The sequence below is a fragment of the Carcharhinus amblyrhynchos genome, chromosome 33, assembly GCF_965287045.1.
Source record: "Carcharhinus amblyrhynchos chromosome 33, sCarAmb.v2.hapA, whole genome shotgun sequence".
NCBI classification, from domain to species: Eukaryota; Metazoa; Chordata; class Chondrichthyes; order Carcharhiniformes; family Carcharhinidae; genus Carcharhinus; species Carcharhinus amblyrhynchos.
Window position 1 is genome coordinate 12,649,858 of NC_137356.1, and position 122,852 is coordinate 12,772,709.

General features: G+C 43.8%; 3 protein-coding genes across 5 annotated transcripts in view; 2 read left to right on the plus strand and 1 right to left on the minus strand.

Annotated features, from left to right (window-relative positions):
- The window catches only part of LOC145360894 (uncharacterized), a 121,026-nt gene extending 79,583 nt beyond the window's left edge, over positions 1–41,443 (plus strand). The window contains exons 10-16 of the mRNA XM_080216396.1: positions 3,512–3,946; positions 6,370–6,921; positions 17,034–17,576; positions 19,998–20,486; positions 34,750–34,923; positions 36,169–36,373; positions 40,887–41,443. Of these exons, the coding sequence (XP_080072522.1) occupies positions 3,512–3,946; positions 6,370–6,921; positions 17,034–17,576; positions 19,998–20,486; positions 34,750–34,923; positions 36,169–36,373; positions 40,887–41,031 (2,543 nt within the window). The 3' untranslated portion in view covers positions 41,032–41,443. The remainder of the gene's footprint in view (positions 1–3,511; positions 3,947–6,369; positions 6,922–17,033; positions 17,577–19,997; positions 20,487–34,749; positions 34,924–36,168; positions 36,374–40,886) is intronic.
- A 9,052-nt stretch (positions 41,444–50,495) lies between these two features.
- Positions 50,496–84,919, minus strand: LOC145361101 (A-kinase anchor protein 8-like). The gene is made up of 13 exons (XM_080216685.1): positions 84,849–84,919; positions 77,414–77,461; positions 74,353–74,557; positions 71,527–72,007; positions 67,736–67,847; positions 66,679–66,713; positions 58,017–58,059; positions 56,797–56,863; positions 56,562–56,703; positions 56,240–56,345; positions 54,558–54,688; positions 52,577–52,672; positions 50,496–51,939 (listed from the first exon to the last, which is right to left on the minus strand). Exons 1-13 carry the CDS (start codon positions 84,865–84,867, stop codon positions 51,544–51,546), a joined length of 1,881 nt encoding a protein of 626 aa, XP_080072811.1. The 5' UTR covers positions 84,868–84,919; the 3' UTR covers positions 50,496–51,543.
- Positions 84,920–90,402: 5,483 nt separating this feature from the next.
- Positions 90,403–117,146, plus strand: LOC145361130 (A-kinase anchor protein 8-like). 3 transcript variants are annotated; one of them, XM_080216752.1, is made up of 13 exons: positions 90,403–90,509; positions 101,309–101,356; positions 103,061–103,274; positions 104,165–104,621; positions 105,474–105,585; positions 106,128–106,156; positions 108,166–108,217; positions 109,221–109,287; positions 110,618–110,759; positions 112,093–112,198; positions 113,671–113,801; positions 115,863–115,958; positions 116,500–117,146. In XM_080216752.1, exons 1-13 carry the CDS (start codon positions 90,491–90,493, stop codon positions 116,878–116,880), a joined length of 1,854 nt encoding a protein of 617 aa, XP_080072878.1. In that variant the 5' UTR covers positions 90,403–90,490; the 3' UTR covers positions 116,881–117,146. The 3 variants fall into 3 exon arrangements, with proteins under 3 accessions (XP_080072878.1, XP_080072880.1, XP_080072879.1); XM_080216754.1 differs by lacking the exon at positions 103,061–103,274 and having other exon boundaries at positions 90,406–90,509; positions 104,164–104,621; XM_080216753.1 differs by lacking the exons at positions 90,403–90,509; positions 101,309–101,356; positions 103,061–103,274 and adding an exon at positions 103,521–103,973.
- Positions 117,147–122,852: the final 5,706 nt, after the last annotated feature.

Sequence of the window (122,852 nt, forward strand, 5' to 3'; positions counted from 1 at the left end):
TTTATTTGATAGTAAACTCACAAGCTTTCGAGAGGACTCCCTCTTCGTTAGGTGAATGGAGAGTTCTTGTCTCGGACAGAGCTCTGTCCCAGGCGAGAACTCTCCATTCACCTGACGAAGAGGGAGTCCCCTTGAAAGCTTGTGAGTTTACTATCAAATAAATCAGTTGGACTAAAACCTGGTGTTGTCAGACTTTTTACTGTGTTTACCCCAGTCCAACGCTGGCACATCCACATCTCTGCCATTGGATCCAGATCCTTTCAACTTTGCTTTTAACTATTACCATGCCATCAGTAGCTTCCTGGCAACATCCATTTAGCTTCCATTTTGTAAGGGATATGCTGTAATGCAAAAACTACAATTATCTGTCAGTTATGCATTTGATCCAAAGCTGTTTGTAGATCTCTGACCTACTTGTCCACTCTGACAGATTTTTATAGTCCTCTAAATCATTTAGAATCCAGATCGTTATTACATGACAGACACCACCTGTCTAGTTTGCAGAGCTATAATTATAGTGGTTCATTGCATCAGCAAATGCCGTGCTACCTTTTGCCTTTGTATCAAGTAGGATATTGGTATAAAAGAGATGGTGGCATAGATTAGCTAACTTTTGCTCAAAATGGCAGATTTCATAATTCTGTTCCATAATTGGATCATTCAATCATGTGACGGATCTAACTAAAAGTAGATTATCGGTTTTTGGGGGAAGAGTTATTGGGTTCATCACATACAACACATTGCTACTTAAAGACAGGGAAAGATTTTAAATTCTATTAATTGCATTTTGCGGGAGAAGACATTGGTTAAATAATCTGCATGAGACATGATTTAGTGCTCCATGTTCACTTTTAAATTGTACCCTTTAGTTTAGTCAAAAAGTGTTTTGGGAAAGAATAAATAGGGCTTCTTCGTACAAAACTTTTCAGTGAATTTAATCTCAACTTCCTAGTCTTTATTAGAACTAAAGAATTTCTACAAGTTAAAGGGAATAGGTCCTTGGCACCAAGCTGCTGTCTGGTGAGTGTGCTGGAATTAATTTGGGAAAGGGGCAGCACAATGGCACAGTGGTTAGCACTGCTGCCTGACAGCGCCAAGATTTGATTCCGGGCTTGGGTCTGTATGGAGTTTGCACGTTCTCCCAGTGTCTGCATGGGTTTCCTCCGGGTGCTCCAGTTTTCTCCCACAGTACAAAGATGTGCGAGTTAGGTTGATTGGCCGTTATAAATTGACCCTAGTGTCAGGGGGATTAGCAGGGTGTATGGGGTTACAGGAATAGGGTGGGATTGTGGTCAGTGCAGAATCAGTGGGCCAAATGGCCTCCTTCTGCACTGTAAGGAGTCTACAATTCTATGAAATAGGATTTGCTTTGTCAAGCATTAGAAAAGGAGCTTGTGGGTTTTGGATCAAGTCTGAAAGGCAGATGTGTCTTGGGCATTGCTTGTTTGCATAATGTTACCTCATGGAGTGTGGAATATAACCTTAATTCAAAGGAGCAGTACATGTAAGGTAAGTAGCCTGCATTGTTTTTAACAATCCTATCACGTAAGCTTTTACGCTTCAGTAATTTTTGCTAAGGCATTAGGATGTTTGTAGAATCTGCTGTTAATTTTCTTTACGTTGTAGATGTTATCAGTGTTGTGAAGATGTTCCCAAGTTGCAGCTCATTTCAGACTTGGCTTTCTGTGAATCTACGTGTATCTTGAATGTTGTGGGAAGGATCTTCTTTCTTGGCCATTCTTGACCCTCCCCTCAAATTCCCCTTCCAGTTGAAACTGCCTGGAGGTGGAGGCAGTTTGCATCCAATTGTGAGGGCAATCAAACTTACTCTCTTGGTGGAGAGGACCACTGTCCTTGTACCATAGCTGCCAATTTGGCATGGTCCTTTTTTGGCATTTTCTGAATTTAATTTTTTTAATTCGTTCTGTCAGTTTTTTTATCTCAGCGGGTTCTTGTTTCTTCGATGTCTGGCAGAAATGAACGTAAGGGTAGATAGATGTGCAGTTATGGAAATTTAAAGACTGCCTTTAATGTTGGCTGAAGTTGATTGCCAGCTTTTGAGCCAGATACTTTATTCCGTATTAAAAGTCGATGAAAATTTGCTTTTATGCATTGGCTTATATCATGTGCTGATTATTGCTGTTTTGCACTCTGGTCAGAAATACCCAAATATTTTGTGGTGTGAAGCGTGCTTAAACCTGAGGACAGCACCAACTTATTTCCTGTTTAAACTGCATTTTGGGACTGGACCTGCTTTTTAAGTTATGGCTGTTCACGCTTGCTTTGGCACTGGCTTGGCTTTGTGTGTTTTGTCTGCGCTGCTGTTTGCATGGTTGTGCTGCAGGGCCCCCTTTGTCTACAGTGCTTTGTGTTTCCACATACCTTTGTGACTTTTTTTTTATATTTTGTAATGATGGTGGTTGCCTGCTTTTCCTGAAGTTTTGACTGCTATCTGTATGGGTCTCTTCGCCTCATCCACGGCTGCTTTTTTATTTGGGGGGTGGGGTGTGGAAGTGTAGAGCAAGGGTGTTGACCTTCATTTTGCACCTACTCCTGTGTTGTGTCAGCTGTATCGAGTGTGCTGTTTGTACTCCTGCTTCAGAATCACCCGCCCGATTAAAGTCACATCAATCATAGACAAACTAGCCGCGACTTATCAGTTTTTCTTCTCTTGCCACCCCTGCTCAACCCCCATCTCTGAAAAGGAAATGATCATGGATTGTCTGATCACAGAATGTATTCCTATGTGCTAAGATAAAACTGCCACTGGCAAAACTTCTCTGCAAGGGTCTTTGTGTCATATTTTAATTTTATTTACTTCCAACTTCTTCCTCTTTTCACTTTTGCTGTGTAATCTGCCTTCAACAGGCAAGAAGGCAAGTGCACTTGGTGCCTTCAGAGATACGCATTCTAAACAGTGTGGTGGGACGTGTCCCTCCCTCTCTATTTGCCCTTGACACTGGCAAAACTACACCGTTGCCATGTTGGGAGCATAGGATACACTGGCAATACCCTCTGGTTTGGGACTCGATGCAAGCCGCCAGCTGCTTGGCATTCCACCAAGTGGGCCGCCTGTTCAAATACATGGAAGCTATAGCTGAGTGCAATGCCCTCATCCAGATTGTGTGCACAGGCATCTCCAAACAAGAGTTCCTGCCTATTCACTGGGAACAAAGTCCCTGGCTGATTTGATTTTATTTTCTATCCACAGTGAGAGAGGCAAATCTGCAACTGGCCCCAGCTGAGTTGAGATAACACAGACCAAAGAATGGAACTGAGATTTTCCTCGTTGGTCTGGTTTTGGGAAATGCTAACCTTTTACTTTCAGGCCCTAAATTTGACTTAAACCCACAAAATTTAAATTCTGTAAAGTTTGTAGATTGAGTTTACTGCTTAAAAGCTGCAAAATGCTTCTTAGATGCCAGTTTGATATAGTGTGTGAGAGGTTAATGAACATAACACAGGTGCCGTTCTAACGGTGTTAAATACAACTTCTCTCTTTCATTCACAGCAGTAAACAGTGAACACATAAGCTGTCGGCTGTGTGGTGCCTGCTTTGAAACCCGGAAGGGGCTGTCGAGCCATTCCCGAGCTCACTTGAGGCACTTTGGAGCGGTGGACGTGGACTCTAAAGGATCTCCGATTGAAGCTCTGAATGAATTCATTAAGAAAAAGGGGATACAGAGCGCTTTGTCATCCATGCTGCCAATAAAGAAATCTCACAACTACCCTAAGGTGTCTGCCCTCAAAGCGGAAAGGACCAATTTCAAGTTAGGGGCACCAGTCAACAAGAAAACATCGCTAACGTCCCCTTCAGTGTCAGCACAGAAGAAACTGAAGCAAGTCACTATGAATGTGCACATGGAATCTGGGATTTCTCAGGCTTCAAGACCTAACAATGAGCTGACTTCAGAAACTTATTGGCCGTCATCACCTATAAATCTGTGTAAGATCTTAATTAGTGATAGGTGTGCGAGATACTGTATTTTGTAATCCAAGGAAATGTGACCCTCTGGTCAGAATGACCCAGGTGGCAGAGATGAGGGCATCTGTATAGAGATGCCTGTGCACTAGTTCATGCCTCCATCCCTACTGAGAGCGCCAGTAGGGAAACATTAGCTGGAATGGGAAGGAGGAGGACATTTTAGTAGGGATGGTTGGAAAATGGGATGCGAGCATTGAACGTTATTTGAGGGGATGGTGAACCGGTGATTCAGTGAGAGCAAGCATTTATTCATCAGCTGAGACTAGCAAGGCCTCATATAGTTAAAATTCCACATTTCCTAGGTCAAACAGTGCAAGTCTGTTGTCAGAACCTCGTTGTTCGTCTCCTGGGCCAGCTGAGAAAGAACAACCTTGCAGTTAAATGGTGCTTGTCTTGTCCTCAGGACTTTGAAAAGTACTTTGTAGCCTTCAGATTATGTTTTTAGTATAGTCTCCGTTATTTTGTGGATGGCTTAGTAAGGTCCTGTATGCAGCAAAGAGATGAATGGCCAGTTGATCTGTTTTGATTTTGCTGGTTGACCAACACTTGCCGAGAATTCCCAACTCTCCGAAAGCAAACCATAGGATCTTTTAAATGCACCCAAACAATCAAACTGGGGGCCTCAATTTAATGCTTCTTCTGGAAGATAACACTTTGATTTACACTGAACAATTATCATAGAATCCCTGCAGTATAGAAGGAAGCCATTCGGCCCACCGAGCCTGCACTGACCACAATTCCACCTAGGCCCTATTCCTGCAACCCTACATGTTTACACTGCAAATCCCCCTGACACTCAGGTCAGTTTAGCATGGCTAATGCACCTACGCCACACGTCTTTGGACTGTGGGAGGAATCCGGAGCACCCGGAGGAAACCCACGCAGACATGAGGAGCACCTGCAGACTCCACACAGACAGTGGCCAGGGATGGAATCAAACCCGGGTCCCTGATACTCCGAGGCAGCAGTGCTAACCACTATGCTGTCAAGCCGCCCCATAGCCAGGTTTCCAGTTCCAGGTTATTGACTCTATGAGCACGCACGTGCATTTGAGTTTGTGTTGGCTTTGATTTACGCATGGGTACTGTGGTGTAGGGCTTGCTAACTCGGAGCCAACAGCGCTACCACTGAGCGAAGCTGACGCTTTGAAATTAAGCATGCCTTGGGGAGTTAGGAGGAAATGCAATCTGTTGCCTGAAGCTTTTCTCATTAGGCATTCACTCACTATCCATTACAGGGGTCAGTTGAGTACCATATTTTTGATAGTTCGTTGTGCATTCAGAGAGATATACCAGATGAATTGTCATAACTATTTCGATCCTGGGCTTACCCTGTTTAGAAATCCATGGCATTGGAATACAGTGCCTTGTGTCTAAAAGCAACAGCTAGAAAACTGTTAACCATTCCATAGAAAAACCAGGGTAAGACGTGAATCGAGCAGAAATGTTTTTGTATATTCTGATGCATTACAGTACATAATATTTTGTATCCTGCAGCCGCATTGCACACAGCAATTCCCAATTTTATTTCCTCTCTTGGGCGAGGAGGGGAGGGGGGTCATCAACGGTGATCAGAGTTGAAATGCAAATCGACTCCAAAAGCTGTTGAATGCCACCTCAATGTTGCTGATGCTGGGAATAATTGACTTTTCCCACCTCCTTGCTCTGTTTGTAACCAGGTGCTGGGGGAGAAAAAGAATCAGTGAACCTCCTCTTCATCTCCCCCAGTCCCTCACAGGTAATGGCATTGCCTTTTGCACCAAGTCTTAACATAAGGAACTGGTTTAATTCCAAATCTTGGCGTTATTGGCTCTCCTGGATCAGGAAGAGAGGGTGGGAAGATGTAGCCAGGATTCCAGTTCCAGGTTATTGACTCTGTGAGAGCACATATGCATCTTGAATTTGGGCACGGTTGTATTTGGCACTTCCCTCACAGTTGCTTTCTGGTATCTGTGGTCTAGGTCGCGCACCTTACTTACTTATACTGCCAGGAGGTTTCTGCCATCTCTGGAATTGGACTTGTAATACTGCTGCTATGACCATCCGTTCAGGAGAGATGGAGAAAGTTAGGGTGCATCACAGGGGACGGGGTGATAAGTTTTGGGGATGATGGCCTGTGCTTGGAATGGTACTTTACAACCCAGATCCTTTTGTCAAACTCAGGGTGTGACAAATGAAAGCTGAGTTGTTACCCTTTTGGAATAACCCAAGCCTTTCTTCCCGGGCCTTAGTTTGGCAGCATTGTCCTGACACCTGGTTGCACTTCTCAGTCGAGGAAAGGCTTATGGCATAAGGAGACCTAATGGGCCAAGCGTTTTCATTTTCAATTATGGGGAGGCCGTTTAAAAAATGTTCATTGCAATTTCCCCTTTCTTTCATTTACAGCAATTGATTCAGCTCCTAGCAAAGAGACGCGTTGTGAATTTTGCGGTGATTACTTTGAGAACCGCAAGGGGCTATCGAGTCACGCAAGGTCACACCTGAGGCAGTTTGGGGTGACTGAATGGACAGTTAACGGTTCGCCAATAGACACGTTGAAGGAGCTAATGAAAAGGAAAATGTACCCCTTCGAATCATCCGGCATGTCAGAGCTCAAAGTCCCCTCCAAAGTGGTGGCGACCGACGTTAAATCACCGACACAGGCCATGCAGAGCGAGCCATTCGCCACCTCCCCAGGCAAATCGTCCAAGTTCAGCCTGACCATTCCATCCGTCAGGCAGGTTCCATCAGGGTCGCTCATGCCCAAAAAGGTTCAGGGACAATTTCTCTCCCCGCCACCACTGAAAAAGATGAAACCCACGCCTGTGAAAAAGGTGAAGCAGGAACATTTCAAAGTGGAGTATAACCCTGAGGAGCCAGCAACCTCGCTGAAGGGCGACAGTTATTTATCAGAACAAATGTGGTCGCCCAGCGAAGATGCTTCACCTCTTCGTTTAAGTAGGTTTTCTGTTGCTGCGACAGTTTTGTGTGTTTTTAACTTGGTCAAGCAAAACAATATAACTATTATGCTGTTGGAAATAGTGGAAAATGGTTCTGGGAAGTGAGTTAGAGGTTTACGTGTGGAATAAAAGACGGCATTAGCGATATGATTTGTAAAGTACTGTTGGCTAATAATATTAGGCTTCTGATAATGTTTATAAGTCAGCTTTACGGTTATATGATTCTATCGTACCTCCGTCCTTAATTACTTAACCTCGAATTCCCTGCCCTTTTCGCTGCCAGTTGCAGTGATTAATTTTGGCTACTGGAATACTTGATTTGCTCATTGGCATCACCTAATGGCCAAACTGGAAGAATGCACAAAATATCAAAAGCTGATAGACTCGGAGTGGTGGCCAAAGTTTCAGGTTACAGGAAGGATCTGGAGGCTTTGGAGAGGGTGCAGAAGAGGTTTACTAGGAAACTACCTGGATTAGAGGGCTATAAGGAGAGACTGAACAAACTAGGGTTGTTTTCTCTGGAGCAGCGGAGGCTGAGGGGAGACCTGATAGAAGTCTATAAAATTGAGAGGCATAGATAGAGTTGACAGTCAGAATTTTTTTCCCCAGAGTTGAAATGCCTAATACTAGGGGGCACGCACTTAAGGTGAGAGAGAGGAAAGTTCAAAGGAGATGTGAGGGGCAAATTTTTTTATAAGAGTCTGGAATGTGCTGCCAGGGGTGGTGATGGAAGCAGATACAAAAGGAGCACTTAAGGGGCTTTTAGATAAGCGTATGACTATGCAAGGAATAGAGGGATATGGATCAAGGACAGGCAGAAGGGATTAGTTTAATTTGGCATCATGTTTGGCACAACATCATGGGCTGAAGGGCCTGTTCCTGTGCTGTGTTGTACTGCTTTATGCTTTCTGCCCAATCTCCCTGAGAGCCCTGAAGCTTGCAGATTTTAAGAGATTGTTTTTCACAGTGCACAGAGCCTTGCATCTAAATGTCTGAAAGCTTAACAGCTTTTTAGAAATAATTCATACCTTCCTGTGTGTGTGTGGTCCGCTTTTAATTGGAAGCAAATGGATTTTGTTAAAACTACATATAGCCTTTAAACAGTTAATGTTAAAGGAGATGTTATTTCTCAGTAATTATCATTTGTGTTTAGTACTTCCAGGTGCGTCTAGAATGGTGCGTGCCTTTTTATTTCATAAAGTATATACAACCTTCTATGTATTTGCTTTTACAGGGGACTTGTTTGTAGATCTGACTTTAATCTTCCATTATTTTGCTTTTGTGTGACAATCAATCCAGTCGAGTAGATAACATGCTCATTTTCTCCAACAAAAATGCTTTTTCTTTGCCCTCATGAGAGCCCTGTGTTTTGAAATGTATTACGAACCTGAGTTCAGGCTCCCTCATCTGTTCTAACACAGGTGCTGCCTTTTCCTGTAATGCGGGGGCGAGAGGCTGTGATGTGGGTAATAGCTTTAAAAATTCCCAGTACATGTCACAGCCCTATTTCTCCTCCAGAACAAACTATTTAAGAATAAACAAACCTGGTCAGAGCTGGTTTCCATGAATGCAGACTGGGATTCCATGTTCTGTGCTTTGTGTCATGTGCTACAGGTGGTGGTCCTGTCATTGTGCAAAATATTCAGCGTGAACCAGCTTACGCTTTGAAGAGAGTTAACAAAGAGCAGAATTGCTGTAACGTGATCTTTTTGCAGGCTGAAGTTTGTCTATTCCATTGGCTTTTTCTGAGGTAGCTCTCGTCCTTGGCTCTATAATTCAAAGCAAGGCTTCCCTGGTCAAAAAGGAATATAGGGAACCAATAGTGGAGTGTGCTGGTGAGACGATTTCATGGTTAGGCAGAAATGTTGGGCAGTTTTATGGCATAATCTTTGCTATTCGATTACCTTAGTGGCTTTACATAATGTCATTTTGACCTTGTAGCTGAGCTCCCTTTGATCCTTAGTAGGACCTTCTCTCAGATTGTCAATGCTCTATTTAGATGATCTTAGCTTTCACCAAGAGCTTTGGTTAACATCTTCTAAGAATACTTTGCCAGTGAACAGAGTTTTCAAAGGCTTTGTTGGCGATTGTTTATCAAATTGAGTTGGGTCCTTTTGAGCCCCATGTACTTGGGGTAAGCTTTATGGTCTAACTAATACAAACTTGGCCATAGCTTTTTGCCTCCACAATATTGTCATTAGCCTCAGTTGGCTGGACAGCTGGTTAGTGATGCAAAGCGACACCATCAGCGCAGGTTCAATTCCAGTACTGGCTGAGATTATTCATGAAGGTCCCACCTTCTCAACTTTGCCGCCGCCGTGTGCGCCCCCCCCCACCGGCCCCCAAGGTGTGGTGATCCTCCGGTTAAATCACCACCAGTCAGCTCTCTGCCTCAAAGGGAGGAGAAGCCTATGATCATCTGCGATTGTGACGACTTTACCTTTATTGTCGTTAATTTTGTTAATACTTGTATGCAGACTTCCGCATTGGTCACTTCAGCTTTTTAGTAGGGAAACTGCGGCAGATATATTTACTGGATGTTGTTGATTGTAGGAATGTGTTGCTTATTTTTTTCCTGCATTGCTGAAGTTGCCTCTAACTTAGGTGGCAACAAAGCATCCCCTCTTCTGACCTTATGGTGGTAGGAAGGTCATTGATGAAACAGCTGTTGAGTCTTGGATAAAACCCTGAGATAGTGTCCTTCAGCTGCTTCATCAATGACATTTGGATCATAAGGTCAGAAGTGGAGATGTTTGCACAATGTTCAGCACTGTTCATGATTCAGATATTGATGCAGTCTGTCCAAATGCAGCAAGACCTTAACAACATTCAGGTTTGAACTAGTAAGTGACAAGTACACAATGCCGCACAAATGTCAAGCAATAATCATCTCCAACAAGACAGAATCCAGCCACCACTCGTTGACATTCATTTTTTTTTCATTCATTGGATGTGGGATTGCTGGCTAGGACAGCATTTATTCCCCATTCCTAATTGCACTCGAGAAGGTGTGGTGAGCTGCCTTCTTGAACTACTGCAGTCCATATGATGTAGGTACACCCACAGTGCTGTTGGGGAGGGAATTCCAGGATTTTGACCCAGCGATAGTTAAGGAATGGCCAATATATTTCCAAGTCAGGATGGTGAGGAACTTGGAGGGGAGTTCCCAGGTGGTGCTGGTTCCCATGTGTCTGCTGCCCTTGTCCTTCTAGATGGCAGTGTTATAGGTTTGAAAGGTGTTGTCTAAGGAGTCTTAGTAAGATCCTGCATCTTGTAGATGGTAGATGCTGCTACTGCTGTGCATCAGCAGTGAAGGGAGTGAATGTTTGTGGATGGGGTCCCAATCAAATGGGTAGCTTTGTCCTGGATGATTTTGCACTTCAGGTTGTTAGAGCTTCACTCCTGTAAGCAAGGAGCGAGTATTCAGTCATACTCCTGACATGCGCCATATAGATGATAGGCTTTGGGGAGTTAGGAAGAGAATTACTTGTTGCAAGATTCCTAGCCTCTGACCTGTTCTTGTAGCCACAGTATTTATGTGGCTAGTCCAGTTTCTGGTCAATGGTAACCCCCAGGAATTTGATAGTGGGGAATTTGGCAATAGCAGTGCCATTGGATAGCAAAGGGCAATGGTTAGATTCCCTGTAGTTGCAGATGGTCATTGCAAAGGCACTTGAATGGCACAAATGTTATTTGCCACTTGTCAGTCCTAACTTGGATACTCTCCAGGTCTGGCTGCGTTTGGTCATGGACTGCATCAGTATCTGAGGAGGCACGAATGGTGCTGAGCATTGTGCAATCACCAGCAAACATCCCCACTTCTGACCTTATGATGGAAGGAAAGTCATTGATGAGGCATCTGGAGATGGTTGGGCCTAGGACTTGAGGAATTCCTGCAGTGATGTCCTTGGATTGTGATAATTGACCTCCAACAACCACAGTCATCATCCCTTATTGCTAGGTATGATTGCAATCAGCATGTAATCTCACCTGAACAGTGACTCATTGGATGATGATGTGTTGATGGGAGAGAAAAAGAGAATATCTCATCAGAAATACTTGCGGCTAGGTATATTGTGAAAACCTCACTGAATCAAAGTACAGCCCTGCTCGTGAATTTTGATGTGTTGAGGATTTTTTTTTGTATATCAGCACTCAGCAGAATTTGAAATTTCTTCAGAATTACATCAGTTTTCCTCATTTATTAATAATGGAGGTGTCAAACGTGGTGCTTATTCTTTTCAGTTTAGCGCACATTGCTTATCCAAATCTTTGGATGCGTGTTTCTTTTGATGGCTCTAATTGAGAAATAAATGTCTACGGTCCTTCCCCCAGAAGGCTTTGCCATTATGTGCAGAATACTGGCATCATTAGACTCTCAGGTTCCTCAACATCTTCATCCTTCTTCACTGAAGCATTGATGTTTTTATCTGCCAGTACAGAGCTACACTGCTCATTTTCATCCACATTAGCATCCAGTTAGGAGTTCTCCTTGCAAGCCAAGAACTAGATTGTTGGCAGCTTTGCTTATCCATTGCGAATCCTCATAAGTCATCATCGTATGGATTGCAAAAAAAAATCGAGGGTAAAACCATTTAAAATTGTCACTTGTTTTACCCACATCCAGGCTTTCTAAAAAATAGCACACTTCCCCCGTGAGCTTTTCTGTGACGTTGTGTTTAAGGTTATGTGTGTGTTTTAACCAGGCTGACCTTGATGCATTCCTGTCAATTTTGTTTGGCACAGACGTAGTGAGGCAAATAGTCTCCTGTGCTGTAAACTTTCAATGTTTCTTTGCCACATTCTTAATCCAGCCAAATTAATGCCTTTGACATGGTTTAGCTGAGCGGTTATTGACTGGTGCCACTCTTTTCTGACTAAGCAGTGTCCTGTTTTGATGGAGTTTTTGGATTATTCTTGTGAAATATCAAGAGCTATCCAGACTTTGGCATTGGCCTCTATCTCAGCATCAACTGTTGGACATGTCACACTTTTGGAGCATTGAGGGTTCTCTCTTTCCTGTAAAGAGAAGTTGTTTACTACTATTGCACAGTTGTCTGTGTTTCATCAGGCTACTCTTAAACAAGTCAGTGTTATGAGCGCTGCCCAAGCAGTCTTCCAACAGATTTTATTCACCTTAGTAATACGAAAGCCATAGAAATTTACAGCATGGAAACAGGCCCTTCCAGTGAATCTTCAAAACCACGTGACTAATTTGTCTTCCGTTCATTGTTATGCAGTTTATCTCAGTCTTAGGCTTGTGCATTTTTTTAAAGTTAAAGCAAGCTTATTTATTCATCATAAGCAGGCTTACATTAACACTGCAATGAAGCTACTGTGAAAATCCCTTAATTGCCTGTTCAGGTACATTGAGGGAGAATATAGCGCGGCCAGTGCTCCTAACTAGCATACCTTTCGGACTGCAAGGAAACCGGAGCACCCGGAGGAAACCCATGGAACGTGGGGAGAAGGTGCAGACTCTGCACAGACAGTGTCCCAAGCTGAGAATTGAGCCTGGGTTCCTGGTGCTGTGAGGCAGTAGTGCTAATCACTGTGCCACCCACAATATGATTTGTGCACAGCCTTTATCTCTAGCAGATTTTCCCCAGCCATGTAGGACCCCTCTGCTTTATCAAGATAATGGAAATCCAGATCAGACTGCGCAACTTCCAGTTGCTTTGATTGCACAGTATTTATCAAAGCTTTTCAGCCAGCTTTTATTTTCTTAAACCTTGTGCTTTAGCATGGCTAATTTATGGGCATTGGAAGTACACTTGTGTGTCACACTAACTGACATAATGATATAAGGCTTATAAAGGATGTTGTATTGAGCTAGTTGTACCACAGCTAGTTGCTGGTGATTTTTAAAAAAGCTTTAGGTGTTAATGGAGCTGAGAATGGGAAGAGATTTTGGAAACGGGTTTGCAATAAGTTGGTATTACAGTGTATGATTCACCCAATAGTAACAAGAGTATCCTGTCAAGGGTGCACCAATTACTCAACCACCTTATCCTTATATGACTTGTAGAAGCATTGTCAGAAGCAGCCTTTCACGCCTGCGGTTCATGGGGTTCTGAACTACAAGTGAAAGCTGGAGTTTCTGATAAACTAAATCCTACCTGGAGCTTAGTTTCTAACCTCACTGAATGTGAACCAGTTCACAATTGCTCAGCTGGGAAGCTTAGCCTCCTTTGGGTTTCGAAATGCAGTACATTCTGTGACTGATGCTGGAGGGCAAGTTATTGGTTGTAGTTGTATGCCTGTGTGCAACAATTGGTCATATCTTCCCACAAGCACTTGCCCTTGTCCAGGATACAGTTGTTCTAGATTCATGATTTGAAAGCAAAAATTCTCCAGTGAATTGTGGTTGGAGACCCTTGCACCTTCCCTGGAGGTTGAGGGGCGACCTAATAGAAATTTATAAAATTATGAAAGGCATAGATAGAATGAACAGTTGGAAGCTTTTTCCCACGTTGGAAATGACAAATACAAGGGGTCACAAGTTCAAGGTAAGGGGGGCAAGGTTCAATACAGATATGCAGGGGACATATTTTACACGAAGGGTGATGGGGGCCTGGAATGCACTACCAAGCGAGGTGGTTGAGGCAGAAACGTTAGGATCATTCTAGCATTGTCTGGATGGCTCCATGAGCAGACTGGGAATAGAGGGATACAAACAGATGGTCTAGTTAGGAATACATAATCAGTGCAGGCTTGGAGGGCTGAAGAGCCTGTTCCTGTGCTGCATTCTTTGTTCTTTGTATGTTGGATGTAATCTCGCAGGAATGGGTACTATCATCAGAGAATGATGGCTAATTATGTGCCAGGGTCGAATTTAATGTCTCAATCCATACACGGTATAAATGGTGCTCTTTAGCATTTTCATAAGACTAGATCCAAAGGTAAGTACATTTCCAAATGGATGGGAAGACTATTTTGTCTGTTGAGCAGGGTCTAAACATCTCTGGATTGACACATTACAGATATGGCACATGATGTTGAGATGCTGGCATTGGACTGGGGTGGGCACAGTAAGAAGTCTCACAACACCAGGTTAAAGTCCAATAGGTTTATTTGGTTGCATGTGCTTTCGGAGTGCTGTTCCTTCATCAGATTAATGGAGAGTTGGGTTCACAAACAGGGCATATATGGACATAGACTCAACTACAAGATAATGATCGGAATGCGAGTCTTAACATGCAACCAAATCCAGCTGCAGACAATGCATGTGGAGAGAAGGTTATCCACGAGTTAAAGAGATGTGCTTTTTAGCTTTGACAAAGAGTCATCTGGACTCAATGTCGGCTCTTTTCTCTCCTTAAGATGCTGCCAGACCTGCTGAGATTTTCCAGCATTTTCTCTCTTGATTAAAGAGGTGTGAATTGTCTCAAGCCAGTAAAATTTTGCAAGCCCAGGTAAGTCATGGGGGTTACAGGTAAGACGAGACAAAACACAACTACCAGAATTGCCGAGCGGAAATTGATAGCCAAGTTCTACGCACATGAGGATGCCTCAACCAGGATCTTGGGTTCACGTCACACTATCTGTAACCTCTTTGCCTGGGCTTACAAAATCTCACTAACTGTCCTGGCTTGAGGCAATTCATCTCTTTAACCTGTGCTTAATCTTCTCTCCACTCATATTGCCTGCACCTGTAAAGACTTGATTGACTGTTAAGACACTCATTCCAAACATTATCTTGTAAATTGAGTTTGTGTCTATATATGCCCTGTTTGTGAACCCAACTCTCCACTCACCTGAAGAAGGAGCAGCGCTCTGAAAACCTCATGCCAAATAAACCTGTTGGATAGTATCCTGGTGGTGTTAGATATGGCAAAGGTAGATGTCCAAGCTCATTGTCGATTTCGATGCAATTTTGCAGCCATTATGAATGTTGCAGTGAATCCCCTGAGCAAAGTCCAGCTACATGCTGAAGAATGAATTCTCCACTTTGGTTCCATGGGTATCACCTTCAAAAATGACATTCTCTATGCTTAGAACTGATAGGGGTACCTTGCGTGGTAAGAGTCAAAAGTAACCATCAAGAGTGTCTTTTTACGAATGTTCTGTTAGACTAACCTCCATCTGTTCCCCGGGGTCAAATGCAGAGGCTGTTTATGCTGTCTGTGCATTCAATGAATGTTCATGGGCAGCACAGTAGCACAGTGGTTAGCACTGCTGCCTCACAGCGCCAGGGACCCGGGTTCGATTCCCGGCTTAGGTCACTGTCTGTGCAGAGTCTGCACGTTCTCCCCATGTTTGCGTGGGCTTTCTCCAGGTGCTCTGGTTTCCTCCCACCATCTGAAAGATGTGCTGGTTAGGTGCATTGACCCGAACAGGTGCCAGAGTGTGATGACTAGAGATTTTCACAATAACTTAATTGCCTTACTTCTGACTAATAGTAATAAATAAACTTCAAGCTGTTTACTTCAATGAAGATGCATTAATTAAAAGCTAGCTTCAAGATAAAATCCGAGAACTTTCCACGTTGAATCAGTGGTGCTCTGATTCGTTGCTGGGCTAGTTAAGTGAAGGATAAGTAAATTTCAAGATAGTTGAATTCCTTGCCTTAAGGTTTTGGGCTTTATCTTTAAGTTTTAACGCAATACTCTTTGTCCTTTTACCTACTCACTTTCTCATTGAAATCCTTTGAAATTAGGAATCATTCACAGTTGTCCCTTTGTTGTGTGTGTACAGCACTTTTCAGCCACTTGTTGAGAGCTAAATAGTCTGAAAGAGGTCATTGGAGAGCTTTATGGAGAAAACTCCCTCAAAGCTTCGACCTTGGATGGCAAACCTGATTTTGATCGTGAAATTGCTGAGCTACAGTGACCAACAGGAATCCCTCTGGGTTGGTGAATGCCATCTCTTAGCAGAGGGCATGGTATCAGCTGGCAGCAGATTGATCGCATTTGCCCACATTGCTGTGAACAAACACCCCCCCTTCCTACCTCACCGCTGTGAAGGAGGATATGTGTAGCTCTGTGAAGATTGTTGTATTCAGAGATCCAGAATTGCAAGCTAAACATGGGTGAGATAGTCCTGTGCAATGTGCCACCCTTGCTTCAAGCTTTTAAATTAGGTCAAGAGCTGTTCCTATTTACCCAGCCATGAGCTAGTGATAGATTTGATCAGTCTCTAATCCATGAGCATGTAATTTTATTTATGACCAGATCCACGGGTAAGCGGGATGGTTTTTGCTATGATGTCGTCACCCTTGTCTAGGCTAGTTGGTTGGCTTTTATTACTGTCACAAGTAAGCTTACATTAACACCGCAATGAAGTTACTGTGCAAATCCCCTAGTTGCCACACTCTGGCGCCTGTTCGGGTACACTGAGGGAGAATTTAGCATGGCCAGTGCACCTGACCAGCATGTCTTTCGGACTGCGGGAGGAAACCAGAGCGCCCGGAGGAAGTCAGTGCAGACACGGTGGGGGGGGTGGAGACGTTCAGATTCAGCACAGACGGCGACCCAAGCCGGGAATCGAACCCGGGTCCCTGGTGCTGTGCGACAGCAGTGCTGACATGCTGTATTCATCATGTTCATCAGAACTGACTTAAAAATGACCATCGATCAATGTTTTCAGATTATTTCCTGGGATGTGGAGTTTGAATTCAATTAAAGGTGCAAAAATTCTCTATAACCACCTCTCTGCTGTATGGGTCCATAGTTGATGGTTTAGTTTTGCCCACATTAGATGGATTGGCCATGCTAAATTGCCCATTAGTGTCAGGGGGGCTAGCTAGAGTAAATGCACAGGATTATGATGATGGGGCCTGGGTGGGATTGTGGTTGGTGCAGGCTCGATGGGCTGAATGGCCTCTTTCTGCACTGTAGGAATTATACGATTCTATGTTACAGAGCATGCATCACTAAAATGGTCACCTCACTCAGGAGGTCACAGGGATGGCTGGGATGGGAAATGGAAATGTCACACATAAAAGGTGGCTATTACATCTGATTTGAATGTGTTTGCTACTACCACTTGGTGGCATAAGAAGCTTGGCGGGTAATCCATTTGTTATCGATGATGTGCACCATTTTAATTTCAGATTTACCTCACCATGTTCTTGCTCCCCTCTGAAGTCAAATTTTTTTCTTTTGATAGCAGTCGATCAACCCCACAAGGATGTCTGCTGTGAATTCTGTGGCGAGTACTTTGAGAACCGCAAGGGGCTATCGAGCCATGCCAGGTCACATCTGAGGCAATTTGGGGTGACAGAGTGGACTGTCAATGGTTCGCCAATTGATACACTGAAGGAGCTGATGAAGAGGAAAGGGAAGCCTGAATCACTTGGTCAGGAGCCAGTGCCGCGGGAGGCTGACAGCTACCTGTACGAGGAAAAATCAATTTCTAAGCAATTTGGACAGCTCATCAAATCGTCTGCCAAGGAGGTGCAGCATAAGCAACTGACGCCCCCGGCAAGAAAAGTGTTAACCTACACCACCAACAGCCACCATCCAGCTGGGTCGCCACTGGGGAAGAAGATTCCGATGGGTTTTGTGTCAACTGCACCACTGAAGAAACCCATGGTAGATGAAAGAAATCTGTCACCAGAGTTTAAACCCAGCTATACTCCTGAATCAGCCTTGTTTAAGCCAAAGGCCGCGTGGTCCCCGCAGGAGAAGGTGGTGACAAGTCCAGTAATAGGTAAGTCAGAGTACTTTGAATATTCCTGCTTTGTCTTTGCCCTGACAATGTTGCACATTTAACTCCAAACAGTAGGCTGCCGGACAAACCACTCTTTGTACCCTTGGCACTGCTGCTCAGCTAGAAAAACTTCCAGGGATGCCCTCTCTTTGTTTTACGTTTCTCTTCCCTGTGTTGCGTGTAAAATGCTTGCCATTCCTTCTCTGCATCTTCCGAGCCATGCAGCTGAGATTGGGGACCGCATTGTGTGAGGAATCCTGCTGCAAGTCATGGTGCAGTGCATTGCAAATGCCGTACACCGCAAATGCTGTGCTTTCATCAGGGTTTTACAGTTAGTGATTGCTGTAGTTCCTGGTCCCGTTAGTAGGGATTTGGATGACACAAGTCGGGCTCAGGTTATTGCACAATCCAGTTGCCCTAAGAAAGGGGTGAGCTTCCTTCTGCCTTAGGTAGTTGTATGACTCGCTTGCTTAGACCACTTCAGAAAGCGTTAAGAATCAATGTAATATGAGTGAGACTAGAATTGAGTGCAAGCCAGGTTGAGATGGCAGGTTCTCTGCTGAGTAGGACAGTTTCTTTCTTTATTACAAAAAAAATTAAACCTTTTAAAAATTAATATGATTTGCATTCTTTTTGTTTGAATTAAGTTGCAAAGAGCTACAAAGGCCAGATAGCTGAAACGCTTCATGGTTGTTCTTTTGCTGTTCAGTTCCCTCCCAAAAATGATATTTAAAACTAAGTAAATTTATTGTTCCAAGAGACAAAACTGACATCAATGCTATGGTTTGCTGCACTATTCTGTATACTGTACTCTGGCACGGTCACGCAATGAAGCTCAGCTCGGGTCATGCAGATGGAAAGGACAGCACCAAAATACTGTTTTACACAGCCTCCCAGGAGAGAAGGTTCACTGTACAGCTTGAGAGGAGACTGACCTGTTGAGAAGTATCTTTGACAAGGCGAATTTTCCTGAACTACTGAACTCATTTAGTAATGAGACAACTAACGTCACAAGGTTCACATTTCTCAAAGAACTACTCACTTTCACCTGTAAAATTGATTGGCCCGCAATGGGCTCCAAATCTGTCAGATCTGGCATTTCATTGCTAACCTGGAATTTTCCACTTGAATATCTTCGAACTTGGTGAGAAGTTTTGAATGGTATTGTGTTGCAGCAATGTGTGCTCAGTTCTGCTTCATAGCTTTAGAAATATTCAGGAGGGGCCAGTAACCCAATCCAGTCTGTTGAAAAAGTCTTTCCATCCCTTTAAAATTCATCAAGTCCTTTGATTTGTAATGGTGCCAATGCCCTTCCCTCTTAGAGGTGGGTGCGGGTTGAAGCTGCAGACATCTCGCATGTATTCTTGTGAATTTGTTCACTCTTCCATGTTTTCTAATCGTGCTGATGAGTATTCAAAGCCTCCGGAGGAAATAACTGTGAACTTTTGCTCACCTAAGGATGTGGAATGACATACAAATATTTAAGTAATTACCATTGTGAAAAGGCACTTCTTGTTTTATCTGTTTTTTTTCCAGTTTCTCTCTTTGTCTCCTTAAGGCACTAACTCTTGCTGGGTTACAGGTCTAAGGGTGGGAGCAGTCTTCTGTGAGTGCATTCTTCATATGGAGAACCCTAAACTATCTACCATGGATGGCATCGCAACTGAACCCAATCTTGACCTCGCATGCATACTTTCCAGTACAGGTTGTTGTATAGTGAGCAAGAGCTGGGATCCTAGCAGGCTTTCTTTATTTTTGTTTCCCTGCTTACAGGAGGTCATCTCACTTGTAGTGCTCCCACTGTTCCCCTGGTTGAGACCATGCCTGCCTACTACTGCACCAGCCATTTCCTTTACTCACCAGACCTACAACAGAGCCCAAACTTAAGTAACGTAGCTTGCTGCAAGTTCTGGCATTGTCTCCGGGGACTGTTCTCATTGAAACAGAGAAAGGCTTTGAGATCCAGTAGTGTTGAAAGTGCAGAGGCTTTGATGAGTTATGGAGGGGAAGGGAAAGCAATTTCCACTGGGAACTAAGGGGACAGAAATTCACCAGAAGTGCAAAGGGACCTTTTATGGAGTTGTTAGGAGGTGGAATTCCACCCCAGGAACAGTGGGGGTAAGCAAAACCCAAAGTAGCATTTCAAAGGAAAGTGGATAATGATTTGAGAAAGGAAAAGCTGAGGGAAAGAGCAGAGGAATGGAACTAAGTGGCTAAGTATTTATGTGCTGGCAGGGTCTCAATGGCTTGAACTGGCACCCATCTGTGCTTTAAAATGTTTAACTCAGCAAGCGCAGAGAAAATCACAGTCTTTGCCATCAGGACTGTTGAACATTAATTTGGCTTAAGCAGACGGCCGCACCACTAAACAGCCGGAGTCACATTAACACGTTGATTTGTGTCCTGGTCTCTTCCCTGCAGCCACAGATACTTGCTGCGAATTGTGCGGCCACTACTTTGAAAACCGGAAAGCTTTAGCCAGCCATGCCAGAGCCCATCTCAGACAGTTCGGGGTGACTGAGTGGCACATCAACGGCTCGCCGATAGACACCCTGAGGGAATGGATCCGCCAGAAGCCCAACATTGGCACGGGTGCTTCCCTGAACTGTGTGCAGGACCGCCCTCTTCCAAAACCCATCAAAAACAATATCAAATCTGTGGTTAAGGAGCTGTCGGGGGAGCTGTGTTCTCTGCCAGGGGGTAAGACGGTGAAGTTGGAGCCAATGCAGCCCAAAACAGTAGAGCTGGGGTTTCCGGCCTCACCGCTACAGAAGAATCCAGAGACAGAAAAAATGCCTCAGACAGAGTGCTACATCCCCACAGATCTGAGCCAAGGCAGCATAACTGAGTGCACCCCAAGCTCCTCAATGCCATCTGAGGACGATGAGCCACATCCAAAGAAAAAGAGAAGTAAGTTTGTATTCGGTATTTGAGCAAATATTTTATAGAATTAAAAACAAAACGGGAAAAAAAATTGGTCACTTGTTTCTGTGCAGTGTTCTCATCTTAAAGGCGCAGGTTGATAAAGACAGACTAACTGTTCAGAATTGACCTACCACTTTAAGAGCCAGTTCCTGTGAAGCCCTTCCTTTTAGTTTGAGCCTATATATATATATGTGTGTGTGTGAGAGTGTATAGGCTTTTTTTTTTAGGAAAAGATGTAAGAACTCCATATTTATTTTCTGCTAGAGATACACAAAATGAGGTGGGGGGGGGCCTCAGTCCGACAAATAGCTCCTCTTTAATTTCCAGTAACACACTTTAACCTAACATGACCATTGTTGTAATGCCCAGTCCTGATCCAAACCATCATTGCAGGCAAGTGGTATCTCAGTGTTGGAATGGGGGATTAGGAAACCCGGATTGAAAAATCTCTCTAGTTGTTAGCCATTGATGGCAGTCATATCTTTTCAAGGAAGGCATATATTTGTCCCTACTGAATACTAAACAGGTTAGTTACGGTCACATTTCACCAAAATATAGCAATAACTTTGACATACTATCATCTAAGAAAGTTGAGCAACATATCATCTGTTGACAAAAAATTTCCTGTTTGGCCTGATTTGATTTGTCCATGTTTCACATTTGCCTCCACTGTTTAATCTACTTTTTAAGAGTTCATTGTGTAATATCCTATGATCAAAAGTTTTAGTTTGTACTTTTCTTAGTAATTGTCAGTCAGAATCTTGAACTACTTATATGTGCTCTTTGAGTGCTGTAAAATGCTGCCCTTTTAAGATAAACCATCAACTTTGGATTTTTCTGGAACCAGGACTTTGAAAACATTTGCATCTCTCCACACTTTTTCAATGGTTTTTGCAGCATTGTCCTATTTCCTTTACCCTGGGTTGAAAGACGGAGGAGGGATAGGGGATTTTTTTTTTAACCACTTTGTCGGCAGATCAGGCAAAGTGTGCTTTAGAATTGTAGGATTTTATAACACAGAAAGAGGCCATTTGGCCCATTCTACTTCCGGCCAGCAAAGAGTTTTAGTTGCTGTCTCCAGTCCTTTTCCAACTTCAGTTTATTCACACAAATTTTTGCAATAGCACCTCTTTCATAATGCTCCTAATTGATCTTGAGATAATGATGGTGATTCAATACCAGTCTGTGCTGTTCTGCAATTTATTGAGCATTCAGCTGGAGAATTACATACTTTTATATGATAAGTATGCTGCTGTACTGTACTAAAACACTGAATCCTCACAAGTTTTATCTCCTCCCTCCAACTGTTTTTGAGATTTTTTTTTTCTTCCTTCCCACAGGCGGCACGGTGGCTAACACTGCTGCCTCACAGCGCCAGGGACCCAGGTTCAATTCCCGGCTTGGGTCATTGCCTGTGTAGAGTTTACACATTCTCCCTGTGTCTGCGTGGGTTTCCTTCAGTTTCTTCACATGGCCAAAGATGTGCAGGTCAGGTGGATTGGCCATGCTAGATTGTTCCTTAGTGTCAGGGGGACTAGCTAGGGTAAATGCATGGGATTATGGGAATAAGGCCTGGGTGGGTATATGGTTGGTGCAAACTCAATGGGCCGAATGACCTCCTCTTACATTTTAGGATTCTATGATTCTGCCTTGAAGGCAGTGACTCAGTCTGGGGTATAATTCCTATTTGTCAGTAAACTTCCAATATTTTGCGCACTTTAGGGCATGTGGGTATGTGACTGTCCAGCCTTGACTATTCTTGTGGGCATCACAGCTACAGAGAGTTACTTATTTAATGTTTTGGATGACATTTTATTGCCGAGTGTCACCATGCAGGTGTAAGCTCCAGTTTGAAACTGATGCAATGATCACAAGCAGTGATGTGCATGGAGAAAAGAACATAGGCCCAGTTGTGGGTTACAAAACTGTACCATTCGGATAGAAAAAAATTTCAATGTAAAACGTTGGTTAACTGAATAGCAATCAGAAGTGGAAGTCCCTGCTCTCATTTTCCTCCTCCCCCCAACTCCTCAATGGGGTGCTTCATCACTGAGAGCAGTTTAAATGCACCATATTAACAGTGAAAAGAAATTCAGTAACTCAGAAGAAGACAGTACCGTGGCACTGCCTCACAGCGCCAGGGACCCAAGTCCGATTCCCAGCTTGGGTTGTTGTCTGTGTGGGTTTCCTCCCACATTCCAAGATGTGCGAGTTGGGTTTATTGCCCATGTTAAGTTACTTCTTAGTGTCTGGGGTTAGTAGGGTAAATGAATAGGTTTATGGGGATAGGGCCAGGGTGGGATTGTGGTGTTGAGACTCGATGGGCGGAATGGCCTCCTTCTGCGCTGTCTGAATTCTATGAATTCATTGACTAAAAGGGCAAACAGCTAACTTTATCCCAGGGTGCCAAACTGTCAATTGATCCTAAATAAAGATATTCATGACCGCCAGCGGCGGCAAAGCACCTTCTCTGAACAGGGCAACACACTGCTGCCTCACGGCACCAGGAACACAGGTTAAAGTCCAGCCTCGGGTCAGTGTCTGTGTGGAGATTGCACGTTCTCCCCATGGCTGCATGGGTTTCCTCCAGGTGCTCAAGTTTCCTCCCACAGTCCAAAGATGTGCAGGTTAGTTGAATTGGCCGTGCTAAATTGCCCTTTAGGGTCAGGGATTAGCAGGCTATATGTGTGGGGTTACGGGAATAGGGCCTTGGTGGGACTTGATCTGATTTATTATTGTCACATGTATTAACATACAATGAAAAGTATTGTTGTTGGTGCAGACTCTCTGGGCCGAATGACCTGTTTCTGCACTGTGACCTGAGCAGGTAAATGTAGCACCCAGCCGCTTCTGAGTCCAACTTACCCAACATTTTATATCCGAAATTCATCTTTTATTTGAACGGTACAGCTTTGTAATAACCCATAACTGTGCCTGTGTTTTCTCCATGCACATCACAACTTGTAATAATTACATCAGTGTGAAACTGGAGCTTACGTCTCCGCTGTGACATTGGCAGCTCCACTCTGTGCTAACATGGCAATTCCAGCTTCAGTGTTGGATTTTATCATTCGCGTCCTTCAGTGAGATGACTTGCTTACCCTGTTGTTTTTAACTGTACGTTGCAGGCCCAAGCACTTTACAACAATAATTACCTGCAGTCATCAGCAGCTTATAGTTAGTTTTCCTTAGGATGCTTCACCAATAAATGCCTGCCGTTTCTGCAGGATGGTGACCAAATGGAGAATTACCCCACGATAACTCCTGTAAACCGAGACGATTTCAGTCAGTAAAAAATAGTTTATCGTTAGAACAGCGCCAGAAACCAGCCAGAGTACAGGCAATGCAGTCAGCCAATCTTTCTGAGAGAACGGAGTGCCGTTAATCCTATTTGGCCATGCTGTTTTAATTTAAAATATGCAAACGGACTTGATCAAGGATTGTTGTAATTACATTGTTCCGGTTAAAGCACATGGCAATGCCTCTGTTTTTCATGGTCAACGGTTTCAAATTTTAGGTTTTCAGTATTCCAGAAATGAAGTGTTGGCAGTATTTGCGAAATCTGTAATAGCAGAACTTGTGTTTTCAATTTGCCAGGGCACTCAAACAGAAAACTGAACCTTCTCTCTCTCGGGGTGAGGGAGGACAGTCTTGAGCTTGACAGCAACATGTGCACAGCATCTGTGGTAATAAACCACTAGCTATGCTGTCCAAGTCTTATGTGAATGGCTGTTTGAGGTAGCAAAATTCTTTTTTTTCTATTTATTCATTCATGGGATGTAAATGTCGCTGGTTAGGCTAGCATTCATTTCCCATCTCTAATTGCACTTGAGAATCATAGAATCCCTACAGTGCAAAAGGAGGCTATTTGGCCCATCAAGCTTGCACCAACGACAATCTCACCCAGGTCCTATCCCCATAACCCCACATACTTCACTAAGGGGCAATTTAGCATGGCTATTCCACCTAGCCTGCACATCTTTGGACATTAAGGGATAATTTAACATGGCCAATCTATCTAACCTACACATCTTTGGACTGTGGGAGGAAACTGCAGCACCCAAAGGAAACCTATGCAAACACAGGCTAGAATGTGCAACTCCACGCAGACAGTGACCCAAGTCAGGAATCGAACCCAGGTCCCTGGCACTATGAGGCAGCAGTGCTAACCACTGTGCCACTTGTGGGTGGCCATCTGCTGCCTTGACTGCTGCAGTCCATATGGTGTAAGTACACCCAGAGTAACATTAGGGAGAGAATTCCAGGATTTTGTCCCCATTTGTGCAAATGTTGTGTCAGTATTTTCTCATTTACTTCTCTGAAACACCCCTGTGAAGTTTCTTGTTGCACCTTGCTGATAAGATGCAAGTGGATGTTGAAGAACATAAGGATAGACCAGGCATTTGTTTAAGGAAATCATGCTGGATCTGTATCCTAACTCCTCCTATCCACCTTGTTTTATATATCCCTTAATATCCTTGGCTGGCGAAATTCTTACCCATCTGAAATGTAAAATTATTAATTCAGCTAGCATTTGTTGCTTTTTATGGGAGAGAATTCATACTTCTACCACTTTTATGTGAAGAAATGCTTAATTTTCCTCTCCAGATTGACCTGGCTCTAATTTTAAGCACCTTTTTTTGTAGACTCCCCAAACAAGTGAAGCATTTTCTGTATCAGCCTATCCGTCCTTTATGTTCCTGGGAATACAAGGCCAGTTTATATAATCTCCCTTTTGTAATTTAATCCTTGGAGCAGGTAACGTTTGGGTGAACCTGCTCGGGAATCGTTCAAAGCTTAGACCGATCCTGTGCCCAGTACATAGGGTTTTGTGTAAATGGTTCCTTTGAGCTGCACGAATACACAGCAAGCGAAAGCAACCCACCCAGGCTGTGCACAAGATAGTTCCGCATGTACGCAGCTAAGCAGTGAAAATGCAAATTGCCCGCGTATTATGGAGGAAGAAAATAGAGGGGTTGATGTTTTAGACCAGGGCTAATATAACTGCAGTAAAGCGTCTTCTGCTTAACAGCTTAAGCCCATTAAATATGAAGACTAACATTCCATTAAACTTGGTTTTTTTTTTGTACCTGATCGTGCAGTATTATTGATCTGTATGAATGAACCATTACATACCTTTGGCTTTCCACTCACTGTTCCTAGCTCTGCATCAGCTCAGATCTTTCCTGTTTTGACTGCACTCAGCTACTTTAAAATCCATTTGCCGCAGTTTTACTCACTCACTTAATCATTGTCACTTTGAAATTTTATGCTCCCACCTTCGCCTGCTTACTTGTGGCCAATCTTGTTCCCATCAGAAACTTGGGCATGTGGCTTTCTGTTGGGCTTCTAAGTTATTAAGTAATAGCGTGGTTCAAAACGGCAGTGTAAATTTTTCTGGGTAGTCATTTTCTTCTAGTTTGAGGACATATCCATTGTCCCTGCCTTTTTTCTAACTATCTAACCAGATTAATGATTTGCCACCTGGAAGGTATATCAGTAGACATTCCCATAACAACTTCAACTATTTCCTCAAAATATTAGTCGAACGATCGTTATGATATGTGCTTCTATTACAGATCCAGACCTGTCCAGCATTTTCTCTTTTGGTATTACAAATCCATGCTGGCTGTCTCTTATCAGTTCAAATTTCTCAAAGTACTGTGGCACTTTGTCCTTAAATAGAGAATATAATAACTTCCCCACAAAGGATGTTAGACTACTGACCATTCTATAATCTAGTGGTTTCTCTCCCTTATATAATGATTAAGACACTAACTAGTTGATGGACACTTGCAGGTGGGGGCATGGCGCTACAGCTTTCTGTTTTGAAAGCCCCTGGTAATTCTGATACAGCTGATTGAATTGATTCAATGTGTACATTGAAGGAAGATGCTGATCTCACTAGGCCTGCGTTATTTTAATCTGCCTGTTCATTTGATTTATTATTGTCACACACTGGGATACATTGAAAAGGATTGTTTCTTGTGCGTTGTGCAGACAAAACATAGCGTTCATGGAGTACATATGCGAGAAGGAAAGGAGCGGGTGCGGAATGTAGTGTTGCAATCATAGCTAGGCTGTAGAGAAAGATCTACTTAATATAAAGTAGGTCCATTTAAAAGTCTTATGGCAGCAGGGAAGAAGCTGTTCTTGAGTCGATTGGTACGTGACCTCAGATTTTTTTTATCTTTTACCCGAAGGAAGAAGGTGGAAGAGAGAATATCCGGGGTACGAGGGGTCCTTGATTATGCTGGTTGCTTTTCTGAGGCAGCGGGAAGTGTACACAGAGTCAGTGGATGGGAAGCTGGTTTGCGTGATGGACTGGGCTATGTTCACAACCCTTTGTAGTTTCTTGGGTCTTGGTCCAAGCAGGAGCCAAGCTTGAAGAATTATGTAGGTAATGCAGTTCCACTTTCTGTGTATGGTCTGTGCTGGTAAAGCTTTAAGTAGAGTCTAGATAAAAATCATTGGGAAATAAAGCCCCATGACAAAAACTTAGTCTTATTTTTCTTGAATTTATATCCCTGGTGCAATGAAAATTCAAAGCTACCTGTAGCATTTAATTTGGATTTTTATACCAAAATGTAAAGAGTAGATTTTTTAAAAAAAAGGAAACGGCTAACATGAGTACAGCTTGGGAAGCAGCAGGCTGGCATCTGAAAGATTTTGGTTGCAGCGCAGTGAGGTATAGGGTGCAGCAGAGGGAATGTGTGGGTTTTGTCTTTCTGAACTTCGATTCTGTTTGGAGCAATACTAATATAATCAGAAGGGAATATAATATTTAATCTAATCAGAGGGGCATTGTTGTGTTAAATGGGTCAGTTGATCAATAACAGCACCCATTTGTCTGATTAGTCAGTCTTATGCTCAGAATTTCATTTTAATCAGAGATTAAATTATTTAGATATATTTAATATTGTCATAAATTAGAACGTATATATTACTTTTATCTGAAACACTTGGGGACAGTTTCCTACTTTTAGTTTGCACTTTAGGCAAGTGTATGATAGCGAGATCATTGATGGGACTAAAGATGTTTCTCCACAACAGACTAAATCTGCTAAAATAAACCTAGTGAATATCCAGTCTTTTTAAAAGTGCCTGGCATGTCACATGCAAATTATAGTCCCAAGTTGGTCAATATCTGGGAATGTTGGATGGAGAGACTGAGGGAAGAAAAAGGAAGATTACAGGATTGATTTAATTTATTATTGTCACATATATTAGTATACAGTGAAAAGTATTGTTTCTTCGACGCTACACAGAGAAAGCATACCATTCATAGAGTACTTAGGGGAAAAAGAAAGGAGCGGGTGTGGGATGTAGTATTGCCATCATAGCTAGGGTATCGCCAAATCTGTAATAGATTGAAATAAAGCATGGTTAAAGAATTTATAAGAGCTAGATTTTAAAAGCATAGAACAAGAGAAAAATGTAGAGTTAGAGGGTATGCTGAAGACAGCTCACCACGCTCCAGCACCATCTTGGGATTGGCGATCTATTATGGTGTTTTTAACATTCTGTGGATCACATGCCCTTTTCAAGAGTGCCTTAAAGTTGCTTGCTTTTCATCTTGAACCCGTCTGTCACCAAAGAAAAATGTTTGAATGGGAAACTCCAGGAATTCAAATCAAAAGGTTTATTACTTCCCACAGCATACCCTATCCTCCAGAAAAAGTAGGACCCTCCATAAACATAGGAGATGAAGAGGAGTTTAATAAAAATTAATTTTACTGTACTTGTGTGAGAAAAAGTAATGTTTAGTCAGCTTTATTGAAAGACATGTTATTGAGGGAGGTTGTGCCATTAAGATATCCCTTTGCTGTAGTGAAGCACACTCCAAAATGCATGTATTTTTGACACACACAGCATCACTGCTCTTCCTCTCTTACTGCATGCAAGTCTTGCAAGTAGCAGTTGCTCCCAAAAAAAGTCAGACTTCTGAACTAGGCTAATTTCAACCTGGGAATCTTTAGGGAATCCCCATCTTGATTTGACATAAGAACATAAGAAATAGGAGCAGGAGTAGGCCAACTAGCCCTTCGAGCCTGCCCCGCCATTCAATAAGATCATGGCTGATCTGTCTTGGCTCAGTTCCACATTCCCGCCCTCTCCCCATAACCCTTAATCCCCTCTCTTATCAAAAACCCATCAACCCGCGTCTTAAAAATATTTAGCGAGGTAGCCTCCACCACTTCAACGGGCAGAGAATTCCAGAGATTCACCACCCTTTGAGTGAAGAAGTTCCTCCTCATCTCCGTTCTAAACTACCCCCCCTTTATCTTGAGGCTGTGCCCCCTAGTCCTACTATCCTTTCAGAGCGGGAAGAGTCTCTCCACCTCTATCCTATCCATCCCATTCATCATCTTATACGTCTCAATGAGATCTCCCCTCATTCTTCTAAACTCTAACGAGTACAAGCCTAGTTTATTCAGCCTCTCCTCATAGCTCAACCCCCTCAACTCCGGCATCAGCCTAGTAAACCTCCTCTGCACTCCCACCAAGGCCAAAATATCCTTGCGTAAGTACGGCGCCCAAAACTGCACACAGTACTCCAGCTGCGGCCTCACCAATGCCCTATAAAGCCGCAGCAAGACCTCCCTACTCTTATATTCAATCCCCCTCGCGATGAAGGCCAGCATCCCATTCGCCTTCCTGACCACCTGCTGCACCTGCAAGCTGGGTTTCTGCGACTCATTCACAAGGACCCCGAGGTCCCTCTGCACCGTCGCCTGCTGCCGTTTTTCTCCACGTAAGTAATAATCCTTCCTACCATTCTTCCTACCAAAGTGGACCACCTCGCACTTGCCAACATTAAATTCCATTTGCCATTTCCTGGCCCATTCGCCCAGCCTATCTAGATCCTTCTGTAGACTCTCCCCACCCTCCGCACAATTTGCCTGTCCACCAATTTTGGTGTCATCAGCAAATTTCGACACCCTACACTCGGTTCCCTCCTCCAGATCATCTATATAAATGGTAAATAGCTGAGGTGAAGTCCTTTGCCCTGTTTGTCTTGTGGCCTCTGCCAGGGCATTGCAATGATTGGCTGAATGACAAGCTTCGAATATTTCACTTTCTGTTGTGGAAGAATTATTGCCTCGGAGTTTGGAGGACAACATTTTAGCTGAAGAACAGAACAGACACTCCAGACGGGATTTGTTTAGGGCAAGGCGTTGTGTTCAATTGCAGACCCCCCAACTTGCTCCAGGAAAACTGGGCAGTACTGCAACTCTCTGTCCACTAAACTGGAAGTGAAAATCTCATCTGCATCTTCAACAAGTGAGCTGTAACCTCAACCTCTAGTAATGAACATCCTCTGATATCAAGCTAATGAAAGGAATCCAGAAAATTGATGCTCAGCCATCCTGTGTTCCTTCAGCATCTTTTCCAGAATCCTGTTTCAATGTGCAGCCTTGGATTTCTTGCCCTTAAGGCAGTCACAGCTGCAATTTGCTCTTTGGTATGTCACATCAAGTATTACCGAGATCTCGTGGCAGTTGCAGTTTGTTTGTATTTGACACGCTTGAGGTTCCTAATTTCACCTTTCCCCTGAGGTGCTTGTATTGTAATTGTTATAAGTGCGGGAATTGAGTTTGAATCTCGCTGAGTAACTTAAAAACTCTGTGCGTTGAAACAACAATCAACCAGGCTCAACAACAAATGAAGGCTGTGTTGAATGCATTTGTAATGCATGCTAGTGGAGCCAGTCGTTGTGGATCTATTCTCAAGACTTCTATTCTTGGTGCACTGAGTCTTGAGCCGACAGTGAGCCCACTCCACTGACCTTGCTTTTGAATATTTGCAGTACTTGAATACCAAACAAAAGGACATAAGAGTGAAATAGCCCATCTTAGAATGATCTTAATTGTGAAGCAACTCCTTGATCGGTTCATAGACTCCCTACCGTGAAGAAGGAGGTCATTCGGCCCATCAAATCTGCACCGATAACAATCCCATCCAAGCCCCAACCTTGTAACCCCACGTAATTCCCCTGACAGTAAGGGGAAATCCCATCCAGACCATAATCTCAAGTATTTGCCCCGCTAATCCCCCTAACCTATACGTCTTGGGACATTAAGGGGCAAATTAACATGACCAATCCACCTAGCCCGCACATCATGTGATTAAAACCCCGCAGACTAGAATATATCCAGTGTGACTCTGCATGGTTCGCTGACCCTAGCAATTGTGGTTAGCTTTAACCATTCTCAACTGGGGATTCGGAAAATAAATACATCAGCTCCCTCACTTTATTGCCTAGTGAACCTTTTTGGAAAATATGCATATATGAATGTTGAATAGGAACAAAACTGGGTCAGTTGTGATGCCCCTGCAGTTCACTAGACTCAGCCATGAAAAATTGTCCTTTGGTCGAGGCACTGGGGAGGCTGACAACCTGTAAAACCATACTTGCAACAGAGGAAAACAGATATAGGTGGAAATTTGAATACTGGAGATGGATTGTATGGCCTTCGTAGTGTCGGAAATGTATTGTTCAGTAGTTTTCTCCTTGCTTGGAAGTTATAACCGTAAGTCTTTGCTACAAACTTCATTCCGTACCCACCAGCTCCATCTGTGTAAGTATGAGTTTGAACCAGACCTTGATATTGTGTCTGACCCCGAGTTGAGCTTCCATTCGCATGTTTGCTTTCATAACATCACCTGACTGCACCCTTGCCTCAGTTAATCTATCTGCAGAAATGGTCATACGTGCCTTTGTTCCCCCCACATGTAACTATTTCAATGCTCTCCTGGCCTTCCCCCCACATCCTACCCTTAAACACATGTTCATCCAGAGCTCTGCTGCCTGTAAACACCGAGTTCCATTCACCCATCATTCTACTGCTTGCTGACTTTCATTGGCTCCCAGTCTGGCGATGCTTCAGTTTAAAAATGTTCATCCTTATTTACAAGGGTGTTTGTGTCCCTCATCGCTCTTATTTCCTCCAGCTCTACAACTGTGCGAGATTTCTGTGCCCCATCTTCTTATGTGTCCATAATTTTAATCGCTCCACTGTTGGTGACCCTGCCTTGGTCCTAAGTCTCAGGGGAATTCCCTCCCTAGCTTTCTATCCCTCATTTTCGTCAGGTTTTGATCATTTGTTCTGGTAGCTTGGTGTCAAATTTTGTTTGATAGCAACCCTCAAGCGCCTTGGAATGTTTTACGGTGTTAGAAGTGTTATCCAAATGCATGTTGTTAAAACTTTGCCAGTTCATAGTTCACATGGTGGATAAACATGTAAGGAGTGGGAAAAATATCTACCGTGGCATCGATACCTTTTTGCCTTAATGGTACAATAAATCTAGCCTCCGTCCAAATCTGGAAATTAACAGAAATGAAAAAGCAAAATTTAGCAATTTGTTGGATCAGATTAAACTGCAATAATCTGTTAATGTAAAGTACCTGTGTGATAGTGATATCTACATTGATGCAAAAGTCTTCCAAGGTCGTTAGCTGGGGGGATCCTCCTTATGTAGCCAGTTACTAAGAGGTTAGGGAGGGATAGGAGAGTTGGTATCTATAAGCACGGCTGGTGCTTTGTAGCATTGTGCAGAGAGGAGATTGCTTCCCTTCTCTAGGTCACAACCCAGCCATTGCAACTTGTAGATTGCTAGCAATATAAATCTGGTTGATTTAAATACAGCAGATTGGCTCAAATTAACTTGACTGGCGGGGAAAATATGAGGCGAGGCTTTCCTATTCAGTTTATTGCATTTTCTCGACACTCTGATGCTCTTGGGAATTTGCCACATGGGGGAAATGGTTACTCCTAGGCTGGCTTAGAGTACTATTGCTGGAAGCAGAATTCGTTGTTTTGACACAATAGTGCAATGATTACTTCCTGCACCAGTCCTTTTGCTATCCTCCTCTGTTTTCTGACATTAAGTTCTTATTTTGTATGCTCCATTTTTTAAAAATATCATTTTTAAGTTCCGGTCATTCACAACAAGTGGAACCATACCTCATGTCGCATAGTGTTGTGCAGCACACTTAGCATCAGTTGTTGATAGCTCCATTTTCAGCATTAAGCAGTTAATTAAGTGGTTCTCAGATGTTTATGGTGTCTGGTGGAGGAAAGCTTGAAACAATAGTTAATTCTCTGGCTGATGTACGAAATGGAGGGTAGAGGACTTAACATTTAATACATTCCAAGTTCCTGTCAGTATTTTTATGGCTGTTGTATCCTGTGATTTCTAGGCAGTAGCTTGCCATGCTCCTGTCCTGGTCCGCTCCTTGGTGATGCCATGAAGGGGCGTTACAATCAGATTCCTTGACTTCTATTCAACCCAACACATAACTCTCGTTGGGAGGGTTGGAGGGATGTGGTGGTAGACTGAGACACCCATCTTGAACACTCGATGCTTCACTCTGGATTATCTTCACTCTCAACGCAGCTTTTAAAATGGCTTTCATTTTGTTCTGATCTTGACTCTTAACCACAGTTTCAACATACCCACTCGTTGTGACTATAATTGGAACTCCAAGGCTTTTGTTTCACTTTGCCTTTGAGATGTGGGAATCGTTGGAGAGGTCAGAATTTATTGCTCATCCCTAATTGCCCCTTGGATAGTGAGGCATCTTCTTGAACCACTGATTTGAGGTGCTGGTACACCCACAGGGCTCTTGGGGAGAAGAGTTCCAGGACTTCAATTTAAGTTTATTTATTAGTGTCACAAGTAGGCTTACATTAACATTGCAATGAAGTTACTGTGAAAATCTTCTACTTGCCACACTCTGGCACCTGTTCAGGTACACTGAGGGAGAATTTAGCACGGCCAGTGCACCTAACCATCAGTGTGGGAGGAAACTGGAGCACCCAGAGGAATCCCACGCAGACTAGGGGAGAATGTACAGACTCTGCACAGACAGTGACCCAATCTAGGAATTGAATGGTGTGTGGCTTAGAGGTGATGGTATTCCCATGTGTCTAGTGCATTTTTCCTTTTAAATGGGAGAGGTGGCAGGTTTGGAAGGTGCTATTGAAGGAGGTTTGGCCAGTTGCTGCAGTGAATCTTGCAGAAGGTCAGCACTTTTGCCACTGTGCTTCATTGGAGGAGGGGGAAATGTCTAAGATGGTGAATGTGGTACTGATCAGCAAGCCGCTTTGTTGTGAATAGTGTCGTGTTTCTTGAGCTTTGTTAGACCTATACTTGTCCAGTCCAGTGAAGAGTATTCAATCTCATACCTAATTTACGCCTTTTAGATGATTGACAGCCTTTGAGGAGTCAGGGGGATGAGTTACTCTCCATAAAATTCCCAGACTCTGACATGTTCATATAGCTACACTCTTTGTATGGCTTAATGGGAAATTCTGTGGAGGGGAGCTGTAATTGGTTGAAAGAATTGTGCTGTACTTCACCGATAATATGGATCTCTTTCTGGGATGGACCCAATGCGTTGAATAGCCTCTTGCTGTACTGTAAAGACTGTTTAGAGCACAGCAGTAATTATTGGTTAATGAGGTGTCTGCTGCTCTCACTTTAGATTGTCCCTCAACAGAAGCAGCATTTGCATTGGTTTTAGACTACATTGATTACCAGAATCTAATAGTGCCTTGAACTTCAGCATAATGACTCCATCCAGATGCATGTTGACACGAAAGTAAGTTTCCAGCGGGATTTGATCCGAAACAGCCTCCTGGAAGGAAATTCATTGAAGCGCGTTTCTTTTTACAAACGTTGTTTCGTGGTTAATGCTGGTTGTCGGATCCGTCACCGAGTGGATTCTGGGGCTTCCTTTACTTTGCAACCCCTTCCCGCCCAAACCCCCCTTCCCCACTTCCCTCCCCACCCTGCCTCCAAATACCTGGCTTGATGCATGGATGAGGAGTGAGTGACTGTGTGTGTTTGTGTGAAAGCTGAGTGACCGGACGTGGTGCATCTTTCTGCTTTGCAGTCATTGAAGGTTTTTTTAGTCAGATAGGGCACATCACCCGCAGCACAGAGCTTTAGCCTGAGCTCTCTAACCCATTCTCCCCCAGCTGCCCACCATCTTGCCCTCCCGAGAGCAGGCCATAACGCTAACACTCCCAATCTTCACAGCACCCCCCACCCCTTCCCCCCACCCTTAAAGAGACTTTGCAGGCAGTCAGTGCTAAATTTTGAGAGCCTTTTATTTGTGCTGTGGGCTCACAGTAACCGGGAACTAGGTTGAGACCTGCCAGAACCTCAAATTAAAATTAGCAATCAAACTGTGGAAGGCAGGGTGGTAACTGAATCTTGATTTCGTTTTGGACAACAGAGCACCCAGTCAAGTTAGGAACCTGTGATTATTGTGGAGTGACACTAACCACGGGTGTAGGCCTCTCCAACCACATGCGTGGCCATCTGAAATCTGGATTGAAAAGGAAGTTACCAAGCCTGTCTCAGTTTGAGGAACTCCACGAAAAGACTGAACCTCCACTCACCGAAACATGTGAGACCCTTTGGCTTTGTATAACTTAACCAAAAACAAAAAAAAATCTAAATGTGATCTTTGACAGTGCTGGAGAGAAAACTTGTTAAATTGAAAGTGCACTGTAAAGGGAAACTGTGTGATTATACGATGCTGTGATCCAGACACCAAGTTAATTCCCCTCCCTAATAAAGTTGAGCGTCCATTTCATTGACATGCTTAAGAATGCAGAGCCTAACCCTAGAAGTTCAGGACTAGTTGCAGCTTTTGCTTGCTTTTATATATATAAGTTTGTTTTTTTTTTTCGCTTTAATTTGCACGTGAGTGGATTGTTTTTTTTATTGTACTTTTTTTTTGTTCTCGCACTCTTTTTTTCCCTTGTGTAGAAAACCGAGCCATGGTGTATAACTCATTGTAATGTGTAAGTAAGTCTATATCGGTATCCGATCAAGCCCCGTCTGCATGCGGTTTGGCAACTTAGAAAATCCCTGCATAACATTCACCTCGTAAGCGTCACGTACAGAGTCCAACCACTTCAGGGAAAGGTTGGTTAAATGTAGGACAGAAACTGCGCTGATTCACTCTTCCGTTTAGAGCGTAGCTTGTAATTTAAAACTTGTGCATAGTGCTGAATGTGTAAAGAGACAGGCTGCGGGGATACAATCGATAAATGACCTTTCTTTTGTACCCACTCAATGTGTGGCCGTCCCATCAGTAAGTGCAGTTAAACCCTCAAATGGCAAGATTAACAGGCCAGAGATTTAGCGTGCCCTAACCATGCCACGCTTCCAGAAATCGGACTTTCTATCTTCCTCCCAAAACTTAGTAATGGGTGCAGCCAATTCTGTACCTCTTCAAACCTCTCTAAGAGGGACTGTAACTCTATGTTTTCCTGCAAGGATTGATTGAATGTATTGCATTTGCATCATTCTCAGATCAAAGCATGTGCAGCTTGAAGAAAATTATCCACTGATTCTTAACACATGTTGAATCAGGCATTTCGCAAAGGACACTTCCTTGATTATGGAATTCCAAATGCCTGTAAGTGCCACTACATTCCTAGAAGTGGAGTTCTTTAAAAGTAAGCTGGAACTCTTTATAATTGCAGTATGATCTTTGGAGGGTTTAATTGTGCTTGCAGATTGTCAGTAATAGGTGACTACATCTGAAGCTACTCCTCGTAACAGTGCAAGAGAGCTTGAAGCGAGCATTACTTTTTATTCGTGGTGTGAGACAACAGGCTAACAACTTCTCTTTCATGTTCAGACTATGAGCGTAAGCAACATAAGCCAGTGGTATGTGCAGAGAACGTGTCACCAAAGCGTGAGGAAGGGAAAGAGCCAAAGACATTCAGGCCAAAATCTGAGGAACCAAGACCTCTCCGAGTGAGACCTGTGATCTTTCCGGTGCCGAAACCTGAACCCCTCTCTCTGGTGAAGTTTATAGGAAATATCTACACATTGAAATGCAGGTAATTCTCACAGTGGAATGCCCTATGGAAACTCAGAGCTGGATGTTCCTGAATACATTCATTCTTGGGGATGTGAGCAAGACTGTATTGACAGTTCAGTCACAATTCTGTGACTGTGTCTCTCTGAGAGTATCTGTCTCTGTCTCTCTCTGTGAATGTGTCTCTGTCTCTCTCTGTCTGTCAGTGTGTGTCTCTCTCTCACTCTCGCTCTCTCTCTGTGAGAGTGGGTCTCTCTCTCTCTCTCTCTCTCTGTGAGCGTGAGTGGGTCTCTCTCTCTCTCTGTGAGCGTGAGTGGGTCTCTCTCTCTCTCTGTGAGCGTGAGTGGGTCTCTCTCTCTCTCTCTCTCTGTGAGCGTGAGTGGGTCTCTCTCTCTCTCTGTGAGCGTGAGTGGGTCTCTCTCTCTCTCTCTGTGAGCGTGAGTGGGTCTCTCTCTCTCTCTCTGTGAGCGTGAGTGGGTCTCTCTCTCTCTGTGAGCGTGAGTGGGTCTCTCTCTCTCTCTCTGTGAACGTGAGTGGGTCTCTCTCTCTCTCTCTCTCTCTCTCTCTCTCTGTGAGTGTGAGTGGGTCGCTCTCTCTCTGTGAGAGTGGATCTCGCTGTCTGCCTCTCTCTCTTTCTCACTCTGTGAGCGTGAGTGGGTCTCTCTCTGTGAGCGTGAGTGGGTCTCTCTCTCTCTCTCTGAGCGTCAGTGCCTCTCTCTCTGAGCGTGAGTGGGTCTCTCTGTCTCTGTCTCTCTGTGAGCGTGAGTGGGTCTCTCTCTCTCTCTCTGTGAGCGTGAGTGGGTCTCTCTCTCTCTCTCTGTGAGCGTGAGTGGGTCTCTCTCTCTCTGTGAGCGTGAGTGGGTCTCTCTCTCTCTCTCTGTGAGCGTGAGTGGGTCTCTCTCTCTCTCTCTCTCTCTCTCTCTCTGTGAGTGTGAGTGGGTCGCTCTCTCTCTGTGAGAGTGGATCTCGCTGTCTGCCTCTCTCTCTTTCTCACTCTGTGAGCGTGAGTGGGTCTCTCTCTGTGAGCGTGAGTGGGTCTCTCTCTCTCTCTCTGAGCGTCAGTGCCTCTCTCTCTGAGCGTGAGTGGGTCTCTCTGTCTCTGTCTCTCTGTGAGCGTGAGTGGGTCTCTCTCTCTCTGTGTGAGCAGGAGTGGGTCTCTCTGTGAGCATGAGTGCCTCTCTCTCTCTCTCTCTCTCTCTCTCTCTCTCTCTCTCTCTCTCTCTCTCTCTGTCTCTCTGTGAGCGTGAGTGGGTCTCTCTCTCTCTCTCTGTGTGAGCGTGAGTGGGTCTCTCTCTGTGTGAGCGTGAGTGGGTCTCTCTCTCTCTCTCTCTGTGAGCGTGAGTGGGTCTCTCTCTCTCTCTCTCTCTCTCTCTGTGAGCGTGAGTGGGTCTCTCTCTCTCTCTCTCTCTCTGTGAGCGTGAGTGGGTCTCTCTCTCTCTCTGTGTGAGCGTGAGTGGGTCGCCCTCTCTCTGTGTGAGCGTGAGTGGGTCGCCCTCTCTCTGTGTGAGCGTGAGTGGGTCGCCCTCTCTCTGTGTGAGCGTGAGTGGGTCGCCCTCTCTGTGTGAGCGTGAGTGGGTCGCCCTCTCTCTGTGTGAGCGTGAGTGGGTCGCCCTCTCTCTGTGTGAGCGTGAGTGGGTCGCCCTCTCTCTGTGTGAGCGTGAGTGGGTCGCCCTCTCTCTGTGTGAGCGTGAGTGGGTCGCCCTCTCTCTGTGTGAGCGTGAGTGGGTCGCCCTCTCTCTGTGTGAGCGTGAGTGGGTCGCCCTCTCTCTGTGTGAGCGTGAGTGGGTCGCCCTCTCTCTGTGTGAGCGTGAGTGGGTCGCCCTCTCTCTGTGTGAGCGTGAGTGGGTCGCCCTCTCTCTGTGTGAGCGTGAGTGGGTCGCCCTCTCTCTGTGTGAGCGTGAGTGGGTCGCCCTCTCTCTGTGTGAGCGTGAGTGGGTCGCCCTCTCTCTGTGTGAGCGTGAGTGGGTCGCCCTCTCTCTCTGTGTGAGCGTGAGTGGGTCTCCCTCTCTCTGTGTGAGCGTGAGTGGGTCTCCCTCTCTCTGTGTGAGCGTGAGTGGGTCTCCCTCTCTCTGTGTGAGCGTGAGTGGGTCGCCCTCTCTCTGTGTGAGCGTGAGTGGGTCTCCCTCTCTCTGTGTGAGCGTGAGTGGGTCGCCCTCTCTCTGTGTGAGCGTGAGTGGGTCGCCCTCTCTCTGTGTGAGCGTGAGTGGGTCGCCCTCTCTCTGTGTGAGCGTGAGTGGGTCGCCCTCTCTCTGTGTGAGCGTGAGTGGGTCGCCCTCTCTCTGTGTGAGCGTGAGTGGGTCGCCCTCTCTCTGTGTGAGCGTGAGTGGGTCGCCCTCTCTCTGTGTGAGCGTGAGTGGGTCGCCCTCTCTCTGTGTGAGCGTGAGTGGGTCGCCCTCTCTCTGTGTGAGCGTGAGTGGGTCGCCCTCTCTCTGTGTGAGCGTGAGTGGGTCGCCCTCTCTCTGTGTGAGCGTGAGTGGGTCGCCCTCTCTCTGTGTGAGCGTGAGTGGGTCGCCCTCTCTCTGTGTGAGCGTGAGTGGGTCTCCCTCTCTCTGTGTGAGCGTGAGTGGGTCGCCCTCTCTCTCTGTGTGAGCGTGAGTGGGTCGCCCTCTCTCTGTGTGAGCGTGAGTGGGTCGCCCTCTCTGTGTGAGCGTGAGTGGGTCGCCCTCTCTCTGTGTGAGCGTGAGTGGGTCGCCCTCTCTCTGTGTGAGCGTGAGTGGGTCTCCCTCTCTCTGTGTGAGCGTGAGTGGGTCGCCCTCTCTCTCTGTGTGAGCGTGAGTGGGTCGCCCTCTCTCTCGCTCTCTCTCTCTGTGTGAGCGTGAGTGGGTCGCCCTCTCTCTCGCTCTCTCTCTCTGTGTGAGCGTGAGTGGGTCGCCCTCTCTCTCTGTGTGAGCGTGAGTGGGTCGCCCTCTCTCTCGCTCTCTCTCTCTGTGTGAGCGTGAGTGGGTCGCTCTCTCTCTCGCTCTCTCTCTCTGTGTGAGCGTGAGTGGGTCGCCCTCTCTCTCTGTGTGAGCATGAGTGGGTCGCCCTCTCTCTCGCTCTCTCTCTCTGTGTGAGCATGAGTGGGTCGCCCTCTCTCTCGCTCTCTCTCTCTGTGTGAGCGTGAGTGGGTCGCTCTCTCTCTCGCTCTCTGTGAGCGTGAGTGGGTCTCTCTCTCTCGCTCTGTCGCTCTCTGTGAGCATGAGTGGGTCTCTCTCTCGCTCTCTGTGAGCGTGAGTGGGTCTCTCTCTCTCTCGCTCTCTGTGAGCGTGTGGGTCTCTCTCTCTCTCTGTGAGCGTGTGGGTCTCTCTCTCTCTCTGTCTGTGTGTGAGCGTGAGTGGGTCTCTCTCTCTCGCTCTCTGTGAGCGTGAGTGGGTCTCTCTCTCTCGCTCTCTGTGAGCGTGAGTGGGTCTCTCTCTCTCGCTCTCTGTGAGCGTGAGTGGGTCTCTCTCTCTCGCTCTCTGTGAGCGTGAGTGGGTCTCTCTCTCTCGCTCTCTGTGAGCGTGAGTGGGTCTCTCTCTCTCTCTGTCTCTGTGTGAGCGTGTGTGGGTCTCTCTCTGTGTGAGTGGGTCTCTCTGAGAGCGTGAGTGGGTCTTTCTCTTTGTGAGCGTGAGTGGGTCTCTCTCTGTGAGCGTGAGTGGGTCTCTCTCTCTCTGTCTCTCTCTGAGCGTGAGTGGGTCTCTCTCTCTCTGTGAGCGTGAGTGGGTCTCTCTCTCTCTCTCTCTGTCTCTCTCTGAGCGTGAGTGGGTCTCTCTCTCTGTGAGTGTGTGTGCCTCTCTCTCTGTCTCTCTGTGAGCGTGAGTGGGTCTCTCTCTCTCTCTCTGTCTCTCTCTCTCTCTCTCTCTCACTCTCTGTGAGCGTGAGTGGGTCTCTCTGTGAGCGTGAGTGCGTCTCTCTCTCTCTCTGCCTGCGAGTGTGAGTTCCCCCCGACACTCTCTCTCTCTCTCTCACACACTCTCTGTCTCTCTGCGTGCAAGTGCGTGCCCCTCTCTCTCTGCATGTGGTTTGTGTGTGTGTGTGTTGTGGGGTGGGGGGGAGGTTTCACCTGTGCCCCTTTGAATGGACATGGACAGAGGCTGTGCTTGGTTTGCTGGTACGTATTTTCAATGTGTAACACTAAATATAGAATCCTAAGTGCAAATGGAGGCCATTCAGCCCATCAAGCCCACACCGACCACATTTCCACCCAGGCCCTATCCCCACAACTCCGTGCATTTACCCTATCTTGCCTGTCTGACCCTAAGGGATAATTTGGCATGGCCAGTCCACCTAACCCGCACATCTTTGGACTGTGGGAGGAAACCGGAGCATCCAGAGGAAACCCACACAGACACGGGGCGAATGTCAAACTCCACATAGACAGTGTCCCGAGGCTGGAAATTGAACCTGGGTCCCTGGCGCTGTGAGGCAGCAGTGCCAACCACTGTGACTTCTTAATAAATAAACCTGTCCACTCCAAGCTGTGGGTGAGGTAACTGGTAGGCAGAGGCGATTTTTTTTTTAAAGCAAAAGATTGATGGAATTAGATCAGGTTTTGACACATCTTTGTTCCTGAGCAGATTTTGCGATGTGGAGTTTCAAGGTCCGCTCTCCATCCAGGAGGACTGGGTGAGACACCTGCAGCGACACATCCTGGATATGAACTTCCCAAAGGCAGAGGCTGCCCGCGAAGAGATCTGTGTGTCCACTGAGACAGGGAAATAGGCTGAATCCACTGCTTGTGTGGGTACATTGGGGTAGATCGTCCATTGCAGTCTCTTGTGAAGACACGCTCGATTTATGTTCTAGTTTAGTGAAGTTTGGAAAGATTCCCCTTTGCCTTGAACGTTTAAACCTCTGTGTAGTAATGAAAAGTATCTGCCTTACGTGGGTTTCCTTAGAATAATTCTGCATTCGCCTCGTACATTTAGAATATTATAAAGAACAACTTAGCCCTGATTAATTTTATAAAGTAGCACAGTGCACTTCAGGGGGAGTGGCACTGTATGGGGAGGGGATGCATGTGTTGTAATTGGACAGTTATGTAACCTGAAGCTAAGGCGTGGTTGGGTTGAGACCCACTCCAAGGCCATGGATCAGTGCACCAATCCATACCTCGGGAGAGAAGGAAAAAAGGCAGATTGGTGAAAATTATTTTAAAATTCACGTTCAGCTTTTAATATAAACATTTTACACAGCTGGAGTGAGTGAAGCTCTTAAGTGTCCCTCCCCCCCCCTGTTGTGAATAGCAGGAAAACAGAGAAGGGACCACCTGCATGTTGGCTGCTGAGCTCCAGTCGCTGCATTAAGGCAGAACTGAGCGACTGGGAGCGGTCGGTTTGGACGGAATGCATTTCCATGTCCTGTGAAATGGCAGGGTTTTGCATCTTGCTGGTCTCGGAATGGGTGTTGTATGGTGTGTGCTGACTTTTACTGATGGGGTGAGTTAGTTTGCATGTAGCATACAGCGGGGTTTTGGTGGGGGGCGGTGGGTATGTGGAGTGAAGGGTGCAGTAAAACACACAATCGTAACAGCTAATTCTGAGCGGCAACACCAGTGAAGACAGGATTCACCCGTCGTTCGGAGACCCTTCGGATTGACCCATCAGCTCGAGGTGTCCATTCAACAACTTCTGAGGGACAGGAGCTCAAAGCCACATTGAATCTTTTAAAACTTCCCAGCTTAGCAGGGAGGTGGTCCTGTTAGATGATCAAAGAGCCACGGCCCCCTGTCCAGAGCCCTCAAGCTTCTGAACAGCAGCAGCTCTGCAGATGACCCCATCTCTCCTGTGCACTTGTCAAGTGGACAGGTGTATTCCTGCGTGAGCCGTGTCCTTGGGTGGCACGGCTGTCAATAGCCATGTAGATCGGGGATAGCTGAGACAGCCATGGGTCTGAAAGGGCAGTTTATTCCTCTGACTCCAAGAATTAAATCTGCATTTTTATTCAGTGATGTGTTTTTAAACTCATCCAGCAGGGTGAGTTCAGTTCGCTCTTTTAATATTTGTTGAAGGACCTGTTTGCTTTTAGAAATACTGAGGTCACAAAGTGACCGTACATTTCATAATTTCAATGCAAGTGTATGTTATAGTCCAACTGGAAAGATGCTTTTTTTCCCGCCCCCTTTGGTGATGGTTAATTTTTTTAGCAAAGTGTGAAAGCAGGTTTTAGAATCTTCAGTCATGTTCCCTTGGTGCACCCAGCAACCTTTGGGCATCTTTTGTGGTTTGACCAGCCATGAGTTGAAGCGGGTGGCGGAAGATGCCTTCTCAGGGCATTTGGGCCTTGAGAGGTTCCTGATGCTATGTTGGCACAGACAGGCATATGCCATGTTCTCCCCACTGCCTTGGGCTCGTCATCCCTGTCTGTAAATGGCAACACTCCCAAGTGTCCTTTCCCACTGTTGTGATGGTGCATCAGTCATTGAGTGTCTGCAAACCAGACAATGGAGCTGCTGGGAGGCATAGGAAGGGCGGGGGGGGGGGTGTCTCTCGAGGGCTGCTCACTTAGGGAGAGAGGTTGCGGTGTGGGGGTGGGGGGAGGGTCTCAAGGCTGCTGACAGGGAGAGGGGTGGGAGGGGTCTCTCAAGGCTGCTCACATACGGAGAGGGGTTTGTGGGGGGGCGTTCCTAAAGGCTGCTGACAGGGAGAGGGGTGGGGGGGGTTCTCTCAAGGCTGCTCACTTAGGGAGAGGGGTTTGTGGGGGGGGGGGGGGGTCTCTCAAGGCTGCTGACAGGGAGAGGGGTGGGGGGGGGGTCTCTCGAGGCTGCTCACTTAGGGAGATGCTCAAATTCTTCTTCCTCCACCCCGCCCCCGCAAAAATCCTGTCTGTCTGACTGCCCCTCTTGGTTTGTAAGCTGGGCACAGTAGGCCATTTGTTTTTATTGAAACTGTTGGATTTAAAAGTTGTTTGTGGTCACTTTCTATTTTCAGTGTTGTGTGATGTGGGTCTGTGCATCTAATGCAGTCGGGCCCCCCCGTGACCAAAAAAAAATCTAGTTACCTGTTAGTTCCTGTGACTATGTATTGTTGTAACATGGAGTGTAATGAAATATACCTTCATAACCAAAGGTGCTATGAGATTGGTTGTTAGGTATCCCCAGACTAAGACTTGTTTCAGAGAATGGACTGCTGTGTCAACACATGTACGAAAGCTCCCTCGCTGGACAGGTGAACATTCACTTTTGTGGTCTATTTGAATTCATTTTCAGCGTCATTTGGGTAGATATCGTTTTAATTTTTGTGTTGGCGACGATGCAGTCTAGGAAAGATCGCATTTAATGCATTTTAACGACATTGTGTGGTGCTGTTAATGCACCGCCTGATATTTCATCACTGCCTGCATTACCACCAGTGTTTCTCTTCCTCCTGTAAGATGCTTCCTTCAAACTGTTCAGCACTTGTCTGGGGAGAGAGAGAACCCATCATTATAGCACTGGGAGCTTCCAGTAATTCCAACATGCTCCCCCCTCCCTCCCTCGCCCACCCCACCCAAGTGAGTAGGTGTGATTGTGTATTTGGGGAGCGTGCATCCCCGAATTGGATACAGCTCCTAACAGGATTAAGATTGTGGCTGCATTCCTTGTTTCAAAAATCCAGATTAAGCTGAGACTCTATCTGAAATGCAGAGGTATCGCCTTGTGCTAATGGTGCCTTCGGGTGAGGAGGGTAGTGAGCGGGAAAATAGAAACCAACGCACCGGTGGTGGTTGGGGGGGGGGGGGGGGGGGGGTGGAGTGGAGTGGATTCCACTTGGCACTGTAATCATGGTGGCCTGCTGTCCCTGGTGGCAAATGGCCACCAAACCCTCGTTGAGCTGGCCGTCACAACGAGGAGATGTACACAGTTATACGGTCCAGCAGTTAGGAAAAGTTGGGCGTTAAAAAGCACTATGAATCTCTGGTTATTACTCGGAATAAGTTGGCCACTGAAGTGTTTCTCAATTTGTAGTGAAATGTGCACCCAGAGTCCAGTGGGAATGAGAACACATTTGGCAGAAAAATAGGTAATTTCTACGCCAGTTCCAGTTAATACAAGGAAAGGTTTACGCCCCCACCCACTAACGGTCTGTTTATCAGCAGTCCACTGGGTCGTTCATTTGGCATTTGAAGCTACACTGGGAGCCTCTTGCACCCTTCTCCTTGAATGTTCTTGTAGGGAATTCACTGAAGCCTCCCTCCCCTGGCTGCAGGTAACTGGACTGAGCAGCACTCAATGGAGCTTGAAGCTGCATAACACATCTTTTCACTTCCATCACCACCTCCCCACCCTGACATTTCTTCTAAGTAAGACATAGTAGGTAACAGACTGAAGATTAAACAGCGACATTGCGTTTTACAGAAGCATGCAGGACAGAAGGAGGCTATTCTGACCCTCATGCCTGTAGCAGCTCTCCAGCTAGTCCCACTCACTCCCTTGCCCTTTCCCCTTAACCCTGCCAGTTTTCTACCATCCGGTACTTGTCCGACTCTCCTTTGCAAGTTACTATTAAGATGTCAGCAGCCAGTCTCTGGAATGCTTTAGCAAAGACAACTTAATCCCTCCCAGACTTTAAAGGAACCTTCAGGGTCATTGGCGTTGACTGTTAATGTTGGTGTTGAGGGTTGAAGCATTTGCGCTGCTCTTAACCTCGAGACTGAGCCCGGTGGGCAGGGAGCTCATACTTGACTCTGCGATGAAGAGAGCATCATCTTACATCCAGCTAGAAAGCAATCGTTCCTGGTCATTTATTTGAGAATCGGAGAGGAATTTTAAAAGGCAATCTGAATACTGTGTACAGCTTCTTAGAGCTGGATGGTACCTCTAGTAGTGGTTAATGTGTGCTTATAGTTTGCTGGAAGTTTCTTCTTGTTTTATTGACGCGGTGGGAACTTTTTAAAATGCTTACTATTCCTTGTACTATAACCTGATGTTCTCGCATGTATTGTGAAATATTATTGATTCTCATCTGTCTTTGTATTTTAATCTGATCTTTTTTTTAATACAAGCGTTACCACAGTACGATTGGGATTTGCATTTTATGTAGCTTTCGATTTCTTTGTGCTGGGGTCAGGATGTTTGTGTGTCCTGGTTCAAAACTGGGTTCCTATTGCACTCAACTGGTGCTGCCGTTTCACCATCTACTGGCAAAAACATGACACTACATGGACTCTGTCTGAACTGGGGAGAAGGTTGGGGGATGGGGGTGGGGGGCAAACGTTCTCAATGAATGGCACGGTATTTCAGAAAATTAACTTCTCGTTTGTCGTAGACATGGAGGTTGGTTTGCAACAGACTGTTAGGGTGTATGTGTGAGGTTCTGTGGTAAGATGGTGCAGGGTTGCATTACAACTTGGAGGTCCAGTGGGTTTACAGGTTATCCCAAAGATGTCACACTCATTACTTGGCTGCCTATAACAGGCTGGCTAAACAAGTAAGCAGTCAGTCTTGTCTTGGCTAAAAGTTATTAAAGCCAGTGACCTGATGGGTAATAAAATAAACCTGGTGTTCAGGAAAGGGGATTAGATTATAGCTTTAATCTGAAGGTCAACATGAACACTTTTGATAATGGCAAGCTGGAATACTGTGATTTATACAGTGGTTTATTTTAATCACACAGATTAAGCAACAGATTGAAAGCTTGCATTGTAGTCAGGGGTTGGGGGGAGCAGTTTTAAGAAGCTTTTTTGGAAGGAGATGGATTTTGGGGAATTCCAGAACATGTGGGTGGTGAAGGCATGGCCACCAATGGTGAAAGCAGTAAAAATCTGGGAACATATATCCTGGCGCTCAGTCAATGTGACTCAACATCTGTAGAAATTTGCTGGGCCTTTTTCCATTTTAAATGCGCCAACCATTTATTATTTCTGGAAAGCGGTGTGTGTGTGTGTGTGTGCGCACGCGTGCCAGGAACTCTCCACTGATTGAGGCAGTGAGCAATTGTCGGAGTGAATTCCCAGCAAAGGATGAGGCAGTTGATGTAATCGTTCTACAGGCAGGATGCACACCAGGCAAATCATTAGGATGTCTTTTGCCCAGTGTGTCAACTTTCTTTAATGATTCACTGGGTAATATTTTGCAGGCCAGAAAGGTTTAATTCCCAGTCTCTGCTGAACAGGCTAATCTTGGTCATTACTTCACTAGACGGTCCCTACTCATGATTTTAGCTGAAAAAATGAACATGTGGATGTTGGCCAAGGATCAGATTTGCCTCGGTGCTGCCCGTAGCCTGTTGAAATTCCTCTCGCATAACTTTCGACATTGTACAAGGTGTGGGACAGAATGTAGGAGCTTGCGTAACCTGGTGAAACGAAACTGAGGATGTTCGGGATGATTGGGGAAACGGATGGAAAGACATTGTGTCTCAAATGGTCATAGGACAGCCCCTCCCAGTTGAAATACTTTCCCTGCTGTCGCAGGATCTCTTGGGTTAGTTGCAGCAGTGGGTCACCAAATGGGTAGAATCTGTGCTTGTAATTCAGCAGAAGTGATCTTAGAGCAACTGGCCCTTCCATAAGGCATAAGAGCAGAATTAGGCCACTCAGACCATCGAGTCTGCTCCATCATTCAATCATGGCTGATATTTTTCTCATCCCCATTCTCCTGCCTTTTTTGCATAACCCCTGATTCCCTTTATCAATCAAGAACCTATCTGTCTCTGTCTTAAAGACACTCAATGACCTAGCCTCCACAACCTTCTGTGGCAAAGAGTTCCACAGGTTCACCACGCTGGCTGAAGAAATTCCTCCTCATCTCTTTAAAAGGATTCTCCCTTTAGCCTGAGATTGTGCCTTCAGGTTCTAGTTTTTCCTTCTAGTGGGAAAATCTTTCCACATTTGGCCCAGTAATTGAATGGCGTTAAATTGCTTCCTCACCAAGGAACAATGATTTGATTCATTAATAATCTTGAGATCATCACCTGAAACTCCCCCTCTTGTGGGCTGAGAGTTAGAAACCAAAATGATTGCCCAATACCTGGAATATTCAAAATGAATCTCTCAAGTGAATGATCCTACATGAGAAAGTGTTATCCAAGATCTTTGAGAAGTCTGAATGGAAAACCTATGAATCTTTGAACTGCAAAAGCCTTGTAACTTAATTGACACATCCCCAGTTTTTTCCACTGCTTTGTGGTTGTAGAATTCATTTGTAGTTAACTGATAATTCTCCTTTCGTAAGTTGGTAGGGCTTGTTTGGAATGGCTGGTGGGTGGGTGGTTAGGTCACTTAGCCTATCAGTCTCTGTGGTGTTTTGCCACTCAAATTTACCAAGGAGTTATCTTCACTTAAGTTACAAACCCCTTTCATGAATAACCTGTCTGCTGTTTCATTGGCCGTTGACTTTCTGGGAACATTAAGCAACTCGGTACAAACACACATGACTGTAAATAGAATATGCAGCACTCCAGTCCCAAAATGTTAACATACCATTTCTGATGACAAGTAGACTAGGTTGCCTTGTTTTATTGGTGCTCCAGTAGGGATGGTTATTATACATATTTTCAATTTGACCTAGGTACTGATTGGAGTACATGTTCATGCTCTTTGACTCCTATACTGCAAATCTTGCAAATTTTTTTTGTGATAGCCATGTCTATTGAATAGGCTCGAGTCCTGAATATCATTTTCCTCCTGCCTTTACACCAAGAGCAGGACTTGATGCTGCATTTGATCAGAGCATATCGTTGCAAGATTATGGTTTGAGGAACTGTGGGGATGGCAGAAATCCTGAGCAGGATTTGGAGACCAGCTTATTTTGGGAATTGGTATCAACTATGGATTTGGTCTCCTACTTTGGGGAGGAGGAAGAGGAGAGATTCAAAAACACAAGGTCAATGAAACATAACGTATGTGTAAATATTAATCAACAGCTCAGTTTCTGATGAGCAATTTGTTTATATTTCAAAGCTTTCCTTCAGATGTGATGCCTGGTCCATTCTATCACACCCCCCTAATCTTTAAAAATTGTCAAATCTGCTTTTGTATAGATGTATTTTATAGGTTAAAAGTCACTTTTACACTTGGAATTCTAATTCATGGTCTTAAATGAAGTGTTTCACTGATGCCAGCTATGAGGATGCAAAGGACTAAATGTTGCTTCTATATTTAAAAAATTTATCCAATGTCCAAGAGGACAGACATCTTTAAAATAGTTAAAGCAGATATCCTGGCATTTGTAATTGAGGTCCTGATTTTTTTTTGGAAAATAATTTTAGCTGTGGTTTTGTACAATAGTTTGTAACCTGTGTACACTTTCTGGAGTCAATTGTAGTACTTAAAACATAAGTTTATGATATAGTCCCAGCTGAGAGGGGTAATTAGCCTCAAGGTTTGGTACATGAACATGGCAGACACGAGATCAAGTCCCAAACCGGACAAAAAGACCAGTTTAAAATCATAGAATCCCTATAGCGCAGGAGGCTATTTGGCCCATTGAGCCTGCACTGACAACAATCCCACCCAGGCCCTATCCCTGTACGTACTTACCCTGCTAGTCCCCCTAATACTAAGGGGCAATTTTGCACAGTCAATCCACCTAACATGCATGTTTTTGGACTATGGGAGAAAACCCACTCAGTCACCTGAGACTGGAATTAAGGTGAGGCAGCAGTGCTAACCATCATGTTGCCTCATTGGAGGAAAAGTGGTAAGGAAACTATATCCACAAATCCACTGTCAAGATGTGACAAAGTGAATCTCCTGATGGTGCATTCTGCACAGGCAGTTGAAGTATTGAAGTTTTTTGCCTCTAGTCATCTGGTTCTCAAACACAAGTTATCAAGAAGCACATCCGTAGGATTATTGTCCTTGCTTTTTGTATGTGTGTAGGTAAGGTAATTTTTTTTCTTGACCTCTGAAGTACAGAAGCTTATTTCAGTTGCAAACCCTGTCAAGTGACTGAAGCATACAAACTTCCTTTCTGTTCTTCACAGTACCATGTAGCTAGGACTAGGCATTACCGTAAATCTGTCTTCTCATCAGTATTGCCCTCAACTCTAGGGTGTTTGATGATGGGGAGCCATTACTAACCAGGATGGTCTACTGGATGATTTTCCCTTTGTATAAACATTTTCCAACTGGGGTACAGCAAGACATTTTAATCTTAATTAACTGGCTTTCCCCTCCCTCTGTTGGTAATCTAAATAGATTAATTTTCACAGTAACCTCATTGCAGTGTTAATGTAAACCTGCTTGTGACTAAATAAACAATTTATTACCTAAGCTACTTTGGTTTGGATATCACTGTTTAAAACAATGCCCAATAGCTATGATAAAATTTTGCATTGAAGTTTTAACATTAAGCTTCCAAGTTTTAAATGCAACTTTGACTCTGCTGCTGCTTTTATCCTGAGCTGTGCAGGTTCTGTTGCTGGGGTCAGTGGAACACATTTGTAATGAGGTTAACACTGCATTTTTATAATTTTTTTAAAGTGTATACTTGATTGTGCAACAGCCATATAGGACTGTATTTACTGATATTTGTACTTGGGAGTTGTTTATAAATTTAGTAGATGACAAAACTTCCAAGAAAGACATTTGTGTATATGTCCCATTTTGACTCAACTTTCCACACTAATGTTTTGTTTGTTTTTAAAAAAAAACTGTTGAGGTTAAACATACCAAACTGGAAGCTGGTGCCTCAGAGCTACAAACTGTTACTGCTGTACATGTTACTTAAGGTTGTGTATCCATTTATCCTAAATAAACAAAACTATGAAATCTAAATAGTTTTCTGAACAGTAGAATCTTCTTTTCAAACTGGTGATTGATGGGCATTGTTCCTGTAGCTCAGTAGCTATCTTATTGATCTGACAGCAAGGAATATGCAGAATTTTGCACTGTAATAACCACTTTGCCCCCAGGCTAGTCTAAGACCCTCTCTTCCTCATAACTAACATCTGGTTAAGCCACAACTAAATACTGGAAAGACCAACACTATCGCTTACTCCCTTCCACAATGTTTCCAATTATTGACCAAAACTCATGGAACTTTCTTCCATCTCATGTCTAGCTGGCTTTACTGCTCTTAGCCCTCCAGCACTGTTGCCCAAGCTTTTTGGGGCAACATCCCTTTCTTGAAACAGCAGAGCAGCTGGGGCTGGTTTTTAGAAGGCCACAAAGTATATTCCCACTGACTCGTATGTTATCATCAAAATGAAATGGTCTAACAAAAAAAAAACCAAACACAACTTCAAGAACCATGACACTGAGAATTGCATTTTAAGTTTTAATTAACACCGCTACAAACTGATTTACAGTGTATAAAATTGAAAACAATGAGGTCAAGTCCAAGTACATTGCATTTAAATAGCCTGAATAAGATTGCTGCCGCAGAGAAAAGCAAGGTGGAATAAATCTAGGATGGGGGGGAGAGGGGGTGAAAAATGTAACTATGTCCTGCAGTTTGTACAATACCACACTGCATTCCCACTGAGCCAAGCCATTCCTGTTTACAATTCAAATGGTACTCAATACCCAAGTGCCCTTAAAGATCACACACCAGTTGGATCTGCATTTGGTTTGGAAACAGCAAAAGGTGCAAATGCAAAGTCAGGCTGATCAGACTCTCAGTAAAAGGAGTTTACTGTTTATGTTTGTAAAAAGTTGATTTAAATCCTCAAGAGGCAGTCTACACCCCGCAGGAATGCAGTATTAGTGCTCTGAAGCATTCTAGATGATTTTCACATTAGCTGCTTTACCACAGAGTGCTAGTCTAGTATTTGCAGTTACAAAAATCAGATTTTTAAAACAAAGCAACATGCCCAAGCACCATTCACTATCATCTTCATGCAAGAGAGCTAATTAACAGAATATTTTAGTCACCCAAAACCTGCTGCATATTTACACCTCATCTGTACACAAACCAAATGAGAGATTTTTTTTTAAACCAGTAGCTTAGCTTCACAACTGAAACTCTGGGTTGCGTAGCTTGGAATTAAGATTGCCAGACCTTAGCAGTCACTTAAACTTCGATTACTGCAAACAAACTACATGCCAGTCCTTAAAGTTAATAGGATCAATTGAACACCACATTAATCACATTACAGGAACCAAGTTTATTTAAAAAAAAATTCACATCAGATGTAAGAGAAAACGGGACTTGGTATTATTAGCCATATCAGATGAAACTGCAATACACCAAGTGAACACAAATCTACTGGCAAGTTAAAAACAATGAAATTCTTAAACTAGTATAAACCTCAATAGCTGGTATGGGATAGAATTATACATCTGCATGTCTGCAGAAAGTTGTATTAAAATTTACTCCAACTGTTCTTCATCTCCCTTCAACATCTCTTCTTCCTCTTCTGCTGTCAATTCTATATCCTTGTCCTCAGCTGCAACATCTGCCTCCCCAGCCCCTTCCTCTGCAGTCCCTTCTGCCTCTCCCTCAGCCTCTTCTCCTTCTACTGCTTCCCCTTCAGCCTCTTCCTCCCCCACACCTTCTTCTGCTCCCTCCCCAGTTTCCTCCTCTGCATTTTCTTCAGAAGGGTCAGCCATTTCTTCCTTTATTCTGACGGTGTCGTCACCTCCATCTTCAGTCTCCCCTTCTTTGTTCTCAAGATTGGAGCTGTCCTTCAGGCCTTCACCTTCAGCTGTCTCATCTGCAGCATCCTCCTCGTCTTTGTCTGGGTCATCAGTGAACGGGTTCTCACCCTGCCAAAGAAAACAAGCAACAGGCTTTAAAGGAGTTCCTGGAACAACAAATGCTTTTTTACATTAACACATGCAGGAGTGTCCCCATAACCAGTATTATTTGAAAGATCCGCCATAAGTTTTGAATTGGTCTTGCAGATAACAGCAATTTTTAAGGCTGCCTTTTGTAATGCATGAGAAAAAGAACTCAGCTTTGTAGCCTTTTCTACTTATCTCATGGATGAGAACTTTGAGGGCAAATGCTAGTCCAGCAAGTTCTTAAAAATATCAAGGTCAGGCACTGGCCTTAAATATCTTGAAGGCAGTCAGTAAAAGTTTGTTGGTGCATCGAAACTCATCACTATCAGACATCCATAGAAACACCCAACTTCTTTTGGTACAAATTGATTGGTTTAAAAAATATACAAACATATTTAATTTGCACTTGTTCAGTGTAGCAGGTGAATGAACTGATCACTGATGTATTGGCCAATGTTGAGACAGTGCTCACATCACCATGACTGTACCTCAGTTTGCATTCAACAGTACTTAAAACATGGCTACAAATCTGCAACCCTTCAAGATAGCACACAAGATTCAAACCAACACCTGCATAATTTTTCATGAGAGAATTACATTTTTAAGACACGGCATTTACCTTCTTGTACTTTTCCAGCATTGCAGCAATGTTGCGGTTATTCAGGACACTCCTAGCAACGACAAGGCTGCCCTTCTTGGCTTTCTCCAACATCGCCTGGGGAGAGCAATAGTAAAAGGATAATTGAATAAAGTGGGTGGTCACTTGCTTTAAAAAAAATTGTGGTACGTCAGTTGTCCTTACCACTTACAAGATTCTAAATAAAGCTTGGCTGACTACGAGTATTTAATTCCAGCATTCATCATACTATTCAGTAGAGAACTATTTCATTCACATACTTTAGGACAGGCTGTTTGGAGCACATGAATACCTTTTCTAACCCCCTACTCTACCTGTCATAAAGCATCTATGATCTTCTACCAAAATCTTGGGGTACTTGGTCCAGTGCAGGAAAATGGCAAGTTTTAATTGAAAGGCAGAGTAAACACAAGGGGCCTGCTGTTCAGACAGCAATGTTCATTTGTCACCTTTCTGCTTACATTTAGGTCTCAAGAGTCCAGTAACTTTTAGAGCCTCGCACATGTCAAAATTAATGGACTAACTTTCTCAGCGTAGACAAATGAAAACTGGGATCATTTTCTTCTCAGTAAAACCCCAAAGCCAAAACACAAATGGTTCACAGAAAAGGACTTGCTCATGCTACCATTAAATGTAGCCTTCATGCTAAACTGCATAGTCATCATCTCCTGGACTTGTATTTAACATCCAATTAAACAGCAGCAGGGAAAAATAATAATCTGCTGTCAAGTCTTTCATTACACCAGATGGACAGTATTGGATTTTTCTTTGCTCCAGAACTTTCTATTTGGGTCCCATTAGGTTAAAGTAAAAGTCAGATGGGAAGTCAGACGTGCAAACTGAAGGTACTCAGCACACCAAAATACCCATGGCACACAAGATGATACATCAAAAGACCATTTGTTTTCCTTGTTCATGGACTTCCCATACACTTTGAGCTCAAGGGGGTGGCAATGAGTAGTGCCAAGCTTTCCCCCACCCCATACTGAATGTACAGCACAAAAATCTGCCATTCAGCACAACTAATCCTTAAAGCATCAACAATCATGCTGCGCCACAGTTCCACAGTCGTTACATACTCCCCGGTGTCAAGTGCCCTAAAGGGGAGATCTTATAGAAACATAAGATTATGAAGGGAATAGATAAGATAGCAGGGAAGTTGTTTCCACTGGCGGGTGAAACTAGAACTAGGGAGCATGGCCTCAAAATAAGGGGGAACAGATTTAGGACTAATTGAGGAGGAACTTCTTCACCCAAATGGTTATGAATCTGTGGAATTCCCTGCCTAGTGAAGCAGTTGAGGCTACCTCATTGAATGTTTTTAAGGCAAGGACAGATAAATTTTTGAACGGTAAAGGAATTAAGGCGTGTAAGTGGAGCTGAGTCCACAGAAGATCAGCCATGATCTTATTGAATGGTAGAGCAGGCTCAAGGGGCCAGATGGCCTACTCCTGCTCCTAGTTCTTATGGTCATGGTGACAGCAGGTTTATGATGCTAACAATGCAAGTTCAATTTCAGTAACAGCTGAGGCTATGAGGGTCCCCCTTCCCAAACTCACCTGCTGTGTGGTGATCTGCAGGTTAAATCACCAACCAGCTATCCCCAGCAGCCTTTGGTCATCTGGGACTACAGCCACTCAACTTTTCATTTGTGTCATAACCAAGTTCAATTCCTTTTTCACAAAATCTACAGATTGGCGGGGGGGGGGGGGGGGGGGGGCTACTTTACACTAAGTGAGATTATTGTTCTTGCTGCCACTCATGCTGCAATTGACAGAGACCAGCAATGGAACCTGGAACTCTGGTCCATAAAGAACAGCAACATACTGTTTGAGCAATCCATGTGACAAGGCGGTGGAAACAGTAACATTTTCTTTAACGGCAACACAAGAAATTAAGTTAGGGAACTCAATAACCTATTGCCTATAATCCATTCTTGCTTCTCTTGCTACACAACACTTACCCTGCGGTTCCAGCCATGATCAGGCGATTTCAGATGTCGCATAAGGACAGCATTCTGAATGGGTATAAACAGATCACAGGCCACACAGTGTGCTGCTTCCACTTTCTTCATGAAATGTTCCAGACCAACATCTATAAAACATTTAGAGAATTAGAGCAAAAAGGACAGGAGCACAAATTCAAATGGAATTTTATTATGGTTTGGAGCTGGAGCGCAAAGAGAATTACGACAACGAATTTGGTTTCAGAATCGCAACATTCTAATAACAAGTAACAAAACTTCACTCACAATTTGTGATATTGGTGGGTATCCTCAACTTCTCTCTTCCCCTTATCCCCAGCCAAGTGCCACCTCATGATATTGCTAGTGAGCAGGTTGTTCTAACATCTGAAGTTGTTGCTTAGTGCTCAGAACGTAATGAATACCAAACAGTAACAAAAGCAACACTGAAGGGGAGCAGATTGAACAACTGTTTAAAGCAGCTGATTCTTAGCCAGTACTGCTAAGCAATAAGCAGGAATTATCTATACCTGCCACGCTCATATTTAAAATGCTAACTGGCAGTGTGGAAAATTACAACTAATTAATACTTTTTTTTAAAAAAAGGCAGTAGGAATAGATACTGGGCATGCAATCTCATACAGCGGTTAGTATTGCTGTCTCTCAGCACCAGGACCTTGGGTTCGATTCCCGGCTTGGGTCACTAAAGTTTGTACATTCGCCCTGTATCTACATGGGTTTCCACCCACACGCCAAAGATGTGCAGGTTAGGTGAATTGGCCATGCTAAAATTTTCATTCAGCGTACCCGAAAAGGCGCAGAAACATGACGACTAGGGGATTTTCACAGTAACTTCATTGCAGTGTTAATGTAAGCCTACTTGTGACTAATAAATAAACTTTACTTTTCAATGTTCACTGACGTGTCATAGCCACATGAAGCTTAAACCTTATGTTGGTAAAATGGTGAAGAAGCACCAAATGTGCACATTTCTTAATTGCTGTGCACTTTATTTTCTGAATCACAGTTCACTAAAAATGTCTGTAACATTCCAGACTTTCACATCATGGAAACACCAACACAGGATGGAAAGGTGAGCATTCAAGTGATTATTTAAGCTTCAGTTCAAATAGAATCCACTATTAGCTCACGATCAATACTGATAAATTATGAATACCCAATCTTGACAATCTTAAAAGTTACACTACTGTCTCAATTTCTCTCGTGTAAACTCCAAACTGCAGAACTAGAAGGTACAGAATTCTAGAATAGACTTACAACTCACTGCTGCAAAATTCATTCTTTGACATAAATAACTTGCCAAGCATTTTGTAAACTTCAAATCGTATTTCCAAAAGTTTACTGACGTATTCCTGACGTACCACGACAACTAAACTAGAGTTCAGTCCTCATTGTGGATCACACCCTGCTCTAATGCTGTCAAAATTTCCACCCCTTTGGAACTACAATAATACAACTGCATTTCAGATTTGCTGCACACCAATTCCTTCCCTTGACAGCAATAGAACCATATTTTACAGTAGACCCACAGGCCAAGAAACAGTCTTGTATAAAATCTGATGCTGGGCCAACTTGGAAAGCTAAACATTCTGACTGACCCAATTGCAGGAAGAAGTCTACATTATTTATGTACTAAATGATTTATACCAAGCCCTACTTACCTTGCAGCAAATCTTGCTGCTGCATGAGCTGCTTCCTCAGAATTGTTTTATCTCCAATTTGCTCCCGACGCTTCTGAGTTTTCTGAATCTTGTTTAGGATGTATTCCTGAAAGAGTCAAACAGCAGGCACAGTTCAGAAGGATTCCAGTTTATTACAAATTAATTAAAATTAAATCACTGTACATATACACATTTGCCTCTAATTTGCAATGAGTTGTTGGCTATCCATACACAAATTTAATTAGAAATGAGAGAGACTACACTAACAAAACTATATTTAAGAAAGCAAACAGGTTTTAAGATGGAGAACATGGATACATACATGCAAAAAGTCAGCAGTCTGCTTGTCAAGTCTGGTTGCGATGAACTTGAAAGTTTCCTTGTGAAACTTGCTATCCACATGGGAAGAAATGTCCTCATCTTCAAAGGTTCGGAACTTGCAAACTGAGCAGGCATACATTATCCTGCAACACAAAAGAATGTGGTATGTAAAGAAAAACGGCAGAATTTTGAACAATGTAACAGCTGAACCGATTCACACCACTACTACCACATACCTTTCTGCAAGACGGTCACGATTTTTCTTTGGTTTGTTCGCCTTCTTCTTTTCTTGCATCGTAGGAACTAAATAAAACAAATCACCATGCCAGCACACATTAGGTATTATCCAGTTCCTCTGCATTTAATTCTCCTTGCAACATAATCAGTATACAGTAGTTTGCCCAACCCGAATATATTCTGAATCTTTAACACTTATGACCTACTATCGAATGCATTACCCCCTTTTAAAATTACACAATCCCTCTCCATCCACTATCAGTGTCTTCTAGAGCAGAAAGTTCAGCTAAGATACAAACTCCATGCATTCTTCAGGAGTCTCACCCAATTTGCCTATTTTTTCATCCAATCTAAATAAACTAACCACTCAGCAACCGTTAAAAAAAGAGAAGCACAAGTTGATGAAAACTGAACAAAAACCTCCAATCCAGATAAATGGTTAGTTACCTCAAGGAGGCACACAGTTAAAATCATGAAGCAAAAATACTCAGTTTTGCTGAACTTGGGACTTCAGCTAGCATTAATAAGTTGCTTATGGAATCTGGTCATTCTCTCCGCACTTGTCTTACCATTGGGAAGCTGGCATTCAGCCATTTTAGGTTCCAAGCTTTAAATTTCCCTTCCGAAAGTCATTCTGGCTAAGAGTTTCAGTGCCTTCGTCCACTCAACATTTTTGTTATGTCCATAAGGCACATTATCGAGCATCTTTCTACATTGTGGGCACTCCACAAAAGCAAACTGTAACTGTTTGGGCTTTGGCTTATGCTTTTTGAGAGATCAAACTACTCCAATACATTTCTTCCATGTAACACGCTGATACATATTGCTCATTCATGCACGCTCTTAAAATTATTTTGTTAACTGGTATATTTTAAATAGCAACTGTTGAGTTGTAACACATTTCAACTCTAATAAGCAGCACAAAACAGTAATTTGTGCAAAATTATTTTTATCCTTTGTTTCAGAATTGAATTCTTAACTAATGTTAGATAGGAGTTGACTAATATTTACGATATATGGTAGGCTCATCAAACATCACAACTTTGGAGTCTTAGCAACTTGCTGACAATTTCTCAAGAGGCGAAAATTGAAGATACATCGACAAGCGGAAGAGGAGAAGGCAGATTGACAGAAAAATATTCAACAGGATAGAAACTCCGGCTGTGCTTGGTGCGGGGGCACATGGGAAGGAATTTCACAAAATAAAACCTGATCTTACAGCGCTTTGGTTTCTTCTCCCCAGCCTCTTTTCCTTCACCAGCCTGGGGAGGGGTGAAAAAACAAAAAGAAAAAACACAAGTAAGCATTATTCTTAAAACTAGACACCCCTCCCATTAGGGTAACAGATTAATCATAAAGCAAAAAAACCACCGCTGGAAAGACCACACAAACACATGACAACAACAGTCAGATAACAGCCAATAATGGCAATACAGTCAGTCCTCATCAATATAGTAAAACAGGCATTTAATAAAAGTCAGGTTTCAGCAAGGCATCTAATGCTTTGCTCAAGCTGTTTCAGTAACTAATTTCCCCCGATCAAAAAAGTACATTTGATGTACCAATTATTTCTTAAACATTAACTGCAGAAAACAAATTCACTGTTCAAAAAAAATGAGATGGCTAACTATAGTCATCTATATTTAAACAGTAACTTTAAATTAACACCTCCCATGTTCATGGTAAATTCTCAACAACTTAAAGGTCTCTCAGAACTTGTTCCCAATGAGACGGTACTGTCCAGAGACTGGGAGCAACTTAAAAAAACTGCAACAGTCCTAACTTTACATTTGAAGCCATGCTAGTGGTTTTCTGCAGGAAACGTGCACGTGAAGTCTCGACAGAATACATGATACACAACACTGGAGGACGTCATGGTGCACCCAAGCAGCCACATCAGAGATCAGTCATCATGTAAAATGTACTCAATATTTTTAACTCACCACCTCAAAATCAAAAATATGAGGTGCGCAACATCATGCCAAATTGTTCAATACTGCCAGGGACCTGCTGCTTGGTTTATTCAAACCACATGTTGAAGGTATTGGGGTTGCATGGTGAACTATTACCTACCTTTCATTCTCTCCCCCCACCACAGAACAAAACTGTACAAATTAAATAACTTTGAGAGGCCATGCTCCTCCAGATCGAAGAATAAACCAGCTACATTCCGGCAGAACACAGAATCCCTACATAGAGAAGGATGCCACTATTTACCCTACAAAATCCCCTAACCCATTTATCTTTGGTAACAGGTAAGTTTAACATGGCCAAACCATCCAACGTGCACATCTTTGGACTGCAGGAGGAAACGGAGTACCCGGAGGAAACCCACGCAGACATAGAAAGAACGTGCAAACTCCACACAATTATGGGGCATTGGCACCAGTATTGGGGTAGGTGGGACCTGTTCAGGTGGAATGGGGTTGGTCTGAACCGGGCTGGGACCAGAGTCCTGGCGAATCGTCACGAAGCATTCGGAATAAAGTGGATGAGCTGGTGGCGCAGATCAACACAAATGGATATGATCTGGTAGTCATTAGAGACGTGGCTGCAAGGTGACGGGGACTGGGAGCTGAATGTAGAGGGGTTATCAAGTGTTTAGGAAGGATAGGCGGGACGAAAGGTGGGGGGGGGTGCGCGTAGCTCTGCTGATTAAGGATAGCATCAGGGTGGTAGTAAGGGATGATATAGGAGCCAAACAGCAGAAAGTGGAATCGTTGTGGGTGGAGATTAGGAACAGCAAAGGGAGGAAGATGCTGGTGGGTGTCATTTATAGGCCCCCAAATAATGATCTGGAGGTGGGGCGGGCTGTTAACGCGCAAATAAATGCGGCATGCAGGAATGGAACAGCGATAATTATGGGGGATTTCAATCTACATATTGATTGGTCGACCCATGTTGGACGCAGTGGGCTTCAGGAAGAGTTCTTGGAATGCTGCCGGGATAGTTACCTTGAACAGTGTGTGTTGGAGCCGACGAGGGAGCGAGCTATCTTGGATCTGGTGTTATGTAATGAGGCAGGTAGAATTAGGGACCTTGTGAAGGATCCTCTTGGGAAGAGTGATCATTACATGGGGGAGTTTCTGATACAGATGGAGGAGGAGAAAGTGGGTTCCCGGACATGTGTCCTTTGTTTGAACAGAGGGGAGTATGGTAGGATGAGAGAGGAATTGGCGAATGTTGATCGGGGGAGCGCGTTGGAAGGTAGGTCTGCTGAGGAACAGTGGAGGATCTTTAAGGAGATCTTTCTTGGTGCTCAGCAGAAATTTATTCCGATGGTTAAAAAGGATCGTAGGAGGAGAGATAATCAGCTGTGGATAACGAAGGAGGTGAAGGAAAGTGTTAAATTAAAAGCGGATGCATTTAAAGTAGCTAAGAGTAGTGGGCGAGAAGAGGATTGGGAGAGGTTTAAATATCAACAAAGAATGACAAAGAAGTTGATAAAGAAGGGTAGGATAAACTATGAAGCTGGGCTAGCACTTAATATAAAAAAGGATAGTAAGAGTTTTTATATGGGAGTGGTTAGAAGGCAGTTGTGGGCCAACAGCTTTAAATCAGCGCCAGGTTTAAAAGGAGGCCTGGTGTAGACAGCAGGCAGCGTCTGAGCGGGCAGCGGAGTGAGAGGGAAGTAGAGTGAGCTATTAGGGCTTAATATCAAAAAGGGCTTGAGTGAAAAAAGGCCAGGTGAGTTCGTTTGAAAAACAAGGAAAACAAAAACAAAAAAAATTTTTTTCAAAACTACTACAGTGAATAATGGAGGGGCACGTGATGTGTGGTTTCTGTATGATGTGGGAACTGGCGGACTCCAGGATCCATCCCAGTGACCATGTCTGCAGTAAGTGCAGGTTGCTGGAGGAGCTCCAGCTCAAGGTAGATGAGCTGGCCTCTGAGCTACAGACACTGAGGCTCATCAGGGGGAGAGAGGGTGCCATTGTCAATGGGGTGCAAGTGACATCCACCCCCCCTAGACTGGCTAACTCTAAGGGTCAGGGACAAGAGGGGGCTGCTGGGAGGAGGAAGGGGGGTGAGGAGCAGAGGAAGGAGAGTGGGGACAGGAGGAAGGAGGGTGGGGAGCGGAGGCCTCAGCCTCTTAATCTGCATAACAGGTCTGAGGTTCTTGCTTCCAGTCTGGAAGAGGACGAGGCAGGTGAGGTTGGGGAGCAAACTGCACACGGTACAGTGATGCAGCAGGACATAGGCAAAGAGAAGGGGAAAAGGAACGTAGTAGTGATTGGGGATAGTGGGGTGAAGGGTATTGACAGTGTCCTTCGTAACAATGACAAAGCGCACAGAAGGGTGTGTTTGCCTGGTGCTCGGGTCCGGGATGTCGCATCTGGGCTGCAGAGGAACCTGGAGTGGGAGGGTGAGAATCCGGTCGTTGTGGTACATGTGGGTGCCGGCGACGTAAGCAAAATGTGAACTGAGGATCTGGGGAGGGAGTATCAAAAGCTGGGAATGGAATTAAAAAGTAGAACCGACAAGGTGGTCATCTCTGGGCTACTGCCTGAACCGAGTGCAGACGGGCGTAAGGTTGACAGGATTAAGGAAGTGAATGGGTGGCTCAGGGATTGGTGTGGGAGGAATGGGTTTGAATTTATGGAGCATTGGCACCAGTATTGGGGTAGGTGGGACCTGTTCGGGGCGGGATGGGGTTGGTCTGAACCATGCTGGGACCAGAGTGCTGGCGAATTGAGTAAAGAGGACTGTAGACAGGGCTTTAAACTAACTGGGGGGGGGGGGGGGGTGTGTGTGTGTGTGTGTGTGTGTGTGTGTGTGTGTGTGTGTGTGTGTGTGTGTGTGTGTGTGCGTGCGTGCGCGCGCGCGCACGCACGCACGCGAGAGTAGGTGACATTATGAGGTCTAAAGTTAAGGGGAGGGTACAGGTAAGGGAAGAGGCCGAGGATGTCCCAATAATAGAGGGAGTAGGGGGCGTGAGTATAGTTGGTGGCGTTACGGCGAATAGGGTCCAGGTGAAGGCTGGGATGAAAGCGCTTTATCTGAGTGCACGAAGCATTTGGAATAAAGTGGATGAGCTGGTGGCGCAGATCGACACAAATGGATATGATCTGGTGGCCATTACAGAGACGTGGCTGCAAGGTGACAGGGACTGGGAGCTGAATGTACAGGGCTATCAAGTGTTTAGGAAGGATAAGCAGGAGGGAAAAGGGGGGGGGGGCGTAGCTCTGCTGATTAAGGATAGCATCAGGGTGGTAGCAAGGGATGATATTGGAGCCAAGGAGCAGAACGTGGAATCGTTGTGGGTGGAGATTAGGAACAACAAAGGGAGGAAGACGCTGGTGGGTGTCGTCTATAGGCCCCCAAATAATGATCTGGAGGTGGGGCGGGCTGTTAACGCGCAAATAAGTGCAGCGTGCAGGAATGGGACGGCCGTAGTTATGGGGGATTTCAATCTGCATATTGATTGGTCGACCCATGTTGGACGCGGTGGGCTCAAGGAGGAGTTCTTGGAATGCTGCCGGGATAGTTTCCTGGAACAGTGCGTGTTGGAGCCGACGAGGGAGAGAGCTATCTTGGATCTCGTGCTATGTAATGAGGCGGGTAGAATTAGGGACCTTGCGGTGAAGGATTTTCTTGGGGAGAGTGATCATTGTATGTGGAGTTTCTGGTGCAGATGGAGGAGGAGAAAGTGGGTTCCCAGACACGCGTACTTTGTTTGAATAGAGGGGAGTACGGTAGGATGAGAGAAGAATTGGCGAATGTGGACTGGGGGAGCACGTTGGAAGGTAGGTCTGCTGAGGAGCAGTGGAGGATCTTTAAGGAGATCTTTCTTGGTGCTCAGCGGAAATTTATTCCGATGGTCAAAAAGGACCGTAGGAGGAGAGGTAATAAGCCGTGGATAACAAAGGAGGTGAAGGAAAGTGTTAAATTAAAAGCGGAGGAATTTAGAGTAGCTAAGAGTAGTGGGCGAGAAGAGGATTGGGAGAGGTTTAAATGTCAACAAAGATTGACAAAGAAGTTGATAAAGAAGGGTAGGAGAAACTATGAAGCTGGGCTAGCACTTAATATAAAAAAGGATAGCAAGAGTTTTTATAAATATATAAAAAGGAAGAGGCTGCCTACGGTGAACGTTGATCCTTTAGAGGATGAGAAAGGGGACCTAGTGGTAGGGGATGGGGATATGGCTAAGGTATTGAATAACTTTTTTGTTTCTGTCTTCACGGAGGAGGACGTGAATAATTTGCCAGGTGTTAGTGATGGAAAGGTGGTAGGACTGGAGGGTCTTAATGACATTACTGTTACTAGAGAGGCGGTGCTCGACAGACTGGAGGGGCTGATTGTGGACAAGTCCCCAGGACCGGATGGAATGCATCCGAGGGTTCTGAAAGAAATGGCGGAGGTGATAGTGGATGCCTTGGTGGTTATTTTCCGGACGTCGCTGGATTCCGGGGAAGTGCCGGAGGATTGGAAAACGGCTAATGTTACGCCGTTGTTTAAGAAGGGTGCCAGGCAAAAGGCGGGGAATTATAGGCCGGTTAGTTTAACATCTGTGGTAGGTAAAATGTTAGAATCCGTCATTAAGGAGGAAATTGCGAGGCATCTTGAAGGGAACTGCTTGATAGAGCAGACGCAGCACGGTTTCATTAAAGGGAAGTCGTGTCTGACAAATTTACTGGAGTTCTATGAGGATGTGTCTAGGGCGGTGGATAGAGGAGAGCCGGTGGATGTGGTCTTTCTGGATTTTCAGAAGGCGTTTGACAAAGTACCTCACAAGAGGTTATTGCAGAAGGTCGAGGGACATGGAGTTGGGGGTAGGGTGTTAGCGTGGATAAAGGATTGGTTGTCAAATAAGAGGCAGAGAGTGGGGGTCAACGGGTGCTATTCGGATTGGCGGATGGTGACTAGTGGAGTGCCCCAGGGGTCGGTGCTGCCTCAGCTTTTTACCATTTATATAGATGATCTGGAGGAGGGAACCGAGTGTAGGGTGTCAAAATTTGCTGATGACACGAAGATTGGGGGAATGGCAAATTGTGCGGAGGGTGTGGAGAGTCTGCAGAGGGATCTAGATAGGCTGGGCGAATGGGCCAGGAAATGGCAGATGGAATTTAATGTTGGCAAGTATGAGGTGGTCCACTTTGGTAGGAATAATGGTAGGAAGGACTATTACTTACGTGGCGAAAAACTGCAGCAGGCGACAGTGCAGAGGGACCTCGGGGTCCTTGTGCATGAGTCGCAAAAACCCAGCTTGCAGGTGCAGCAGGTGGTCAGGAAGGCGAATGGGATGCTGGCCTTCATAGCAAGAGGGATTGAATATAAAAGTAGGGAGGTCTTGCTGCAGCTGTACAGGGCATTGGTGAGGCCACAGCTGGAGTACTGTGTGCAGTTTTGGGCGCTGCACCTGCACAAAGATATTTTGGCCTTGGAGGGAGTGCAGAGGAGGTTTACTAGGCTGATACCAGAGTTCAGGGGGTTGAGCTATGAGGAGAGGCTGAATAAACTAGGCTTGTACTCATTAGAATTTAGAAGAATGAGGGGAGATCTCATTGAGATGTATAAGATGATGAATGGGATGGATAGGATAGAGGTGGAGAGACTCTTCCCGCTCAAAAAAGACAGTAGGACTAGGGGGCACAGCCTCAAGATAAAGGGGGGGGGGGGGGGGGGGGGGGGGCGGTTTAGAACGGAGTTGAGGAGGAACTTCTTCACTCAAAGGGTGGTGAATCTCTGGAATTCTCTGCCCGTTGAAGTGGTGGAGGCTGCATCGCTAAATATTTTTAAGACGCGGGTTGATGGGTTTTTGATAAGAGAGGGGATTAAGGGTTATGAGGAGAGGGCGGGAAAGTGGAACTGAGCCACGACAGATCAGCCATGATCTTACTGAATGGCGGGGCAGGCTCGAAGGGCTGGATGGCCTACTCCTGCTCCTATTTCTTATGTTCTTATAAATATATAAAAAGGAAGAGGCTGACTAGGGTGAACGTTGGACCCTTAGAGGATGAGAGGGGGGACTTAGTAGTAGGGGATGGGGAAATGGCTGAGGCCTTGAATAACTTTTTTGTTTCGGTCTTCACAGAGGAGGACATGAATAATTTGCCGGGTGTTAGCGATGGAAAGATGGCAGGAAAGGAGGGCTTGAATGACATTGTTACTAGAGAGGCAGTGCTCAACAGACTGGAGGGACTGATTGTGGACAAGTCCCCAGGACCTGATGGAATGCATCCGAGGGTTCTGAAAAAAATGGCGGAGATGATAGTGGATGCCTCGGTGATTATTTTCCAAACCTCGCTGGATTCCGGGGAAGTGCCGGAAGATTGGAAAACGGTTAATGTTACGCCATTGTTTAAGAAGGGTGGCAGGCAAAAGGCAGGGAATTATAGGCCGGTTAGTTTAACGTCTGTTGTAGGAAAAATGTTAGAATCCGTGATCAAGGAGAAAATAGCAAGGCATCTTGAGGAGAATTGTTTGATAGAGCAGATGCAGCACGGTTTCGTTAAGGGGAAGTCGTGTCTGACGAATTTATTGGAGTTCTACGAGGATGTGTCTAGGGCGGTGGATAGAGGAGAGCCGGTGGATGTGGTCTTTCTTGATTTTCAGAAGGCGTTTGATAAGGTGCCTCACAAGAGGTTATTACAGAAGGTCGGGGGCATGGAGTTGGGGGTAGGGTGTTTGCGTGGATAGAGGATTGGCCGTCAAATAGGAGGCAGAGAGTGGGGGTCAATGGGTGCTATTCGGATTGGCGGTTGGTGACTAGTGGAGTGCCCCAGGGGTCAGTGCTGGGGCCTCAGCTATTCACCATTTATATAGATGATCTGGAGGAGGGAACCGAGTGTGTGGTGTCGAAATTTGCTGATGACACCAAGATTGGTGGAACGGCAAATTGTGCGGAGGGTGTGGAGAGTCTGCAGAAGGATCTAGATAGACTGGGCAAATGGGCCAGGAACTGGCAAATGGAATTTAATGTTGGCAAGTGTGAAGTTGTCCACTTTGGTAGGAATAATGGTAGGAAGGACTATTACTTACGTGGCGAAAAACTGCAGCATGCGACGGTGCAGAGGGACCTCGGGGTCCTTGCGCATGAATCGCAAAAACCCAGCCTGCAGGTGCAGCAGGTGGTCAGGAAGGCTAATGGGATGCTGGCCTTCATAGCGAGGGGGATTGAATATAAAAGTAGGGAGGTCTTGCTGCAGCTGTATAGGGCACTGGTGAGGCCGCAGCTGGAGTACTGTGTGCAGTTTTGGTCGCCGCACTTACGCAAGGATATTTTGGCCTTGGAGGGAGTGCAGAGGAGGTTTACTAGGCTGATACTGGAGCTGAGAGGGTTGAACTATGAGGAGAGGCTGAATAAACTAGGCTTGTACTCGTTAGAGTATAGAAGAATGAGAGAAGATCTCATTGAGACATATAGGATGATGAATGGGATGGATAGGATAGAGGTGGAGAGGCTCTTCCCGCTCAGAAAGGACAGTAGGACTAGAGGGCACAGCCTCAAGATAAAGGGGGTGGGTGTGTGTGTGTGTGTGTGTGTGTGTTTAGAACGGAGATGAGGAGGAACGTCTTCACTCAAAGGGTGGTGAATCTCTGGAATTCTCTGCCCGTTGAAGTGGCAGAGGCTGCCTCGCTAAATATATTTAAGACGCGGGTTGATAGGTTTTTGATAGGCAAGGGGATTAAGGGTTATGGGGAGAAGGTGGGAATGTGGAACTGAGACACGACAGATCAGCCATGATCTCACTGAATGGCAGGGCAGGCTCGAGGGGCTAGATGGCCTACTCCTGCTCCTATTTCTTACGTTCTTATGAAATTGGAATTGAACACAGGTCCCTGTGAGGCAACAGTGCTGACCATTGTGCGACTAAAAGATTCAACACCACACTCTCAAATAGTTCTCAATCACAGGAACCAAGTGACTGATTACTTACAGCACCATCTCCAGATTCAGCACCTTCATCTTCGCCTGAAATTAAAGAGTCATTTTAAGAACATGTACCAAAGTAGAAAAAACTATTACAGGATACATTTCAGAGGTCAGTCACTTAAACAGGCACTGATATATCACAAGGGAAATGAAGATAGGATTCTTCAGAAGATATTCATAACCAGAGAGCAAAGAGCACATTTAAATAATAAAGCCAAAAGAAAATACAAGCTGTCTACACACAGCTAACCAGCGTGTCACATAGAATGACAGAGGTCGGCTCCAGCACACAAAATGCTGCTTGTTGGTTAGCATGTTGAGCATTTCCAAAGCCAAGAGTAGCCCAGGATTGAAAGAAACCCTTTCCAGGCAGACTGTGGGCCAGTACAGGATCTCCCAACTGAACCTAATCCTGTTTTCACCCTGCGTTCACATGAATTTCCAGCAGAGGTCAGTATTACACAATCTGGAGGAGGAAAGCTAGCCATTTCTCACTCTCCAAATGGACAGCCACTGCTCTGGTCAGATTAAATAGACACAGAACATGGTGGAACCTTGGGTTCTGCTAACGGAATCACAGTCTTCAACTGTTAGCATGAACTTTATTCCCAACTTAGTAGACAGCGATGCTCAAACCAACAACTTTCCTCATGCATTTGCATGCCAGTGTGAATTCATATTTTTAATATCCTACCAAAGGAAGTAGTCCCTACACAAATGTCTTAAAGGAGGAGGACTGGGGAAAGATTTCTTAATAAAAACTAAATCAGAAATGCAAAAGACCAAGACAGTCACAAACGAAAAGCCCGACAACATCTGTACTTGTGTTATACAAATATTCTTCCCTCCATTTTCCAGATTTGTAGGGTTGGAGAGTGGGATAAGGGAGAATCAAAAGAAGAATATGAAGGACCCCCTGCTCCAGAGTACCGTCTCGCAAGCCTTGTTGGAAAAGGATGATGATCATCAGGCTCAGTGCTGATGCCACATACATTCAAGTAGCCAGCCTACAACTGGGAGGAATTGCCAAGACAGAACGAAGTGCAGGAAGTTCAACATACCTGCATCAGACCCATTACCATCTTCAGTTTTTGCCTGTTTGTTCTCTGGTTCGTCGGTACCATCTGTGGACTGCTTCCTCTTCCTACCAAAGCCTGCATTCACTTTCTTCATCTGTTAAAAATCAAAGAGAGCTCAATTCCCATGCTTAATGAATAAATTTCACTTACAACTACTTTTCTTTTTAAGAAGTGTGTTGAATCGGTCTCCCATCTTGGTTGGTGTGATGCAATCTGTCTGCAAACACTTCAATATTTAGTGGTCTAGCCAAGGATAACGTGGGTTGAAGAAAGCGCAGTTTCCATTGGGACAGAAAATTGCACATTCCCCATTCAAGCTGAGGCTAAGGCCAATATCTGTTGCCCCGAGGGAAAGGTGGTACATCAAGATCACTTCCTGAAATATTGGCAATGCTGTACAACATTCAGATTATACAGCACTGGTCAAATTTGAACATTTCATAGAAGTGGAAGAGATTTTAAATGTAAACCACTCCTTTTCTGTACAACATGGGGTATGATTTTCTTTCAACTCATATGGACTACATAAAAAGAACACAAAATTGTGAAATACATTCCCATGAACATATTTATAACATTCTGGACTTCAGTCATTACTGACTAGTACCGTTCTACCACCATAGAGCTTCTTTTGGAGGGGATTCTGGAAATGCCTTTGCCTGTTTCATGGAATAATACAGCATACCCGATGGACATTTGACTTTGCCCAAACACTACACATTAGCAATGTAGTCATCCTTAGGTGCTAGCCACTGAGTTGTTGGCACACTTTAGACAAGAAACATCCAATAAATCTCAAACCTTCACAAAATACACTGACATAAACACGGAAGGAAAAAAAATGATGATATCCAAGATTGTTACATGGCCCAACAGGACAAAATCCTGCAGGTAGCACTAAAATCTAATTCTGGAACTGGAAAACAAATTTTCAAAGTAACCCCCACACATTTTTCATTGTGGTAGGACTGGATCTATATACCAAATTAAAGTGAATTGTTCAGTAGGTTCTATATTAATTCAGGAGATTAAGCTAATGAACTTGTGATTCCTGAATCAAGGTAAAATAGGCAATAGTCTTTCCTTGGCACTTATTTAAAACGTGACCTCACTATTCATAGGCTTCTTCTTGTAGGTTGTCCACATTTACGATCAGCAGAAAGAACAACGCCCTAACATGCTAATGCACAAATCCTGTAAACTAGGGTAAAGTGATGCACTACAATTGTACTAACCTCAGTACACTCAGATTAACTAGACACCAAGCAATAAACTCATATGCCAAGAATGAATGGAAGGGATCACAGAATTGCCTGAGCACTAGCTATTTTTCCAACCATGTTCACAAAATGGAGTAACTTCAAGAAACTGGGGTAAGCCTAAAGGTGAAATTAGAGGAGAACATTTTTTTAAAACTTTTTGAAAGGAGCACATCATTTTAATTTGCAACGTCCAGGGCTCTGAAAAACAGGCTCCAACAATTCTAAGTTCTCTTGTTGAAATGATCACAAAATTCCCAGGCTTTTAAAACAATATAGGTTGGAATGCATAACATAAGCAAGCCTAGAATGGCAATTTGAGCATTGTATCAAACCCTGGTGAAATAACATCTGAAGTATTCAAACGTAGATGCTGTCTTCCTGCTAAAAATAAATACTGTCAGTGGAGGGGATACAGAGTACAGCTACACCAATGATCCCAGACTTAAAAAGGCCAAAAAAAATGGACTAGCCTCAAGTCTTTTCACGCAAGGGAAACATTTTAAATCAGGAAGGGTTTTACGTTTGGATAAATCTCTTGTAGTTATCTCCTACACAGCAGGAAGCATATTTCTAAAGAAGCTAGGAAACTTAGGAGGGATTATCTTTTACTGAAACAATGGCTAGGTTGTGAACATATTTCTAGTATGGAAGGGGAATAAGAAAAAAGTTCCAAAAGAAACTGGATAGGGTTGTGTCAACAATTAGGACAAAATTTAATTCAAAGGAAATGGCATTGTTGGCAAGGCCAGCTTTATTTCCCCCTTGCCAAGTATCCTTAACCCAGATGAATGCCAAGTAATTTCACAGAACAGCAGCCTTTTATTTTATTGTGGGACATGGGCACCGCTGGCTGGCCAGCATTTATTGACCATCCCTAGTTACCAGTGGGCAGTTGAGAGTCAACTACATTGCTGCAGCTCTGGAGTCGCAAGTAGACCAGACCGGATAAGGACAACAGATTCCCTTCTGTAAAGTGACATTAGTGAATGAGATGAGGTTTTCTGACAATCAACAATGGTTGCATAGTCATCGGTAGATTCTTAATTCCAGATATTTCAGTTAAATGTCAACTACATTACTGTGGGTTGAGTTCATGCAGCCTGGAACAGAACGTTGATAAGAAAATCCAATAGTTACATTGTCACCATGGGATGGTAGTATTTTATTCCATATTTATTACCTGAATTTAAATTTTTCTGCTATCATGATAGGATTTCAAATCATGTCCCAGAGTCAACAGCCTGAGCCTCAGGATAATTAGTAACATAACCTCAAATCTACTACAGCCATTGAAGCTTATTAGAAACTATTATGGGGATACGGTGGATAGGTGGGTTAGATGGATCTACGGGTTCCTTCCATCTGAAACTACAATTTCATTAAATTCAGCAAGTCACATGTCATCAGAAAACCAAGTGGCACTATTATGCATATCAAAACAAATACTGCCAGCTATGATGGGAAACATTCCATCAAATTAATTCAATATTGTTTCAAAGTGAAACTATAAGGGGCAACAGATCAAGTGCCGAAAATGGTTTTGATCCGAAAACATGATCGGAAAACTAAAACTGCAGCCTACCGCTTCAACTAACAGAACCATTGCAGTCTATTGACTGCCCACTAGTGACACTGCAGAAATCACAATATTTAACATTTAGATAATTTTGTTCACCCTCACATCTTTAAGCTAAATTGCACCAACTATCAAGTGGATCCCCAATGACATTGCTCACCAAGGCACATTGTATTTACATGCTACAGGGCAGCAATGTCCCTCTTGAGACAACAAAGACCAATTGCCCTCAGTTTAGCTTTTTACTTTGAAAGCTAGAGTGTGCTCGTCAGTTCCAGGCTGTAAGTAAAAAGCACAAGTCAAAAAAAACCCACATTTTAAGAACAGTCTGGGAGACTAGATATCACATTTTTAAATATACAAGTTTAACACAGTATTAAGCAGGGGGGGGAAACCAAGGCAAAGCTCAATCATGTTCAGTTCACAGCTTACAATGGAATATTAAAACAGAAGTGTTCATCGTGCAATCCGAGACAGTAACCACAAAAATTGGCTTCACAAATGGCACAATTAGTTTAAGAGACATCTGCGTGCAACCCTAGATTGAAGTAAGATTGATTGATAGCTGATTTTATACTGACTTCAGGATGTAGAAATTGATTTTGCTCATGAACAATGAGATTAATTTACCAGTTAATGTTATTCTAGTGCACTGGCTTTAAACAAAAGGGGTGGTATCACTTGGATTATAGATATCCTAGGAGATTATTTTGTTGATTCTGCACTAGTTGAAACACTGCACATGAAAAATGAATTTTTTTTTGGACAAACTGAAAGTGGACCAATGTGATCGTCCAGCAAAAAAAAAATTTAAATCCTATCCTGAACAAAAAAAAACTGTCCCTCAATAAACAAACAAGATTAATGTTTCCCAATCCCTCATTTTACCTATTCATTACTGGATAAAATAAAAAGTATTAAAAAAAGGTACTTACGCCTCTGGTTCGAGTCCTGTCTCTCCTTCGCTGTCTGGCACCTCCTAACGGTCTTCCCGATCCCTGAACTCTGAACAGGTCCATGGGGATAATGTTTGGGGAGAAGAGCGAAGGGAGGTTCCTGGTGGAGGAGGCGGTGGCGGCGTTGGGGCCCCTGCCTCCCATCGACAGCTCATTCCAGCGTGCAGACATTCGCCCGGAACTTGCAGGTGACATGAAGGGGTCGTTCCGATTGGGTCTGTTATATGGAGGCCGGTCTCTAGACCAGTTCTGGCCCCACTGGTTAGCAGGGCCGTATGGGTCACGTGCTCTGTTCTGGAACTGATCTCTGCGGGTCCCGTAGGAGCTGTCGTAGTGGTCATAGCGACCTCCATAGGAATCGTTATAATCAGGCCCATATTCACTGTAACCGTAGCCAGATCTGTACAGATCACGGTCATTCAGTGAAGACCCGGAGTCGTAGGACTCGTAAGGTGTAAACCTGAAAGAGTCGCACAGCAAGCAAGGAATCTGGTCAGTAGCTGGAAAGTACCATGGTACAAGTCTGCCAAGAAGTGATAGCAGACTCAAAAAAAAACTAAACAACATAGCTTCAGCTAATGACATTTTAGCTAATCACAGAACCTGTGTGGTTTGCAGTAAGTAAATAAGCACTGGCTGAATTGGCCAGTCTCTAACAAACACTTCTATTGCATTTACTAAACTGCTAATTAAAATAGCAGAAAATGGGTCAGTTAAAAGTTTAACTGATAAAACTCACAGCATGGTTTAATAAATACAATATACTTAATAATGGTCCGAGTTCTATTTTTTTTGGCTGTGCGTTTACTCTTCTTGGGACACACTGCCATTCAAAATATGTTGCAATATGGTAAACAGCAGAATGGAAAAATCCACCAATTTTTGGATTTTAGCCATTTTAAAGTTATATGCCATGTTAACTTTTATTGTGGAGTAGCTGGGAGGGGAATGGAGTTACAGAGACTATGGACTCAATGGCAACCTTAAAATGACAAAACAGAATTGTTTGGCTTACAGGCTTTTAAGCTTACATCATTTACCTGACGTCAATGTACACGATACCTTTGTGAACCAGATCTCGTCCTTACAGCCAGCAGAGAACGATGGGGATTTTTCCACCATGCTACACCTTCCATGCCAGCAAGCACAGATACTATTGCAGATACCCTGCTAATGCAAGCTCAATTTACATCACCAATCTAAAATTCATCCGAATCCAGCTTCAAATGGAATATTGTAATTAATTTCACTAGTTTAACCGCAGCTTGCTCTCTGCACTACTGTCTGAATTCCAGGAAGCAAGTGGAGCTCAGAGAATCAAGTCAACTTAGTTTTGCAAAAGTAACTAATCTGACTGATTAAATGAAATTGCAAGCACACCTGCTTTTAAGCACATGTAAATCAGGAAACTAAGTGACTTGAGTGGTGTTCACAACATGATGGGTGACTGCTTTTCTCCACCCCACTGTCAACAATCCAAATTTTCTATGTTAAATTTGACAAGTGAAATCTGCCAACTTAAAGAGGAGCTAGACATGTAATAGAATTTGAGGAATGATTACTCTGCATATAACTGACGCTTAAGAAACAAAAAGCTAAAATTCAATGTTTAAAGAGGGGTTACGTCCCCGAACACTGATGGTTGACAACTACGCAAGACAACACTTCTGACAACAGCTTGAAAACTTGCTGTGCAGCAACCAGCCCGTCTTGACAAGCTTTACAATATATAAACTTCTTATGCTTTATAAATTAGAGCCATTTGCAACTAGGTTACATTACGCTAGTAAGGGCAAAATTATAGCAATCTCTTTCCCTGCTCTGCACAGGGACAGACCATTCAGTCCATCAAACCTCTGCTGATTTGTAACGTAATAGTATATGCTCTAATTTTGTAATCCTCACCTAACAAAAATCTGCACTACTTAATTATCAACTCATAACACTCAGCTGTACAGTGCAGAAAAAGGCCCTTTGGTCAATTCAGTGCACTGACAATAACTACCACTAAAAGAGGCGCTAATCTCCTAGTAGCTGTTCCACATGAGGAGCGCTTCAAACTTTAATTTCTCCAATAATCTTTAGAAGGCCACGCATCACCAAATTGCTATTTGTCCTCCTTTTACTCGCTTCAGTGATGACCTACATATATTTATATGCCTTTGCATCACAAAAAATGCTGAACATAAAAGTTAGGATTACACAATTAGGGTGGAAAGAGTGGTCCATTTATTTAAAGGGTCTACAATTCAGAAGTGAGCTGACACCAATTTAGTCATTTTGCAAATAAATAAGTTTGCCTGATTCAGCTAACGGATCACCAATTCTCTCTGAACAGAGAACTAAAATATAAACCAAATGGCAATTTTAACTGTCAAATCACCAAACAATACAAGAACAACTCTGACTATTCTATCACTTCAAAAACTGCCCATTTCAAATATTCATGGAACCATCAACCATCCAGAGGACCCTGTTTAAAGTCCAGGAAGCTTCTCAAAATCCTAAAATTTACAGCAAACTTTAAAAAGATTCTGTTGCCTATGACCCACACATCAAAGGATCAGTCCCACTGAAAGATACTGAATTGCAAACAGTTAATTTTAAGTATATAGAGCAAATATTCTAATTGAGAAAATTGTACCCTCAAGTATTTTGAATGTTTACTTTTAAATCTGGGCAACTGAAATTCTCCACTTAAAAATGCACTGATAAACAAGAGGAAAACCTGTTTTCGTCTGGGCGCAATGCCTTGAATTAACATAATACTGCTCTTCCTGTTTTGTATTGAAATTTCAGCAATACCTGTTGTCCTGGTAAGAATCTTGCACCTGGTTTTCAGTCTCTAGCTGAGAAAGCATATCCAAGCGCTTGTTGATCTTAGCGATGATGGTGTCTGTAGCTGTATTTTTGGGAAGTTCCCAAGACTTATTGCCAGCATTGTAACCATAATTTGTCGCAGAACTGGGTATAGTATCCTGGGTGTAACTGTAATCATAGCCATCATATTCTGAAAAGGGAAAGGGCAATGGCTTTTCAAACTTTTTACATGTACTGGATATGATGAAGTATCACAATACGTTAACAGTAAACACACCAAACCCCTTTAATGCAACTGCTGAGCATTCATCATACCTTTACTATATCAAGTAATAAAATCACATTCGATTCCTATTAAAATTTAAAACACATGGTCGAGAGCAGCTAAAGATGCCAGCTTCTAATACAGCTAGAAATTCAGTCCTTTTTTGAAGAAATGCCTTGATAGTGAAGGCTCAACTGTCATCTCAATTCAATACGAAAAATTTAATTTTTAAACTTAGGAATGGCAATGTAGTTCCAAGTCAGGATGGTATGCGGTTTGGAGGGGAACTTGCTATGGTGGTGTTCCTACGCATCCGTTAGTGGTATAGATCACAGGGTTTGGAAAGTGCTGCCACCAGAGACTGGGCGAGTTGCCATAGTGCATCTTACATATAGCATACATTGCTGCCACTGTACAATGGAGGGTGTAAACATTTGAAGGTGGCAGATTTGCTGCTGGCCAAATTAGTAGTTTTGGCCTGGGTGGTGTCGAGTGGTTTTCAATCATCCTGGAAAGTAAAGAGTATTCATCACACCCTTACTTATGCACTATAGATGGAAGAGAGCCATTGGGGAGCCCACAAGCAAAACGATGCTTCAAAAGCCTCCAATGTTCACATCACCTTTGCACATATTTCCAAACTTTACTACAGTTCATTAAAATTGGAGACTGGAAGAATTGTTGTGGCTATTTAGATCATGGTTGATGGGCATTCTAAGAATTAAAGTTTAAACTGCTGAAAGTGGGTTGAACACAATATGAACAAGCTGGGAGGATATTACACTTCAATGGTCAAAATATAAAAGGAGACGGAGCCATAAAACTGGAGATGGAGAAATTAATGACCTAACTGGAAACAAAGTGTTAATCTGATCATATTTGCTTGCTTGATGTGTTCCATGTACAAAGCTCATGTTTTGTTTGAAAATGTGAAATCTTGTGACACAATTGAGTTAAAATAAGGTTTCAGTTTCCTCTTTAGAAGTGGAAAGGCTGCCTACTGGCAAAGGTCAAAAGTTCACCAGTTTCAAAGATTTGACGAGTCAAATTCCAAACTTCTGAGATTGAGGACAAGACAGTAATAGCAATATTCACTTCTGCAAAATAAAGCATGGCTCGCAGTAGTTTCTTTTAATTCTTTTATGGGATGTGGACATCACTGGCTAGGTTAGCATTTGTTGCCCAATCCTAACTGCTGAGTATAGTGACCATTGAAGTGTAATTTCCTCCCAGCTTGTTCATACCGTATTCACCCCATTTTCAGCATTTGAACTTTAATTCTTAAAAAGCTCATCAACCATGATCAAAATATCCACAACAATTCTTCGAACTTTCATAAGGCAGTAAAGAGGAAGCCACATTTGTGTCTGGAGTCACACGTAGGCCAGATCAGATAGGGACAGCAGATTTCCTTCCCTAAAAGACATCAATGAACTAAATGGGTTTTTAAACAACTGATGATAGTATCATGGTGACCAATACTGAGATCAGCCTTCAATTCCAGATTTTATTAATTGATTCTAAATTCCACCTGCTGTCAGAGGGATTTGAACCCACGTCCCCAGAGCATCAGCCTGGGACTATACATTACTCGTCCAGTGATAATGCCACCACACCACCCCAATAGACCTCAAATGCCCCAATAGGCCAGACACTTCAAGCATAGTGTCACTTTTCTCAGGGATAAGAATCAATTTCAAAAAAAATGACCAATAATAATCAAACCATACAGATAATTGTTTCATCTGATTGAAGGAAACACAGCCAATCAACTACAATTATCCATCAAAAATCTAATTGCAATAGATTACCAGCTTAACTCTGTTCTGAAGAGGACAGAACTGTTGCATTCAATGGGTGAAGACTTAAAACTTAATTACAGGTTCAAAGCAAAAAGCTGGATATAACTTTTCACACTAAAGTCTGGTGGTATGCCCACTTACAAAGGAAGCACTTAATCCAAGTATACTTCTAAGCTTTATTCTGCAAATAGAGCCCATCAAAAGAGCATCTTCCAAGAGAAACAACGCACTACCTTACTTCACAGAAAGGCTAAACTTCAGTTAATTAAATTAGGCTTACTTATAGATATGCTTTTTCATCTGTGCACAAGAGAAAGTATTTAAATCCTATTAGACATTAGGCTTTGGTGCCTTCATGTCAAGAATAATTCTTTGATTTTGATCTGATTCAAGTCAAATCAAATAGGACAAAGTACCTGAGTGTATGCAAGTCCATACAATAGCAGCTTCTTCTGGATAGGTTTCATTACTAAAGGAATTTTGCCAGCAAAGACAGCTCAACGAGACCTTAAATTATGTAAACACCTTATTTACATAATTGAAGATGCAAAAAAAAGGAAAGGAAAGGAAACGTGTGCTTATCACAAAGAAATGTAATCACAGCAAAGGTGCATGGTGTCCTCACCCATCATCCACACAGGTATCTCAGGTAGTATCAGGAGCACAATGGTAACCCAAGGTCACTGAGGCAAGTTGGGAATGGCTCCAGCTGTCACCAAGCTGAACAAACCCCAACCTTCTTGGTAAGCAAGGCTGAGATTGCAAATAATCTTGCTAGGACATATGCAACAAAATTATGCAAGCCCACCAGGGACCAAAGAACTCTCACTTAACCAACTGCATTATCATATCCCTACCACCATGGCACACTAGCCCAAACACAACCAATATTTAAATGTACTTTGTGTTTTAATAAAAGTGTGCAAAATACCCATGAAAATGTTAAAATTAGGAGATAGTCAACCAAGAAAAATATTACCTTGAGAATTGGTGGCTCCAGTGTTCCAAGAATCACCAGTTCCGTAGCCTGCAAGAAACACATTTAAATAGTATCTAAATCCACATTTTCCATAAATTAAAGTACCAATAAATTTATTTTACAATGCAAACAGAAGACATTGCCACAAGACAAACAATAGCCGTGTAAGGGTATATTTCCATCAAAGATATTCAAAACATAAAATACTGTTAACCCTAATTAGGTTTGCTCAACTGAAATACACACACAGAATCAGCCCCAAGACTGCTCTCTCTCTCAAGTTAGTTTGCTATAGTCAAGGTTGTTAAAACTGAAAGAAAGATCAGCTTTTCAGCCAGTACTCCATTTACAGACACACTTCCAATGTAGCTGCAGGATCCTGCAATCACAATCTAGGCTCTCAGGGAATAAGATTTGGACAGGGCAAGACTGCCAGAACTCATCAACAATTTTACAAGAACCAATTGAAGATTATATTTTGCCAGTTCCAAGAGCTAACAAAAATTAATCTCAGAACCTAACTCCATTGGGCTCTCTAGAGAGCCCAGTGAGCCAGTGGAAAGCAATATTCCACTGGCAACATTAAACCTGTTTCTCTCCACACATTTTACCAGTATTGCTGAGTAATTCCAGCATTGCTTTTATTGCTACGTCCAGCATCTGCAGACTTTTGCCTCTTATTCCTCAGTTTCCATTTACCAGCTTGATTTTAAAACTGACTGCTGTCTGCACCATTATCAGTGCCTATCATCCCTCCAAATGTGGCATAACCAAAGTCTTAGACAACTACAACACGATTTTCCAATTCCAATACTCAATACCACGACTGACCGCCTTCAGGGAACTGCAGATATGCACACCTAGATCTCTCTGTATGCTACTATTTCTAAGGGCTCTAACATATACTGTATACTTTGCTTCTGCAACAGACCTTCCAAATTGCATCACCTCACATTTGTCTGGGTTAAATTTCATCTGCCATATTTTGGCCCAGGTCTCCAGCCGATTTATATCCTGCTGTATCAATCCTAACAATCCTCCTCACTATCCACTACTCCCCCAATTTTTGTATCATCTGCAAATTTACTAAGCAGACTACCTATATTTTAAAATTGGGAAGAAAATGTATGTCCCAGCACTGATCCTTGTGGAACACCATTTGTCAGACCTCCAGTTAGAAAAAGTACCCTTCCATTGCTACTCTCTGCTTTTTATGCCCCTCAGATCTTCACCTTCACTCCACCTTCTTGTACCAGACTGCCATGAGGAACCTTATCAAAGGCTTTATCCACTACAACATCCACTGCCCTCAATTTTTCTTGCCACTTCCTCAAAAAGCTCAATCACATCTGAGAAACACAACCTCCCCTTCACAAAATCATGCTATCGCTGATAAGCTGATTCTCTTCCAGATGGGAGGATATCCTGTCCCTCAGGATCAATAATTTCCCCCACCATGTTTAGGCTAACATGCCTAAATTTCTGCGATTGTCTCTTCTGCCCTTCTTAAACAGAGGAACAACGTTAGCTACTCTGCAATCCTCTGATTCCTCACCCGTGACTAAAGAGGACACAAAGATTTTGGACAAAGCCTGAGCAGGTTCTCCTCTCACCACTCAGTATTCTAGAATAGACTATCTACCTTGGGGACTTGTCCAACTTAATGTTTTTCAAAACCCCTGATACTTCCTCCCTTTTTATCTTGACATGTCAACATCCTCCTTTCTAAACTCACTATCCACCACATCCTTCTCCTTTGTGAATACTGATGGAAAGTACTCATTAAAAGTCTCCCAAACATCAGATGTGGATTTACCCTTAAAACATCCATCCCCAGTCTACATTTCCTAGTTTCTGCCTAATATTGTCATAATCCCCAGTTTAGCGCTTTCATGCTGGGATTAAGTCTATCCTTTTCTACAAGTACCTTGAAACTTATTGTGATCACTGTTCCCAAAATGGATCCCCCCAGAGACATTAATCACCTCTCCAGGCTCATTTCCCAGAACCACATCTAAGATTGCCCCTTCCCAAACTGGACTGTCTATATATTGCCAAGAAGCATTCCTGGACACACTGAACAAATTCTGCCCATCCAAGCCCCTGGCACTAAAGGAACCATGGTCTATGTTGGGGAAATTGAAATCAGTCATCACAACAACACTGTTGTTTTTACATCTTCCCATAATCTGATATGCTTACATATCCGTTCCTCCACTTCACACTGCTATTGGAAAGTCTGTAGTACAACCTCAATGGTGTGATTGCACACTATTTCTGAGTTCTACCCATATGCCCTCATCATCCCATCAACGTGTCCCCCCTGTTTAACTGTGACATTCTCCCTAATCAGTAAAGTAACATCCCCACCTCTTTGTCACCTTCTCTATCTCACCTGATGCATCTAAATCCTGGAATGCTAAGCTGCCAGTCCTGCCCTTATTTCATCCAAGGCTCCATAATTGCCACAGCATCACAGGTCCACACAGTAATCCAAGCTTTAAGTTCATCCGCTTTACCTGTCAAGCTCCTTGCAAACACATCTCAGACCATCTGTCCTGTCATGTTTTGTACAGTCTCCATGTTTTATTTTTCTTTATTTTCTTAGCCTTTCTGGAACAATTCACTGAGTTCTCCACAGTCTCAGTACTGTGGCCCTTTTAGATGCGTGTCTTTGGTTTCTCTGCTTTCCACTTTTCCCCTTACTGCCTTTTGTTTCCATCTTCGCCTTATTTCCCTCTGACTTTCTGCACCAGTTCCCATCCCCCCTGCCATACTGGCATGTATTCATGATTAATCAACTGCTACTGCTATCCTGGACCCACCTTATTGCGATCTTTAGTTCTAGGAGTTTCATCAGAAAATAATTTAATCTCCCACAGAAGAGCTCCTAATAAAAAGTGTACATTAATTTTAAAAAGGCATTTACAATGCATTAAGTAACTGCCTTTACCAAATTTCCAACATCTACAGTGAAGCTTGACTGCTAAGTTTTGCAAACAACAAAGCAGTACCAGGAGCCAAAATTTTTTTTTAAATCTAAACCTCATGAACTTCACAGCACCCATCAAGATTCTATTTCTAAATGGAATAGAAAATTTGTGTCCTTTGCTCCTGGAGTACTGCTTACAGAGAACCATTGTGCCTGTGCTAACTCTTTGAAAGAACTACCCAATTCATTGCACTTGCCTGTTATTTCCCAACAACCCTGTAAATTTTTTCTCTTCAAACATTTCTCAAATTCCGTTTTGAATATATTGAACCAGTTCCAATCTTCCAGGCAGTGCACAGATCACAATAAACTGTGGAAAAAAACATTCCCTCTATTCTTTTGCCAATCATCTTAAAATCTGCCCTCTGCCAACCAACTCCTTTGCAACAATGTAGCTGCACTACATAGGGGACCAGTTAGCTCACCAATTTAGCGGGTTAAAATTGGTAACAATCTTACTTGAGACAGGTTACGAGCTCTTGTTCTGCTCCAGGACCTGAGCACAAAACTCAAGGTTGACAGGTGTTGTCTTTCAATGAGAAGCACAACTGAAGCCATGTCTACCTTTCCAATAATATGAAATAATGTCACGGGCTCTTTGACAAAGAGCAGCAGTGCCCGTTTCATCACTTTGCCCTTTAACCAACACCACTAAAACAGATTAATCCGGTTGTGATCACACGGCTGCTTGTGTTTTTAGAAGTACAGCCACTTTGGGACATCCCGCAGTCACGTACGGGTTAATCTTGCTTCCATAGGAAATAGTTTTTCCTTGTCTACTGCAGAAAAATCATCCAAACGTCCTGAGCATCTCAATCAAATCACCTTTTAAACCGTCTCTATTTTTACAACCACACCAAGCTCCTCCACAGAACTGAAGGTTCCACATTATTGGTACAGGCTCACGCTAGCTGGATTACCAGAGCATGATTTAGAAAGTCAGATCCAGGATCTCAAGGGTCAATTTTATTTCCAATTTATTAAGTGAAGTTGCCTTAGTCCCAGAATACCAATGGCTGTTCTCTCTCTTGAGGGAGAATAGCCTGGCTGGTGGCAATTTAACCTGAGGATTACCATAACCTCAAGCGAGGGGCAAGGTTGAGGAGGCAGGACATTCATGAATAACCAGGAAGTGAACCACACTGTTGGTGTCACTCTGCATCACTAACCAGCCAACTGAGCTAATCGACCCCCAATGTAGTACATACCCATGTAAATGTAGAAGATGCAACACCTATTTTTTCACTTCCTCCCGTCACACCAGCAAAAGCTCCAAAACACAATGTGAATCAGTAATTTAATTGTATTTTTCAATTATTGTATACTCTAACTACTATTCATGATGCAGTTACCTCAACAATAGGAAGGACAAATATAGACTGGTTGCACACTTTGCAGGACACCTCCAGTCTGCAAGCATGACCACAAACTTTCTGTTGCTTGTTGTTTTAATTCCCCATCATTCTCCTATTCTGACACCTGTCCATTGTCCACTAGAGTGTTCCACTGAAGCTCAACTCAAGCTCAAGGAACAGTAGTGCCTCAAAATGGAGCTCAATAGCTTTGATCATGGAATTTGTTTATTGGACGTGACATCACTGACTGGGCCAGCTTTGAAACGTGCATCACTAATTGCCTTTGAACTGAGTGACTTACTAGAGAATATTCAGAGGACATTTTAAGAGTCAACCACATTGCTGTGGATCAGGCCAGATAAGAGTCATAGAGGTTTACAGCATGGTAACCTCTGACTCCAAAAGTAAGGGGCTGCAGACTTTCTTAAAAAAAGGTCACCAGTGAATGAAAAGGGTCTTTTTTTAAAAACGATAATGGTTAGCATGAGACTTAATTCAAAATTTTCACCATCTACTTGGTGTTCATATCCTTGTCCCCAACAACATTATACAGGGTTTCTGGATTACTATTACTAATCCAGTGTGTCCCCACCCACCCCCAAAAAGTAAGGACAGCAGACTTTCTTCCTTGAAAAAAAAAGACATCAGTGAAGCATACTGGGTTTACAACAATGATCACCATTTTAATTCCAGAAATTTCACCATCTGCTGTGGAGGGAACCAAACCTGGGTCCGCACAGCATTATCCTGGTTCTCTGGATTACTAATCCAGTGACAACACTACCATACCACCACCAATACCCTTGACCGGCTTAATCCTTTCATTACCCACTCAGGGCACATTCAGATGGTTGCTTACTTAGCCACTCATCTTGTTGGTTTATTATACCCACTAACTACCCCACATACTTTGGCACTGTGAAATCTTTAGTCAGTTAATTGTTCCACGGGGATAGGACTTGGGTGGGATTGTCAGTGCAGGCTCGATAGGCCAAATAGCTTCTTTCTGAACTGGAAGCATTCTATACTGTCAGAGGTTTTACAGCATGGAAACAGGATCTTCGGCCCAACTTGTCCATGCCAGCTAGTTTTTACTATTAAGATAGTCCCAATTGCCCGCGTTTGGCCATATCCCTCTATGCCCATCTTACCACATAACTAAGTGCTTTTTAAAAGACATTTGTACCCGTCTCTGCTAACTCTGGCACCTCATTCCAGACACTCACCACCCTCAGAAAAATTGCCCCTCCAGACACTCTTGTATCTCACACCTCTCACCTTAAACCTATGCACTCTAGCTTTAGACTCCCCTTCTTTGGGAAAAGATGTTGACTATCTAGCTGATCGATGCCCCTCATTTTATCAACCTCTAAGATCACCCCTAAGATTCCTTCGGTCCAGGGAAAAAAATTCCCTGTCCATCCAGCCTCTCCTTATAACTCAAACCATCAAGTCCCAGTTGCATCCTAGTAAACCTTTTCTGCACTCTTTCTAGTTTAATAATATTCTTTCTATAAGAGGGTGACCAGAACTGTACACAGTATTCCAAGAGTGGTGTCTTGTACAAATTCAAGACGTCCCAACTCCTGTATTCAACGCTCTGACCAATGAAACCAAGCATGCCGAATGCCTTCTTTACCACCCTGTCCACCCATGACTCCACTTTCAAAGAAAAATGAACCTGTACCCCTGGATCTCTGTTATTTCACACACTCCAATGACCTACCATTAATGGAGTAAATTTTTCCCTGGTTCGACCTACCATACAGTACAGTATAGAACCAGCCCATTCAGCTCATTAAGCTGAATCCCACTCAGGCCCTACTCCTGTAACCCCACATATTTACCCTGCTAATCTCCCTGACACTAGGGTTAATTTACCATGGCCAATCAACCTAACTTACACATCTTTGGAGGAAACCTATGCCAAACTAAGGGAGAAAGTGCAAACTCCACATAGACACTGACCCAAGGCCAGAACTGAACCTGGGTCCCTGGTGTTATGAAGCGACAATATCACTCCAAGATACATCACTTGAAGGGGGGGGGGGGGGGAAGAGAGAGAGAGAGAGAGAATCGTTGTAGATGAAGACTCAGTGGACCAAATGGGGTTTCAATGATTCATTTAAACATTCTAGGGGCGGCACAGCAGTATAGCAGTAACTTCACTGCAGTGTTAATGTAAGTCTTACTTATGACACTAATAAATAAACTGTAACTTTTTAGTCTGTGGAGTTATGGTTCTTCCTCAGCCCACCTTTCCTCCCTTTCACTGCCCTTGGAAAAGCTCTTTACGATGTCTAAATTTCTTCACTTCTGGCTACATTGCTGCCAGGCCGGCTTTGAGCCAGGGGTTGGGTTGGAGGCGCGCGGGGGCGGAGAGCGCGCCTCGCGGTCACGCGTCGTCCCGCGGACACAGGAACAATCGGCGGCGAGCAAGCGGCCGGCCGCCATTTTGTAGCGTCTTGAGCAAATGTTAACAAGGGGACAGACTTTAAAGATTAAACGGCCAGCTGGTGGCACACCCGGAGTCCCTTTTCCTCGGTTTCGGGGGGGGGGGGGGGGGGGGGAGAAAAATGATTAGAAAATTTCTCAACCCAAATATTTAAACCTCCCCTATCATGTGTGCGTTTTACTTTGTTTTCATTTGAAACACAATCCGTCAGTCCTCACGAAAAAAACTTTAAACGATTGAAAAGTCTCAGTTCGGTTATTTTTCTCCTCAAAAGTTCCGTTTTATTTGTAAAATATAAAGTACGACACGGCGGTCGCGGGTGATTGACAGCGGCCACGACCAATCGCGGGGCTGGATCTGGGCAGCGAGGGGCCCGCCGGCCAATGGGGGAAGAGCGTGGGCGGGACGATCGGCCCCCTCCACCATCAAGTTAGATTTCAGCTCCAACCTTTAACATGACGCGCCTCGAAACGGAAATTTAAAAATAAAACTCATGTTACTCGCTTCCCCCTTACACTGCCGGCAAAAAAATAACCATCAGTCACCCCCCTCCCCTCATCATCACCCGTTGTGAAACGCACTTCATGCACAGAGATTTTTAAAGAAAGGCCCGCCTCCGCTCGGAGCGCTTACCCGAGTACCAGGAGTCCATTTTGATTTGGTGGGATTCAAATGAAAAGCCTCCACCCCCCCACTCCCGCAGAATCTTCTAGCGCCGGAAGTCCCGCCCCCCGCCGCCGATTGGTGCCCCCCCCAAGCTCTGGGCCCGCCCCCCCTCCCGCTTACCATTGGTGGAGCGCCACTGTCCGTCGGGTTGACGCAACAATGGCGATTTGCCTAATGAGGTGCAAGGTGAAAGTGGCAACCTTCAGCTCCACCCACCCCACCCCCCCTGAGCTTTTGGGTGGGTCTTTTTGGGCGGGTCAAACAAGTAAACAAACTTAAATTACGTTCGGACAAAGAAAAAGGGGGCAGCTCCCCAAAAGGAGGGGGAACGGCCCGAACAGAAACAAAAGGTACAAAGGAAACTTAACACACGTCAAATCAAAATGTGATCCACCCCCCCTCCTTCTTGGACTCTGCCCCCCAAACATTGTGACTTCATCTTCCCCCTCATCCCCACCCCTCCCCTCCTCCACCCTCAGCCCTCCCACTCCCCCCTCCTCACCCCCCCCCACCCGTCACCCCCTCCTCCCCTGCACTTCCCTCTCCCCCTCCCCGCACCTCCCCCCTTCCCCGCACCTCTCTCTCCTCCCCCCCTCTCTCCTCCCCCCCTTCCCCACACCACCCCATCCCCACACCTCCCCTCCCCTATCCCCCCTCCCATCCCCCCCTCCCCTTTCCCCCCTCCCATCCCCCCCCTCCCCTTTCCCCCCCTCCCATCCCCCCCTCCCCTTTCCCCCCCTCCCATCCCCCCCTCCCCTTTCCCCCCTCCCTTGGTGCAAGGGTCTTTAATTATGCTGGCTGCTTTGCCTAGGCAGTGGGGAGACAGTCAATGGATAGAAGGCTGGTTTGCGCGATGGATTGAGCTACATTCACAATCTTTCATATCTCCTTGCAGTCTTGGGCAGAGCAGGAGCCATATCAAACTGTGATACAACCTGAAAGAATGCTTTTTATGGTGCCTCTGTAAAGGTTGGTGAGAGTCAGTAGCTGACATGCCAAATTTCCTTAGTCTGAGAAAGTAGAGGCATTCCTGGGCTTTCTTAACTATAGTGTCGTCATTGGGGGGGGGAAACCAGGACAGGTTGTTGGTGATCTGGACACTTAAAAACTTGAAGCTCTCGAACATTTCTTCTTCATTGATGGAGACAGGTCTCCTTTAAGCTTCCTGAAGTCGATGACAATCTCCTTCGTTTTGTTGACATTGAGGGAGGGATTATTGTTGTCCCACCAGTTCACCAGATTTTAATGAAATACTTTATGTGTTGAACCTGATTGTAAAATTGATATGCTTGCTTGTTTAGGCCAGCACGGTGGTTAGACCTGGGGAGAACGTGCTACAGTGGTTAGCACAGCTGCCTCACAGCATCAGGGACCTGTGTTCAATTGCCGGCTTGGGTCACTGTCTATGCAGGGTCTGCACGTTCTCCCTATGTCTGTGTGGGTTTCATCTGGGTGCTCCCGTTTCCTCCCACAGTCCAAAAGACGTACTTGTTAGGGTGCATTGACTACGCTAAATTCTCCCTCAGTGTACCCGAACAGGCACCAGAGTGTGGCGACTAGGGTATTTTCACAGTAACTTCATTGCAGTGCTAATGCAGGCATACTTGTGGCATTAACAAATAAACTTCAAACATTAAATAAGTCAAAGTGTATAGGGGGTCAGAATGAAAACGAAATTGACGTCACAATCAGATCAGCCATGACCTTATTAAAGGGTGGAACAGGATCGAGGGGCCAAATGGTCTACTCCTTCTCCTGCTTCATTTGTATGTTTGTAAACCAGAGTTATCCCATTGTCACCAGGCAGGAACAGATAAACATTAAGTGGGTAGGGCACAAGAAATAAGACAAACATATATAATTATGTACAGTTGTAGCATCATGGGTGGCACATTGGCACAATGTTAGCATTGCTGCCTCACAGTGCCAGGGACCTGCATTCAATTCCAGCCTTGCGTGACTTTCTTTGTGGAGTCTGCACATTCTTCCCATGTCTAAAGATGTGCAGGTTAGGTGGACTGGCCATCCTAAATTGTCCCTTAATGTCACAAGATGTGTAGGTTAGGGGGATTAGCAGGGTAAATATGTGAAATTAAAGGGATAAGATAGAATAGAATCCCTGCAGTGCAGAAAGAGGCCATTAGGTCCATCGAGTCTGCACCAACAACAATCCCACTCAGGCCCTTGCCCCATGCATTTACCCTACTAATGTCCCTGACACTAGGGGGCAATTGAGCATGGCCACTTAACTTAACCCACAAAGCTTTGGACTGTGGGATGAAACCAGAGCACCCAGAGGAAACCCACACAGACACAGGAGAGCGTGCAGACTCAGAAGACAGGAACTGACTTGGGTGCCTGGAGCTGTGAGGCAGCAGTGCTAATGACTGTGCTGCCCATTGCCTTTAAAATATTTTTTAGGCATGGGGGGGGGGTGCAAAGTGTTACATAAATGCAAATCTTCTTTGTGTGTAGAAGCATAGGAACAGATGTAGGTCACTTATCCCTACAGCCTGTTCCACCATTTAATGAGATAATAGTAGACTGTCAACCGAATTCCATACGCCCACCTTTTCCACACATCTCTTAATATCTTTGGATAAAACAAAACCAGGTCAGTGGATTCTATTCCATTGCTCAGCACAAAATCAACAGTAATCCAGGAACAAGCAGAGAGGATTATTTTTATTATAAAGCTTAACTACTGCTTCCGTCTAAAGGTGCTCCTCTTCTCACATGTGCCACTGGCCTCCGCTCCTGCCTTTGGCTTCTGCTGATGCATTTATAAAACATAGAATCCCCATAGTGCAGAATGAGGCCATTTGGCCCTTTGAGTCTGCACTGACAACAATCCCACCCAGACCCTATCCCTGTAATCCCACATATTTACCCTGCTCATCCCTTTGGCCTTGTTAAATTACATGTTAATGTCAATCAACCTAACCCACTCATTTCTGGAGTGTGGAAGGAAAGCGGAGCACCCAGGGGAAACTCACTGAGATACAGGGAGTACGTGCAAACTCCGCACAGATAGCCTCCCAAGGCTGGAATTAAACGCAGGCCCCTGGCAGTGTGAGGCAGCAGTGCTAACCATAGTGCCACCTACACAGCATTAATTATCGTTATCAATTTCCTGTGGTCATTCATAGAATCAAAATCATTGCAAAGGAAGCCACTTGGCCCACCGGATCTGTGCTATTCATTAAACGTCTATAGGTATAAGCAGGCAAGTTAGTTTCCTTAATATTCCCTTGTTGATTTGAAAAGCCCTGTCCTCTCAAAGTCTCTCAATCTTAGTCTTCAAACTATTTAGCTGACTCTCTGGAAAGACAATAGACACCCTGGCTTGACAATCACTGGTCAACACAATGAAACTATACATATGCAATCAATTCCAGTTCTCTTCCCGTACCTAGGGGCACACTAAAGCAGACTTTATCCGTTTCCATAGCTAGTAATTCTCAGAATAGTTGCTACTCTGTCACCAGGGGCTTGCAGTTTCAGCCTTCTCTACGGATTGCCACCTTGCTGTGGCAGAGAGGATTGAGAGATTGAAGGGGGAAACAACCAAATGTCACATTCATCACAATATTGTCTTGTTTGTATCAATACTTTCTTATTTTCATTAAGTGGACACATTTTAGTTTAATAATTCATAGATTAACCAATCTATGAGATTGAAAACACCATTTCTCCTTTAAATGTTTCACTGCTATACTGTGTTGCAAATGTTGGAAGGTTTGGTTGTAAAAATAAACCAAAAATGTTGTTTTATTTCAAAAAAAATAATTTGGTGGCATAGTAGTTAGCATTATTGCCTCAGCAGACCTAGGTTTGATTCCTGGCTTGGGTCACTGTTTTTGTGGAGTCTGCACGTTCTCCCTGTGTCCGGAAAATACCCTCTGGGTGCTCCACTTTCTTCCCACAGTCAAAAAGACGTGCTGGTTAGGTTGTATTGGCCGTGCTAAATTCCTCCACAGTGTACCCACAGTGTGGCGACTAAGGGATTTCCACAGTAACTTCATTACAGTGTTAACATAAGCCTACTTGTATACTAATAAATAAAAACTTTTAAATTTTAAAAAACAAATGAACACTGTAATGTTGCACCAATGTGCTGTACCTACAGGCCAACTGTCAAATCTTGAAAAATGTACATTATTTGTCATTTTAAAGTTGGGGGGGGGGGGGGGGGGTGGGCACTTTATTGAAAGGACCACTTTAATCCTGAGGCCAAATCATGTGATGAAAGATTCCAGGGTATTTTCCAGACAAACCAAGTAAACAAACTCAAATCACATTTGGACAAAAAAACAAAGGGGGCAGCCCCCCAAAAGGAGGGGGAACAGCCCAAACGGAAACAAAAAGTACAAAGGAAACTTAAGACACGTCAAATCAAAATGTGATTGTCGGGGTCCATAAGGCACTTCAGCCCCTGCGGTGCCCAACAGGCACGGAAGGCCTCGACTGTGCCTGCGGACACGACATGCTCCCTCTCCAGGGACACCTGGCCGCGAACGTAGCCATGGTATAGGGGCAGACAGTTGGGACAGACGGGGCCCCACTCCCCCCCCACCCCCCACTGATCGTCCGCTGCCTGGACCTGTTGATGGCGCATCTTGCCAGGCCCAGGAGCAGGTTCACGAGGAGATAGGCATCCCGACTCTCCCGTCTCTGCACCAGGTGTCCGTAGCTCAGGAGCGTGGGACTGAAATGAAAACAGAACATCAGTAAAAGGTTCTTCAGAAAATCAAAAAGGGAGTGCAATCTATAACACAAAACGGACTCCTCGAGGCCACAGAAGAAGCAAAGAAAGATTCCAGGAATACACTGAATCACAGTTGGCAACTATAATAATTCTTGTTCCTAGAACGGGACAACGCAGACCCTATGGAGCCTTGGAACACGTTTCACTGAGATCATAAATTATTCTAAAAGAAAAAGAATGCAGGGCCCCAGTCTATATAAATGACGCCCCGCCACCCAGGGATACAAAGACAAATGGCTACACGTCATGTGGCGCGAGCACGTGACCCACAGCAAGGGCCAACTTCCACGTGACCTCCAAGAGTGAAGCCCACCTTTCCCTCCGGCGACGCACGCCCAACGTGCCTCCCCACGTGACCCGCAGGAAAACGCAGGCAAGCCATCTCCACGTGACCTCAATCGCCTGGTGACGCACGCCAACCCACGTGGTCGCATATCCTCTGAGCGACGCCATCAGGCCGCCCCACGTGATCCTCCCAGGCACACGCCAACGGCTTACCTCTCCCTCCCCGAGACCCCGTGACCATCTCCCACGTGATCTCACATCCCAGGCATGGTAGAATACCGCCCCACGTGACCTCACGCCCCACCAACGCAGGTACGCCAACGACGTGCTTTTCCCCCACGTCCCCGGTGATGCACTCACGCACTTCCCCACGTGACCTCACCTCCCGGTGTGGCGGAGGATAATGCCGCCTCACGCTAACGACGTGCTTTTCCCCTCCCCCATCTAACGTCCCCGGTGACGCACTCACGCATTATCTCCACGTGACGCCGCCCCCCCCAATCTCTCTCGACGTCGCCGAGGCCCGAACGGTTTTTCTTTCTGAAGCCGAACCACAATGGACGGTCGCTACGGAGGTGGGTACAATCGGGCCTTTTACCCTCCCCGACCGACACACACAATCCCTCGACGTTTTCTAGCATCCAGAATTACCGCTATTCCTTTTCCCCACCCTCGCTTGCCGAGAAAGCAGTTCTGTCTACAGCCCGTTCCGATGTTTTTTCCCCCTTTATCCCCACTATCCCGCCGCCATTTTATTTGCCCCCATCAACCGGAGACTGCTTCGCCGCGACGGTGGTCCCGCCCACTTTCTTCTCGCTGATTGGCGCGGCCGCTGCCGGGGCAGCCTGTGATGGCCGAGCCGGATGTCCATCACCGCCGGCCAGCTCGGCTCCCCCTTCCTAGCGGGGGAGGGCTCGAAGAATTCCTTCAGCCGCCTGGCCGCCTTTTGTTCACTTTCTCCTTTCCAAAAAAAACCACACCCCGGTCCGATTCCCAAATCCACCCCCCACCGGTTTATAAAATTTAACCCCCCCTTCCCGGACAATAGTAATTGAACTGCGTGGCACTACCACCCCCGTCCCCACGTGCGGCTCTGATCGATCATCAGGAAAGAATTTAAAGGTGTCCTTTAATTAATCCCCCCCTTGTTCCTGATTTTATTAAGTAACTTGTATTTGGGTATTTAATGACGGGAGGTTGGCGATTGAGGAAAGGCTCCCACCCCCTTCCTCCTCTGACTGATTCCAGCACCACAAAATGGCGGCGAGCGCTGCCGCCGCCTCCTGCCCCGGGCGCGCACCCGATGTCAGCGCGCGCGCGCGCAGACACGAGCCTCACTCCAACCAGGCTGAAACCACCTCCATTGCTGACAGCCCATTACCCTATTTCTCTCTTCCCACAACAATTTGTGAGCTTCCTGATCCCCTCTTTCCCAACTCCCGTTCCCCACGCAGCACCCCTTTCCAGACGCTCTCTGCCCCCTTGCTGGCATTCCCCCCTTCCCCTTCCGCCTGTCCCCTTTCTGATGTTTCCCTCCCCCACCTCTGCCCGCCCCCTTTGTGCCACTGCCCCCACCTCCGCCCGCCCCCTTTGTGCCACTGCCCCCACCTCTGCCCGCCCCCTTTGTGCCACTGCCCCCACCTCCGCCCGCCCCCTTTGTGCCACTGCCCCCACCTCCGCCCGCCCCCTTTGTGCCACTGCCCCCACCTCCGCCCGCCCCCTTTGTGCCACTGCCCCCACCTCCGCCCGCCCCCTTTGTGCCACTGCCCCCACCTCCGCCCGCCCCCTTTGTGCCACTGCCCCCACCTCCGCCCGCCCCCTTTGTGCCACTGCCCCCACCTCCGCCCGCCCCCTTTGTGCCACTGCCCCCACCTCCGCCCGCCCCCTTTGTGCCACTGCCCCCACCTCCGCCCGCCCCCTTTGTGCCACTGCCCCCACCTCCGCCCGCCCCCTTTGTGCCACTGCCCCCACCTCCGCCCGCCCCCTTTGTGCCACTGCCCCCACCTCCGCCCGCCCCCTTTGTGCCACTGCCCCCACCTCCGCCCGCCCCCTTTGTGCCACTGCCCCCACCTCCGCCCGCCCCCTTTGTGCCACTGCCCCCACCTCCGCCCGCCCCCTTTGTGCCACTGCCCCCACCTCCGCTTGCGCCCGCTCCTCCGCCCGCCCCCTTTGTGCCTTGTGCCCCCTCCTCCGTCCTCCTTTCTGCTGCCTGCCTGCCCCCCTTTCTGGTGCCTGCTCCCATCTCCACCCACCTACTTTCAGGTGCCCGCTTGCACCTTTGCCTGTCCCCTTTTTCAAGTGCCCACCCCCTTTCTTGTGTCCACCCCTGCCCCTGCGTGCCCCCTTTTTGTCACTGGCACCCATCTCCTTTTGTCCCTTTTCTGACACGCGCACGCTCCCTAGTCCTTTAACATTCTCCATTTCTGCTCTGCCATTCTTGTATATTGATGACTTATTGGGCGCTCTTAGCACTTTCTCGGTCTTCTGTATCCTCAATTGGAGTCCCTCTGTCTGATTCCATACCCTTTACCCTCCTCTTCCTCCTCCTCCTTCCCCTCCCCCCCCCCCCCCCCAAATAGTATAAATCTCTGCTGATTCTCTTTGCTTTTAGCTTTGACGAAGGGTCATCTAGACTTGAAATGCTGATCCTATTCTCTCTGCTACAGATGCTGTCAGACCTGCTGAGATTTTCTAGCATTTTCTGTGCATGATATAAATACAATTTACATTCTTCAAGGTTTTCCCTTCTACCTGTAAATGTGAAGCAACGTCTCTGCCGAGCAATTGCAGAGGCTGGCATTTCTGCACCCTGGTTCGGCGTTGTCTCCAGGTTCCCCCCCTTCCAAACTCCACCTCCCCAGTCTCTGAAGTTGAGCATTGAATTCCAAGACGCTGATTCATCAAAACTAGACCAGAACCAGTTGTTAAAGTTGTGTTATTTCCCATTCCACCCCAGAATAACTCATCGGAAAGCTACTGTGGCTGCTTGGTAAATTTGCAGCAAAGAGATTCAATATAGTGGAAGAATGGCCTTTTACTTTGCTTCCTCAAACAATTTTTTGTGAAGTAATGAACTGTTTAGTGTGGGAGGTTACTTTTTTCTGCTGCTCAATCTATCTGTAAGCAAGCAGCATGAAAATGCTGGATAGAATGGTGAATTAGTGATGAAACAAATGTCAGTTTATCCTCAAATCAGTTGTTGAAAGGGAGAGTGACTATTTATTAAAATTACCAGTTGATTTAAGTCAAAAGCAGCCCCTAATTTAAACCTTTGTGCTCAAAATAAAGGTGATATTGATGTTTTGGCTGTGGGGGGGGACTTTGTACAACCAATATTGGTTTCAAATATTTTGAAGTGTTCTAATTATTTAACAACATCTGGATGAACAGAGATTTGCTTGAGCATCGCTTCTGCAAGCCCATGTTGGTTCCACGGGTGCATATATACTATTATTGGATGTTGGAGTGGCTGATTTGATAGGTATGTATCCTCAGTGCTGAGGTTGAAATTGTTTCATGCACCCATCTTGCCACCAAGATTGCTTCCTCCATCTGCCACATTGCCCACCTTTGCAGCCACTAAAATTTCAGTCTATCCCTTCACCTTTAGGTTCAATTTTTCCACCATCTCCCCATCTTGAACCTCCCAAGTTAAAGCTCATATCAGGATATTGCAGTGCTTGCTTTGCCCTGTTCTCCAATCACCCCTGTCTTGACCTCAAAATGACCATTTCTTCTCAATTTCCTGTGCACAAATATTTATTCATTAGTCAAGTTCCTCCAGTAAATTATCTAGTCAGTCCCTACCTTGTTTTTGGGACCTGGCTGTATGGAAATTGATGTGTAGCCGCATTACACTAGTGGTGACTGCACGTCATTGGCCGTAAAGTGCTTTGGGATGGTGTGAAAGCTCTATGTGAGTGCAAGTTCTCTAAATACATAATTCATGCTCTAACCTATTCTAACTTTGTAACCTCCAACATTCAGTCCCTCAGCCTCTTTCTTTCGATTTGCTTTTCCTGATCTGCTCTATTACTGACAGCAGTTCACAAAACTAGGTGAGAATCTGAGTAGGGAGAAGAAAGAGGCTTCAAGGCAATTTAAACAAGTTGAATGAGTGGGCAAAAACATGGCGGGTGCAGTATAATGTGGCTAAGAGTAAGGTTATTCATTTCTGGTAGGAAACATAGAATGGCAGAATATTATTTAAATGCTGATAGATTGGGAAATGTTGATTTTACAAATGGAGCACCTGTACACCAGTTACAGAAAGCAACATGCAGGTGCAACAAGCAATTGGGAAAGTAAATGATATGTTGGCCTTCATTGGAAGAGGATTTGAGTCTGGGAGCAAGGATGTATTGCTGCATTTATAGAGGGCCTTGGCAATAACACGCCTAGAGTATTATAAGAAGTTACGGTCTCATTATTTAAGAAAAGATATACTTTCCACAGATGGACTGAAGGTTCATCAGACTTGATTCCTGGAATGGAAGGATTGTCATGTGAGGAGAGATTTGGGTGGAAGGGTCTGTATTCTCTGGAATTTAGGAGAATAAGAGGGGATCACATTGAAACAAAATTCTGACTGGGCTGGACAGACTGGATGTAGGGAAGATGCTCCTAACTGGGAGATATAGAACTATGGGATCACAGTGTCAACTAGGGGATCCTTTGTTCCCCTTCACCAAGAGCTATATCTAACTCCCTGAAATCATACAATGATTTGGCATCTACTGCTTTCTGTGGTAGCTAATTCCACAGGCTTACCACACTCTCTGGGTGAAGAAATTTCTCCTTGTCTCAGGTCTTTAGAGTATGACTCTGGAGCCACACATCACCAAGAATATCCTTCCTGCATTTACCATTTAGGACTTCTCAAGGGCAACTAGAGATGGAAAATAAATGCTGGCCAGCCAGTAATGCCCATGTCCCAGGAATGAATAAGTTCTAGTTCTCCAGTACGGCACAATTTGGCTTTCTTTTTGAAATTGTATTTTAGCAATTTTAAGCTTCCAAGCTGGTGCCAGATTGCTGCAGTATCAATGTAGTATTTACTCACTAATGCCTGCCATCCATCAAGTCCTATTTTCTTTGTTCTATGGTAAGGTTTGATTGAATTTTTAGGCAATTAAGGAAAATAGGTTAGGTGCATATCATCATACATGATCTGATTTGAATAGTAGAATAGGCTGCAGGGATTGCTACTATTCTTGTATAAGTCCCTAAGGTCACAAATTGTTATACACCTGATTGTATGTTTTGTCTGCATGTAACAACTGGTTGTTGCTTCCTGTTGTAATAAACTGGAGCAAAGATAAACTAGTGTAACAGTCTCCATTATATTGTCGCCTTGGTAATTAGACTTGGATACATGATTTTTCTAGGTTAGGATTATTTTAAGATCTGCATTGGGATTGATTTTAAAAATAGCATCTGGGAGTGGCTAGTATTAATGTGTGTTGTCACAGTGTGTTTGCCAACATGAGGTCCAGATTTCATCTGGGTTCCCTCTAGGAATATGAAAATAGAAGACGTGGTCGCATTGTGTTGCCTGAAGAGAAGTTTCATGTGTTAGGTGGAACTTTGCTGTAGTAACTTGTTGGATAATAGCAGTGGGTGCATTTTACCGGTGGGAACCTTTGTGACTGATGTATTTTTATAATGATAGCTATCCAGTCCTAGAAGGTTAAGTTTATTTATTAGTCACAAGTAAGGTTTACATTAACACTGCAGTGAAGTTACTGTGAAATTCCCCGAGTCGCCACACTCCGGCGAGTCAATACACCTAACCAGCACATCTTTCAGACTGGGACGAAACTGGAGCACCCAGAGAAAACCCACACAGACACTGGGGGGCTGTGCAAACTCCATACACAATGACCCAAGCTGGGAATGGACCCCAGATCCCTGGCGCTAAGACAGCAGTACTAACCATTGTGCCACCATGCAGCCCCTCAGCAGTTTTAGAACAACTTTTCAAATAAATCCATGACCAGTCACCGCCACATGCAGATTGGTTAGGTTTGGGTTGAATGGTTGCTTGGAGATGGAAAGCACATGTCCTAAATGAGAGAGTTGAGGTCAAATTCAGCAAATAAGTATTTTCTTGCAAGTTTAAAGCAGAAAAAAAATGCAGAACTATTTAGCCACTGAGAGATTAAGATGCAGTGAATGGTCAAAGTTTAAATTGTACTTTTAAGTATTACTAAAGCTTTGTATTCCTGGCCATATATCCCAAAATTTTTTGTTCTTTTTTAAAAAAGGCTTAATGGAAATACATGGGGGGGAAAAATTGGCATGTAACTCAAAGGTTGGAATGACCAAAAGGGGTAAAACACAGAGCAGTACAACCACGTTTTTATAGAAGAATGTTGGGAATGTGGATGTTGGGAATCTGAAATAAAAACAAGATGCTGGAAAGACTCAAAAGCAGCAGCATATGTGGAGAGAGAGAATCTAATATGACTTCAGAAATGTTTCTCAAAACAAGAATGCTTCAATTTGATTTGAAATAAACGGTTAACTTTTTGATGGAACGGATAGTTTCCTTTCCACGTAGAGCCTGTGTAAAACAATGTTTTTTACGTGATTCTGCCGTTGCTGAAGCCCACCTGGCAAATCAGATTGTGAATTTTCATCAATCGCGCACCTTTAACTATCATGGCCCTACACTCTAAAATACTCTCGAACCATTCCAGCTTTACTGCCGTCTGTCCTTCATTCAAAAGCTTACACAAAATCCATCTCTTTAGACTTTGATTTATAGTTCTAATTTCCTGGCTAAGTGCAAAGCTAAGAATTGTTGGACAAGGGGTTTTGCAAAGAGTGTGAGGGTGGAGATGGGAGCCCAGTTCCAAAGTTTGTTCAGGGGACTAATGACGTGGTTGCTGCAGGATTTTGGTCTGTGTGAATATGTACTGATGATGCTGTTTGTTGTGCAATGGCAAAGGTTTTGACAATTCCCTTCTCGAATGTATCATTGGTTTTAGCTTGGTATTCAGGTGGGAAGTTAGAATTATAATCACAAAAAATTACGTATAAAGACTTGATTACCTAAAAGACTCACATTCCAACCATTATTTTGCAACTGTCTTTGTTTATATATGCTGTGTTTGTGAAACCTACTTCTCCATTCACCTGATGGAGGAGCACTCTGAAAGCTCATGATTCCAAATTAACCTGTTGTTGTGAGACTTCTTACTGTGCCCTCCACATCACAAAAATATGCATTCAGCATCCTTTGCTATATCTGTAGGTGCCTTTATTTTGATCTATCATGTTCTTGTCTTATCCCATACTCCTTTTCTGTTGCATGTTGAGTTTTTCCCACTTCACCTCAACTCAGGTATATTCTGTGTCCCTAATTTTTTTTGTCTTCATTAGTCATATGCTATGGAATATTCAGGAGGGGTTAGATTAGTGAAGGTTGGACCTATAGACTGGGATTTTAGATTAAGAATAAGACCGTCCGTGCCCAGTATTATTGAGTATTTCAGGAAAAAAGCATCCAGCATGCACAATTAAACATGGTCACGCAGAACTTGCAGCTGGGAGTTGTCCTGTTCTAGCAGTAACTCGCTGAGTGACTCAGCATTGAAATATGTGGAAAGGATGAACTTCCCACTAGATATGCACTAAACATGACAGAAGAGGTTGGAGCTTGTCCATTCAAGTGCAAGTAAAATTTTAATGATTTGCTCAAGTTTTAATTTGTTATCAAACATCTTTTTTGGCACTGGAAATTTACTTATGGAATCTCATTCCTTCAGATTTCAATTGTTCATTTGGTAGTAGAGAAATTGAATATTGCAGAAAAAAGAGACATGTCAAAGCTTTTTGTCTTGTGCTCATCAGGGCACCTCAGTACCAATATAAGGAAAGAGAATGCTGGTTGGTTGGCAAGATTGGAAGAGACATTACCATGGAGACTGCGCCAGTTGATCGTGACTGACAGTTAATTGCCAGAGAATTGTTTGAAATTTATATCGGGCTATTTGACCCTGATTGGTCAAAGCATTGCTCTGAGGAATGAGTCAATGAATGGCTGATACTTATTTTTACTAGCTGAAGCAGATGCAATGTGTCTACATGTTCTTTCTGTCTGCAAAGAACAGGGCTCTGCATATTAATATTTACTTTCAGTTCATTCAAATGCACCACACTAAGAGTCCAACTAACAATGTTACATTGATTATCAGTGTAATTCTTAGTGCAGGATTATTTAGCAAATGCTGCCTAATAGTGGAAGTGCAACCAATGTTGAATACTGTTTTGAGATTTGCAAGCTTGGGCTGGTTGAGTATCGTCTGTACCTTGCCTATTGCAAACACTGGCTTGGACATGCTGTTTGATACAATCCATCAGTCTTTGGAGCCATACAGCCTACATACCTAGCATCACTAGTGAAATTCATATACCACATCACTAATTTGTGTGATAGGCCGAATATCTTTTTGGCTTGATTGCAGGATCCTGTTAGTGGCGAGTACCGCTTGTGTTACTGCATAATGGCATGAAACAGCTAGCTTCACCCGTTGCTCAAAGTTTTGAGACACCTTGCCCTTCTGAGATAAGGTTGACTGGGCACTGGCTCATCAGCTGAGAAAGAAATCTTGGCAGTTAATTGTCAGTCATCATCACTGGTACATTTTCCAATGGCAAGCAGAGTACATTTGCTAAGTAATCAGCACTCTTTCCATACAATAGAAATAGTTGTTTTCCCTTTACACTGGTATTGTTGTGAAGCATCTCTGAGTGCCAGACAGAGACTTTGCCCTTTTTTTCAGCAGTACCTCCATTTTAGTTATTGGTGGTGTAAGACTAAATGCTTTCTATGTTTTCTCTTGTTTCACTCTCCTAATCCCATTTTTTCTTATTTTCTGTTTGTGACTTGGCATTTGATTTTTGAGTCTGCAAGTCTCAATAAGAACTCTTCAGTCTGGTTGAGGTGACTCACCATTTGTTCCATTCTCACAGATTCCCTGTAGTGGGTTTTGCCAATCTGAGTGCTTTCCTGCAGACTGTGGGCACATTGGCAGTAAAATCTGATTTTCAGGTGCATGAATTGCTTGTCACTCCAGTTGCTGATGCTAATGGATCTTCGTGTTCCAGTTTAGGATCTATCTGCCAATTAACAGCCTGTTCCAAATCTCCAGGATTCAAACAAGGCAAATCAGCATTAATTGAAATAAGTGCATTTAAGACCGAAGTTGCCTGTCTTCAATGGTTACATTAATGAATGAATGCAGAGAGGGAATTGGAGTTACGGAAGCTTTAAGTAATCCCAATAATTTTCTGTCCTCCTTCAGTGGCTTGTCCTGATGAAATCTTGTGTATTTTTTCCAATGCTTGTATAACAACATCTGACCAAATCCATGAAGTAACCCTGTGCTATATTTATTCTGATTTTTCTGATGGGCTTAAATCTGGGCATTCCTGATTTATACAGGATAGAGTCAACATTTTTGCTTTGCAGTTCGGATGAATGAGTAAACTTGGTATCATTTGTCTACAGATCTGTAGCAAAACCCTGTTGTTAACTTTGATCTTGTTTCAGTTCTGCAGGATGCTGGTGTACATTCTTGTTTCCTTTGTGGCAGTATCAAGGCATATCAGCATGCTTGCATTCACAAGTTCAAGGACTAGGAAGCATTGAAGTATCTGGTTAATACAGTTGTAGCACTGCTGCCCCACAGAGCCAGGGACCCAGGTTTGATTCCTGGCTTGGGTCACTGTGCGGAGTCTGCACATTCTCCCTGTGTCTGTGTGGGTTTCCTCTGGGTGCTGCAGTTTCCTTCCACAATCCGAAAGACGAGCTGGTTAAATATATTAGCCATGCTAAATTCTCCCTCAGTGGACCTGAACAGGTGCAGGAGTGTGGCAACTAGGGGATTTTCACAGTAACTTCATTCATTAACATAAGCCATCTTGTGACAATAATATTTTTAAAAACTTGATTAAACCAAGTGGATGATATAATAAAGTGCACTCCCTCTCGGAGTGTATTAGAGATATAGGTGACAGTTATAAATTATAAATCATATACCATGGACTCTTCAGTAGGTTGAAACCTTATCTGTCTTGACTGCTTATGCTAGCCTCAGCAAGACCAGATGAAAAAGATTCATGCAGATCCAGTATCTTTGTTTTAATGTCTAATTATATCCTAACATAATATCATAATGTTAACATATTCTAACTGTATCTGGCTGATCTTCATTCAACAAGGCTGCAGTAAGATCTGTTTACTAGTAAGAAATGCAGCCAAGTCCTTCCACTTATTTCCCAGTACATTCATAACAAGCTAATTTTTACATGTTTACCACTGTACAGTCATTTGGTTTAATATACACTGCTTTTTCCTATAATCTTTCATTAGAAAGGTGAAGTCTGCACTGCCTAATCTTATAGAGCTATTGTGGACTATTAAAATACAGGCATATGTTAAGTTTACCTATATGGCTAATTTCTGGTATATACCTTGTGCACTGCCTGTTAGCTCAAGCCAAGTTTTCATTTTCTGCATCCGGTCCTCTTGGTTTCCTTCAACTGTTAAAGCTCACCTTCTGTCACCTCCATCTTTCCTGAACACTTACATGCCAACTTGACTCTATCTTTATAGGTGAGTCATGGACTCTGTAATCTATTTTTAACAACTCCCACAGCTACAGGATTCCTTCAAAATCTAAACCATTCCTGGAACTTTGTATAATTGCAGTCTTGTCATCCCTGTTACCTTAAATTTGACTGCCTATGTGCTTTTCTCTCTAACTTCTACCTCACCCTTCTGTACAACGATTTGCAATGTGTCCAGGATCATCCTAATAGTTTAGCGCATTTGTGTATCACTGGTGTGTGGATGACTATAGATTGAGAAGCGGGTGTTTATATTCTTTGTATTAAGTCAGCTGATCATGCATGGGTGCCAATAGCTGATTACATTTGGCACCAGACTGGTTGAGGAAAGATTGATGGTGGTGGTGAAGAGGAGGGAATCAGCTAGGGTTTCTGTATGGCGAGTATTACACTGAAGTAGTCTATTAAACCAACCCATTCAGCTTCAGATGTGTCAATCAATACTCATTGGCTTGCATGAGCAATGGTCACTTGTGCCAAGTTACAGTCGGTCGCTTGAGAAGAGAGGGTGAAATTAGTTTAAGTCAACTTGGGTCATGTAGCAGAACTGCTTGCTCAAGTTCTTGAGCAAAATTTAATGTAATAATTACATTAATTCATCACTGCAATGGTAACAAATGATTTTTTAACTCCTCTGGCTTTTACTCCCAGACAAAACTGTGAAGTGTATTTTTTTTTAATGAAATCAATTGAAGCAACTGAAATGATGACCAGTTTCTGATTCTGTTTCTCTTAGAGTACGGAGAGGATGACTCTTGGAACGCTGGAGGAGACGATGGTCAAGGTGATTTGCTTTTAAATTTATCACTTAAGAATACAAGAGAAGTGGGGGCGGGGGGGGTTGCGGCTTGATGGGGTCAGGAATTATATTCAAGCTTATTGTATTGTTCTGTTATCACAGTTAATGTTCTAAGCATATATACAAAATAAATAATGCAAATCTAGCATTAGAATCAGTTAATGTTGATAGTCAAATTGTAATATTAGGTATAAATTGGATAGTGAGGTATATTGTTGATTATTTTACTGAGCTACGAATCCCATGGCCTGGAGTGATGATCCAGAGATATAATTCAAATCCTACATGGCAGCTGGTGGTAGCTCAATTAAATTAATTAAATCTGGAATGAATTGCTATATTATCATTAATGGTGATCATGAAAAGTCTGTTATTGTTGTGAAAAGCTATTTGGATAATTGATGCACCAGTATGGAAGGAAATCTGTCATCTTTACCTAATCTGGCCTCTACATGACTCTATAGGAATATGCTTGACTCAACTGTTCTTTGAAATGGCCTAGCAAACAATTCAGTTGTAGCAAAGGTGTAGCTAGGAATGGGAGAAAAACAATTTGCCTTGCCAAGGTAGTTATATGTTGTGAAAGAATAATAAAAGTTGCTTGTAATGGGAAACTTTTCTGCAGTTGCCTGCTCTTTTGAGTTGAGCTGTACATTTTCCAAGGGGCAGCTGTGGAATAAACCAGTAACTAAAGTGCAAAGATGCTCAAAAACCATAATTTACTTCAATTTGTACCATAAAACACTATTTCAAACTACCCAAAATCCTTCATGGCCATGACTTTGAATGTTGGCTATTATGTAGAAAAACACAAGCCATTTTACATCGAGCAAAACGCCACAAGCAGCAAGTTGCTGTGGTATTGGTGGTGATAGGTGGAGGCATATTTATTTTGACACTAGGAGAAGTTGATACTCTCAAGCATGTTTAATATCCCTTCTGGTGATTGGCAGCTCCAAAAATACTGTGATGAAATGAGTGTTGTTCCTGTGCCCAAGCCCTTTGCCTAGATAGAAATATTTTACTACAGTTGCTTTTTGGTAAAAGTTTGCCTTTTCTTGCAAATATGGCACCTATTTGAAGCATGAAAATAAATAGTAGGGTGGTGTTTCAAAATGGAATCTATATAGAAGCAATGTGATGACTTTCCAGTCAGTTTTCTGTTAGCTGTTCAGTTCAAGGTGCCTTGAACTTCCCCTGAAAAGTGAACTAATGAAACATAACCTTCAGGTAATTTACCTGGGTCAAATTCACAGGTTGAATACCCTTGAGTTTAGATGCTTAAGGGGAGTTCTGTCTAATTAAAGTCTTTAAAGAAGTTATTAAGCAATCTGTTAGGGTAAACACATCGAGAAGTGAATTCCTCTGAGAGAATCCTGAACAAGGAAGATGCAGTCTTAAAAAGAGAACTAGGCTATTTCAGAGTGCAGTTGGGAAGCAGCTTTTCAAACAAAAGGTGGCTTCCTTCTGAAAATCTATGGATATTGGGACAACTGAAATTTCCAAATAGATTTGATTAGGAGGAATGTGGTTCGATGGAGGGTAAATTGAGTTACAGTACAGATTAGTCATGATCTTATTGAATGGTGGAACAGATCTAGCTGAAAAGCCACTCTGTTCCTATGAATTCTTGTTATTTTCTTTCTAATGTGAATATCTGATTTTTTTTTTGTGTTTTGTTCCTGTTAGGGTATGATGGCTATGATTACGATTACAATTACAACCAAGATAACTCAGAAAATTATTCAGGAAATTATGGCTATAACTCTGGTAATAAAGCTTGGGATGCTCCTAAAAACCCTAACACAGATTCCATCATCGCTAAGATCAACCAACGCCTGGACATGCTCTCTCAGTTAGAGTGTGATAACACACCAGGTCGCTCTTCAGCCCAATACAACAGGTATCTTCTGGAAGGTCACTAAATGGTAAAATTCTGTACACATAAAATGAAGAAATTGGCACCTGGGACTGATGTGACACTTCAAATTTAAATAGGCTGGTACGCATTTCTTCTTTCCTCCCTCCACTCTCGCCCAATCCCAAAGAAACATTCGCGCTTATCTACAGTATGGTGAGAAACCCTAATTTTTTTTCTTATTTTGCACCCTCTTTAATTACACCTTTAAATTAACTTGAATTGAGCATGGATTCAACGTATAAGGCTTTAACTAACAATTCATTGTTTAAAAAGCAAAAGTTAAATCTGACTGTTTTGTGTGGTATTCTGTGCCTGATTAGCAAAATTTAGGTTTAATTTTCAGGCCATGGGGATTGTCGGCCTAATTGAGTGTGGGTTTGCTTAATTGTACAGGGTATTCACAATATGAATGGGTCCAGAATTATCTGCAGTTAAATTATGCTTTGTAATATGGAGATATAGAATGCTGTAATTTTCTTGTAAAATCTCCATTCTTTCCAGCAATTAGGTTGTTATTAAGGATGGCATCCATCAAATGAACACTTGTGATGGGGGAAATGGGGTGGAGATAGAACACTGGACAGTTGACGTGAGCCATTTGTCTCCAAAGGTTGCTGTTGGCCAAATATATTGTTTTCCCACTCCAATGGAGGAAAGTTGGATTTTGTCTTTTTGGTTCCAGTAAGCCACCTTTTGCTGCTGTATTCAGTAATTTAGATATTGTTTGCAGATGAAGAAATAAAACCTCACACACCATGATTACCTGAAATATCCTGTTTAGTTTTTAGTCTGCTGTCACTGAGTGGCAGGCTTTTGCCATCGTCCTTTCCAGCTACTGATTAGATTCCTTGCTTGCTCTGCAACTCTTTCAGGTTCACACCTTATGAGTCCTATGACTCCAGGTCTTCAATGAATGACCATGATCCGTACAGATCTGGCTACGGCTATGGTTACGGTGATTCTGGACCTAATTATAACGATTCCTATGGAGGTCACTATGACCACTACGACAACTCCTACGGGACTCGCAGAGATCAGTACCACAACAGAGCATATAGTAGCCAGCGGGGTCAGAATTGGTCTAGAGACTGGGCTCCAAATAAGAGAGCAAACTGGAATGACCCCTACATGCAGCCTGGAGGTTCCAGGCGGATGTCTGCACACTGGAATGACATGGGAGGCAGAGGCTTCAATGCTGCCTCCTCCACCAGAAACCTCCCCTCGCTCTTCTCCCCAAACATTATCCCCATGGACCTATTCCGAGCTCAGGGCTCGGCAAGAGCGTTTGGTGGCAGACTGAGGAGGAGAGACAAGAATCGAACCAGAGGCGTAAGTACCCTTTTTAAACAATGCATTTTATTTCAATCAGTAGCCAGTCGGGGTGATCAGTGAAAGAACAAGAAGGCCAAATTACAGGATATTTCTTTTAAGTAGAATGTCCATTTCCCTTTTTTTTAATACCCAGAAATGAGGTGTTCCTATTCCTAACTTACCTGACACTAAGGGTAACTTTGATAACCAGCTGTGGAAGAATTTGTAGCTGTCTTAGTTGAGGTCCATGAAAGAATTAGGGTTTTGGACATTTTGAGATTTTTAAGGTAGTGTAGTGAGGTAGGACTGGCTTCAAAATAATTCACGTCGTTTCTCCCTCTTCTTGCCCATACCCCTCCATCAAAGTCTGTTATGCGCGAGCCAAGGTGGTGAGTGTTGGTAGGATGCAAGCATCACTGGGTATTGATTGAGGGCCTTTTAACGATTGATTTATAGTACCAAAACAAACACCTAAGCTGGGATCCAGTGTCTCGTACTGGGATATTTGAGGTCTTTTCAAGTCTGGGTGGTGAAAGGTGTGCATTTCATTCTGATCCATAGAAAACACTCTTTCAAAGAGGAAGTTTGCAATGTACACCATAGCCAATTATGTTGCATCATCTTTGGGTACACACCATGCATCTGTAGCTGCTTTGGGGTTAAGTTAATTTACTTCAAACCACACACGTGTTATAATGCATGGTTTTGTAAGCAACCATTTATAATGAATTGTTCGTCTCTACAATTACCTGATCTTCAAATAAAGACTTTTGCATCATCAGAAACAATTTTTAATTAATCTGAAACAAATGTTTATAGAGATTTTTGAAACGTGATTCAAATGCCAATTGTTTTTTGCTTTAATATCAGAGGAAGAAGGTTATAGGTGGTCCAGGTAGGAAGAGGAAACAGTCAACAAGCAGCACCGAAGACCCTGAAAACAAGCAAGCTAAAACAGATGATGGTGAAGATTCTGATGCTGGTACTGGACAATACACTCTTACCTTTTGTGCTGTTTGTAAATTAGATGAGCACATATGAGTTTGAGTGCTGGTCTGAGCTATTGTATAAGGGTGCTGAATCAATGTACCATCTAAAGGTTGGGATCACACCTGCGCTTTATTCTGGTGTTGGCTGAAAATGGGACTGTTGTCATGTGCGTTTGCTTGCAATGCTCGTTTGCAGAAAAGGAGAACTTGAGGAAAATGTGAAAGACCTGTCTTCCACAAAATATGGAAGGGTGGGGAGGATGCATGATGCTCCTTGCAACCCCTCAGTTGGAGTGCCTGAAGAATTGAGCTTTACTAAGTGGGCAATTTGTGGAAGAAAGTTAGCTGGGGATTATGCAGATTAAAGATATGTACGACTCCTCACCCAGTGAAAGTTGTAGTAAAATCACTAATGTAAGGCAAGCACAAGTTAATGGAAAATTGCTCTTCGTAAGGCTGCTGCTATTCTTAAAACCTTTGATGTTGATCACATGATAACTATTCAAAAGCAATTGTTTTTGTTTCCCTGTTATAGAAGACAAGGAAGATGATGCGGTTGAATCAGTAAGTACTGCAATTGTTGGAGACTTTCTTCAAATATATCTGAATAGAGACAGCACACGTGTTGGGATTTGGTATCAATTTGTTACTCAACACTAGGATTAGAATCATTTGGATTGGATTTAGCCTGAAAATACTTTTTTTCTGCTAGGAAAGACGATGGACAATAGCAGATGTGTGAATTTTGTTTGCGTATTGCCTTGGTATCCAGCTTGATGAATGGTAGCTCACTGTCTCGGAGATTGAGTTCAAGTCCCACTCTGGAGACTTGAGCACATAACTAAGCCGACATCTTAATTGTGCTCAGGGTAGTTTTCTGTCCGAGATGGCCTCTTTTGCTCAATAGCACTACTGCAGGATTGACAGTGAGGGACTTTGGGAATTAGCATGGACACGAAACCCTGGTTTTTCAACATTCTTTACACAAGGCAAATAGTGTTGCATTCAGATATCAGCATGTATGGATGTGTTCACTTGTGCTAAGAAATTGATCCTTGGTTGGCATTTAAACTCTTGTCTGGTTTTGGAGGTCTGCAGACTGATAGTGCTAGGTTCAGTCCCTGGTTCATGCTTTTTATGATGTGGGTATGCCGGCGTTGGACTGGCGTAAACACAGTAAAAAGTCTGACAACACCAGGTTTTAGTCCAACCTATATATTTGATAATATTCTCACAAGCTTTCGAGGGGACAGCCTCTTCGTCAGGTGAATGGAGAGTTCTGGCCTCAGACAGAGCATATAAAGCACAGACAGTTTAGAGATTACTGATTAAAATGCGAATCCTTACACCTACATCCTTACACCTGAACAGCAGGTTAGGTGTAAGGATTCGCATTTTAATCAGTAATCTCTAAACTGTCTGTGCTTTATATGCTCTGTCTGAGGCCAGAACTCTCCATTCACCTGACGAAGAGGCTGTCCCCTCGAAAGCTTGTGAGAATATTATCAAATAAATAGGTTGGACTAAAACCTGGTGTTGTCAGACTTTTTACTGTGTTCATGCTTTTTATACATTCTTTCATGGAACGTAAGCATTGTTGACATGGCCTGCACTGGTTGGTCATCCTGAATTGTCCTTGAGCTGGTGATGAGCCACCATCTTGAATGGCTGCAGTCTGTCTGGTGTAGCTACGCTCACAGGTGTCAGGGGGTTATTGATGTTGGCTTTATCAGAGATGGTCGCAGAGTTGGAATCAGTATTCCCAGATTAGGAGTGGGTGACGTGCAGATGGTCTGCATAACCCTCTGAACCCACATTTCCTGGGGAATAAAATCTAATCAACGTAAGGGACTATTTAATTGTAGTTACCAGTATTGTGGGACATGGAATTTGTGGTTGATCTGGGTTTCTAATTAATTGTGAGTTTACAACAAAAACTTCAGTCGTTGGAAATTGTTCTTTTTTTAAAACGGAAATTGATTGTGTAATCTACCAATATAAGATCGGCACAAGCCAATAAAACACTTGAGTTTTATTCTGGAAGCAAGATCCAGCTCAACTGAGCGATACCCTGTTTATTTACATTGCTATGGCGTTCCTTGCCACAATTAATCAATATGTGGCAAGACTGAATGACAAAGTGTTTTCTTTCAGCAAACTGCTTTAGTTTGCTCCATGCTTTTGGGCAAGAATTCAGTCTAGGGCTGAAGAATGTGCCAAGTATGTGCAAGGGTGTGAAGAAGAGGCAACCTGTTATCAATGAATGCCATCTGTTGCAAATCCATGTTGTGCATTGAAATAGGACACAAGAATCCCCACCTGCCTTCAGTAGGAGACTATGGTAACACCAAAACTGTGGTAACTACGTTGGCAAAATTGGGAGCATCTCAAGGATAGGGGCTGAAACATACTTGCATTTTGGAGATTTATCTACCCTTTTAACTATGGTCAGTACTTGGAAAGGCACACTTTACTCACAGCCTCTTTGGGTCCAAGATTCAAAACTGATTGCTTTGTTTTATCAACTCTGATCAAAAAAAATGTACATTTACTGTAGCTTGCATTGTTTTCAGGGTGGTGAGGACAAGGATTCAAATGAGAAAGGAGAGAAGAAACCAAAGCGTTGTAAGTCTGATTAAAATGGTAGTCTTCGTGAAATTCTCTCAACGTGATGCACACCGGCTGATTTCTGTTGAGATGCAACAAGCATGAATACGAAGATGCTCGTGTGTTTTTGTGTGTGAATATTGATATGGCTACTCTTGCTTTTCACTCCCTTCTTCACTCACCCTGGGAAATGGGATAGTCCAGACTGAAATTATCTGGGCTTTCCAGAATGAATATTAATGTGTGGATCTAATCTGTGCTCAGTTACCTCATCCTGGTAAAGGTATTCCTGGAGGCAAGAGAAAACTTCTTGGAATTCTTACATGTGGGCAAATTTCAAGTAAGGACTGGGGAAAATGGTCAAGGGCTCAGCTGTAATGCTGAAGGGCTCCCTTACACTGTCTTCTCATTTCGCCTCTGCATTCCAGTCAAGATGGTGCTGGAGCAAGGGCGACATCTTGCAAGATATGCCCAGCATGCCTTCTAATTCAGTTGCCTCTGGAGGCTCCCGTGGATGGTAAATGATGCTGGGCGTGCTGTTCTCTGCACCCCACCAGCACCAAAAGAAAACCCCTCCCAGTTTTATGTCCTGTTTTGTCAAGCTGCATGTCCAACACCCTGTTGTGGATGAGCCAAAATTTCCTTAAATTAAACACTGCAAAAAACGACTGTTGTCTTCAGTCTCAACCACAATTGTTCTGTAACTAGATTCAATCCCTTTCCCATGCTGTGGTTAGACTAAATGTGTTTATTCACAGCCTTGGCAGCATAAGTACACTGGCCTGTTTGTCAATTTAGCAATATATATATTTTCCTAAGCATGTAATAATTTCACACTGCATGTTTGAGTATTTGGCTTCCTTGGGTGTAGAAACATTGTTTTTATCCTGCATTATTGGTACATTCTCAAATCATGTATTTTTGATACTACAGTACGTGCCAAAAGCCTAATCAGTACAAAACATGCTTCCCAATTTCCTACCTACAAGTGTCGATTTTTCATTTTTTAAACTCCAAATAGTTCCTACTATGCAAGAGAAGAAAAAGACGGGCAAACCCAAGAAGAATCGTGACCGCCTCGCAGAGAGGTATGATCACTGATTCCTTATTAGTATTTTGACAAGACGTTCTGAACCCTCGCCAACCAGTTTTACAATCTGTCTATTGTAAAAGCATGCAATACTGTAAGCTATGTTTCTATGCAGTGTGCTTCAGAAAAGGTTGGAGTTGACTGTAAATGATGTATGGAGGATGGCAAGGTGGCGCAGTGGTTAGCACTACTGCCCCACAGCGCTAGGGACCCAGGTTCAATTCTAGCCTCAGTTCACTGTCTGTATGGGTTTCCTCTGGGTGCTCTGGTTTCCACCCACAGTCCAAAGATGTGCAGGTTAGGTTGATTGGCCCTGCTAAATTGCCCCTAGTGTCAGGGGGATTAACAGGATAAATGAGGGTTACAGGAATAGAGCCTGAGTGGGATTGTGTTTGGTACAGACTTGATGGACTGAATGGCCTCATTCTGCAGTGCAGGGATTCTAATCCTTTTCAGCTGGCGTCTGTCCTTGCTGCCTGACTGAGGAAGAATTGCCATGATGTGGAGGTGCTTTCATTGGACTGGGATGAGCACATTAAGAAGTCTCAATACCAGGTTACAGTTAAAGTCCAACAGGTTTATTTAGAATCACGAGCTTTCGGAACGCTGCTCCTTCACTGACTTGGATTTTAACTTGGTGTTGACACTTGTTACTGAATGTGGTTATGCCATCCAGCAGTTATAGAACTGCTTCACTTAATGCTGGGGAGGAGGAGGTAACTCTATATCCTGTGTTATTCGGCTCTATTTTGGAAGAGAAACTGGAGGTGCCTTTGGCATTTAGAATTTGGGCACTATTCAGCATTCCGCTTTGACACTTCATCTACCTAAGAGTAACCCTGCTATATAATAAGCAATGTGCAATTACTTGCGAATCATAGAATAGAATCTGTACAGAGCAGAAGGAGGCCATTCGGCCCATTGAGTCTTCACCAACAACAGTCCCACCCTTGCCCTTTCCCTGTAACCCTACACTTTTTTACACCGCTAATCCTTCTTAACCTACACATCCCGGGGCAATTTGACACGGTCAATGCCCCTAACCTGCACATCTTTGGACTGTGGGAGGAAACCCACACAGACAAGGGGAGAATGTGCAAACTCGACTAGACAGTGACCTAAGCTGGGAATTGAACCTGGGTCCCTGGCACCGTGCCATCACGCAGCTTCAAATCCTGCATTTGATTCTTGGTATCAGCAGTGTAATTTCAGTTGAGTTTTTAAATATCTAAAATGGTTGCCTCTTAACCTTGGAAAACTTTCTAATTTGATGACTGTGCTTGGGGCCGGATGATTTCATGTGTTAATCCTAGTTTGCTTGTTTGCAGAATAACATATGCCTGCTCAGTGTGTAAGTACCGAACATTTGAAGATGAGGAGATTGCTGCTCACATGAAGAGCAAGTTTCACAAGGAAACTTTAAAGTTCATTGGGACCAAGCTCAAAACTCAGACCGCTGACTTCTTGGATGTACGTATATAACTGTTTTTAAGTCTTCGTTCTCAATATGCAGTTTCCTTTCCAGTTGGAAACTTTGGTTCAAGATTTGTTACTGTTGCTTCATTGAATAAATTTGAAAGCAAAGCTCCAAGTCCTGCTGGTTTGCACATTTTGAAATTGAATGAAAATGTTGATTTAAGTCAGTTTCATGTTAAATCCTTGGCCAAGGGACCAAAAAACATACAACACTATGCTCCAATATTGCAACTGATGGGTGTATTGTAGCAAGTTGCTTTGTTTTTTTCCTCATTCTGTGTTTCTTCATGTATCTTGAGCACTGACCCAGGCTAGGAATGCATGCATTTATTAGACAAAAAAAACAATCTGGGCCTGCCCAGCATTGGGACTAGCTTAGGGGGTTAAAAAAAAGGCGGCGTGGACAAGTTGGGCCAAAGGTCCTGTTTCCATATTGTAAACCTCTGACTATGACTCCAGCTCAACTCTGTGATACCATGTATGTTTGCATTGCTATGGCGTTCCTTGCCACAGTTAACCATTTAGTGGCTTTTATTAGGGTTATTGCATAGTAAGGAAGAGCAGAAGCCCTGGTTCCCTCTAATTCAAAGGACAGTTTGAAGAGTACCTCTGCCACTTTAGCTGAATAACCATGCGTTGACCAAACATTTGGCCTGCTTGAGTCATTGGTAATTCATTGGTTTGAGCTGTTGGAGCTACACAATGGTGCCACACAACTTGCCTTCACAGCAGGAGAAATTCGATTAGTTGTTTGGCAGCTGTACAACGCCACTTAATGAATAAAAGTTAATCATGTGTAAAACAAAAACAAATGAAGAATAATTTTTTGGGGGTAGTGGGAGTTCAAAACCATGACTTTGCAAACCAGTACTTTGAAGTAGTCAGCCAGTCCTGTGAGAGCAGATGGCTTTAATGTTTTTGAAGTAAACACATTAATGTTTTACAGTCGTTTGTTGTTTGTGTACATGACAAAAGATAAACAATCATCCATAAACTCTCAGCCGCCTTTGTACAGTTTGTTCCCATTGATGGTTGGCAGTCCTTTGGTACCTGATTGACGTAGCCGTTCTATGTCTGTGGTATAATTTTGATGGGCTTACACTTAAGCACAGTCCACTTTCATGTGCACACTTTCATTTGGATCACCAGTTATTCAGCAGAAATGTGAATTTTTGACTCTTGATTCTAGTCAGTTGTGACTATGATCGTACCTGTGAACTACCTGCCCAAACAAGTCACTAATTCAATTAGGTACTGAGTAATTGGAGAGCTATGCTGACTTCCAGGTTCCTCGGTGCAGTAAAGATCCCTCTGAATGTTGTTTCAGGAATACATCTCGAATAAGAACAAGAAAACACAGAAACGCCGGGAGCAGATCGGAGATGAAACTATTCTGAAAAAGCAACTGATGCAGCAACACGATGTGCTCCAGGGTATGTCAGAAACTGAGATTGATTAATGTCCATTCATATTCAATTGTAAGAATTTTCTTCAAACTCATTTAAACATCTACAAAATGAATATTGTAATTTGCTTTGATCATACTTTATTTTTGAAATTTTGTCTAGTGATTTGATTTATTGTCACGTATTCAGATACAGTGAAAAATATTGGGGGGGTTTTGCGCACTATACAAAGCATACTGTTCATAGAGAAGGGAAGGAGAGTAGTGTTACAGTCATGATTAGGCTGTAGAGAAAGATCAATATAAGAGATTGAAATAAGACATTAATTATTGGAGAGTTTAAAAGATTGAGTACAGTTTTAAAAGCATAGAAAACCAAGAGTAAAAAGTAGATTTAGAGGGTATGATGGGGACACCTTGCAAGAAATCACCATGCTCTGCCACTATTTTGAATATTTTATATGTGTATATATATCTGTCTTGAGTTGTAATTAAAGTCTGAGAATATGGAAGCTGAAACAAAATGCATACAATATGCTTTTTAGATTCTGAACAGAGGGAAAGGCAGTATTATCCTATCTCTTCCCACATATTAGCTGCAAAAAGGGCATTCTACTATATTGATGCTCATTATTGGATCATATTCAAAATTGTTAGCTGTGAAATACTCTGTGCAGGCATGAAGATTGGTGAAATAACGTAAAGCATATCAAATTAAACCTGTACAGATAACCTGTGTGAATTTGGGTGTTGGAGAATGTGGGAGAACATTTGTGGTGCCATTCGTAATTATGAAGTATTGATCTGGAGAGAATTTGTTAATGCTACCCTGAATTGTACTTAAGTAATCTAGATTTGTCTTGCTCTTCGTTGTTTGAGTATCTTTTGAAGGATGGGGATGTTGGTGGGAGAGGAAGTTGGAATGTCCAGTGTTGCATCATAGATGATTATAATGGCCCGGAACTGATGGGTTTTTCCAGTGGGGTACAGCAGTGGTTGACCTAAACGAGTTAACATGTTGGAGAGATGTGCACTGAAAGGGTAATCATCAGGCCTGATGTTGTCAACTTTCGTAGGTCGTTGAGCTGTTGCATTATAATCCCCATCCCCTTGATGTGAAGGTTTATTTTTATAATTGCTTTGTGGAACAGTTAGCACTGTAGTCCTACTTATTAGTTCAGGAAGACGGAATTGAGGTAGAGGATGATCACGTTGATGGCACAAGCTGAAAAGCTCAATCTCCTATTTATGTTCATGCTTTGCTTGTAGGAGACGCATTGTTTGCCCATTGCTGTCAATTATGCTTTGATGTGTTTGCAGGGAAGTGACGGAAACTGAACCAACAAAGGGTTGTTGTGTGTCAATTAGCTTTTGTAGAGTGGTCACAGTAAGGATGCCTTTGGTTAGAGAGTTTCTTCACTCGTTTAGCTATTGGATTTATGCCTGCAGAATTTCTAATTAATATTGTTTCTCTAACATGGACCATTCATTCTGCTGTAGGTATTGGTATGGAGCAATGCATGAAAAAGGTGGAGGCAGCTCACTGTATGGCTTGTGAGCTGTTCATCCCTATGCAGACTGGCTTCATTGGGCAGCACTTGAGGTCAGCAGAGCACAACAGAAACCGCAAAGTAAGTAATGGAATTGCTTCAAAACAGTGAAATTTTGGAGTACGTAAAGTAGCAAATATCAGCAAGGCTTTTGCAACAATACTACTTTAAATTCCCACCCCATGTTGTTCCGTCCTCTCCATTCAATCACCTTCATGCCATTCCAAAGACATCACCCCACTGCTCCTTCCTACGCCATCTCCTGTTTCCCATCTGCCAGGCCATCTTTCTCCCCAGTTCCCTTCATCTGCACCTTCTCCACATCCCACGCTTGTCATCAAGGGATCAGTGAGGAAGAGTGGGGTGTGGTGGGAGTGGGAGATACGCCAGATGTGAGGCAGAGAATTGATAACTGAACAGTGTTTTCCAAACATCGCTGGATTCTGGGGAAGTGCCGGAAGATTGGAAAACGGTTAATGTTACACCGTTGTTTAAGAAGGGTGGCAGGCAAAAGTCGGGGAATTATAGGCCGGTTAGCTTAACGTCTGTTGTAGGAAAAATGTTAGAATCCGTGATCAAGGAGAAAATAGCGACGCATCTTGAGAATTGTTTGGTAGAGCAGACGCAGCACGGTTTCGTTAAGGGGAAGTCGTGTCTGACGAATTTATTGGAGTTCTATGAGGATGTGTCTAGGGCGGTGGATAGAGGAGAGTCGGTGGATGTGGTGTTTCTTGATTTTCAGAAGGCATTTGACAAGGTGCCTCACAAGAGGTTATTACAGAAGGTCAGGGGGCATGGAGTTGGGGGGGGAGTAGGGTGTTAGCGTGGATAGGGGATTGGCTGTCAAATAGGAGGCAGAGAGTGGGGGTCAATGGGTGCTATTCGGATTGGCGGTTGGTGACTAGTGGAGTGCCCCAGGGGTCGGTGCTGGGGCCTCAGCTATTCACCATTTATATAGATGATCTGGAGGAGGGAACCGAGTGTATGGTGTCGAAATTTGCTGATGACACCAAGATTGGTGGAACGGCAAATTGTGCGGAGGGTGTGGAGAGTCTGCAGAAGGATCTAGATAGGCTGGGCGAATAGGCCAGGAACTGGCAAATGGAATTTAATGTTGGCAAATGTGAGGTTGTCCACTTTGGTGGGAATAATGGTAGGAAGGACTATTACTTACGTGGCGAAAAACTGCAGATGCGACGGTGCAGAGGGACCTCAGGGTCCTTGTGCATGAGTCGCAAAAACCCAGCCTGCAGGTGCAGCAGGTGGTCAGGAAGGCGAATGGGATGCTGGCCTTCATAGCGAGGGGGATTGAATATAAAAGTGGGGGGATCTTGCTGCAGCTGTATAGGGCACTGGTGAGGCTGCAGCTGGAGTACTGTGTGCAGTTTTGGTTGCTGCACTTATGCAAGGATATTTTGGCCTTGGAGGGAGTGCAGAGGAGGTTTACTAGGCTGATTCCTGAGTTGAGGGGGTTGAACTATGAGGAGAGGCTGAATAAACTAGGTTTGTACTCGTTAGAGTTTAGAAGAATGAGGGGAGATCTCATTGAGACGTATAAGATGTTGAATGGGATGGATAGGATAGAGGTGGAGAGGCTCTTCCCGCTCAAAGGACAGTAGGACTAGAGGGCACAGCCTCAAGGTAAGGGGGCACGGTTTAGAACGGAGTTGAGGAGGAACTTCTTCACTCAAAGGGTGGTGAATCTCTGGAATTCTCTGCCTGTTGAAGTGGTGGAGGCTGCCTCGCTCAATATTTTTAAGATGCGGGTTGATAGGTTTTTGATAGGCAAGGGGATTAAGGGTTATGGGGAGAGGGCGGAAATGTGGAACTGAGCCACGACAGATCAGCCATGATCTTATTGAATGGCGGGGCAGGCTCGAGGGGCTAGATGGCCTACTCCTGCTCCTATTTCTTATGTTCTTATATTCTTAAATAATCATTGTGTACATTGTGGATGATGTTATACTGAGATTGTTGTGTCCATGAAGCACTTCTGTCGCATTTTTGATGTGGATTCTTAAACTAAAAATATTTTGGGATGAAAACTGATTTGATTCTATATTTAAGAATTTGAACTCAAAAAAAAAATTCACAATCCATGATATCCCATTTTAACTTGCTACTGTTTCTTCCTCTTACTAGGCAGCTATTGAGAGAGCCAAAAAGGGTAGTCTAGTTATTGCTAAGAGTATCCTGAATAACAGCAATATTGCAACAATGCTAGAGAAATATGTCAAGGTAAGGATGTAACATTTTGTGTTTGCTCATGACTTGTTGGTGCCAATAAAAAGAACACCCCTCATTGTGTCTGTCAAGCATTCCCAGGTCAGGCTTAGCACAGGGTTGATTTAAAGCCAATGTTTCTGAATTATCTGAACAGTGTGCTCCTAACTCTTAACTTTTCAAATGTGTGAAGTCTCCTGTTTTCCTCTGCTCCAGACAACTCAATTTGTGACCAAATTATAGCCAGCTTTTGTATTCTGGAACCACACTCGCTATGAACAGGATTGTGTAAACAAATTTCACCTAAAATTGTAAACCTTAGCGGAAAGGAGTCTTTGGCTCAAATGTGGATGAGACCAGTTCTGAAGTGAGGAGAAGACATTTTGATTAGTTGACCACAGAGTGTTCCTTGATATCAGCACAGTTAAAGTCAGACACTTGTATAAAAAGACAAAATAAGCTTCACTCTAATTGCTGAGTTACATCTCACCATGGTCAATTCTAGTCAACCCTTACCACTACTTAATGCTGCTTGTTAAAATTCTTAACTCCACAGGGTGAAAAACCATTCACTGATGATCCAGATGACAAGGATGAAGAGGAGGGTGGCATGCAGGAAGGTGAAGGTGATGGGCTTAATGATAGCACCAATGATGGTGAGAAGAAAGAGGGAGAAGGTGGTGAAGAAGGTGATGGCGGTGACGGTGAAGAAGGTGCGGGGGGTGATGAAGGCGATGAAGCAATCGATCAGTCTGAGGAAGCAATTAACCCTGCGGATGAAGAAATGGAGGCAGAGGCAGAGCCTGAAGCTGAAATGGAAGACTTGGGAGAAGGCGAAGATGAAAGCAAGGACCCCGAAGAGCCATTTGAAGCTGATGAAGATAAGATTCTGGAAGGAGAGGATGATGCGTTACCATTTGACACAGAGTTAGAGTAACTTTAATGTGACTTCCCGAAGAAGATGTGGATAAATGATTATGTTCCCCAGTCATTCTCTAAAGCTTATACTAGTTTTAACGTTTCTCATTGTTTGACTTGCTAGTAGGTTTGTGTTATTGCTGTACTTGAGTTCCAGCTGATTGTTTCATGAGTCTAGTAAATGCTCCCTATGTACTGTGCTGAATGGCTTTTCACAATGATGTAGATCATAATCTCTCCTGAACCTTTGTGTGAAACATTTTACAATAAACATTCTTTCTATAAGTGGACTAATGTGGACAATCTGTTGACAATGTCTAGTGATCTTCTTCAAATGTAGTGATTGTGAAAATGTGGAAGTTGTATGAAAGGAATGCTTTAGCCTTTGCAGTTGTAAGCTGTGAAACTTTCGGGCTCTGTAAATCAAGGTACTCCAGTTTTTAAGAACAGAAAATGCTGGAAACAATCATCACTGGGTATTATGTGGTGATGGTACAGTTAATGTTTCAGGTTGACCTTTTTATTAGAACCAGGATATTTGTACATGAACATCTGATAAAGAGGAATACAGACAGGAAAACTGGGACAAGAAATCACAGTATTATTACAACCCAGAGTATGTTATAAATGGTTACAGCAGGATTGAATGGTAAATGGGCAGGAAAGTGGACTCGAGGCCGCAATGAGATCAACCATGATATTAAATGGCAGAACAGGCTTGAGGAACTAATAGCCCTTAGTTATGATCCTTATGTCAGGTGATCAGCTTTCTTTTGTCTGGCACCTTGTTATTAACATTTGATTATGCAAGATTATCAGATTTGTTGTGAAAGACATTTCTCCTATTCTGAGACCATGGCCCCCTAGATTTGGACAACCCAACCAGAGGGACCATCCTTTCAATATGTACCCTGTCAAGTTCTGCAAGAATTTTATACAATTGATTGAATTGAATTCCAGTCTATCCATCTGATACGGGGAAACGGTGTGTGCCTCAGTTCAGATGCAAGGGATTTTCATATTTAATCAACTTCCTTGTTGCTTTGTTTCTCAAGTAACAACTTGAGATAATGAGCATTTAACCCTCTCTTGGGCTTCCATCCACCATTTTATTGCTAGTGTACATCCTGTAGGACGATATTCACATCTGCACCTCATTCAAGTAGCCGCTTTTCATGTATGAGTTTGGGGAAAGCATGCAGTGAGGAGAAAGCTATAGTGTTTTGACACAAAAACAGTAAAAACTAGGACATATATTGTAAGTATGAATTCACAAGGACATGAGGCACCACCTGCTCAAACTGCTACATTGCTCAGACAGCTCGTTCAGAACAGTACCACCATATCTAGCTGTGGCAGGGCAGAGAAGATGGACCAGGGAGGTTTTTGTAGTCCAGATGACCTTGGAGGTCATCAAATCAAAATGCACTGGGAATTGGGCCTCAGTCACCTGGACCAGGAAGATCCCAAATTTGATCCTTTTCTTGTCAGCTGATGAGAACTAAAAATTGAAAAACAAAGACCAATATTAAACCTCCAAACTGCCCCAACTAAGCAATCTTCTGCAAGAAGTAAACGTGATATGGATCCAATGTTGGAGGAAGAACAGGAAATTCTTGTGACTCCTCACCATGAAAGACTGAGGAGGGTAACTTGTAATTCTGGAACATCTCAGCAGGTCTGACAGTATCTGTGGACAGAATAGAGCCAACATTTCGAGTCTGGGTGACCCTCCGTCAGAGCTAATGAGCGGTCAACCTGACTCAGTGCTGGCTCTATTCAGATCTTACTCTTTGTAATTATTTCTCTGCCTTAAATTATTGGTTCTTGGACCATTCCTTCACTTGTCATGCAGCCTGTTGACACTTTAAACACACTGATCATACTTGACTGCTTGCGTTTATCTGTTAGCACTCATGATTACTTGTAAAGACTGGTTTTTCAGCTGGCCTACACTGCACTACACTGTCTGTACTTATCCCTTGACACCCTTAACTGTTAGTGTTGGGCTATACTCACTCTGCCTGTATATTCTGTTTGCGCTCCTTGCTCCACTTCACCTGACGAAGGAGCAGCACCCAAAGTTTGTAATTTCAAATAAACCTGTTGGACTACAACCTGGTGTGTGACCTCTCATCTTATCCACTGTAACTGGATTAAAGATCAATGAATAGCTTTAAAATCATAGAATTCCCTACCTTGCAAAAGGTGGCCATTCAGCCCATTGAGCCTGCACCGACAACAACCCAGACCCTATCTCCGTTTCTTGATTTTCAGAAGGCGTTTGACAAGGTACCTCAAGAGGTTATTGCAGAAGGTCAGGGGACATGGAGTTGGGGGTAGGGTGTTAGCGTGGATAGAGGACTGGTTGTCAAATAGGAGGCAGAGAGTGGGGGTTAATGGGTGCTATTCGGATTGGCGGTTGGTGACTAGTGGAGTGCCTCAGGGGTCGGTGCTGGGGCCTCAGCTAGTCACCATTTATATAGATGATCTGGAGGAGGGAACTGAGTGTATGGTGTCGAAATTTGCTGATGACACCAAGATTGGTAGAACGGCAAATTGTGCGGAGGGTGTGGAGAGTCTGCAGAAGGATCTGGATAGGCTGGGCGAATGGGCCAGGAACTGGCAAATGGAATTTAATGTTGGCAAGTGCGAGGTGGTCCACTTTGGTAGGAATAATGGTAGGAAGGATTATTACTTACGTGGAGAAAAACTGCAGCAGGCGACGGTGCAGAGGGACCTCGTGGTCCTTGTGCATGAGTCGCAAAAACCCAGCTTGCAGGTGGTCAGGAAGGCTAATGGGATGCTGGCCTTCATAGTGAGGGGGATTGAGTATAAAAGTAGGGAGGTCTTGCTGCGGCTGTATAGGGCATTGGTGAGGCCGCAGCTGGAGTACTGTGTGCAGTTTTGGGCGCCGTACTTACGCAAGGATATTTTGGCCTTGGAGGGAGTGCAGAGGAGGTTTACTAGGCTGATGCCGGAGTTGAGGGGGTTGAGCTATGAGGAGAGGCTGAATAAACTAGGCTTGTACTCGTTAGAGTTTAGAAGAATGAGGGGAGATCTCATTGAGACGTATAAGATGATGAATGGGATGGATAGGATAGAGGTGGAGAGACTCTTCCTGCTCAAAGGACAGTAGGACTAGGGGGCACACCCTCAAGATAAAGGGGGCGCGATTTAGAACAGAGTTGAGGAAGAACTTCTTCACTCAAAGGGTGGTGAATCTCTGGAATTCTCTGCCCGTTGAAGTGGTGGAGGCTACATCGCTAAATATTTTTAAGACGCGGGTTGATGGGTTTTTCATAAGAGAGGGGATTAAGGGTTATGGGGAGAGGGCGGGAATGTGGAGCTGAGCCACGACAGATCAGCCATGATCTTATTGAATGGTGGGGCAGGCTCGAAGGGCCAGATGGCCTACTCCTGCTCCTATTATGTTCTTACGTAACCCCATGTATTTACCTTGCTAGTCCCTGTGACATGAAGGGTCAACTTAGCATGACCTATCAACCTAACCTGCACATCTTGGGACTGTGGGACAAAATTGGGGCACCTGGAGGAAACCCACACAGGCATGGGGAGAATGTGCAAACTCCAGACAAACAGTGACCCAAGCCAGGAATTGAAGCCCTGGTACTGAGAGGCAGCAGTGCTGACCACCATGCTGCTCTTAGCTGCCTTGTACTTGCCTTAGCCTTGGATTGATTGATCGTATTGCAGTGTTTACAGGGCCTTTTGCATGTTTGAACAATCTATTAACCTAGCCCTGGATGTGGTAAGAGTTGAGGCTTCCATTATATTAGTTGCATGACAAAATTAAGGTATAAAGTTGGATCCAAAGATTATCTCAATGGTTGTGATTGGGACATCATTTTGGCTCAAGAGGGTGTGGGGGGAGGATTTTCCAGAGTTCCATGTATCCGCTAGCTTTTGCTGGGATGCAGGTAGAATGCTTTATAGTTGAGCATGTTAATGCTCATGCCTAAAATAGAATTTAAGTAAAGTAGCATTTGGAATTGTATGCCAGTAAATAAGTTAATCCCTGCAGCACGTAAAGGGGGGAACGAAATGTGTGAGTGAGGAAAAGTGTGCTGCTTGCTGCTGCCCATCATGATCTGAGCTGGCCAATCTATGTAGAATCGCTATAGAAGGAGACCATTTGGCCCATTGAGGCTGCACCCACCTAGCCCTATCATGTAACCCCATATATTTACCTGCAAATCGGCCTGACACTAATGGATAATTTATCACGGCCAAGCCACCTAACAAACTCATCTTTGGACTGTGAGAGGAAACCCACGCTGACACGTGCAAACTCCACACAGACAGTTGAGACAAGCTGGGAATCGAACCTGGGTCCCTGGCGCTGTGAGGCAGCAGTGCCAACCATTGTGCCACTGTACTGCCCAAAATCAAGCTCACTTTAAAATGGTCACTTTGACACAATGCAAAGGGCTGACTAGTTGGCACTGGGAAATGCAACATCTATGTTCCATGGTTTTTGGAAGATGGAAGAAATCATCTTCACATCAATGTTAGGATGCAAGAATCTAAGCAGTGGAAGTAGAGTAGACACTTGGCCCTTTGAGTTTGCTTCAGTAAGATCATGGCTGATGTCCATTCATTTCTCCTTCCTGCATTATCCCTATGTATCTCCCTTCCTTGAGACTGCAAAACTTTCACAATTTCATCTTGAATATATTCTGTGACTGAGCATCCACATCTCTCTCGCAGTAGAGAATATGAAAGATTAACAATGCTGAAGAAATTTCTCCTCCAGGTCCTGAATGGCTGACCCTTAGATCTAACCTAGCCCCCCACTCCACCCCCACCCAGCAAGGGGGAAACAGCCTCTCCTTCTTTTAGAACAAAACAAATAAACTAACGCAAATTAACTCAGGGACAAAGTAAAAGGAGCAGTTCCGAAAAGGAGGGGGAACAGCCCGAACAGAACCAAAGTACAAAGTATGCTTAAAACGTTAAATCATAATGTGATTATTGGGGTCTGTAATGCACCCCAGCCCCTGCAATGCCTAACGGGTGTGGAAGGGAAAAACTACCCCTCAGAGGCAGTGAATGGATCCGTTAAGAATTTTTTGTTTGAATGAGATCAACTTCTAAACTTTAGAAAACATAGGGTAAGTCTGTTCAATCTGTTTGGAGAATCCAGCCTTTTGCAATTGGCCATTTTTTAGTCAGTCTTTTTTTAATTCATTCATGGGTTATGGGCACCACTGGCTGGCCAGCATTTATTGCCCATTCCTAGTTGCTTGAGGGCAGTTAAAAATCAACCACATTGCTGTGTCTCTAGAGTCATACGTAGTCCAGACCAGGTAAGGGCAGCAGACTTCCTTCCCTAAAGGACATAGTGAACCAGATGGGTTTTTCCGACAATGGTTTCATGGTCATCAGTAGATTCTTAATTCCAGATTTTTTCTTTAGTTGAATTCAAATTCCATCATCTGCTGTGACAGGATTCAAACCTGGGTCCCCAAAATGTTAGCTGAGTTTCTCGATTAATAGTCGAGTGATAATACCACTAGGCCATTGCCTCCCATGGCAGCATTAGTTTGAGAGGGGAATGGAAGCCAAGAACCTGTGCTTCAAATAAAGCACAATCCAATTGAACAGTTCAATGGGGTTTCAGTTTAACATCTTATCTGGAAGATAGCTCCATTTGCCTTCACTCTGTACTGCACTAAAACATTAATGAAGAAATGAACCAGTTCCTGACCTCTCAATGTCACACTTGTGAACGTTGGCTGCAAATGTCAAGAGTGTGAATGCAGGATGCTTTTCTGCTTCCCAATCTGGGTATCTCTTTTACAGAATAAGATGTCTCAGTAAAAGGTTTTTAAAAAGTTTAATGGCGTCACAAGTAGACATACATTAACACTGCAATGAAGTTACTGTAAAAATCCCTTAGTCGCCACACTCCGGCACTTGTTCATGTACACCAAGGGAGAATTTAGCATAGCCAATGCACCTAACCAG

What these genes read in the sequence shown, in the direction of transcription:
- LOC145361101 (XM_080216685.1), bottom strand. An exon ending in ACAGGACTCGAACCAGAGGC is followed by an intron (nt 67,848 to 71,526) that starts GTAAGTACCTTT and finishes GATTTTTAACAG; the next exon opens with ATGAAGAAAGTGAATGCAGG. An exon ending in GCAGCAAGATTTGCTGCAAG is followed by an intron (nt 54,689 to 56,239) that starts GTAAGTAGGGCT and finishes AATGTTTTATAG; the next exon opens with ATGTTGGTCTGGAACATTTC.
- LOC145361130 (XM_080216752.1), top strand. An exon ending in AAGATGATGCGGTTGAATCA is followed by an intron (nt 106,157 to 108,165) that starts GTAAGTACTGCA and finishes CATTGTTTTCAG; the next exon opens with GGTGGTGAGGACAAGGATTC. An exon ending in AGAGAAGAAACCAAAGCGTT is followed by an intron (nt 108,218 to 109,220) that starts GTAAGTCTGATT and finishes AACTCCAAATAG; the next exon opens with TTCCTACTATGCAAGAGAAG.